At 27.8% G+C, this 132,500-nt stretch overlaps 2 protein-coding genes and 1 long non-coding RNA gene across 5 annotated transcripts in view; 2 read left to right on the top strand and 1 right to left on the bottom strand.

The window, feature by feature from the left end:
- The first annotated feature begins 9,373 nt into the window (after positions 1-9,373).
- Positions 9,374-11,776, top strand: LOC136084745 (uncharacterized). Of its 3 annotated transcripts, XR_010640823.1 has the most exons (5): positions 9,374-10,126; positions 10,539-10,633; positions 10,758-10,922; positions 11,063-11,235; positions 11,315-11,775. It is a non-coding gene; the product is annotated as an uncharacterized LOC136084745 (long non-coding RNA). The 3 variants fall into 3 exon arrangements; XR_010640821.1 differs by having other exon boundaries at positions 10,539-10,922; positions 11,315-11,776; XR_010640822.1 differs by having other exon boundaries at positions 9,374-9,926; positions 10,539-10,922; positions 11,315-11,776.
- A 7,576-nt stretch (positions 11,777-19,352) lies between these two features.
- Positions 19,353-80,863, bottom strand: LOC100206541 (protein regulator of cytokinesis 1). Its single transcript, XM_065805496.1, has 18 exons — positions 80,580-80,863; positions 80,126-80,200; positions 77,111-77,223; positions 73,857-74,011; positions 73,305-73,426; positions 72,987-73,055; positions 69,871-70,035; positions 49,970-50,143; positions 49,613-49,762; positions 49,394-49,541; positions 46,072-46,208; positions 39,372-39,467; positions 38,694-38,840; positions 32,232-32,293; positions 32,107-32,146; positions 31,837-32,001; positions 20,135-20,320; positions 19,353-19,706 (listed from the first exon to the last, which is right to left on the bottom strand). Exons 1-18 carry the CDS (start codon positions 80,604-80,606, stop codon positions 19,509-19,511), a joined length of 2,229 nt encoding a protein of 742 aa, XP_065661568.1. The 5' UTR covers positions 80,607-80,863; the 3' UTR covers positions 19,353-19,508.
- A 39,177-nt stretch (positions 80,864-120,040) lies between these two features.
- The window catches only part of LOC100210097 (2-amino-3-carboxymuconate-6-semialdehyde decarboxylase), a 29,093-nt gene continuing 16,633 nt past the window's right edge, over positions 120,041-132,500 (top strand). The window contains exons 1-5 of the mRNA XM_065805497.1: positions 120,041-120,154; positions 120,279-120,323; positions 120,596-120,692; positions 128,672-128,721; positions 129,950-130,060. Coding sequence (XP_065661569.1) covers positions 120,092-120,154; positions 120,279-120,323; positions 120,596-120,692; positions 128,672-128,721; positions 129,950-130,060 — 366 coding nt within the window. The 5' untranslated portion in view covers positions 120,041-120,091. The remainder of the gene's footprint in view (positions 120,155-120,278; positions 120,324-120,595; positions 120,693-128,671; positions 128,722-129,949; positions 130,061-132,500) is intronic.

Here is a 132,500-nt window from a genome sequence, read left to right on the forward strand (position 1 = left end):
AAAGGTTGTTTAATAATATCAATGCTAGTAAAATAAAACTTTTCTTTCCTGATAAAAAATTTGTAGATCTTTATCTCAGCTTTAAGTTATTTTATTTTTTGCAACAGTTTAACAAACAAAGAAGAAAAAGATGACCAATGAAAAATCAGAAACTTTTTTAATCAATGTTCCTAATCTTTTATTTTTTTACAATATTTAAAACTACTCCCAAAGGCCATAGGAGCCACAATACAGTTGAGGAGAAACTCTGAAACACAAACATTCACAAACCAGGCTTGTTTAGCGCAGTACTAAAAGGAATATGGTAATTCAATCAACATACAGATAAAAAATTATATCATTATCATTACATTATAACTGCTGCTCACTTAAACATAATTTTCTCTCTTTATATATATATATATATATATATATATATATATATATATATATATATATATATATATATATATATATATATATATAAACTATATAAATATATATATATATTTATATTTATATATATATATATATAAACTATATAAATATATATATATATATATATATATATATATATATATATATATATATATATATATATATATATATATATATATATATATATATATATATATATATATATATATATATATATGCACACACACAGGGATTTTATACACACACACCTCTGTGTGTGTATATAAAAAACTTGAAAATAGAAGGGACCTCTTAAGGTCAGGTTTTAAATTAAGTAAAATAAAACTTGAATTTTTCTATTAAATACTGAAATGTATAAAATGAATAAAGGATATCCTTAGAAAACATTATAAAGGATATCCTTAGAAAACATTCTAAATTAAAAAGACATTGAAAAAAGTCTACTAGCCATTAAATTTTTTTTTATCAATTTTAAATTTTTCTTCTAAAAATATGTTTGCAGAATAATATCAAAAACATTGCTTCAACACTCTAAAAACAGTGCTAAAAAGATGTGTGCGCAGAATAAATCCATTTTTTTCAAAATCATATTTAAAATTATCTAGCATTTTGTGGTACTTCACCTAGTGTTTTGAGGTACTGATTAAAAAAAACTATATAACAAACTTCATGGATTTCTTTTAAGAATTGAAAATAAAATGCAACATTAATAAACTTGAAAAAATTCAAAATTTATTAAACAAAAAAATATAAAAACGAAATCTATATAAATTATGATCCAAAATCAGCAAAAATAGAATGATATGTTGTATTCTGGAAGGAATCAGCTATAGGAAAGAGGTCTTCAACGTTGTCTTCATCAGGGTCAAACTGAAGGCATTTATTGGTTCCGCACAAAATGGTTTGATCATAATTGGTCTCACCATGGTATGATTACTTTACTGCATGAAGATTTTAAAATGTTATGGCAACACAAGCATTCTTGAAGTTTAGTTGTAAAACAAACATTCTTGTCAGATGTATATTTTTCCTTACACTTATAGAATTCTTTATTTTGTTGTTGTTGCTTGGATTTACTTTCTTTATTAGTTTTTATCTTTTACGGCTTTGTCTTCTTTGATTGAAAACCGTTTCTAATACTTTTTTTTCATTTATTGAGCCGTAAACCTGAGTAACTCTAACATTTTCCTTATTCATTTAGGCGTTACTTTAGTTACAGGCAACAAATTAGGCATTTCTTCAAGCAAGAGCCCTTGTAATTAAGAAAAATGATCAGGTCATCAGCGGCAAAAAAAACTTGATAAAAGGTTTATATTATAGCTTGCTAAGTTATAACAAACATCTTTTGAAGATAATATCGTAAGTGCTTTGATGATTATTTTCAGTATTTTCATTAATACATAGCCTGGCACTTATCTTCCTGCATCCACTCAACATCAAGTTCTCCACTTAAGATTCCAATTTTTTAACCTGCATAATTCTTCTTAACCTTTATAATTGTTTGATATGATACCCACTTTGGCCATAACTCCGCAAGTATATGCACAAAACCTTCCCTGTTGATTATCATAAACGAAGAGTAAAGTGCAAACTTAGCACTTCTGTCCTCAGTAACAATTTTGGATTGATTTGATCAAAGTGCTGAGTAACACCAGTTGTGTCAGGTGGAGTGATAAAAATTTGAATATTTTTGCTTCTTATAAATGTCAATACATCACAGTCAAATCATGAAGAATGACATTAGATAGGACAACAACAGGCCTTCTTATATTGTCTTTTTCTAAATATATTGATCAAACATTTGCTATACACTTAGAAGTGTACTGTGATAATGGCTGCCACTGTCATTTGTGGAGATTAAGAGATTTGGAACTCGTTTAACTGCTTCTTTTGGAGCCACGTGGGCAATAATCCCCTTTCCCTTGAATAATGCGGCACATTGCTATATCTCCCCCAAAAGAAACAAAAGGATATATAGTTAAGCATTCTCTATTTTCTTTTCCTTCTCCTAGCATAACCTAAAAAAACCATTTGGAGTACCATCAACTTAATAGTTTACAAAATGGGGAGGTTTCATCTTAATTGTAAAGTCAAGTGGTATCAATATCTCCCTACCATACATGTTTCTAATTAATTTGCATCAACATTAAAATATTAAAAATATTACTTTTTTTAAGTTCTTTAGCTAATTCGTTAAAATGGTAACACAATATTTCTTTTGTGCAGTTAAGGGCACAATTTATAGATACAGTTCCATGTCTTTTTTTTATGATGTACTTTTGATATTTTGCATCCCAACACTTCTGAAAAGACCTGCTAAGCTTCTTTGTTGGGAGTGCTCATTGAGCATTTGATGACAGTGTTAAAAAAAGAAGAAAGAAGATGTTAATGTTAAAAAAAAACAAAAAAACAAAAACACTCTCTTTGTCAACTCTGACTTGTTTAAACCTTGGAGGCATCTAAATAATTTATTGAAATTACAATACCAAAAAACTAAACACTGAAAGTTTAGTTTTCTTAATGCAATAGTCATAAAAAACAAAGACTTTATTCCTTTTAATTTCAACAGTTTACAAGAAAATAGTTTTATTTCTCAATCTATTACCTATTGCGGTTTTAATATAACTAGAGACTCTTAATCATCTTTGATAAAAATTGACAGTATTCCTTCTCCTTTCCAATTTCAATGACATCATTAAGTGGTTTGTTAATTGTTCTTTGATCTTTAACTAGTGGGAATTTTCCTGAATTGATCGCAGCCCAACCACGTTTATTGCTGACACCACTCAACTGCTTCCTTTAACTGCTTATTTTTTTTATCTCCATGACATCACTTAGAAAATTGCATCTTGATTTGTTAGTTGACTTAACTCTAATATTAAAAGATTGGCAAGGAAGGATTCAATAATCTTAAAGATGTTACCTGATACACTGTAAGAAGAAAGCTTATGGAGAAGACCAGCATGCCATACTTTATCACAGGCTATAAAAATGTTGAGAGCGATAGCCTTAACCTCTCCCCATCTATATAATACAAAATTAAACCTATTAGTTATTACCATTAACAAATCAGTAGTAAAATGAGAAAATTAATATTAATTAGTAAAATGAGAAAATCCATTTTGATGATCAGAAAGTAAGTTACTAGATTCATGATGAGAGATTAAGTGTTTATTATTTAAAGGCTCAAAAACCTTGCTTATGATAGGAAGAAAACTGATAGGACAGTAGTTAGACAAGTCAGATCGCTCTCCAGAATTTTTAAAAGTAGGGATAATAGATAACGCTTTCGAACAGACTGGAAAACAAAACTCCGATAAGCACTTGTTAAATAGTTTTGAAAGTATAGATGACAGCTCCAGACATTTCTGCAAGACTATAGTCTTGCAGAAACGTCTGGATGCAGAAGCTAAAGTGATACGAATGTCAAGTAATGGATCAACCTATTTGTCAACTATATCAGGTAGGATGTGATTAGTGGAATCACTGAAAGATTCCCAGTCAGTTTTAAGGTAGTTGTAAGAGGTGCAATGAATGAATTCTGATGATGAAGAAGAATAAGATAATAGTTTTAGAGAGATCAAACCATGATCAGAAGCATCTAAGAATGAATGTGGAGAAACTAAGCACTGACCAGGATCAGAAACAAGACACAAGTCTTCTTCTCCTAGCCTTTGCCTAAAAAAGAAAACCCTACTAGGCAGCAGGACATGGGGCAGATAACTAATTAAGATAATTAATATAAATAATACTTATAGTTAATTAATAATTATAACTAAATATATAATAACTGTAGTTATTTTCCAACCAGGAAGTTGGATTAACTACATGAGAATTGAAAAGTTAATTATGAAAAGAATAAATTTTAGTTTGGTCATTTAGAAATTATTTTTAAAAGTAGGTACCAACCTGGTTTTTGAGTACCAACCTGGTACTCAAAAAAAGTGAAATTATGTAAAAGTTTTAAAACTTTATTTGTTTTATGAAAAACATATTAAGGAAAAAAATATCTTTAAAAACTTGCACATATTTTACTTTTAGTTTAAAATAGAAAATTTTTATGAAAAAAAATTATAAACATAAGTTTTTATACGAAACAATTATTTTTAATATTTTTATATAATTTCACTTTTTTTGAATACCACAAAGAACATTTTTTACATATATATTACGGACCCTTTAAATGTTCAAATATATATGTTCAGACAAGGCTATTTTTAAAAATTGTTATTTTTTGATGCACCCTAGTGTATATATATATATATATATATATATATATATATATATATATATATATATATATATATATATATATATATATATATATATATATAGACACACACATATATAATATAATTAATGTGGTTTATTAATTTAAACTAATAAATTACAAAATGTCAACAACGTAAAAATGTAACAACAACGCAAAAACAATGTTAAAAATCCTTTGTGATTATAAGCGTAAACACTATTTTAAATGTAAGTTTTGTCCCGCAACATTAAAAAAAACTGCTTTTAAAGTTAGTAAACTTTGCTTTAGTGAATTAAAAATATGCTATTAGAGTTATGTACTGCATCTTATGGCAGAATCAGTCTCAATCAACAAAATAACCTAGTTTTATACTTGTATTTTAAGGATTGTTCAGGAGCCGCAAAGAGAGAGTAATAGTAAAAAATATTTAAAATGTAATCTTTGATGCAACCATAAAAATTCATGACATTGCTTGTTTAATCTAAAAAACTAAGATATTTTTAGAATTCTGGAAGGTAGATACAGTAATTATAGATTTATAGAACTTAATAATGACCTCCCAGAAGCAACTTATATATTTTCGGATCTCTATTAATATTTTTATTTCTAGATTCCTTTACGATGTAATTTAAAAGTGCTAAAATTGGTATTGTAATACATAAATTTACGTACTACTATAATTTGCAAACTTAAGTGTATTAAGATTCGGTGTAATATACACTTTCTTATAATTAAAAACTTTAAGATAATACGATAAAATAACAAAAATACTTTAAAAATATTTAGTAATATATAAAATATTTTTATTACAAGTTGTCAAAAAATTCAAGTTAAAAAATGTTATAAACCTTACACTTACGCTGATACCAAATAATTACTATTTTTTAGCGTTAAAATGTTTACTGTTTTGTCTTAGATGGCAATTATGAATCACGTGACACCCTGTTTAACCGATGGAGACTTGGCCCCTCATTCATTTATATTTATTTAATTATTGTTATTATTTTCTTTCTTTTTTATTTCATATTGATATATAGTTCGCATTACCGTGCTAAATATCAATATGAATGCATATACCGATATATAAAGCGTGTACACAAAATAAGTGTGAAAGTAGAAAAACAACTAAAAAAAAGTACTCCTTAATTTTTATTTCGAACCAAGTTTATTACTAAAGTTTACCAAGTTTATTACTATTAATTTTACTACGATAATATAAAAAGATCAAACATTACAAAAAAAAGTTAATTATTCCTGTGGGAATCTAATAAAATTTCTAGTTTTTGCTTTAATGGTACCCATAAGTTTACGCACAGAATAAGAATCAAAACTATTTAATGCTTTTTAAAATGATATTTTTATATCTTTAATGTTTTTGCAAAGCTTTTTTTTTTTTTTTTTTTCATTTTTCTTTTAATAATAGCCCAGTACTTTTCAATTACTCTCAATTCTAGGCAGTTTGGAGGATTTTCTGTTTTAGGTACAAATTTCACATTATTCTTTTTATACCATTTCATAGCTAGTTTACAATAATGAATTGAAGCTAAATCAGGCCAGAACACAGGTCTGTTATTGTGTGATTTAATGAGAGGTAAAAGGCGTTTTTGTAAACATTATTTAACAAATATTTGACCTTAAAGTGTGGACTGAGAAATATAAGGTGCTGATTTTTTTGCCACATCTGCAAATAGCTTGCCAAATCAAATCTTTTTTAGCAAACTTGTCATGTTTTGTGTATTTAAATTTCTTATCTGCTTTTCCTCTATATTTGGCAATATAATAAACAGCACCAGGAATTTGTTGATGATTGTACTTGATATAAGTTTCATCGTCATCAATAATACAGAAATTTTTAGAAATACAATTATCATACAACTTTCTGCCGCGGTTTCTTGCACTTTTTTGTTGAGTTTCAGAACGGTTGGGCACTTTTTGTGCTTTGAAAGAATGAAAACCATGTTTGTTTCTAACTTTTGCAACAAAACTATGAGAAAATCCATATATTTTTGCACGTTCCCTTAGTGAAAGGCTTGAGTTATTCTTAAAACTGTTAACCAGTTTTCTAACTAGTTTTATATCTTTAAAACCTTGCTTTCTTCCACCACCAGATTTGCGTCTGATCGATTTTGTTTAAGAAAAACGTTGAATAACATGACTAACGATAAATGGATAAATTTGCAACGATTTTGCTATCGAATTATAGCTACTATTAGGATTTTTTAAATATTTGTGCCTAATTTTTTCTCTTACGTCTTCTTCTTTTGTCATTTTTAAAACTAATTTCAAGTTAAATCCAAAAATTAACAATTTTTTGAAACCACAACACGTTGTAAACAAAATACAAAACAATTAAAAAGATTTTAATACAACCACTGAAAAAAAATGACGTGCTTATTCTTTCACATTTATTTCGTGTACACGCTTTATGTGCTTAAATTTTTTAAATGAACACAGACTTGAAGCCATTGTCACTGGAATTGAAGTACAAGTAGGCAGTGCAACCACTACATTTCTAAAGAGATTCCTTGGCCTTATTTTAGAAATTTTGTTAAATATGTCAAAAGGGGCCAGAGGTTTCTTTCCAAAGTTTTGCAGTATAAATTTTTTTCATTTGAACCATTTCTTCAGTCAGTGAGCAGTGACAGTGCCCAGAGGCGATTCTACAAATAAAATGAAAGAGTGGATCCTTAAAAAAGACCCCGACTGACTTCGTAAAAAAAAAAAGGTAGGAGGTGTAGGTAGTATAGGGTATTTTAAGGGTAGGGTGTGTGTGTGTGTGTATTGGGGGGCGGGGTTGTAACAACCCCCCAGACACACCCCTCTCTACCGTAAAATTGCCTCTGACAGTGTTGGATCCAGAAATTTTTTGTGGTGGTTGTGGTGATGGGGTTTTTTGTATCATATTTGTGTCTCCCTAATAAAACAAAAAAGAAGGTCTTTAATTTATAAGAAATTTTAGGACTTTCAGATTCTGGGGGAAGGGGGTGTTAATATCCCCTTCCCCCTGTGTCCATCACTGATAGGTGATATAATAAAAAAATACTAAGTAAACTTGCATTTTTCTATAATTCGTCTGCAAGCCTCAGCTGCACAAAGATCATCACATATTCCTTGAGAATTAGATCATAATGTGAAATCAGTTCCAGCAATCCTAAGAAATTTCCATTATGAAAATCTTTAATTAGATCAGATTTTTTACGAAAAACCAACCTAGGTTCACCAACAAAACAGAACCACATCCCAGATTCGTTTCAGGACTTTTCTCCAGGTGACTGGTTTGTTGAGGATTTGGCGATTCACAAAATGTTCAGTCGAATGATCAGTTTTCATTCGAACTTCCAATTCACAATTTGTGAAAAGATAACTTGACCAGTCATAGCAACAGTCATAGCAACAGTCATAGCAACAGTCATAGAAAATCTTTCCAACTAAGTAGAAGTAAAGTTTTTCACAAAGTTTCAAAGACACTTATTTCAAATGGGTGCAACATTGCTGGTCCAACAGTGCTAGTGGTCCTTGTAGAAGTATTGTAGAAGTATTATCAACAATATCCAATTTGGCTGTCTTTAAAAGTGGCTATTATGTCTGTACTGCCACTGCCCAGACGGCACAACTCGTTTAAAAGTTACACGTGGTTTCTGTTGCGTGTTTAAAACTCCCGAAAACACTAAGAATAACACGTGTCAAGAATAGGGTTTTGATTCCGTGAAATTAACTACTATATTTTACCAAAAAACCAGTTTGGATATTAAGTTTTTAGTGATGGTTTTTCGTGACAAAAATTAAATATCAGAAGTTTTCGCAACGAATGTGAAACCATTACTAAAAGCACGCGATTTTTCAAATTTATTGAATTTTTATTATTCGGAAGGTTTTAGAGTGTGTAACAAAAACATTCAGGAAAACATTTGTCGAGAAAATTTATAAGTTAAATAAATTCAGTTTTTGTTAAGTATATATATATATATATATATATATATATATATATATATATATATATATATATATATATATATATATATATATATATATATATATATATATATATATATATATATATATATATATATATATATATATATATATATATATACACACACATACAAACACACACACATATATAAATATACACGTGTGTATATATATGTGTATATATATATATATACACATATATATACACACGTGTATCTATATAGATACACACTTGTGTATCTATATAATTTATAAAATGTATATTTTATATATGTATGTATAATACATATATAAAATATGTATGTGTTTATTTATGTATTCATATGTATATATGTGTGTATGTATAAGTCTATATATTATGTATGTATGTATAAATATATATATATATATATATATATATATATATATATATATATATATATATATATATATATATATATGTATATATATATATATATATATATATATATATATGTATATATATATATATATATATATACTTATATACATATATAAATACATACATACACTTATAAATAAATGTATATGTTATGTATACGTAATATATACACATATACACACATATGTGTGTGTATTTCAGCGTATGTATATTTGTGTGTATTTGTATTTGTATATGTGTGTGTATTTCTGCGATGAATTTGTGTATATATATATATATATATATATATATATATATATATATATATATATATATATATATATATATATATATATATATATATATATAGGTAAAGCTACAGTTAAGCGGCCTAAAATAATTTTATTTTTTCGCTTGTTGCGCTCTCGTCAGAGGATGCTTTTTAAACATTAGAAATATTAAGTGAAATAATAATAATAAAAAAAGATGCTGCCCCATGCCAAACCCTTAGTCGATGTAGCAGCACTTCCTTGTAGTAACAGGCTATAAGATTGTGGATGTAGCAGCACTCCCTTGTAGCAGCAGGCTATAAGATAGTCGATGTATGTACTGAAGCCAATAAATATTCCTTTTGTTTATATTAAAAAGTCACTACTTTGAGCAAGTCTTCACATGAAAGCGCAACAAGCGCTAATTAACAAAAATGAAAAGAACAAGTTCAGCATAGTAGAAAGAATATATGATAAAATATCGATCAGCCTTAGCTGGAAATTTTTTTCCTGAATGTTTAAATTTGTCTTCGAGCTGTGAGGCTGCACCAATATACTACCTATGCTTCATCGAATAAACTTTCTCTACCAATATTGACAGTAAAATCTAGTAATACTTTGTTGCAAAATACTGTCCGTAAGTAACTTTACTTATCTGTAAATCAATTTTTTATATTTGAAAATTATTATGTAAATGTTAAATTAATTTTTAATTGTTTGAGAAGATACAAAAATGAGTCAGCAGTATAAAAAATATGGCATGAGCCGAAGCCAGCAAGAAAATTTCTTGCATAGTCTATCTGATTGCAGAAATTATATTTTTTTTTGCTGATAAAGGTAAGGGTCTATTATCAAGCAGACTATGGCTAGTGATATGCATTAGCACATACTGAACTTTTTTTGTTTTGTTTGTGTGTGTGTATATATATATATATATATATATATATATATATATATATATATATATATATATATATAACATTTTTAAACCAGAATATGTGGGTTTTAATAAGCAACAAAACATAAATTGAAAAGATTCTACTATAAGTCTTCTACTTACTTATAATCTACTAAAATAATCTTAATAATTCTACTTAAAGTCAACGAATGAGAAAAAATATTAATGGTGGTACAACTGTTAATGAAAATACTTGTATTGAAACTCTAGTTATTTATCTTTAACTTCAAAAAATTTAAAATGACACTAATATTTCTGGTAAATTTTGTTTTTGCAAATTTTATTTTATAGGAGTTTTACCATTATCACATAATTTAGATAAAGACAATATATTTATAGAAGACTTCAGAAACTTAATGAAGACAATGATATTAATGTTGATTAAGGTAGGTGACTATTAATGAACAGGGGGCATGTGTGCATTTGGTTTTTTTAAATATTATGTATAACTTATATTTATATTTATTACCTATATTTGAGTGTATATTAGTCTAATTAATCTTAAAACAGGATATTTGCACTTTAACAAGCAACAAAACCTAAATGAGATGGTTTCAAATCAACCTTTAAAGATTTCTATATTTATAAGCAAAAATAAATTAGAGAGGATTTGCATCCTGGTACAAATGCTAATGAAAATACTTGTAAATACTCGGGCTTCTGGGTCCTTCCAAAGTAATAACTTATTTGCATTTAATTTAAAAGTTTCTAATATTTAAAAAGTACAATAGTATATTTGATGAATTATGTTTCTTAATGGGTTTCATAAATTCTTAAAGGGTTTCATAAATTCTTAAAGGGCGTCTCTTATTTAGGTTGAAGTAGGTGGCTCTAACAAACAATTTGAAAAGAAGAATGAAGGGTCAATTCCGTTTAAATGTACAGACACAAACAAGCGTGATTAATAAGGAAAAAAGTAATTTCACTCTTCCATCGAATCATCACTCTGGTTTTTTCAAACAGCATTTTTTATAGTGCATTTATTTAGGTACAATACAAAACAATAGACTAAGATAATCATTTATTTTGTTATTTATTATAAAACTTTTTTTTTTTTTTTTAAATAGATTACGGCGAATCATCAAAAACCATTACCAATACAGATCGACCAAAAAATCAGACAAACGAAACCTCTCCCATGGATGATGCCATGTTTTAGCGTAAAATGATTTTGTCACACCATTAAAAGAAATTTGGGCTACTGCAATAGTTTTTAGATAAAGATTTGAATGAAATTAAATTTGAACAGGTTACCTCAATTGAGGAATTAGTAGAGACCCGACTTTTAAGAAAAATTTAACAGAACATTTGATGTTACTGGAATTGTTTGTAAACATGCGAAAGCGTATTGTTATACGATTTTAGATTTTATAATGACGGGAGAGGCGATCAATCAAAATTAAATATTATGTATGGTAACCATGTGCCAAACGTCTTTTATTAGCTTATTTTTAATGATTTGGTTTTTTATTTCTTTGTTTATTTTTTCTTTGTAGTATTATTGTAAAATAATTTACCTTAAAAAACAAAAATAAAACAACAAAATTGTCGTAAATATAATGTAGTATATATAAAAAAAGGTTTACATGTTTAAAGCTATAAATGTGTCTAACAAAACCGTATTTTTGGTTTATCATTAAACCGTGCTGAACAGCTTCAGGCATAAGTTTGGAAAACTTATGCCTGAACTAACTTAAATATGGCATTAAATAAAGTTTCCGTTCGGAAACTTTATTTAATGCCATAAGTCCGTTTTAAACTATAGAAAACACGATTTTGAAACCTCATAAAACACGAGTTTAAAACCTCAAAACTCGTACTTAAAACATAAAAAAACTCGTGTTTGAAACCTTAAAAAACACGTGTAAAACTCCAGTTAAACTTCCCGTGAAATCCACGTGTTTTTGGTTTACGCCTAGATCGTAACAAACACGTGTTTATACGGGTTTTAATTCCGAGATTAAAACCAGATGTGCCGTCTGGGTGCCAACACTATTACCAATAACAGAACATTGTACCTTCAACTTTATATATATATATATATATATATATATATATATATATATATATATATATATATATATATATATATATATATATATATATATATATATATATATATATATAAATATATATATTTTTTATAAAAAAAAACAAAAAAACATTTTATTAAAAAAAATAAAAATGAAAACTTTGTTTATATTATTAAAAACATTCTTGTCAATTAAATTTGCGTTTTTGCGGTTTTTTTAAAAAAAGGTTTAATTTGTAATTAAACTAATGGTTTTAACTTTCTGACAACACGGAAATGTTGGACGGAAGTCAAAAGTAATTAAAAGTGACGTATTTGTGGGCATAAGAATCATTTTAACTCCCAAATGCAACAATTTATATATATATATATATATATATATATATATATATATATATATATATATATATATATATATATATATATATATATATATATATATATATATATATATTTGACGATAACAAAAATTTAAACATATAACTTTAAACTTGAAATGTCTTTCAGTTAACAAATTCTGAATTATGAAGCGAGTAAAAAATAGTGTATTTTTAAAAGTATAAAAATATTATAAATATTATATTATATAACTATTTCTTTTAGTTTCTTTTGAAAGAATCATAATTTCATTTCAAAAGTCTCCAATGCAAAAGTCTAAATGTTTCAAAGCTATTTTGCTTCTTAAAAAAAAACTCTACGATATGGAATGCAAATTCACAAATTATATATTTGTTTTTACTTTTACTAAGTATGAATTACGAAAAGCAACTTGGCATTTTTTGACTTTATATTTGAGCATAAAACAAAGAACACTAAATATAATTACTTTGTAAATATTAGAAATATTCATGTTAAGTAAGACAGTGCTACAAGATAGGAGGTTTAGGTTGAAGGTGAAGGTACCTAGAACTTCCCATCACAAAGTGATCAGGGAAGACATAATATGATAACCCCTGCCAAATATTGGAGTCCTAAATTAAAATTTCACGGTTTTTTTGATTTTCAATGGTAACCAGTTCTTTTTTTTTTTAAATCCATTTATTTAACCATAAAATATGAAAACTTACAATAATATTTTATAAACTCACATAAACAAGGTTAGGTGTTACTCGTATATAATATAATAAAAACTCGTAATAATATAATAAAAACTACTCAATGGAGTGACACCTAAAAAAAAACAAAAAACACAAACAAACAAATAAAACATAGAAAGAATTATAAATAAGAAAAAAACTTAAAATGAAGAAAAAAAAAAGAAAGAAAGGAAAATAAAGCACTAATAAATAAAGATGATATTAATAATTGCAATAATAATATAATAAAAATAATAATATTAATAATAATGTGAATAAAATAACATATAGTAATTATACCATGATAACTTTACTAAAAATTATAACTAATGTTAAAAACAGTGGTAAAATCAATTATAGTAAAGTTTATAACTATGACAGAAATTAATAAAATAAACATAACAATTGCAAAAATTAGGACAATAACCATAAAACTGTTACTACAATTGAATCACTATCACTATCATTATAAATAATATTAAAAAGATTTAAAAAACTAAATTAATGATAATAGTAGTATTTGCAGAGTTAAAAAAGTTATAAAATAAAAGTAATAATAGTTTTATAAATACAGTAATATAAAAAAAAACAATAACAGTAAAAGATAAAATTAATATTCATTAAATATATACTCAAATAAAAATTTCTTAATTTGGTTTCGATTGAGAAGAAGAATGTTGGTAATAATAGGGTATTTAGTTAAAATCTTTTTTTTTAAAAATGGTGTTATTTGGTTCTAGTGAGAAATACATTGATGTTTTATAGAGCGCTAGCCATATTTAATAATGTTAAAAAAGGAAGTGTACAAGTTAAAATTTTCAGTATTTCGCGTGTAATATTTGTGTGCGTCACTCGTTTTAATAAAAAAATTATTGAAGAAATTTGGTAATTTATTTTGAAGAAAATCAAACACAAAGAAACAGTTATAAAGCTTTACAAGATCTTGAAATTTTAGAATTTTTAATTCAGAAAACCTATTTTCGATATTAGATTGTAAGGGAGAAAATGTCATAATTCTTAAAGAAGTGAGTTGTAAACTGTTTTTACGATGTAATAGAAAACTACCTTTTTGACCCCAAACAGTGCAACAATAACTTAGATGTGAGGAGAATAAGGAATAGTAAATTGATATTAAAACATGTTGGGGTACATATTGTCGTATTAATGACAGCATACTATTGGCACGTGAGAGTTTTTTATTTAATTGAATTAGTTGATAGTACCATGATGTTTTTGTCAAGAAATAGCCCGAGGTATTTTATATATTTAGATGGGAAAAGTCTTTTAACATTAAGTCTAATTTTCACATTATTACTATCAATATTTTTTTTTGGAGGGTGAAAAATAATAAATTCAGCTTTATTAACATTTAAAGAAAGAAGATTCTCTTCTGTAGTTATCTTTGGTGCTACAAATATTAGCCAAAAATTTCAATTTATAATAATATAACATTTATTTTTAGGAATTATTAATTTATTTATATTTTGCAGCCGTGGCGCAGTGGTTAGAGTTCAAGCTCAGAACCAAGAAGTTTGAGGTTCGACGCTGGCTCTAGCCTAAATAAACGAAATTGGTAAGGAAGGAGGCGTGAAGTTGTTAAATGCTCTTCCGTGTTGCTTTGCGATAAGACCGTAAGGACTTTTGGGAGCTACTTAATAAACACACACAAAAAAAAAAATAAACTTGAAATTAAAAATGAATATTTAATATAGGATTTAAAATTAAAAAAAAAATGAATCAGAAAAGAAAACCTGGAGGGCTAAGATATTAACAGTTTTGGATATAGTGACAAAAGCAAACGATGTATTAACCTAAAAAATCCAGCTCAGATTGCTTTAAAAAATTCAGTAAAAAGCATATAGATGGAGGTTTAGATGTTAAAGTGAGCTCCTGCTTTCAATAAATAGGAACAAGTGTTAAATACCCATGCAATTGAAAATCAACCTCTATAAACGTGGTGAAAATTATTATGATGAAAGAACTTAAATTGTCTGAACAGATAACATTAGAGATTCTAAAAACAATTATTGGGGGTGAAAAACCGGGTTAGGTTAAACTATCAATTTGTAAAACATCATTACATGTACTCCTTGGAGAGAGTTGCTTTCCAAAAAAGATTAGTTAAGACACAGTATTCAATATTAAAAGAACACATAATTTGGCTGAATGTGTAATTAAAAGCATGTTGGCTGAAATAGGAAAAGATTTTGATCAATCAGGATTTGAAAGTAATGTGGAGATTGTTGTGAATAGAAAGTCCCATTCACTAGATCACTTTTATCGTGTTCAGCAATTACCATTTCAGTAAGGTGTTAAACAATCTGAGGTTCAAAACAATGTAGTATATGTTGAAGATATACTTTGTTGATGAAATGTGCAAACAAAGAGATATTGATTATCAAGAAGCAATTGTATCAAAATAATTCATTGGTAACGACAAGGACTAAGAGTCAATTAAGATTGTAATGAGCCTTTTTCAATCAGAAAAACCAATTGGCAATTGTCCGACATGTTAAAGAGCTATTGCAGCTACAATTTAAGCCAAATTGTCCTCTTCCGCAGACTGCATGAATGGAAGTACTTCCTAGATCTAAAGCTTATCATTATAATATTAGGATTATCTGTACCTGGTGGAAAGTATGCATGTGCCTATTACATTGATGAAAAGGACAAGTTTGGAGTATTCAGAACCTTTGGGAGTTTACCTCCATCAGTATCAACAATTTGTTGGTGCAGATAAAACCACGCAAACATATGCAGAACTTTTGATGAGAGTCCAGACGGTCTGGTATTGGATGTTATACCTCCGTCAGAGCTACATTCCTATGAAATGTTTTCACGCATGTATTAAAATTACTAGTTTCAAATAAGACCTTCACTAAGTTCTTAGAAGAAAAAACTGTTACTTAGAATGGCTAAGACCTTATGGTTACAAAGTTAGAGTTTTCACTGACTCCAATTACTACATGAAGCATCATGTTGAATAAATAGATGACTACTTAAATGATTATTCGGACCACCATCAGATTTTTTTTGGTCTGACATACTATAGAAAATAGAATAAGCTAATGGTCTAACATCAAAACAAAGCTGTTCACAAGAAAATGTTCACAAGAAAATGTTCACAAGAAAATGTTCACAAGAAAATGTTCACAAGAAAATGTTCACAAGAAAACTTTTTAAGCTGTTCAAAAGACAATTAAGAGGTTCTGAAAGTAATCTTTTTGAGAAATAAAACTAAGAAGAATGGCTAAAAAAAACAGTAGCTGGTTAAGATGAAGAATTTATACATATGTAAACTACATTAATTTCCTTATAAATGTCCTTTTAATCACTTTTAATTTATGATGGAGATGAGAGAAATTTCGATGAGAAAACTATGAAATTATATTTTTAAATTATTAAAAATATTTGTAGTTTAAATGCATTAAAAAATTATACAGAATTATAAAAACGGCAAATTTCAAAAGACGAGGACCTTTTTTTTTAGCCAGCAATAATTGTAATGGCACCCCCACGTGACACCTATTTGCGTCGGCCCTGGGCATGAGTGAAACGTTCTTTAAAGTTAATGAAACATGCTACATTCTTCTGTTGAGAATGCAGAGGTTTTAACTAAATTTTATTTACAATATTAGCATTATTAGTATGGCATTGAATTAATATAGTTTCTTTAAAAGGCTTTTCGTTTTATATGAAATTTTAATACTTTTTGCAAGTTTATTGAACTAGTTTCCAATGTAGTTTATTCATGAAAGATTTTCATCTGCTATAATATTTAAAAAACTTGATGTAAATTTTTCTATATAAATTCTATCAATGACAAGTATTTCATATTGTAGTTATGTTTTAGAAGCTCATTGAAAAATAGTCCACTTAGTTTTTTAAATATTGTTTTAAAGTTTATTTGATTGAACCTAGTCAGAAATTTTCAATAATTGAACATTCCCAGTGGGCACGAGACCTAAAAAAGACATCTTTTGAACGTTAAAAAAACGTTTAAAATGGTTTTTACGTTAACGTTTTAACGTAAAAGCCGTCCTTTTTTACGTCCCGTGCCCACTGGGTTCATATCATAAAATAAGGTATTGATGTTATTGCAATATGCCAAAAATAAATTCTGATTGTTTGAAGGCATCTGTAATGAACATAATGAGTTATTTTTTTTATAACCATACTGATTGTTATGAATGTTTCAATGGTTTAAAGCACTAAAGACATGTCGAAATATCTAATTGTTAAATATTGACACAATGTCAATATTTAACAATTAGATATTTCGGCCATAAATATCATTAAAAAAAAATAATTAATGACATTAAAATTAAACAAAGATTGCAATTTTAACTGATCTTCTAAAATAATTTATAATTGGTTAATTAAGTATCTCAAACTTTCTCTTTGAAAACCTGTTTTCTTGAAACTGTCAAATATGAACAACTATCTTTTGTGGTTTAAACCATCGATATTATTTACAGAGAGATTATTAAATAATTTAATAAAATTCTTTCAAAAATTTAGAATAAAATTCTTTCTAAAATTTAGAAACAACCAAGTGACAAGCCAACTTTCTGTTGCCGAGCAAACAATACGTTTTTCGCATAGCATTTTTCATTTTGATTTTCAAATGTGCAACCCATTTTTCACCATCACGTCAAGTTGTAAAGATATTTGGGTTCAGTGAGAAAGAGATTGAATAGATTAGAAAGTATTGAAATAAGCAAGAAATTTAAAAATAAAGGTTGGAATGCTGTTTGGACCAGAAGCCTTGGCATTATTAACAGAAAGAATAAGTGATATTCATTTTTGTCAGTAGGTTTTATAAATATAGAATTACCGAAGTCAGTATGGAAATATTATCAAAGTCAGTATGGGATGAGTAAATGCTTCTTTTTAGCTTGATCATGTATAATGGTGTATGAAGATACGCAAGATAGGTATGAGATACCTTCCGAACTGATACACCCTTTTTTTTAGAAACAATGGGCCTTTAGGAAGAGCTGAAGCAATAATTTTAAACATCTTTTGCAGTATTACAAAGGTGAAACAAAGACCAAATTATTTAGAGAATTTTCATTAACTTGGTCTTTGTGAAATGTCGTAAAATATGGAAACTGGTTGAAATATTCATATCTTCATCAAGTATGAATATATTCTAATCGTCCATGTCATTTTTTTCACTTTTAGCGGTTCTTTTAAAAAGTAAGACTTTCGGTTTTTTGGTAAAAAAAAAAAAAAAAGAGATTAAATTCAGCTATCTCCATGAAAAACTTATTTTCAGTAACTTTAACCCCTTGAGGCAGCTAAAGACATAATTTTAGGAAAATTTATTTGAGCAATATCAAAGGGCAATTTTTGTGCTATTACAAATCAATACTTAACTTTTTATATTTTCACATATTATCTCACTGCACCCTACTATACTTGTGTTTTAAACTATAGCACTTTTAATTTTATATTAGATAAGTTTACAATGAAAACGGTTAGCGAATGATTGGAACATTGTTATATAATTGAAGCAGTTAAAAAAAAATAACAACTACACGATACTAATTTTATTTTACATAAATAGTTACATGCTATTATATGCATGGTAGATAATATCAAAATATTAAAAAAAAAATTAAACATTTTGATTTCAGATATTTAACAGAATAGTTCTAAAAAGAATATAAAGATCAAGATTATCACAACCTCTTGAAAATAAATAAAAGCAATACTAAATATTGCATTATATATATATATATATATATATATATATATATATATATATATATATATATATATATATATATATATATATATATATATATATATATACATACACACACACACATATATATATGAACTTTTACAATGTTATGAAAGTTATTAGGCTAGGTTTTAAGAAAAAACTAACACGACTGAAAAGGATACGCAAAAGCTAGACATAGTGTGCAAATGCTAGATATTTTATCTTTATCAGAACGAAAATATAACGAAATGAGAAATACAAAACAAAAAAAAAACATTGCATTATTAATTTAAACAATACAACTTAAATTTAATTTCAGAATAATAATTAAATTCGGAATAAAACAAATGGTAAAATTATTAAAAACGGAAGTAAAATATAGTACAAAAAATATCCGTAAAACAATCACTAATTTTTTATTACACTTTGAATGTTTTCGGCATTTGATCCGTCAAAGTTTTATTCGAATTACTGTTCCCATTGCGATTCGAATTTCTAGAAGATGCTCTCTTAGATGCGTTTGAAATGTTAGTGAAACTATACTGCATGCTAGGAGCGCGTTCTGTTGGGTTGCATAAAAAACTACTGCGACTAAAAGGACTCTCTGCAACGGCATTCTTAATAAAAGAACATTGTATGAAAGATTTTGTAAAAAAAACTTTCTAGTCAAAAAGCCCTATATGTGGTATAAGATTTTAGCAAAAAAATAAAAAAAATTAATAACCGAAAATACTTTTAAACTCATGTTTCAATTTAATAGTTTTTCTAAAATCTTTTTAAGATCATAGAGAACTTGTTGACTAAAGCTACCATGGTATAGTATGATACCAAGATACATTTCATACTGCTGACTTTAGAATAATGTCATTCCAATAAAAAAAAAAATTAACTATAAAATGCTCGTTGTAAATAAAATGTTGTAAATGTGTAATTTTTTAGTTACTATTATTTTAAAAATACGTGTTGAATTTTTAGTGGGTCTATTAAAAATCTTAAAAATGTGACTAAATAAAAATTATAGACCCTTATAGCTTATAGTACTTACAGAAAAGTCATTATAAGATACCAATGATGCATTTGGGTTTGAATTTTTAAATATTGACCCGCTTACCACCGACACATCCAAATGGCCGTCTATAGCATTTCCATTTTTTTCGCTAAGAACTCTTTTAGCTGAAGCAAGGCGCACGGAACGACGCTTTAAACTTTTTCTTCGAGATTCGTTTTGTATCTAAAATTTTCAATAAAAAACAAAATTTACTATACCGTCAAAACCTATTTTGAATATTTCTGACGTTTAATTTAATACCATCAAAAAGGTTTTTAACGCATTAAAATCCGCATAATAGCTTGTGCAAGCCTTTTAGAGACGTGATCATGCGTTTTGGATCCTCAATCACTATGAAAATCACTAATTGATTTAAAACTAGGTGGAAGCATTATTCAATAAAAAAAAAATAAATAACAAATATCATCTATACAGCACAATTTACATTCAATTTTATTTTGGGTATTAAAGAAAGCACTAAGAATTATAGTATAAAGAATCGAGAAACACCATGCAATCGAAATAATTGGAAAAAAATAAATAAAGTATTATTATACAACAGAATCAAATTATTTGCAAAAAAATATTTTTGTTGCCAATAATAAGCGATACGTATTTGACAAAACTGTAAAAGATGAATATCGTCGGGGATAGTGTAAACCCACGTAACTAGCATTGGATAATACATCTGACAAATGTAACCAATTAACGGGTGATGCGGAAGTTATCGGACAAATCCTAATTTCATTATTTGAGCATAATAATTAGTTTTTGTGGCTTATCTTTAATTTTATCACAAAAACTGATTATTATTTGAGCATAATAATCAGTTTTTGTGGTAAAATGAGGCTAAATGCAGCTGAACGAGAATCTTTTCGAATGCGACTAAAAATGTTTTTTGTAAATAAACCTAATATATATATAAATAAAAATCGTAAACCATTTTGAAAAGGAAGGATTTGCTCGAAGTACAATATATGATAACCTAAAAAGACTTGAAACTGTTCAATCGTTTTCTGATAGAAAGCACCCTGGTCGTCCGACATCCTGGACTAGAGAAAAGAAAGCCGAATTAACGAGACTTGTCAACAATCGAAAAGGGGTCAGTCAGAGAAAAATAGGTATTAAATTCGTTGTAAATCAATCGACAATTGGTCGTCAGTTAAAAAAAATGAATATTAAATATAGAAAACGGGAAAAGACTCCAAAATACACCATAGAACAACAAATAAAGGCAAAGAAAAGAAGCAGGAAACTAGTTAACTAACTCTATAACACAATATCGCTTCTAGTCATCGATGACAAAAATACTTTTGTTTTGCAGGGGACAACATGCCTGGAAATTCTGGATACTACACAAACAACAAAAAGACATGCCCAGAAAGTGTTCGTTTTATAAGAAAAGAGAAATTTCCAAAAAAATTATTAATGAGGATAGCCATATCTGACCATGGTATGTCCGAGCCATTGTTTCGCATTTCCAAGGCTGTAGCGATCAATTCATCAATCTATATTAATAAATGTTTAGAAAACGACTTCTTCCATTTATTCACAAGTATCATGGAGACTTTAACTATTTATTTTGGCCAGATTTAGCAAGTTCTCATTATTCTAAAGATTCTCTAAATTGGATGGACCAATATGTCTATTACGTTGATAAAGAATCCAATCCTCCAAATGTGTCTCAAGTACGACCAATTGAAAATTTTTGGGGACATTTGGCACAGAAAGTTTACGAGGGAGATTGGCAAGCTTCAACAGAGCAAGTTTTGATTGATCGCATTAAACTAAAACTACAAGAAATTGATTTAAACTTTTTACAGTCACATATGAAAGGCGTCAGAGCAAAATTGAGATCAATTGCAGATGATGGTGTTTTTTCATATAAAAAATAATATATTTTTATTAAAAGATAAATGCTTTATTTAAAAAAAAAAAAAATAGTAGTTTGTTTTTTTATTTATAAATAAGTTATTGACGTTTTTATTTTATCCAATAACTTCCGCATCACCCGTTAATATTGAGCATATAAACTAATAACTTTAATATCTCAAATCCATTGTCGACATTACAAAGTACATGAATGAAACTGTCTACGCCAAAATCTGTTGAAATAAAAAAAGTTTTAACTATCTCCTGTAAAACTATCTGTAGTGCAGATATGCTGTATTATCCAATGCTAGTTACGCGGATTTGCACTATACCCAACCATATCTTTACTGTGCGATTGAACTAAGTAAATTATCTTTAAAAAACTAAAAATCATATTTATTTCATCAAAATCAATTCTCAAAAGTTTTAACAAACTACTGATAATCAAATTATAATAATCAAATACACATTGACAACATTATAACCAAATACACATTGATAATCAAATACACATTAACAACATGTGTAATTCATGATGCAAAAAAGTCTATCTTAGGGTTGATGCAAAAAAGTCTATCTAAGATTTGATGCAAAAAAGTCTATCTAAGGTTTGGCTAAAGTTGGATATTATGTGAAAAAATTATCTATCAAACAATTGCCAACCTCATAGAGTAGAACCCGGGTAAAGAAACGAAACTGTTCCTTGAAAATCAGACTGAACTCTTTTGGTTTTAATAAGAAATATAGATATATAACATAACCCAATTTCTACAATATTCTCTTTTAATAAGAAATATATATACATAACATAACCCAATTATTCTACCATATTTTTACAACAACAAAAAAAACGTGGCATTAACCATAATGCCTTGCAGCAAATCCAGACCAATCAGTATAAGAAACAACGTCACGCGATGCGTACGGTTCTTATTACTGACTGATCTGGTTTTTACAAACAAGCTAAATTCGACACTCCCGACCCTGGGATACTAAGTATCCTAGAACAATAAATTCTTAAGTAATAAATTTTCTTTTTAATTCAGCCGTAACAGCAGCCATCCTCTGGCATTTAGGTTCAGCGGATGTAACCTTTTCTGTGTTTTTAATCTTTACTACTTCGAGAGGAACTAAGCGTTGAAGCGGACGTTTTATAAAGGATACATGCCCATTTGTACAAGTCTTTAAAATGGCACCCCTAACTTTTTTATCATTAGAAATAATTAATTCCTCCACGACACCTTGTTTCCATAAATTTCGCTTTAACTGATCATCGTTTATTAAAACAACATCTCCAACTTGTAGATACTCACCGCACTTGGTCATTTGGTTTTTACTATCATAGAGGTGTCTTTCTCGTAATTGAGCAATATATTCACGACTAAAACGTTTCCAGTAATGATCAATAATAGTTTTCAAGTACTTAAATCTGCTGTTGTGATCATCAGAATTATCAATTTGAGAATCATCCATCTGAGTTTTTACATTAATTGATTGTAATCTTCTTCCAATTACAAAATGAGATGGGGTCAATGGTTCATATACTTCGTCATAAATATAAGTTAGTGGTCGACTATTAATCGTCATTTCAATCTCATGTAATACTGTTTCTAATTCCTCATATGACAATTGACTTTTTCCTACACATTTTTTCAACGCATCTTTGACAACTCGAATAAGTCGTTCATAGAATCCTCCCCACCAAGGTGATTTAGGCAAAATGAATTTCCATAATATACGTTCTTTTGCTAAAAACTGTTTTAACTGTTCACTTAGAAAGGTTTTGAAGTTATCACTAATTACTATCTCTATACTTCCTCTTATAAAACGTTTTAAACATCTTATAAGAGAATCAGTTTCCATGGAAGGCGTTAATTCCACATGGACATTTCTGGATGTTGCACATGTAAACAAACACACATAAGCTTTATACATAGAATTTTCTTGTCCATAAATATTTTTTACAAACAAAGGGCCAGCATAATCTAATCCAATATTGGTGAACGCAAATTTATGTGTTGCCACTCGAAAATTAGGTAAATTTGGAGGTCCAGGACCATGTAAAGTTTTTGCAAGCACTCTTTTGCACTTGACACAATCTTTAATGTATTTTTTCACTATTTGTCGTCCCTTACGAATCCAGAACCTACTTCTTAATTCATTTAACGTTCCTCCAAGTCGCAAATGCTTTACTCTTTCATGTGCAGCTAGTACTATTAGCTTTGTAAAATGACTATAGCTTCTCAATATAATTGAATACTTCTCTGCATATTCTAGCAAACTATTTTTAAACCGCCCTTTTAACCGTAGAATGTTATGTTCATCAATAAATAAATCCAGCTGTTGCTTAATGTTTTCATAATCCTGACTAGAATCATTCTCCCCTTTTAGCAGACTTTGTTCAGACTTAATCCATAATTCTTTAGCTGAATTAATCTCTTTTGTCGTCAACTCTCCTTGGTATTTAACAACTTTATTTTTAATATTATTCCCGAATCGTAAAACGTATGCTGAAACTCTCAATAGCTGAGTTAAACTGCTAAATTTTTCTGCTTTAATAATATACTGAACTCCGTCTTTTGGCTCATTAATATAGTTGACACAAGTAGTTACAGAATTTTTTAACTCACTAATACTTTCTGCCATATTACTATCAAAATACTTCCTTTGTTTTGGTGTGATATTAGTTTTTAAAAACAAAGGACCTTCCCACCACAAGCAATTGATCTGAAACGTTAACAGATTTAAGTCTCTAGTTGGTATATCTGCTGGGTTGTTTTCTCCCTCAATATGGGACCAATCATTTTTGTTACTTAATTCTTGAATTTTTGACACACGATGCTGGACCCATAACTTCCAGTCTCTTTTAGAATTTTTTATCCAAGATAAAGATATTTCGCTATCTGTCCAATAACAAATTTTTTCCACAATTAAAACGTCTTTAAATTCTTGAACAACCTTGTGCATCAAATTCGCTAATAACAAACAGCCAAGTAATTCCAAACGTGGAATTGTTAACTTTTTTATTGGAGCAACTTTCGTCTTTGAGGTTATCAACTTGGACATCCAACCCTACTTGATTTTTACTTGAGCATATATAACTGCTGAATAAGCAACTTGAGAGCTATCACTAAAACCATGTAAAGTAACATACTTTGCTATTTCATCTTGTTCTTTAAAACAGTATCTTGGTACAGTAATGCTGGAAATAACTTCTAGTCCTTTTAAATACGCTAACCATTTTTCGTGGATTTCAGAAGGTAATTTATCATCCCAATCAAATTTATCAATACATAGAGCTTGAAACAATAGTTTTGTCACAATTACAATTGGTGAAATAAGACCCAATGGATCATAAAATTTTGCTCTAACCCTAAGCAAATTTCTTTTTGTAAAAGGTAGATTCAATGCTTCTTGTACAATAGCTGAAAAATTGAAATGGAACTCATCGCTTTTTCGATTCCATAATAATCCCAAAACCTTTACACAATTAACTTCCATATCATTACTTCTATTTAATTCAAATTTTGCATAACTGTCTTCCTCATTCAGCAAGGCTCTCTTTTTCTTTATCTGCAATATACCTGCTTAACTCTGGTGAATTACTAAACCATTTTCGCAGATTAAATCCTCCCTTTTTCATAGCTTCTTTTATGAAGTTATAAAATTGAATACCTTCGCTGACTGTATTAATACCAACAGTAAAGTCGCCAACATATAAATCTCTTAGAAACTTTTTAGTAAATTCTTTAAATGTATCTGAATAATTTTCCATGTGCTTTATAATTGTAGTATTTAACAAAAAAGGACTACTAGTGATTCCAAATACTACTCGCAGGAAACGGTAAATAAATAACATGTTGTTCTTATCATCATACCATAAAAATCGCAATAGATCCTTATGCTCATTGCATATACCAACATTTAGAAACGCTTGACGGATATCAGATATCAGTCCTATCTTGAACATGCGAAAACGTAAAAGTGTACTATATATGCATGTCAGTAAACATGGGCCAGTATACAAACTTTCATTAATTGATGGACCACCCTCTTTTGTGGAACCATCAAACACTACACGTAACTTTGTTGTCTCTTTATCATCTCGTAGTACTGCACGATGAGGTAGATAATGAACTTTTCCAGGTTCACCTGGATCATAGACTCGCTCAATAATGTTTTCGTTTTCATACGAAGTTATTACTTCTTGGTGTCGTTGCTTTAAATCATTATTTTTCTCAAACTTTCTTTGTAATGAAATAAATGTTTTTAAACTAATATTATAATTATCAGGTAAAAATTCACAGTTTGGCTTCAATGGTAGCTTCGTCACATATCGTTCCCCATTAAAAGTAATGTCATTTTTAAATTGCTGGTAAAAATTGTCTTGCTCTTGGAAATCGCTGGATTCAGATTCCCAAAATTTTCGTAATTCCAACCTTAAGACATCATCATCTGATTGTGAAGTTGACACTAAATTAGTTTGATTAAAATTCTCACGTACACTGATGTCAGATGGACCACAAACAATCCATCCTAAAATACTTTCAAGAGCAACTGGACCATTATTGCAACCTCTTATTATTTTTCCAGTAATTATTGAGTAATAATAGTCTAATCCCACTAGGATGTCAACAGATTCATTGTTCTTTAACGGGTAAGATTCAGCTAAAGGGATTTTTTTTAAGTAAAAATATTTTTGTTGCAAAAGATTGAAGTTAGGATTTTTTAATGGAGAACATATGAAAGGAATACATAATGCCTCCATATAAATATTATTTTTCGGATCTCTACCTTTCAAACAAACACGAACAACATCTAGTGTTTTGATCAAGCCTTCATCTGATGCATATCTTTTTATTAGTAAACTTTCTGTGCTTATCTTCTTCAACTTCAATTTTTCACGTAATGCATCTGTAATATAAGTTCGATGACTGCATCCATCAAATAATACTCTAATGCAACTGGATAAAGTGTTATCTGGGTTTTTAGCTGTAGCTTTAGCAGACTGTAGAATAACATGGTTGTTGGTAGCCGTATGCTGGTTTTGATGAGTAATTGAATAACTCTGGACTTCTGATAACAATTTATTTGGAACCTTGTTACTTTCAGTATCGCATAAAGCTATGTTATGCTTCTTTTTGCATTTTATGCACTCATAATTTATTCGACAAAAACTCGCTTTATGTCCTCTTTTTAAGCAAACAAAACATCTGCTCTCCTTTTGAACTATACTTCGATGGTTTTTTACATCTGTTATATTTCTGCATCTAGATGATAAGTGTCGTTCTTTACTAAACACACAAGTGTCTCTAGTTTCTTGATTATTTCTTGGGACAGTGTTATAGTTAAAATACCTTTGATTATTGCTCAAATGGTGCTGATTATTTTTTTTAGTATTAATGTGCATATTCTGTAATGTAATTAGTATATTTTCTTCTACTTCGATACTTGTATTAGTAACAGCTTCACAACGCTCTAGAGCTGTAAGTTCTGTCTTAATCACATTCATGAATTCATTTAAGTTCCAGTCATCATTTTTAAAATGTCTTGAAATAAAAATGCATAACTCACGTGGAATTCTTTCTGATATAATGGCAATAAGAAGTGATCCATAAGTACATGTTTCAACATTTAGGTCCTTTAAATTTCTTATATTTATTTCAAGCTTATCATACATTTGACGGAGTTGTTTTACTTCTTTTAAATTTCGCACTGGATTTATTTTTCGAAGATCATCCATATGCGCTGCAATAAGACTTTGAGTATTACCAAACCTGTCCTTTAAAAGTTGTATTGCTTCCCTATAATTGCCTTCGCTAAGCGTAAGTCCTTCAATTAGCTTTTGTGCTCTACCAGAAAGATATGATTTTAAATAATTAAACTTTGCTATATCTGACAGATCTTCATTACTGTCAATTGCAGTTGAAAACTGATCCCAAAACCCTTTCCATGACAATATATCACCAGAGAAACTTTGAATTGTTAATTTTGGAAGCTTCATGGAAATTTTAGAAGAAACACTTCGAGTATCCTCAATTTCGGATATAGTATCCTCAATTTCGGATATAATGTCATCTTCGTCCGCCAACAAGTCCATAATTTCGTCGTCTAAAGTCTTTATTATCACATGTTTAGTCTCTATATTAGTCAATAATAAGTTTATCTTTTTAATTTCTTTTAAATCGTCGTCAATTTCTGCGAACAACCTTCTAAGGTAAACTCGATGTCCATTTCTTATTTTCTTTTTCTTAACTAAGGAAGCCATCGGCAAAAATAATCTCTAAATCAATATATCTCTAAAATAATGTCTTTAAAATCAATAAATGTACGGGTTTCGGCACCATAAAGAAACGAAACTGTTCCTTGAAAATCAGACTGAACTCTTTTGGTTTTAATAAGAAATATAGATATATAACATAACCCAATTTCTACAATATTCTCTTTTAATAAGAAATATATATACATAACATAACCCAATTATTCTACCATATTTTTACAACAACAAAAAAAACGTGGCATTAACCATAATGCCTTGCAGCAAATCCAGACCAATCAGTATAAGAAACAATGTCACGCGATGCGTACGGTTCTTATTACTGACTGATCTGGTTTTTACAAACAAGCTAAATTCGACACCGGGGTTTGCATAAGTTTATTAAAATAAAGCATTTCTAACAAGCAAAATGTAGATGGTATTTGATTGCATTTCGTATTTAAGGAAGACATTTCAGTTTCATTAAACTTCAAAAAAAAGTTACATTAAATTAAAAAAATTAGTGGTTCATATCAATGCAAATTTAAGTTGTTTATATCTATAGTCTATCTTGACAAATTTTTCTATACTAGCATCTGATAAAAAATGAAGACATTACATAAACTACCTATTTTACTCAAGAATTTGCAAGAGTCTAGTATCAAGACATTACTAAGATAGAGCATAAAAAGAATAATAGATACAAATCTATCATATTTAAAAAGCAATTAGGGCAGATTATAATTTGCCATAATATCTGCTATATTTTTATGCATAAGTTTTTATGTTTATAAGATTTTTTTTTTTTCGAAGATAAAATCCTAATGTATGATGTAGCAGCACCACAAACATTTTCTAACTATTTGTCAATCGATGTAGCAGGAATCCTTGCATGTTCTACCTATTTGTCAATCAATGTATATAAACAGTAAAAAAATAAAAAATATTAGTCTTTTAAGTTGCATTTAAAAAAAAAAAAAAATTTAGTTTCCTCAACTAGATTTAATGGTTTTTACATAAAGTGTACCTAATTTTGTCATTTTTAATGACAAAGAGTCGTTAGGAGCCGCTTTTTACCATAAACGGTAAATTTTAGACCTTTACTATAGGAATGATATATATATATATATATATATATATATATATATATATATATATATAATATATATATATATATATATATATATATATATTCTTATACTTTGACAATGTCAAAACCATTAAATTTAACTGAGGAAACTAAATAAGTTTATCGTTTTTTAAAAAACTACAAAAACACAAATTAAAAGACTGGAATGTTATTTTATATTTTAATAATAAAAAAAACTTTCTGAATGTTTTTATTTCAATTTTTTACTGTTTACATACATCGACTGGCAAATACGTAGAACATGCGAGAAGTTATTCTATATTGACCGACAAACAGGTACAACATGCGAACAGTGCTACAACATCAACAAAGGATTTTAGTTTGAGCAGGCAATCTATCAATTAAAAAAAAAAGTTATTAAGTCTTTAAACTTTTTCCAGTCTTCTAAATTAATTTTTCTTTGAAAAAAATTAAGTTTACAATTTATGATAAAAATTCAAGATGGCCAACACACAAACACACACATATAACATTAAAAGATGTACACACACAAATGCACATATATAAAATTAAAAGCACATTTAAATAAGCAATCTGATGTCATACTGATTTAGAGAACTGTGAGAGCCTCAGTTAATAAATTGACTAATTTAGGGAAAACATACAAGGGAATTGGTGCTACACCAACTAAGGGTTAGGGCTATGGTAGCAATAGGTTTTTTTCGATATAGTATAGAAATGATTTGGCATTTTTTATATCATATTTTTTTATATCTATTTTCATATCTTATTTTTATATGCTATAGTGTATACATACATAAAGCGTGTACACGAAATAAATGTGAAAGAATAAGCACGTCATTTTTTTTCAGTGGTTGTATTAAAATCTTTTTAATTGTTTTGTATTTTGTTTACAACGTGTTGTGGTTTCAAAAAATTGTTAATTTTTGGATTTAACTTGAAATTAGTTTTAAAAATGACAAAAGAAGAAGACGTAAGAGAAAAAATTAGGCACAAATATTTAAAAAATCCTAATAGTAGCTATAATTCGATAGCAAAATCGTTGCAAATTTATCCATTTATCGTTAGTCATGTTATTCAACGTTTTTCTTAAACAAAATCGATCAGACGCAAATCTGGTGGTGGAAGAAAGCAAGGTTTTAAAGATATAAAACTAGTTAGAAAACTGGTTAACAGTTTTAAGAATAACTCAAGCCTTTCACTAAGGGAACGTGCAAAAATATATGGATTTTCTCATAGTTTTGTTGCAAAAGTTAGAAACAAACATGGTTTTCATTCTTTCAAAGCACAAAAAGTGCCCAACCGTTCTGAAACTCAACAAAAAAGTGCAAGAAACCGCGGCAGAAAGTTGTATGATAATTGTATTTCTAAAAATTTCTGTATTATTGATGACGATGAAACTTATATCAAGTACAATCATCAACAAATTCCTGGTGCTGTTTATTATATTGCCAAATATAGAGGAAAAGCAGATAAGAAATTTAAATACACAAAACATGACAAGTTTGCTAAAAAAGATTTGATTTGGCAAGCTATTTGCAGATGTGGCAAAAAAATCAGCACCTTATATTTCTCAGTCCACACTTTAAGGTCAAATATTTGTTAAATAATGTTTACAAAAACGCCTTTTACCTCTCATTAAATCACACAATAACAGACCTGTGTTCTGGCCTGATTTAGCTTCAATTCATTATTGTAAACTAGCTATGAAATGGTATAAAAAGAATAATGTGAAATTTGTGCCTAAAACAGAAAATCCTCCAAACTGCCCAGAATTGAGAGTAATTGAAAAGTACTGGGCTATTATTAAAAGAAAAATGAAAAAAAAAAAAAAAAAAAAGCTTTGAAAAAACATTAAAGATATAAAAATAAAATTTTAAAAAGAATTAAATAGTTTTGATTCTTATTCTGTGCGTAAACTTATGGGTACCATTAAAGCAAAAACTCGAAATTTTATTAGATTCCCACAGGAATAATTAACTTTTTTTTGTAATGTTTGATCTTCTTATATTATTGTATTAAAATTATTAGTTGGTTTGAAATAAAAATTGAGGAGTACTTTTGTTTTAGTTGTTTTTCTACTTTCACATTTATTTCGTGTACACGTTTTACATACATACATTAATACATACATATATACATAAATACATACATACATATATATATATATATATATATATATATATATATATATATATATATATATATATATATATATATATATATATATATATATATATATATATACATATATATATATGTATATATATATATATATATATATATATATATATATATATATATATATATATATATATATATATATATATATATATATATATATATATATATACACACACACACACATGAATAATGCATACCAAACATTTTAAAATTTTATTAAGATTTAAATAATTCAAGGCACTACAGTAACATTAAAGTCAAGAAAACAATAAAAACCTTGTTTATTTTAGCAGTTTTATTTTTAACAGCTTTCTTTAAAACATTGACCACTAAAGATTTTGCTGAAGTCAGATTATTTTCTTTCAAGTGGACAGGGTGGCGTGGCGAAGAAAATAGTGATGAGTGAACAAAACGTCCAGGAGTCCCATGAGTAATATCCATCTAAAATTTTTTAACAGACACTAAATTTGCAATTAGCTTCAGTAGATACCAAATTATAATGAATTTAGAAATAGATCAAGTATAAAATTAAAATCTTAACACAACCTTTGGTGTTTTAGCTTTTCCTGGGGTTCCAATATGTTTCCTAAAAAAAATTTTTAATCTAATAAAACATTTGCTAATTTTCATTATTAGTATCTGATAACATAAAGACAGTTAAAAGCTTTTACCGTTTCGAACTTGTTGATCCAAACTTTAACTCGTTGTCTAATTCTTCTAATTTTACTCGTAACTAAATATTATATATTTTAGACAATAAACTATATGTAACATATTTATATTACTCTCTCTTTATATGAGTCTCTCAGTGCACACTTCGATTAACTCCACTTATTGAAAAATTTTAAATTTAAGCATCAGCGTATTTGATTAAGCCATAGCTTTTTGCATCTTTAATGAATTTTCCAAATAATAAAAACTAAGTTCATTAAACTACAATTTTTTTAATATCATAACGGGAATTTTAAAAATCAATGTATATTATTTCATTGGTTTTCTTCAATTTTATTTTTATGGAGTTAATCAAAGAGTGGACTGAGAGTCTAATATATATATATACTATTGCACTTATTATTATTTTAGGTTTACACAGTATTAACTTATTATAATGTATGCATACATATATACATACACAACATATATAATGTAGATATATACATACTTACATTTTAAATGACAACATCTTGTATGAGAGTTGAATTAATTTAATATTAACACATCAATGAATACAAATCCTCTCAATACTAATTTTTTTAATTAAATTTTTGATACTAGCATCTTCAGCTTTAATTACAAACTATTATTCATATTTAATTCCAAACAAACGATAACTTAACTTAATGGCTACTTTAAGGTTCGCTTTAATGGCTACTTTAATGTTATGTAAGTATAAAAAATATAGCATCCAGAATTGTATTTTTACATATTGACCATATATATATATATCAATTGATTCTCTAACTTTCCTTTCACTTTTTGGGTTCTATTTTTTATGTTTTTACTTGATCCCATTTTATATTGCGTGAACATTTAAATTTATGATGCCCAATTTCAGATTGTTCCCATTTTTCTTCAAATGCATTTTTTTTGGTGTTATTTTGTTCTTGTTGCTATTTTCATTTTTGTTTTACCGATGTATTTTAGATTTAAAAACTGTTTTGCAACCTGCTTTCCTGAAAATTTTTTGAAGTTTTGGTGATAATTTAGGATCCATGGTAGTGAATTAGTTGGCATTGTTGCTTTGTTGTTAGATAAGATTATTTCATTATTTGAGCGTAGTTTTTTTATAGTAATATTTGCAAGGTTTTATAACTTTTATTTCTTTTCGTATCCATTTCCAGTAAACGCATCTATTAGGAAATTAATTTCTTTAGTTAAAATTTTTTTAGATCAAATTAATAAAGCTCTATAAATAAATCCTTTAAATATATGCCATGCCAACTATATCACTACTGTAGATCCAAATATTATCACCAAAACTTTGAAAAATCTTCAGGAAAGCAAGGTTACAAGACAGTTTTTAAATCTAGTGCAAATGTTAAATCTTTGCTAACATGCAACAAAACAAAACTACTATAAAAAAGCTATCCCAAAGTATACCTAATAGAATGCGAGTATAAATAAAAATACATCGGCAAAACAAATATGGGAATAGCAGCAAGAACAAAACAACACCAAAAAAAATGTATTTGAAGAAAAATGAAAACAATCTGCAATCAAGCATCATAAATTTTTGCATGGACATTTATGATGCAAAAAAGCATCATAAATGTCCATGCAATATAAAAATGGGATCAAGTAAAAACATTAAAAACAGTACCCAAAAAATTTGAAAGAAAAGAGAGAATCAATTGATATATATATATATATATATATATATATATATATATATATATATATATATATATATATACATATATATATATATATATATACATATATAAATATAAATCTATAAATATATATAAATCTATATAAAAATATAAATCTATATAAAAATATAAATCTATATAAAAATATAAATCTATGTAAAAATATAAATCTATATATATATATATATATATATATATATATATATATATATATATATATATATAAAAATCTATATACATTTATATATATATATACATATATATATATATAAATACACATTTATATATAGATATATGGATCCAGTTAGTATCACATAGATGTGTTCTATGTAATAAAATACCACTGGACTTTAAAACTAGATTTAGAACTCGAATTAAGTGATCGCAAATTGCGATATCTGGAAATGTTTCCAGTCTTTAAATTTTTAGCTTTTTAAAACGGTAAACTCTGTTTTGATCACTAAACTCATAGTATTGATCTTAAATCATGATATAAAATCTTATTATAAATCTTATTGATATTTTAATTCATTTTATAAATCATTAGATAAAACTAGAAAAATAAAGCATTATAAAGTACTATATATATTATTATCAAAAAACAACCACTAATCACAACAGTCTAAAGGAATTTAGCGGTGATCAAACATTTTAATCAAAAGAAATCATGAAATAAGATTTAAAACACTTTTATATCTTATTTAAATCTTATTCAATATTTTCTTATAAATTAAATGCTTGTAACACTTTTTTATTTTTTTTTCGTAACTTTATTTTATCTATAATCCCTAAACTACTTGGTGTTTTTGGTCTGTTATTATTTTTCCATTAGTAAATTTACTGTTTTATTTTTTCATTAATTTTTGCATTATGATAAATTGACCTTTTCATTAAAAAGTTCACAGTTAAATAAATTGAAAATTTAATGACCAGAAACATTTCCAGATGTTGCGATTTGTGGTCACTTTATTCAAGCCCTGAGATTAATAAATTATTATTATATAAATTAAATTATTATATGCAATTCCTAAAGACATTTGATGGGTCCCTACTACTATTTAAAAAAAAGAATATTAAGTTATTATTATAGATTATATATTGTAAACCCCTTTTTTTTTTTGTAAAATCTTATTTCAACTAATAGTAAAAAAGTTAAAATTTATAACTATTAAAAAATTGAAATGTATGACAACATTTCAACTAACATTTAAAACTTGATAAACACTTTTCAATTTGGGAACCTTTTATGAACTTTAAAAAATGGCATTTAAAATACAAAGTTAGACTATACAGCTGTTTTAAAATAAAAAAATGTTTATTTTAAGTGTTTTTTTTTTCTTTTTAAATTCCCTAAGGCATAACAAATTCGACTAAAGAGAATTCCAGTTAAGTCAAACTTTGGATAGTATGAGATATTAATTTGAGTTTTTTCTTCTTTCAATGCTAAGGTATAAAAACTAAGTGTACACCAATATGCTAAAAAGAATGGAAAAATGTTTCAGTGAAAGTAGTAACATATTGCATTCACTCTGTACACTCAAAAGTTAACATTGAAAAAAAAGTTTAACAACACAATAATTTCCTTATTATTTTGGTAATAAAATTGCACCTGAAATCTTTTATTAAGAAATTTATTGAAGCTATAATTGCTTTTTTAACATTATTTTATCATGATTTATTTTGTAACAGTTTTATTTTAGCATTATTTTATGATTGATAACGATTCTATTTAGATCTATGTACAAATTATTATGCTATTGGTATTTATGTTTGGTATGTTTTTTTACATGAAATGATTTCTAAAAAAAAACAAATTATTTTTAATTTCTTAATTTCCCATACAAAAAGTTAACCAAAGAAATTTGCTGAAAGGGAACAAAAAAATGGTTTGATATAACTGGAGAATTTTATTAGTAATCAGTTATACAATTTCAAGAGTCCAAATGAAACAGTTTGAGATAACAAAAAATTGATTTAACTGGTATTCGACTTACCAGGAATTAACTGTATTGTTCAAGCACAGGCATAGTTCCATAAAAACATGAATAAAATTTGCACACAAAAATGTCTATTTGGGATACTATTTTATTTAAAAACTTTAATTTTTGAATATAATGCTTTAACGCAAAATATAATCAGTGTGTAAACTGTATTGTTAGATTAGAAATAGAAATTAATCTAATATGCAAAACCCTGTCCTGGCTAACTTTTTAAACACTACTGTAATTTCCCCAAATATTTATCTTTAAGATTGAAGTCATAAAGGGCTTGGTGGTGAAAATAGTCGGAAACTTTGAACCTTCTCGAATTTAATTTATTACTTGATCAAGTTAAAAATGAAAAATATTCTGGATTATCTTGCAGTTAAGCAGTGTAAAATAAATTCATTTTTTAATTTTTTTACACTCTTATCTGTAAAGACTTTTTTTTAAAATGTTTAAAAAGATGGATAAAAATTTTTATTTTGTGTATTAAATTTTTTAATCATTTTATATTATTATTTTCTATATTAAATTATATTATATTTTAAATAATTATTATAGTTATATGTTAAATTACGTAATAAACCTTTTAGTTTTGATTATATTAATTTTATATTTAAAATTACTTATTTTTAAAACAAAGTAAAGTAATGCTAAAAATAAACCAATTTGGTTGAAATTTTAGTGAACGTTTCTTAGCTTTAAGTTTCATTTTTAACTACTTTTAGAAATAAGTTTACTAGTTAATTACTTTTATTTACTTTGTTTTTAATTTTACTTTATCACCACCAAGTTTTTTCAATAAATAAAATGATTTTGCTCAACTACAGGATAATATTCTGATTTATTGTTGTGTGAAAATGTCTGTTGGTTGATTAGAGAGGGGTGGGGGTGTTGTTAAACATTTTGGTCCATGTATCGATATTAAAACAGATTTTGTTGCCAAAAGCTTTCGAAAACATGGAGTTTAACAATGGCAATTGACTAAAACATTTTTATTTTGTTATGGTTATGACAGCTTATCTTATAAATCTCAATAAGATATTGTAAGGACAAGAAAATACTGCACCTTCAATTTTTGAAAATGAAGTTTCTTTTGAAAGTCAAATATCTGTATTATTTTAAAGGGATCCCCAAGAGGCAAGTTGTGTTCATATTATAGAAAAACATTAGAAAATAAGTTAAAAGTTAATTAAACTTTCAAAAACAAACTATTGAATGAGATATTAACAAAAGTATTTGTTGTTTTGCCATTATACTTCCGGTTGAGAGCCTAATTTAAGGCTCTCATATCTGCATAGTTTTTTTCGTTAATAAACATCTGGTTTTAATAATAAATGTTTTTGCTTACTGCAGAGTTTTTTAAACTTAGTTCAGTTTTACACAAACAGATTGGGTTTTCCCCTTCATATTTAGTCTGTGGTGGTTATAAAAAACATTCACTGTAGCAAGTTTTTGTTTTTTGTTCAGCGTATCATTAAGTGTTTGAGTTAGAATAAACTAGCATAATAAAAATAGCAATTAAGTGAAGTGAACTTTAAAATACACGAGATTAATATTTTTTTTAGAAAATAAGTAATCAATTTTTTATATTCAGCACTAAGTTAAATATAATCCATCATAGTTTAATTTTAAAAGATTTAAAAATCTTTAATTTTTTCATAAATTCTGGAAACCATTTTAAAAATGATATTTTTACCTTATGTTTATGATAATTTATATTTCTAATTCAAGAAACTGTTTTTTAAAATGATTAGTATGTATTTTTCAGATATCTGTAAAATTGATATTAATAATCTTATTATATTTTTGTTTAACTGCCAAACCCTACATTTTAAACTTGATTTAAGTTTTTTGAAAGAGACATTTTTTTTTTAGTCAAATAAAAACGCATTATTCAGACTGGATTTAAAATATTAAAATAGTCAAAGAAAAACAAAATGGCGTTAAAAATTATAAAGTTTTTTGCTAATATCTCATTCAATAATTTGCTTTAGATAGTTTAATTAACTTTTACCTTATTTTCTAATATTTATATATGATATGAACACAACTCATCTTGGCACTTGGGTATTCCTTTAAGAAATTAGCAATCAAAATTTAATTTATTTCTTCTGTTTAAAGAAAAAAGCATAGAAATGCAGGAAATGTTATAAAACTAAATATTTTTCAGTTGCTATTGGAAAAATGAAAGATGCTTTTGCCAACTGTTTTACAGTTGGCAAAAAAAAATTTCATTTTCAAAAAATGAGAGTCCAGAAAAGAAAAAATTGCTTTGTAATTTTTAACAGTTTTTTTTATCGCTAATGACAATTTATGATGGCAACTTTGAACATTTAAAAATATTTTCAAATAAATGCTAAAAAATACATAAAAATCCAAATAATAAAAATACTATTTAAAATTAAAATCATTTTAAGTGGTCAAAAATTAACAGTAAAAGATGATAATTAAAAAATGATATAAGCTTATTTGTTAGATTGTTAATAGAGTATTAACTCTATTGTATTATTAAGCTTTAGTTTATTGTCAGATTTCATCACACATTCATTGTGATTTTTAAATCATTATACTGTCAATGAAACATTAATTTTCAAATTTATTCAACATTCCACAAAACTTTTAAAATTTATTAACAATAAGGTACTTTTGTTTGTATTACACTTTTGTATTTAGCTGATAAAAATAATATATATATATATATATATATATATATATATATATATATATATATATATATATATATATATATATATATATATAGTTTTAATAACCTTACCTTTTCTTCTTTTTTTTCTTTTTGACATTCTTCAAACTCATTCTTTTGAATTTCAATATAGTCAACATAACGATTGCCATTAAACAAAAAATATGATTCGTTTTCACGCTCCCATACAATTATTTTTTTTCGTAGTTCATTTTCAACCTTAAATCACAAAGTCATACAAAATGCTTTATATTAACCACCAACATGTTACAAAAGTTTAACAATTTTATGTAATCGCCAGAGCACACATAGTAAACGACTGGGGCTAGGTTTAATAACACATAGCCATGACCAGGGCCTGGTTTATGATCAGGGCTGCATTAATATTGATAGATCCTATAAAAATGTTATCTTTAAAATTTATGATATGAATTTTAATCAAAAACAATATTTTATAGGATCTATCAATTTTAATGCAGCCCTGGCTGGGTTTATGACCGGGGTTGCATTTATATTGATAGATCCTATAAAAGTATTGTTTTTAATTATAACTCATATCATAAATTTCAATTAAAAATAACATTTTTATAGGATCTATCAATATTAATGCAGCCCTGATCATAAACTCATCCCCGGTCGCGGTTATGTGTTATCAAACCTTGCCCCAGCCATAGCCCTGGTCTTTTACTAAGCACACAAATATTTGCACATTAGCTTAAGAAAAAAATATATCTACTACAAATAAAATACTTTAGGCAGCTCTTTTTCTACAGACTTTCTTGTTTTTTCTTCTTTTAACAATGCACCACCTCGATTGTTTAAGCGATTAGTATCAGTAGCACGGCTCTTTATAAGAAAAAGTTACATGTATAACAATAAACCACAATTAAATTTTCATTTCAAAAATAATTAACTATGCAGCAATTAATATTTGATAAGCATGCAATAACAATAGAAACCAATTTAAGTAAATAAGCATTAACTTTTATTAACTTTTTTTAATAACTACAAAAAAAAATTATTGGCAGTGAAGAGGTCTAAACTTTCTAAAAGCAAGCTTTAATACTTAATACTTTATTCTTTGCTTTAAATCGATTGATTTATAACAGTTGATTTAAATCAATTGATTTAAAACAGTTGATTTAAATCGATTGATTTAAAACAGTTGATTTAAATCATGGTTCAAATCAGACAAATAAAAATCATAATTTAAATTGAGTTTTTTGATTTTAATTGTTTTTAATGATTATTTATTGATTTATCAACTTAAAACTCAACTTTTAAAGCTAAACTTATTAAATAACTAAAAAACACTAGCTAAAAACAACTCCTGCATAAATTAGTATTAGTTATGAAAGTCAGGTAATGCATTATATAATATATATTAGTCATATAAATCATTATATTAACTTTTAAATTTATTGTAAGATTTTTATCCATATAAGTAAATTTTTTGTTTCATATTTTAACATACTGATTAATTACATTAATTTCTATTTTTGTTACTATTTATATAATAAATATAAATATATTTTTTTAAACTACAGTATTTATTTATAATTGCATGTTACTTTTTAGTTAAAAATAAAAAAATAATATAACTAGAAATCAAAATGTCTGGCACCGCTATTAAGAGACATGGTTTGAAGAAACACCTGCAAAGTTTGGGAAAAAGGGTAATAAAGCTGAATATAAAAGCTGCAGTGTACAAATGTAAGGTTTAGTTGCACAAATGAGAAACCACAGTGTTAGTAAATGTAATTTTTTGAAAGATGTTTGAGATGATGAAAACATTGTCAAGATACTGAAGAAAATATCAATCAGGCAACTGAAGAACCACAAACTAGTCAATGTTCTGTTAAGAAAACTGATTCTAGTCAGTCTACTGTTTTTAAAGCAAATTTTTTGTGTTCATATAAAAAGGCAGTGGCAAGACCAAACAGTGGCAAGACAGTGATAACTAAATTGTATATATACTTTATTAAATTTGAAAAAGTAATTGATGAGCAGATAGCAAGAATGATTTATACTACTAACTTGCCTTTCAGAATGGTTGACCATCCAGATATTATCAAAATGATCCATTTTTTACATCCAGGATATAACCTTTCTAATATAATTAATATTGGTGGAAAACTACTAGATACTGTTCACAAGAGCATTTTAACTAGGTGTTCAGGTTTGTTTCATGATCACTCTGTAACCATGAGTATTGATGGGTGGAGCAATGTCCATAATGAACCAATAGTTTGTGCAAAAGTAACAACAACAAATTCAGATATCTATCTTGCACATACAATTGATACCTTTAGCCATTCACATACTTTCAAACTCATCCCCGGTCGCGGTTATGTGTTATCAAACCTTGCCCCAGCCATAGCCCCGGTCGTTTACTACTGTTGATTCTATAAACAAATGCAAAAAACAATTTGGTTGTAAAGTTCGCAGTGTAGTAACTGATAATGCAACAAATGTATCAAAAATAAGACAAAAATTGAAAACTTAAGATGATGTTAATGTTATTACCTATGGATGTTCAGCTCATCTTCTTAATCTATTGGCCCAAAATTTGGCAATTCTAAACATCAAGGAGCAGATAGTTCAATTTGTTAAATATTTTAGAAACAATCATTCTGCTGCTGTTGCATACAAAGCAAAAGAGGAGTTACAACTTATTATGTCCCAAAATGTCAGGTGGAACACATTGGCTGATTATCTTGAATCCTACCTAAAATACTGGCCGATTCTATTAGCAACTTGTGAAGTAAACAGATCAATAATTGATAAGAATATTACCATGATTACATTGTTCAAACTATAAATCCATGTGATTGATGGAAATCTCAGAATAATCATGTGAATCAGGAATTACTGAAAATCATTGATCAGTTGCTGCAGTTGCTTTATCTGCAGGAGTTGAAAGAATATTTTCATCATTTGGTTTTGTGCCTTCAAATATTAGAAATAGACTCAGAATTGAGAAAGTAGGCAAAATGGTTTTCCTATTCAAACTATTTAATCAAAAAGCATTAGAATCAATGAATTTAATTGATTCAATTTTAGAAAATTTGTAAATAATCAACATTAAAAAGATTTTTCAATGTTTTAAATTGATTTAGGTATGATTTCATTATATTTTTAAAAACTAACATTATGTGATTAAAAATTTATTTTTCAAAAATATAATAAAGGGTGGTTAAATTTTAAGGGCCGATGTTAAATTTGAATAAAACACAAACTATTAAGGAATTTATTGTAACATCTTTTTATTATGATAATATGGTATGATTCAATTATGTTTGGAATAAAATATCAGCCAAATAGGCGTCGCGACCTCGGCAGCACACCTTCATCCGATGGTGCAAATTTTCGATGACGCTGAGGCATAATTGATGTTCTATGCCATTAATGTGCCGAATTATCTCATCCTTTAGCTCTTGAATTGTTGCTGGCTTATCAACGTACACCTTTTCTTTTAAATACCCCCAAAGAAAGAAGTCCAACGGTGTCAAATCAAATGATCTTGGCGGCCAATTGACATCGCCACCATGTGAGATAACCCAGCCATTGAATTTTTCGCGCAAAAGAGCCTTTGTTTCGTTAGCTGTGTGGCAAGTGGCACCGTCCTGTTGAAACCACATATCCTCCACATCCATATGGCCCAATTCGGGCCATAAAAAGTTCGTTATCATCTCACGATAGCGAACACCATTCACAGTAACTGCCAGACCGGCATCATTTTGGAAAAAATATGGTCCGATGATGCCGCCAGCCCTTAAACCACACCAAACAGTCACTCTTTGTGGGTGCATTGGTTTTTTGACAATCACTCTCGGATTAACATTCGCCCAAATGCGGCAATTCTGCTTGTTGACGAAGCCACTAAGGTGAAAATGGGCCTCATCACTGAAGATGATTTTTGTCGGATATTGATCATCGATGGTTGCCTTTTATAACAATATTCCAAAGAACTGATGTTTGATAACAATATTCCAAAGAACTGATGTTTGAAGAAAAAAACGAGAGGAATAAGAGTTTTTGGAGACTTTAGGAACAGTCACAAAAGATTTCTACCCAAGGGCCATTACGAGGAAAATCACGGAAAGAGCCCCAGTCAGCTTCAAGGTAGTTGTAAGAGGTACAATGATAGGGGGATTCTTATGATTAAAAAAGTAAGAGATAATAGTTTTAGAGAGATCAACCTATGATCAGAAGCACCTAAGGGTGAATGTGGAGAAACTGAGCACTGACTTGGATCAGAAACAAGACAACAAGTCGAGTAGAGAAGGTAAATGATTTGGGTTGTCAGGAAAGCGAGTTGGAAAGTTGACTATTTGAGTTAGAGGTTGTGAAAGGCAAAAGTTGTGGGCTTTAAAGCCTGCAGAGTCACTGACACTAGAGCCAAGCCATTCAGCAATGAGCATCAAAGTCACCGACAACAACAATATTGGCTGATGGATAAAGAGAGAGGGATTGGTCAATATGATCAGAAATAACATCAATAAGAGTGCAGTCTTGAAATGAAAGAGAGCGATATAGAACAAAGAGAAAGGCAATAGAGTGAAGTGGTGCTAAACAAAAGCATATAAAAGAATAGTCTGGTGATTCAAACCTAGTTTCCCAACAAATGGGTGAATTCTTACAAATGTAAATGCCCAGGCCAAGCACATGACTATTCGAGTCTTTACAAATTAAAGGAAGATAACCATCAATACTAAGATCACATGAGACAACTGAACTCAAGTTAGTCTCACAAAGAACAAGAAGGTCTGGTGAACTTTGCAAGAGATAAAGCATAGATAGTACTCAGTACACTGTCTAATAGCCCAAGCAATAGCCTCATTGCTATTAATAAACCCTTAGCCATAACAAAGGGCTCTAAATGTGGCCTTGACAATGCACACCAAAAGAACAAACAGGGACACCACCCATGCGCAACATAGCACTGTTAATACTTTGAAAAAACTGAGTTTCAGAGCTGTACCTTCATTAGAAGATAATAGAATGAGTTACCTAGTCATAAAAACAGAGACACAAGCAAAACCCATGCATTGAGTCAAGAAGATCCAGCATTCAACATCCTAAACTGGAAACAATGTTTTATAAATACATACGCCAGCCTAATAGATAAAGAATGGGTGCAAGGCTGGTCAACAGGTAGAATCTGTTTACCCCTTAAGTCTTTGCCTAGAAGGCCTTCTACAAGACAGTAGCCGGATGCATTTAACATCTGCCTAAGATGAGTATTTTTATTGAGACACCATCTCTAGCCTTTACTCAACCAAGAGCCTTAAGACAAGAGGGTGTTTTAAGTCAGAGTTGGCTTCTTTTAGCCTTTGCCTAAAAAAGTGTATCCTACAAGGAAGCAGTACATGAAGCAGGTTGTATTGGGTTACATGTTACTAGTAGCAGGATAACCTGACCTGACAACAAATTATGTGAATATAACTATATAAGCTTGTGTTTAATTGTAATTGTAAAATATAATTATATAAATTTGTTTAATTGTACCCAATTAAGTTCCAGTTGAATTGAAATTTAATAATGTATATGTGCGTGTGTGTGTATATATATATATATACACACACACACACATAGGCCTTGTTTTAAACAAAAAACAGTTTAGCACATTAGCTTGTCATGATTTTGACGTCATAAAATTTTTTTATGACAATAAAATCTTTAATTTTTTTTAATTTAAGAACATTAACTTACTTAACTACTGCAACAAAATAAATTAATACAAAACAAGTTTATTTTACTAATTAAGAAAAAAAAAATGTAGAAGTGTTATTTTCTAAATGTACATTAGGGGTGTTCAAAAAGATAAAATTTTCAAAATGCAAATACACAAAGCCAAATTTGGGGCAAATATAAAAGAAAAATACTTTTACAAAAAAAAATTTCTAAAAATATTGACGTTTAACTTGTGCTCAAGCGGCATAATACCCTGAGAAATGCCCCAAATTGTTCCTATATTATTTGGTTATGAGCGCAAGGTAAATCTCAATATTTTGTAAAAATTTTGTTTTTAATGTGATCGTAATGGTTTTAATTTTTTATTTAGATTGTGTATCCTGGTTTTTTCATTACTGCTTTTTAAAATAAAAAATATTTCACATAATTTATGCAAAAAAAAAAAAAAAAAAAGATTATTTTTTGCGTATTTGCGCAAAATTATTTTTTTGTGAAATTTTTTAAAATATAAACAAGAATTATGAAAAAAATAGGATACACAACAATCTAAAAAAAAACTTAAGACCATTATGATCACATTAGAAAATTTTTTTTTGCAAAATATTGAGATTTACCTTGCGCTCAAAGCCAAATAATTTACGAACAATTTGGGGCATTTCTCCGCTTGAGCACAAGGTAAATGTTAATATTTCTGGAACTATTTTTTTGTAATCGTATTTTTTTATATTTGCGCCAAATTTGGCTTCTTGTGTATTCAGGTTTTGAAAAACTTTATTTTTTTGAACACCCCTAATGTACATATTGTAAAATGTCCATTTTGTTTCAATTTTTTTGTTTTTTAATAATGAATAATTAAATTTAATATTACATTTTATAGTATCATTTAACATAAATTAATTTCTTTCTTTTCTAGACATTTGTATAAATAAATTAAAATATCTAAAGTGGCGCTAATGAAAAATAAAATTTAATGTGAACTATTTTTAACGTAATGTTTTGTTTTTAATTTTTTAAAAAAATCTCTGTAATTATTTAAAATAATTAACTATACTAATAAATACTTAAATAATTTATTTTTGTTATTGTTTGTTATGAGAAATAGTCTAAATAAATGTTCTTGGTATTGCAAGATGATAAATAAAAGTTTTAAAATATGTTTCTTTTATGATTTCTTTTTTTAAGCGTCGTATAACATCTTTTTTTCTTTCTTCTGATTAACATTTTTGATGAAAAAGTTAAGATAATAAAAATTTAATTTTCTTTGTTTTTTCTTGACTTATTTTTATGCAAGCTTTTTTACATAATCGTCATTCAAATTTCATAAGTTGTTTTTATGACATTAACTACTTCTTATATGTTAATGCTTAAACAATATCTTTGACTTGTTTAAATATTAAAAAAGATAAAAGTGTTTTGACTGAAATGGCTTACCGCTAACGTTAAATGGCGTGCCAGTTTACCCTTTAAAACAAGGCCTGATATATATATATATATATATATATATATATATATATATATATATATAATAATAATAATAATATAAATATATATATATAATATAAATATATATATATATATATATATATATATATATATATATATATATATATATATATATATATATATATATATATATATATATATATATATATATATATATACACACAAAAAAGACATAACAAATTAGGTTAACATTAGGTTAGAGTTACTTAGGGCCAACAAAATCAAAACTACAAAAATAAACACAAAATACCTCAAACTCAACTTTCTTTTTCCACAAATTTTCTCTCTTTTCGACAAGCTTAAAAAGCTCTTTGTTTTCTTCATAGTAATTTTTAAGTGTAGCAACTTGGTGCTCGTGTTCAGCTAATGTATCTTCTGTATAAATATCTAATTCAATTCATAAGCAAAATGTTAGAAAAGGTTTATTTTTAAATGCCATTATACTATTATGTATTATTTTTTTGAATACAAATTTTACTATAACATTAATGTCTGCACAGACTTATCCAAAATAAAAAGAAAGTTTTTAAAAATGTTGATGTTTTTAAAGAAGCTTTGCAAAGATAAGTAGTAGACTTATCTTTGCAAAGCTTCTTAGTAGGCTTAGCAAAAATGTATTGTGAACACATACAAATTTTAGACTACTTATTAGTTTTAAAAGTAAATTCAGGGTTGCCACTATAATTTTGGAACAAAACTATTTTATTTTTCGATGAAATTTTGCCAATTTACCCCTAATATTTCTATCATTTTTAATAGAAAACTTAGCATTAAAACTTCAACATTAACCCCCATACACATTATTTTCATCCCCTTCACCCCCAAAAAAACGAAACAACAACAACAACAACAACAAAAACAGAGTGCACACTTTCCATATACAAAAAATTCCTATATTTCTATTTTATATAGAAAATCAATAATTTATTAGATAATAAAAATAACTTTTTACATTCACATACCATTTTTACAAAACAGTTGAAATTAGCAATTCTTTGAAATAAATATAAAAACTAATACTAAACATAGAGAATATTAAAATTAATCTGAATAAAAGCTTGAAATAATTAGTCATTTAAAATATTTTAAATGACTAAAAAACCAATAATAAAAAAATGCTTTTCATATTTCACTCAAAACTTTATTCTACTCCATAAGTTCTGATACTTCTCAATTTAACAACATCACATTATTTGCAATTTCTTTTGTTTGCAACTCTCTATTTTCCTCTAGATAGTTTTAATATTTCAACGAGATGTTATAAACAGCCTTTATCATTTAATTTTTGATTTCAAACATCTTGTTTGATTATTAATCTCATTAAGCTTTAAAAACAAATCTTTAAAGAGATGGAAACAATGGGGCATCTGTTTGATATCTTGCTAAAATTTTCTGCAACAAACTAGCAATGTAACCAAAAATTTCAATTTAGTGAAAGTTAATTCATCTTTAGTTCCTTCTAAACTTCACAACTCTTGCATTTTGGTTGCCTACTTTTAGAAAGAGTCTTCCAATACTTTATCATTTTTTAAATATTTGTCTAAACATAATGTCTGCTATTTTTCGGTATCTGACCCAGTGTAATTAGCAAAATGCATAGAGAAATTTTTTACATTTAGTGACAGTTACATAATCAGCTCTTCTGGCAGAAGAACCATGGAATAGGTTGCATGAAGCATTCATTAACTTTCCTGATTGAAAACCAGTTTTAAAAGTACCATAGATTACATGGAGGTTGCAACTCCTAATTTTAAGGTAGCTTTTGTTGCTCACAATGCTTTTTAATAAGATAAAGAAGTAACCGATTTACTTTTGGGGCATCAGTACACAGTTTTGTTAAATTTGTGCAATTAATCGTTGCCAAGGATGTGATCATACTCTCAAGTTAATTTTTTGCATTTGAGTAGCCCAAAAATTTATTCATATTTTTGTATTCAACACAATTTAGACCGCTGTTCCAAAAAATATTAAGATCTGTTTGTTAACTTTGAAAAGAACCATTTTAAAAGTATGTGTAAACAATTTCCAAGACCAAAACTATTAACCAAGTTTTTTCTACCTATCTCATAGAATTTAGCATTGTGCTATCAGGGAACATTTTCTGATATAGTAGACCATTCTCATTACAGGAGTTCATTGAGAAATTGTTTTGTACTGCATGCAAAACATAATCGATTTCTGCAGTGTTATCAGATTAATTTACTAAAACAACTGCTTGCTTTTTAAATGTAGACTGTGCAGACTTGAAGTAGCAGGATGTTGGATTTGACTTCTGCATATGTATTTTTCCTCCATGTGGCTTGTTACAGCTCACTGATCCATATTTGATAAGTTAAGTTAAACTTGGCATGTTTTGCACTTGGCTGACATTTTATCTGTGCCATTTGCCAGCCATTTTTTAAACAATTGATTAATTAACCATTTTTTATTGAAATAAGCTGCCATTTGAACATTTTTATTTATTTTAGAAAAAGATAATGAAAATATAATACAGTTTAAAAAAAACTTTGAAATTCTTCACATGTTGCAGCTATTTCTACACAAAAAAGCACATAATAGATTCATTTAAATTATTAACAATGGTTAAGAAAAAAAAAAAAAACTAACAATGGTTAAGAAAAAACTAACAATGGTTAAGAAAAAAAAAAAACTAACAATGGTTAAGAAAAAACTAACAATGGTTAAGAAAAAAAAAAAAACTAAGTGGAAGTTAGTTTGATGACAAGATAGTAAAATGTGATAAATTTCTTGTTGTGTTCCTTGCAAGAAAACTACAAGCTCACTGAGCTAAAGAGAAAGATAGGGCTGAAACAGAAAAAAGAACATAGATCATAGTAAGAAGGTTGCAGAATAAAGATTGTAGAATTAAATTTGTAAAATAAAGAACATAATACGGTTAAACATCTGATACAGAGGATGAAGCTAATAATCATGGCTTATGACTTAAATGGCTGATGTTTGTGTGATGTTTAAGGATCAAGGAGGAGTGTAATTATATTCCAGAAAACTTTGTAGCAGTTAGTGACAACTCTGTGGTTTGAGATTAACATTTTTTAATCAGTAATTATTTTTAATGTTTATATGGTTTTTAATGTGAATATTTGAGGGTTTTAGTTAAATACAAATTATTGATTGATTTTGTAAGAAGAGAGGTTAATTAAAAGTTAGTTTGATTACAAGGTTAAAAAAAAACTGATTAATTTCTTGCTATTTTTATTGAGAGAAAATTACACTTAAAAAAAAAGAATATTATTTACTATAAAACATTTAAAACATTAAAATAAAATAGTACAAACTAAAAAATTCCCAGACTTTCTCTAACTTTTAACTGAACCAATTTTTTTTCTCCCTGATTTTCCCTGATCATATCTAAATTTCCCTGACTTAACCTGATTTGGTGGCAACCCTGAAAATAAGCAGAGTTAGATAAAAATGGACAAATGCAGATATAACGTAAACATTAACTTCATTTAACTGACTGACAGAGTCCTATCTGTATGTACACAGTATCATAGTGAAAGAATGAGGTGAACAAAAAAACAACCTAAACACAAAAAAAAAACTAATATTACCTGAATAAAATGCTTGAAAAACAATTCTTTGCTCTTCGCCAAAATAGCATTTGTCCCATAAAAAAGCCAACTCCTTTCTTATTGATTCAATAAACTTTTGCATGTGCAATCTCTTCAGCTCCTCTAATCGTGATATTTCTTTCATAAGCTAAAAATAAAGCTTAAATGAAAATTCAATGAAAGGGAAAAAATGTTTTATTTAGCATGAGCAAAATTTACCGCTTTTGCTGATTTTGGAGTGTTACTTTTTAATATGGGCAAAAATTCATCTCTTTCACTTTTTGTTGTCTCTAAACGATCCCACAATGAAATAACTTTGTTACGCAGAGATACTATTTGTTGTAACAATGCACTATGCTCTTCTTGAAGCTATATATATATATATATATATATATATATATATATATATATATATATATATATATATATATATATATATATATATATATATATATATATATATATATAAATAAAATTACTTTAATAAAAATAAGGTTTCGAATGTCTATATTCTATCATTCTATCAAAATGTATATTTTATCATTCATTTAAATACACTAAACAATTTAATAAAACCTTTTTTTGAAGTTCAGTTAAATCATCAAGATGTTGTGAAGATAAAACAAAATTTTCATCAGAATCCGGATGACACAACTGTTCTTCAAATTCGTTACTTGGTTCACTATCAAGCTCTCGCCACAGTTGCATGATGGAAGCTTGTAGCTTTTTAAAAAGAGTCATGCGTGACGTCTAAATAAAAAATTTACATATGAAAAATACTGAGTTAAAACTATTTTTAACTAAGTTTAAAATATGTTTTATAAGATTTATTCACTATATTGTGATTTTATTTATTTTACTGGAAAGGAGTAAAGGAATTTCGTATTACAAAATGTATTACAAAACTAATGTACTACAAAATTAATTTTTTGGTTGTTTTCGTATTACAATTACAAATTTATATCTTTGTCAATCCTGCACAGCTCTATTATTGTTTTATATTAATAATATAAAATTATAAAACTAATTTGGTTTTAATAAAACTTGTAATCCTGATTAATATTGTAAAACCAAAACTCTAACAATTGTGCAATTCTGGAATCACATTAACATTGTCTCGAAATCTATGCCACAATAGATGGGATTTATCCACCTATTTTAAAAATCCTGTTCTTGAAAAATAGTAACATGTTATTTTAGTAACATTTTAGAGTTTTTTTAATACCAGAAATTCTAATTCTGATTTTTGTTATTTAAAATTTTACAATATTGCTATTCCAGTATTGTGCAATATTATTAAGAAACATCTTTAAAATTTAGTCAAAATTTTAGAAAACTCTATTTAAATATTTTTAGATAAATTTTTATTTTTTTATTTTATTTTAACAATTTATTTTATTTTACAGAATAATTTAAAAATTACAGCAAAATATAAATTGAATATTTAAAAAAAAAAATATATATATATAATATATAAAATTCAAGCGACATCTTTAATAGTATGTATAATAATATTATAAGCATTAAAACATCATATACGGTATCATGCTATTTATTTATTTTTTCACGTAATATTTCGGCTCATATAGTGAGAGCCATTATCAAACTAATAAAACCGTTAAAAAAACCGTTTAAAAATTATAATAAACGTAACCAAATGATGTCATTGCAACGTCAGATACTTAACATTTTAAATTTTACAAAAAATGGTTTCCAATGGTGAGTCATCACCAAATTGCCATTGTCACAATTTAAAATGTTTTCTTTGGGTTTTGAACATTGTACACGTTGTATTTCAATGGCCTCACGAATTTTTCTTGTGTAGTTGTTTGAAATAACAGAAAGCGTTTTAGGGTTCTCCCAGTTTGTTTTACCATTACAATGTTGTGAATGTTCTACTATTCCAGATGTTTCCCAGTTGGCTTTTGTAACATTATTTTTATGTTCTTGAATTCATGTGGAAATCTTTTTTCTTGTTTCGCCAATATAACATGCCCCACATGTGCAATTAAGTTTGTACACTCCTGGATGACTGTTTGGAGGCAGTTTAGACTTGTTTCGGCAGAGTATATTTATCAAGGGATTACCTAAACGGAAGACTGTTTTAACACCGACTTTACAAAACTCTCTTTTTAGAATAAGGCTTAATTTTGAGACCCATGGTAAAATAACAAGATTTTTGGTATCAATTTTTTGAGAACTAGATTTATTTGTGGAGTATTTATAATTTTTAGCAATATCTGAATACTGTTTATATGAATGTCCATTTTCAGTAAAAACCTTAATAAGAAAATTAATTTCATTTTGAATGTTATGTTCTGAACAAATTTTGTATGCTCGAGCTAAAAAACCTTTAAAAATACTAACTGCGATATTTGGTGAAATACATGATTTTGGTTTTATAAGTACGTTTGTAATTGCATCTTTACGATGTATGGAAAACTCATATTTGTGAAGGGAGTGATTGGTTGAAATACGAATATCTAAAAAATTTAATTGTAGTTAAGCATTTTCGTATTCGCATGTATATTGGATTGATTTATCTTGTGAATTTAAAAGTGTTAAAAAAGAATTTGCGTCATCAATATTAGTAAATCGAGCATGGCTATCATCAACGTAACGTTTATAAGACTTTGGTGCAATATTGACATTTAAAGCCTGTTGAATAGCATTAGATTCAATATGTTGTAAATATGCTTCTGACAAGACAACCATTATGGATAGACCTATTGGACCAGAGTTTTTTTAAATATATGTTTTGTCTTCCGAGGGCTTGTGATGAAGCGAGCAGGATCACGCTCCGCTCGTAAAACCCGCCTGTAAAAGGTATTTCAAACGTTCTAGGCGCGATAAACAACGCTCCTTCAGCTTATAACGAGCGTATAAAATAACGCTCGTCCAATAGTTCGGGATTATATTTTCATTTTAATAAACTATTTAACAAAGATTTTTTATTAAAGATATTCTATCATCAAAGCACTGATATAAAATATAAAAAGCACTACGTCGTTCTCTTTTGCACTAACGTAATGAATGAGCAGTTAATAGTCACTAATAGTCGTTAATAGTCACTAATTTCAATAAATTCAATAATAGTCACTAATAGTTAATAATAGTTAATAGTCACTAATTTCAATAATGGAATGTGCACGTGGAAACACAATGTGAATACAAAAATGCGCAAATAAAATAAGAATAGAAAACTAGAAAACCGTTATAAGAAAATTTAAACTGCAGAGTATTTTTAATCTTGTGAAAATATCAAGTAAGATTTATTTGATTTATTGTTTGTAATATTCCACACATCATTTATAATAAAAATAAATATTAATAATAGAGTAATTTTTAAAATTAGTTTTTGTTCATAGTTTAGGTTTTTTATTAACTATTATTTATTTCAACTCAAATTTAAAACGATTCTGTTGTTTAGAATGTTCGCAATCAAGGACATTCGAAAAGGAAACAAAGAAATGATGTCAATATTTATAAAATGGAAAGTTATTATTCTTATTTATTATTATTTCAAATTATTTTTGTGTTATTTTTTTAAGATAAAAAAACGTAATTTAAAAAAGAAATTTAAAAAAAAAATTAAATAATTAATTTGAATAAAAAATATCAAGAAATATAAAAACCATTAACCGTTAATTAAGTTTACAGCGTCACATTTTAAAATACATATATCAAAACAACGAAGCAAAACTAAGTCACTAAATTATACTTCAATACTAAATCAATAAGAAGTTGCGTTTTTGTTTGATATTATTTTTTTATAACATAAATAGTTAAAAATAAAATCGCGATCTGACAAGAAGTTTGGAAGTATAAAAATCTACTTCGTTGAAGTAGTTTCATGAGTGTGATACTAATTCAAACATTTTTTGAGGAAAGAATTATGTAACAAATAAAAAAAATATAAAAAATAAAAAGCTTTTTATGAGCATCGCCTTCAGCAATTTTCATGATTGCCGACGTTATCTCGAGCGCACATAATCACGCTCTATGAAAACTTATTCTAATTTTACGAGCGCGATATAACACGCTTGACGATTTTCTTCATCACAAGCCCTGCTTCCCATAAAAAATAACACTTACTAATACAGAGATCAATTAGTTTATGAATGTCTACTTAAGATAATTTAGTTTGTTGTATAAGATCATCTCTATCTCTGTTTAGCATATCAATAATTGTAACAGTTGCTTTATCAAGTGGCACTGATGGGTATAAATTAATTACATCAAATGACACTTGAACTTCTTCATTAATAAACCATTCTTTTGCTGTTGATACAAACGAAAACCAATTTTTAACACGGCATTCATTTTTATTTAAAGTTGGTTGTATTACCTCAACAAGATGTTGCGAAAGTTTATGAGGTGGTGTGCCGATTGTTGAAACTATTATTCGGATTGGATAACCTTTTTCACTTTTATGTGCTTTAATACAACCGTACAAACTGGTACGTTGATAAATATAATGAATAAGATTTAGGAACTTCTGAGTTGGATCAACTGTAGATATTGCGCAATTGCCAAGTTGTTCCTTTATTTTTTGTATTGCTGATTCCGAATTTAAAATGGCAAATCCATTACCTTTTTCAAATGGATATAATTTTATATTGGTTGAATTTTTTAGTTCATTGATAGCTAGACGTTGATTTTTAGAAATATTACTATTAATTTTCACTCTTAAATATTTGGTTAATGTTTTGCTGACATTCTGTCTTAAAAATTCTGTTCTTTTTACGTTCACATTTTTTTCTATATCTAAAGTGCATTCCTCAGTTGATGTTATAATATCAATAAATGGTATTTTATTTTGTGTTGGAATAAATTGCGGGCCAAGACATAATATGTTTTCCTGTTCACGTGAGATTGATATATTCGAAAGATTTAATATTGGATTTTTTATAAGGTTAATAGGTGGTATTGAAATAGTATTCAAAGAATTAAATTTTTTTATACTATTGTTTTTATTATAGTTGTTAAGAAAATTGAACTTACGTATTAGGTGTTGCTTTGTTTGTTCAAATTTAATTTCTCTTGATTTATCAGTTATGCGTTCTATGTTTAGCATATCATCAGGTTTCACAATATTTTTAATTGCATTCGATGGTTCAATAACCATACGTTTGGTTTGGTAAAATCTTTTTTTAGCGTCATTTTTTACAATAATTAATAATTTTTTCCTATATTCGACCATTAGATTGTAACCATTTTTTGTTTTAATTGGGCAATGTATGTTAAAAGATTTAGGTATGATATTATTTTTTATACATCTCTCTAAAAATATCCATTGGTTTTTGCTAGCGGCGTTCTTGGTCTTTTCTACTTGTAATTGAACGGTATTTTTGTAAAGCTTCCCACCGTAGGAAGAAGTTATATAAAATTTAAGCGACATCTTTGATAGTATGTGTAATAATATTATAAGCATTAAAACATCATATACGGTATCATACTAATTATTTCTTTTTTCACGTATTATTTCGGCTCATATAGTGAGAGCCATTATAAAACTAATAAAACCGTTAAAAAAACCGTTTAAAAATGATAATAAACGTAACCAAATGCTGTCATTGCAACGCCAGATATTTAACATTTTTAATTTTACAAAAAATGGTTTCCAATGGTGAGTCATCACCAAATTGCCATTGTCACGATTTGAAACAATTTAAAACAAACTGGGAGAACCCTAAAACGCTTTCTGTTATTTCAAACAACTACACAAGAAAAATTTGTGAGGCCATTGAAATACAACGTGTACAATGTTCAAAACCCAAAGAAGACGTTTTAAATTTTATTTCTTTTTTCAATCAAAATCTTTTATTTCTTGATTCGAATAGGTATTTAATCATTTGTTTTTTATAAATTTTTCCTTCCTTAAACAATCGGTCTTTTTCCTGCATTTGAACATTTTTGCTAATTGATTTTCTAAATCTTCTATTTTTCTTTCTTTTACTTTATGCTCAGCTTAAAAAAAAAAAATTATCGTTACAGAAGTCACTGCAGTTTTATACTGTAAAAGAACACTAAATATTGAGTATCAATATTCTAAAATAAAAAAAGAATAATCACGAAAAAAAGCAAGATCGCGAAAAAACAAATTTTAAGAAAAAACTAATCGCGAAGGTGCGAAAAGTAATCGCGATTCGCGATACGCTTAATTTGAGCCCTGCTTTTAGTGTTTTTGTTTACTTACTTTTAACTTTCTTTAAATGTTTCTATTTAGTTTTGTTTGAGTATTTTAGATTATATTAAAATTAATCTATTTTAATTAAAGTGTGAACAGAGTTCACAAAAGAGTTAAATTACTGATTTTTTTATTGCTAAAATGGTTAACAAATTTTTTGTTCTTTTCTGAAATTAAATGTTAACAAATTTAATTTATTTGCAATTGCAGAAATAAAATTTAAAAAAAAGAGCATAAAATAAGATAGCAAAATTAAAAAAAAACACATTAAAACTATGCTATTAAAACTTATACAATACTTATAAATTTTGCAATGCAATGTTATTTTATTTATAAATTAAAAAGATTTTCATTTATTCTACAAATTAAAAAACTAGTTTTCATTCATTCTGTTAAAACATTTGTTTTTAATGTTAAGGAAATATTTTTTGAACTCAAAAAACATATCAACATAAAAAAACAAACAAAAAAAGACAAATCTTTACTTATGAATCATAAGTTTATGATGCCTCTGTATTTTATAAGAAAATTGTTTCTTTAAACAGTTTTTCAATTTTATTTTAGCTTATTATTAGAGTTTCTCAAACAGGATCCTGTTTTCCCAGGATAAAAGTGGCAGTGGGATTTCCCGGGATATCACTGTTATATCCCGTAACATAATTTTTTTTTAATTTTACATACGATAACTGTTTGAACTAATTCGACCAAAAATAAGAAAAACATTATTGCATTTAGTTGCATTTTTATGTGTTCATATCTTATATTAAAACCTAGCACAACAAGAAATGTTATTGAAACTTTTTTAAACTATCTAACTTAAGGAATGCATTGCAATTTGTAATACGATGATTTCTTTTTTCTCGTTATTATAAAATATGAGTAAAAAATAAAAAAGATTTCTTGCGACGAAAACAGTAAGTTTGATTTTTAAACTTCTAAATTATTGAAAAGTTAAACTTTTCAAGTATTAAAATATTTAATAATTTTTGTATTTAAAAAACGACAAAGACATAAAAAGTCATGTGTAAGATAACATACATATGTAAGAAATATTTATAACTTTACTTTTAGTTGTTTTACGATTCAATTTAGTTATACCATGTCAATTGTAAATGGATCGGAAGCATGGCAGTATTTTTGTAAAGAAAAATCTGGCAAATCTGCAATTTGCAAAAAGTGCAATGTAAAGATAATGTGCAAAGGATTTTCAACAAGTGGGCTCCTTCGCCATTTAAAAAACCCACATAAAGATTTGGATTTAAATATGAAGCATCAACACAAAGATACTGGTTCAGAAATTAAAATTGTGTAAAAGAAAATCACATTGTATGTTAAACAGCAGACTATCGAGGAAATTGTATCAAAGCTAACAATGGTGGATGGCTTCTCAATAAATACCATAACAAAAAGTGAATTAATTAGAAAATCATTGTCTGAAAAAGGCATGTTATTACCAAAAAATCCATCTCATGTTATGAGTATGATAAAAAAATAATATGATTTAGCTAAACAAACTGCGGTTTTAAAGATAAAAAAAAAATATTTAGCGGGTCACGATTTTCTTTATCGTTAGATGAATATACATCTTTAAAAAATGGACATTATGTAAATTTACGCTTATTAACAAAGTTTTGGAACCTGGGATTGACTCCGATAGCTGGATCACTTCCTGCAGAAAAAATTATTGATCTGGTTGAAAATAAACTGTCAGATTTCAATTTATCAATTAAAAAGCACATCATAGCTAGTGTCACTGACGGAGCATCCATAATGAAAAAATTTGGACGGCTAAGTGGTATTGAACATCAGCTGTGTTATGCCCACAGACTTCATTTGGAAGTATGTGATGTTCTTTACAAAAAGTCAGACTCTTCAGCAAAATATATTGAATCGCAGTTGCAAGATTCCGATGAAAGTTTGAGTGATTACGATGAGTTTAATAATGTATTTGACTGTAATGATGAGTCATACAGCTCAACAGACGTTACGTTTATTGATGATTTACAAAATAGTGTAAATATAGTCTTAACAACTCAGAAGGTTCAAAAGTGGTTTGAATGTTCTGCAAATCATCTCTTAAAAATGATGTTTTACAAATCTACGAAAAATCTATGTTTCATAAAGAACTGAAGCTGATATTAGATGTCAAAATAAGGTGGAATAGTCTTGTTGCAATGCTAGAAAGATTCCATAAAGTAAAAACATGTATACTAAAAGCAATGATTGATTTAAAAGAAGTTCTGAATATCTCTGAAGATGAATATGCGGTTATGAACGCCATAACAATTTCTCTGCAACCGATAAAAGTTGGAATAGTAAGACTTGGTAGAAATAATGCTACTCTACTTGATGCAGAAGGTGTAATGATATTTATCTTAGACGATTTGGCGGAGAAAAAAAAATTGATAGCTAATAAACTGCTTCAATCTGTGCAGCAGAGAATTGAAGAACACAGAAATGCCAATTTAATTGGACTACTAAAATTTTTAAACAACCCAATTAGTTCAATCAGGAATCAAATATCAACTCCAAACTACTCTTACCATCCAAACATGCATTAAAAGCAACAGCAAAAAAATTTATACTGGGTTGTACATAGAGGATGCTAGCACTAGTTCATCAAATAATGAAATAGTTGAAGTGAGTCGTAATAATAAAAACATGGTTTCTGATCCGTCAATACCTCAACCTGTTGCTCCAAATTTATTAGGCAAAAGTATTTTGATACTTGAACAAAAATTGGATGCGACTATTTGTAATGTCAAACAAGTAGAAAAAGCAGCTCCAGAAGACACTAGCAATTTAAAAAACCTTACAAAAGAAATCAAACTTTTTGAGGCAACTGGAAAACGTAGCAAAAGTTTAGAAAGAATATACTCCACATTAGTGACCATCAAGCCGACATCAATTGAATCAGAAAGAGATTTTTCTGCCGCAGGTCTATTTATGGGAAAAATTCGTTCACAATTAAGTGACAAATCAATTGATTGTTTATGTTTTTTAAAACAATATTTTATTCTAAATAGTAATGTAGATTAGCGTGCTAAGATAAATTTGTCAGAAACCGCTTGTTTTTATATTAAAAATTATGCCGGGAAATCCAGGGATAAATAAGTTACACACTGGGATTCCCGGGATGCTAAATTTACGGGAAATGAGAAACCCTACTTATTATAAGTAAGTCATTGAAGAACAATTATTAAAGTTATTTGATGAACTTTTGAAGAACTTGTAAAACAAGATAGATAAATGGTATGTTAAATAGGAGAATGACTGTCTTTTAATAAATATCACCTAAAAACACATTTTTTAGGTGATATTTATTTAAATGTTTAAGTTAAAAGTTTTTAAAGTAATTAAAAAAAGTAAAAAAAAAAAAAAAAAAAAAAAACTTAGTTTTTTGAGCAGTGGTAAAATAGCAAAGGTATTTTTAAGTCTCGAATTTCTTGCAAAAACCAGACTTTTTTTACTTTCCAATAAAGTTGGAAAGTAAAAAAATTCTAAAAAACTATGGTGCACTAAAACATAGCTATTTAAAAAACTTAACTAATTTACAAGTTTTCATATTACTATTCTCTGTTAAGTTCTTCATTAAAATTGACTATAAAATTTTTTTTGGGAAACTTTTATGATTTTTGTGGGGATCTACTACATTAAGAACTTTAAAGAGAATACTAACAAAATCATATGTTAAATAAAGAATGAAAACTCTCCTTTAATAAATATCACCTAAAAAAAACAAATTTTTAATATTTTTTTAGTGTTTAAAATAAGAAAAAGATTAAAAAAACAAACAAACAAAACAAAGCAGTTGGTTTTTTTGGCCAAAAAAAAAACTCACATTTCTCTCTCTCTCTCTCTCTCTCTCTCTCTCTCTATATATATATATATATATATATATATATATATATATATATATATATATATATATATATATATATAATATTTAACATTTAACATTTCAAAACTAATTAAGTGTTAAAGCTTAGTGGAAAAGTTACAGCCAACAAAAGACACCTCTTAGTGAATCTTGACAGGGATTAAATTGTTTTGGGAGCAGCATCAATCTAATTTAAAGTCAATGTTTGAGCTCCACTTGCTTCAAATAGCTTTAACTCTTTTACTATCTCTAAAAACGGTTCAGAATTAGTAATTTTGGGTTGAAACGAAATTATCTTTTTTTAGGGATTAATGTAACTGTGTCTTCAAGTTATAATAAGCTCATTCCACTTTTTTATCCAATGATTTTACATCAACATTATGAAATTTTTATTTTTTAACTTTTAAACCATTACTTACTTAGATGAATATCTGAAGTCATCATTACTTTGTGACATATTTGAACTGAAGTTTTGCAAATATCTTATTGACATCACTAAATTTTTATTGCTTTGCTTATAATATCACTTTGTGAGTCCAGCATCACTACACTTAAATTAAACTTTTGGTTATAAAGATTTTTAAATAAAAATATGTGAACATCTTCACTGGATAAAATCATTAAACTATCCCTACTAATTGAACAATACCTACATTAACAGCCAATTCAAATATTGTTAGATCAAAATATTATTTAAAACTTTAAAATCAACTTTCTCATACAAACTATTTGGTTCTATTTTCAAAAGAGCTTTTTGAATGCATGGATTCAAATTTAGCAACCTTTTAATCATGGGTATTAACAAGTTCAACTGAGTTTCATGTAAAGTTTAAAGTTCAGTTTTTTTATTTTTAACTTGAAAATTTTAATCAATTTACATGAATTATTCAATACAGACTTGATGTTACCTACTCAATACAGAATTGATGTTAGTCGATGTAAATGCTCTATTGCTGCTTTCTTGAGCAGACATTTATCATCATTGTCATTACAACCTGAATCTAAATTATCTTTATTGAAATCATTTGTTTCAAAACTTTTATCTTTTTAATCAAACTTATCACCAGAACAGGTTAGGCTATCATAAATACATATATTTCTGTACATAAAACTGGTTATGGCCAGATGAATACTGTGATTGAGACACAGTTGACTCTCTACAGGAATTATCTGTCAGTATTTTTGCATTACTGCAGCACCATCATAAGTAAATGCAATTATGTTACTGCAGCATCATCATGAGTAGATATACAACTGTGCCAGTGCCTCTTAACTTTTTGGCATTAGGAAACCCTGCTTTATAATAAAATCAACAGCAGATGTTTCATCTTCTTTTGTACTTTTGATAATTATATTACAGATAGTTCTCATGCTAGGGATCAGATATGATGTGCTCAAACCTTTGCATTTATGAAAGAATTGCATAGGGTACATTTTCCTTCATTAGACGAATCGTTTGATTTTATAAAATACGTCCAGACAGCAGAAAATTGTTATGGCATATAGGTTTTTAGTACTTGACTTTCACAGGTTATATGAATAAAATAAAGTAAAATAAAAGTTAAATATACCACAAATAAAATTACATTATTTACTTATCACATATATAGGAAGTGTAGCAAAATAAATATAAGTTTTTTAGTTGTAGTTTTTTTTTAATACTAAAAAATAAATGATTTAAAGTAAAAACATTTATGAAATACCTATGAGTAACTAATTATTATAAAAAAGTTATTATATACTTGCTGTTTGCATACTGCAGAACTTAACAACTTAATTTTTTGTATCTTTTATTTACAAAATTTACGCACAAAAAAAAAGAATTTAGGAATTGTATTTGATTAGGTGATGAAAATGAAACATTATTGCGATTAAAATAAACATTTTCAGAAAACCAATTCCCTAAAATAGTATAAACCTCTGGTTCTTTGTTTTAATATTTCAAACTTTATTAAGTTTTGCAGATTTTTATAAAGTTTGAAATATTAAAACTTTGGAAACTGAAAAAAACCAAAATTATGAAACAGTTTTGGTATTGGAAAAATTTATTTTAATACTTGTTTTTAATGATGGTACTAAAAACTGTAAAAAAAAAATTTGCTAAATTTTTTTAAAATATTAGTCAATGTAAAAAAAAATCAAAACATATTACTTATCAAAAATATTTTTATTTTATTTTATAAAAATCTATAGATATTTCAAACTAATTCTTTCTTAATACTTTTAAAGAAAAAAACATTTTATTGCCCTAAAAATTTATTTCAGTTTCAAAAAAGTTGCTTAGCTGCAAAACATGTTACTTAGCACTAGTAGGTTTGATAGTATATATATAAGTATTGTATGGATGTTGCAAAGACTCAATGTGTTTTTCATTTTTAACAAACAGTATTTCATTCTAATCTTTTGTAGACAGCATCTCACGTCAAATTAGCACCCCATGCAAAACTGTGCTTTATGTGAAACAGAAAGTTCAACTTCAGCCTCAAAAGCTTGTAAGTTATGCAACTTGTTTGTTAACATCCTGTCTGCAAGGGGCCTTACATGCATAAATCTTATCAATCATAAAACAAAAGATACACTTTAATACATGCCAATTAATTACTTTTGTTCAAAATTTTAGTAATAATTGATTTTCAAAATAACAAAAAGTACTCTAGGTTTCTTTTTTATCATTTAGAATAATAAATTTACAGAATTCAGCATCAAAATACTGTTGCAAAATATAATTTTTTGGGCAACAGTCTCTAAATAACAATAAGGATATCTTATCAGAACATACCTAAGCAAAGTTATAAAAGTATCAATTTATGTTTACTTTTGAATGCAATTTCCATTAATGATAGTGATGCAGTGGTGAAGTGCTTACTTTGTTAGCAAGAACTACCAAGTTTGATTCACTCTACATTTTTTAGTAGTACCATGCTCAACTTGATTCTCAACACAGTAGCCTTGTTCCATTAGATTATGATTTAGAATTATAAGGATGAAAGAGGGTTGTAACAACAATATATATATATATATATATATATATATATATATATATATATATATATATATATATATATATATACTCATCTTCGGGCAGATGTTAAATGCATCCGGCTACTGTCTTGTAGAAGGCCTCCTAGGCAAAGACTTAAGAGGTAAACAGATTCAATCTGTTGACCAGCTTTGCACCCCATCTTCATCTATTAGGCTGGCGAAGATGTATTTTTAACACATTGTTTCCAGTTTAGGATGTTGAATGCTGGATCTTCTTGACTCAATGCATGGGTTTTGCTTGTGTCTCTGTTTTTATCACTAGGCAACTCATTCTATTATCTCCTAATGAGGGTACAGCTTTAAAACTCAGTTTTATGGTTCTGAGGCCGGCTGGTAGTCAGGTTTCCTGAACACTGTGGTAGCTCTCAGAGAGGCTGATTCCATCAACAGTGAAAAATATCAAAGTATTAACAGTGCTATGTTGCGCATGGGTGGTGTCTCTGTTTGTACTTTTGGTATGCATTGTGGAGGCCACATTTGGAGCCCTTTGTTACAGCTTAGGGTTTATTAGAAGTAATGAGGCAATTGCTTGGGCTATTAACAGTTTTCTAAGTACTATCTATGCTTTGAGTAACAAAAACTATAAAACACAAAAAACCATCATCATCAAAAAGTTCACTAAACCTATAATTCACTAAAATTCGTGGTCTTCAAAGTAACTTTTTTTCTGTTAAGTCTTATCTCTTGCAAAGTTCACCAGACCTACTCGCTCTTTGTGAGACTAATTTGAGTTCAGCTGTCTCATCTTGCGATCTTAGTGTTGATGGTTATCTTCTTTTAATTCCTAAAGACTCCGATAGTCACATGCTTGGCCTGGGTATTTACATTCGTAAGAACTCACCCATTTGTCGTGAAACTAGGTTTGAATCACTAGACTATTCTTTCATGTGCTTTCGTTTAGTACCACTTCACTCTATTGCCTTTCTCTTTGTTCTATATCGCTCTCTTTCATTTCAAGACTGCTTTCTTATTGATGTTATTTCTGATCATATTAACCAATCCCTCTCTCTTTATCCATCAGCCAATATTGTTGTTGTCAGTGACTTTAATGCTCATCACTGAATGGCTTGGCTCTAGTGTCAGTGACTCTGCAGGCTTTAAAGGCCACAACTTTTGCCTTTCACAATCTCTAACTCAAATAGTCAACTTTCCAATTCGCTTTCCTGACAACCCAAATCATTTACGGTCTCTACTCGACTTATGTCTTGTTTCTGATCCAAGTCAGTGCTCAGTTTCTCCACATTCACTCTTAGGTGCTTCTTATCACAGTTTGATCTCTCTAAAACTAATATCTTATTCTTCTTCATCACCTGAATCCCCCTATTATTGTACCTCTTACAACTACAGTAAAGCTGACTGGGATTCTTTCCGTGATTTTCTTCATGATGACCCTTGGGTAGAATCTTTTGTCTTCCTGTCGACAAATGCGCAACTTACCTAACTTCATGGATTCAGGCTGGCATGGAATCTTTTGTTCCCTCTCGACAATTCCAGGTCAAGCCTCACTCTCCACCATGGTTTTCCTCACACTGTGCTGCTGCGATTGCCAATTGAAACCGTTACTTCCATATTTATCAGCAAAACAATTCTCCAGAAAACAGACGGCTGTTTATTACTGTTAGAAACCATTGTAAAAAGGTTTTGTCTAGATCTAAAGCCCGCTATACTCAGGTCATGAAATCTCGTATCTCATCTCAAAAATTAGGCTCTCGTGACTTCTGGAGAATCTTTAATAGTATTAATAATAAGGGCAAATCTTTAATTCCACCTCTCTTGTATGGTTCAGACTTTGTCACCTCACCTAAAGACACTGAATTGTTTGCTAAAAACTTTTCATCAATATCATCTCTTGATTCCACTAGTTGCGTTCTACCTGATATTGCCATTAAATAGGTTGATCCATTGCTTAACATTCATATCACTCCAGCTTCTGTATCTAAAATGATTTCCTGCCTAGACTCTTCTACAGCTTGTGGCCCGGACAACATACCTGTTATTGTCTTTCAGAAGTGTTCTCCAGAGCTGTCGCCTAAACTCTCAAAACTATTTAACAAGTGCTTATCAGAGTCTTGTTTTCTAGCCTGCTGGAAAGCGGCATCCGTTATCCCTATCTTCAAAAATTCTGGAGAGCGATCTGATATGTCTAACTACCGTCCCATAAGTCTTCTTCCTATCATAAGCAAGGTTTTTGAATCTTTAATTAACAAACACTTAATATCTCATCTTGAATCTAATAACTTACTTTCTGACCATCAATATGGATTTCGATCTTCTCGTTTTACAGCTGATTTGCTAATAGTAATAACTGATAGGTTTTATCATGCATTAGATAAAGGTGGAGAGGTTAAGGCCATAGCTCTTGACATTTCAAAAGCGTTTGATAAAGTTTGGCATGCTGGTCTTCTCCATAAGCTTTCTTTTTATGGTGTATCTGGCAACATCTTTAAGATTATTGAATCCTTCCTTCCCAATCATAGCATAAAAGTTGTCCTCAATGGACAGCACTCTTCTTCTTATTCTGTAACTTCAGGGGTTCTTCAAGGGGCTATCCTTGGCCCTATACTCTTTTTAATTTACATCAACGATCTTCCAGATATTCTCACATCTAAGGTGGCATTGTTTGCTGATGATACTACCATTTATTTTTGTCGTGATAAGAAACCAACACTCTGATTGCTTGGCAGGGGCATTTGAGCTTGAAAAGGATCTCACTTCTGCTACAGCATGGGGCTCACAGTGGCTGGTGAACTTTAATTCAGATAAAACTCAATTTTTTTCAACCAATCGTTATCGCAATAATTTAGATCTTCCTATTTTTATAAATAGTAATGTACTAGATGAGACATCTACCCTTCATCTTCTAGGATTAACTCTTACTTCCAATCTTTCTTGGAAACCATATATCAAATCAGTTGCAAAATTAGCATCTGCTAATGTTGCATCTCTTTATCGAGCTCGTCACTTTCTTACTTCGGATTCTATTCTCTATCTCTATAAATCTCAAATCTGGCCTTGTATGGAATACTGTTGCCTTATCTGGGGCGGATCTTCTAACGATGCCCTTTCTCTTTTAGACAAGGTGCAAAAACGCATAGTAAACATAGTTGGACCTGCTCTTGCAGCCAACCTCCAGCCATTATCACATCATTGTAATGTTGCTCTTCTTTCTCTTTTCTACAAATGCTATAATGGGTACTGCTCTAAAGAGCTAGCATCTCTTGTGCCATCTACTAAAATTCATTCTCGTGTTACTCGTCATATAATTAAGTCTCATCCTTTTTCTGTGACTGTTCCTAAGTGCTCCAAAAACGCTTATTTATCTAGTTTTTACCTCGAATATCAGCTCTTTGGAATTCGCTTCCTTCATCTTGTTTTCCTTATTCATATAATTTGCAATCCTTTAAGTCGTCCGCCGATCGTTATCTTGCTCTACAGTCTTCATCTTTTCCCTTTCAGTAACTTCCAACTTTAATTAGTGGCTGCTTGCAGCCTTGTTGGAAGCGAAGATGTATAAAAAAAAAAAAAAAAATGCTTTTAAACCATCTATAAATATAATGTACCTTTTTTTTTCCAGTAATAATACAAACATAATGTAAAGGCTGATATATTAAGGTGTGTCAATTTTTTTTATTTTATTTTGAAAAACAGTAAGATTACTTTTGATGAAGAATTTTATGGGGATTCCGAATCCGCAAAGAAAAAAAAGAAATGAAATATAATATATAACAATTAAAAAAAATAACAAAAATGATTATAAAAAATATATTTTTATAACAAAATAATTAATTTAAATATGTATAAATAAAAACAGACATAAAATAAAAATATGAAAAAAAGAGTAAAAAAAAAGAAAGTTATTTACAAGAATAAAATAAAATGTCCCTCTAAATGTCGAATAGGAGTGTCTATATATATATATATATATATATATATATATATATATATATATATATATATATATATATATATATATATATATATATATATATATATATATATATATATATATATATATAAATATATATATATTTAAATATATAAATATATATAAAAGCTTGGCAAGGAAAGCGTGCATAAACAAGCCTTTTTATGACCAAGTAAATAATATTTTGTTTTGACAATTTTACTAAAGTTTTTAACATTTTAAAAAGGTGTTAAAAAAATGGTTTTTAATTATGTTAAAAATAAATAACTTCTCCACATTTATCTTTACGAACATTTTTATATTAGCAAAACGCTTTTAAATAAAGTAACACTTAATCTCTCATCTTGAATCTAATACCTACTTTCTGATCATCAATATGGATTTCGATCTCGTTCTACTGCTGATTTGTTAATGGTAATAACTGATGGGTTTTATTGTGTATTAGATTTATTGTGTATTAGAGGTGGAGAGGTTAAGGCTATCGCTCTCAACATTTTTAAAGCCTTTGATAAAGTTTGAAATGCTGGTCTTTTCCATAAGCTCTCCTCTTATGGTGTATCAGGTAACATCTTTAAGATTATTGAATTCTTCCTTACTAATCGTAGTATTTAAGTTATTTTCGATGGACAGCACTCTTCTTCATATTCTGTCACCTCAAGTGTTCCTCAAGGTTCTATTCTTGGCCCTATACTTATTTTTAATTTAACGATCTTCCAAATATTCACACATAAAAGGTGGCATTGTTGGCTGATGATACTACCATTACTCTTTCTCTTTTAGACAAGGTGCAAAAACGCATTGTAAACATAATTGGACCTGCTTTTGCAGCTAACCTCCAACCATTATCACATCGTCATAATATTGCTTCTCTTTCTCTTTTCTAGAAATACTATAATGGGCACTGCTCTAAAGAGCTAGCATCTCTTGTGCCATCTACTAAAATTCATTCTTGTGTTACTCGTCATTCAATTAAGTCTGATCCTTTTACTGTGATTGTTCCTAAATGCTCTAAAAACTCTTACTCATCTAGTTTTTTTCCTCGAACATCAGTTCTTTGGAAATTGCTTTCTTCATCTTGCTTTCCTGATTCATAATTTGCAATCTTTCAATTCCTCTGTCAATTGTCATCTTGCTCTATGAACTTCAGCTTTTCTGTACCTGTAACTTCCAGCTCTAATAGTGGTTGCTTGCAACCTTAATAGAAGCGAAGATGTTAAAAAAAAAAGAAAAAAAAGTGCAGAATATGTTTTTTTAAGTGTCTAAAAAACTAAAATGCAAAATGCAAATATTTTTAGAGATATTGAATCTGCTTTTATAGAATTTAAGACAGCTAATGCTAATTAAATTGAATATATTAATCATTACTTTGAAAATATTTTATATAACATGGAAAGTTCATATTGCAGTTAACCATATTGCACCATTTCTAAAAAATACCAATACAAGAGAATCTGTTCATCGTGAGTATAAAAAGATATGGATTAAGAATAAGAGATGACAAAACCACTCTGCTTATGATAAGCAATTGAAGTCATGTTTTGAAACAATTTCAGAATATTCAAAATTTATAAGCCAGGTGCAGTATTCTATATATTTTTTATGGAACTCTTATCTAAAAAAATTTTTTTCTAACAATGAGTGAATTATGGTCCACTGCATGGCCAAGTTTATTTGTCTTTTTAATTTGATACAATTTCTCCACTCAAGGAATTCTGGTATCAAAAAGAGGATTCAGGTATTGCAACTGCTGTGGATTAAACGATACCTAATAAATTATCAAGAATGTCTCCAAATGAATCAACAATGTGGACATTCTTCCAAGATTATCAAACTGCAGAAAATTTTGTTAAACAATTAGAAGTAACAAATGATTGCTCCAAAAGAGGAATCAAGCTTATTAGCAATAGCCACGAGAGTGTGCAAAATGAAGAGCAACGTCAACTTATTTTACAAGTTATTGAACATCACAGAAAGCAAAATCCATATTTGAAATCAAAACTCATTATGACTTTATGATATTTTTTACATTATTAGTATTTTCTTTATTAATAAATATTTTTGAAAAAAAACTAAAGTCTAAAACTAGCCTACTTGTATTTTAATTACAATTTCATAAAGAGTTTCAAAAATGAAAAGTTTTGTAGCTTTATATTCTTAATTCGGCGCCCTCTACTAGAGGTCCTTTAAACATTAAACAATTTTTCTGAAAATTGGGTCAAATTTTCATCTGATAACCTTTAATATATACACCATAAAATAATTATTTTTAATGTTCAAAATTTATAATTAAAAAAAAGTGTAAAAAACTCCATTTTTCAAGACGGCAACCTCTAGATGACAGGAAGTACACTTCTTCTTCTAGCCTTTGCTTAAAAAGCGAATCCTACAAAGCAGTAGGATACAGAACAGGTTTCACTGGATTACATGTACCAGTAGCAAGGTTATTATAATGACCATATGTCTGAAGTGATTAATAACATATTACCTAGCTAGTAAACTAACAAATCCAAATAAAAGTAGATAATTTAAATTGCACAATAAGGTCTATATTATTATAATATTTATGTGAAATTATAAGTTATAAACAAAACTTTAGTCAAAGAAATATCTAGATCCTTCAGCTTTTTTCAAGTTTCTGCATTTTTTAAGGACACCAAGTTTTGTTATAACTTTAATATTATTTCTTTTAAAACAAAGTATAAACGCCAAAGAATTTTGGCATTTGTGAAGTTGGAGTGAAGTTTGCCTTGTATATATTTAAAAGAAGTTCAACTATTTTGCAATATGAGCATAGAAATATAACCTTGCAAGCATAAAAGTTATGTTTAATAGCTTTTAATTTATGAATATTTGGATTTTGGGAAGACATTTCAGAAAAAAATCTTTACAAACATAACAATAATAAAAATTAAACACTTTCATAGCAGTAAAAAGTTAAAACTACTTAATACATAATACATACAGCCCTCGAAATGAGGGTCGACATCCAGCAATGCCAACCAAAAAGTGTTAGAGGTTGGGAAAAATTGCCGACCTCGTTTTTATTTTTTATTGTAAGACTTTTGCATCAAATTTTTTTGCCGACCTCTAAAAGATTGATGTCAGCAAATTATTGCTGACCTTATTTTTCCTAATTCCGAGAATTGTGTATATTATAAATTATAAATCAATTATATAGTACATTAATAGTAATATCACAAGCTAATTGTGATGCACCAAAGGAAATGTCAAGATTATAAACATGTTTATTTTATTTAAGTGTAAAATAAATTTAAATTTTAAATGCTGTAAGACTTTAAGATGGAGGGGGTTACTAAAGTAAAACACCTGATTTTTTTTATAGTTAATAGTTTCTAATGAAAAACAATATTTACACAAGTATCACAGAATAACTAATTAATTCTAATAAAATGAAAACAAGAATTCAAAAAAAATCTTACTTTTTCAGTTTTTAGAAATTTTACATTTTGCTCTAACTCTCGCAACTGGTCAAGAGTTGGACAACCAATAAAAACAAGTTCATGTTGTGGCATCATAAGGCGCTCACATAGCAGTTGTTCATCATTACGAATTCGTTTTAAAGATTTTAATCTATCATGTTTTTCCTATTCAAAAATAAATACATATTTATTAAAAACTTGCTTGAATAGAACATTAACTTAACAAATTTAAAAAAATCTGTTTATCTCCCCAAGACTGTGGAGGCCACTATAGTCAAAAAGGTTGCACATTTTTTTTTAAATAATCATTTACAATATTAAAATCAGTTTTTCGATATTGCGACAAATTTAATGTTATTATATAAAAAGCAAACATCAAACTCTTGATTTTAAATATAGGAGAGAGTTATATTAACAAGTTGTGGTGTTTTGAACTTTAAAGCATTTCATAAAAATGGTTACAAATGCATGTCTGACGACACACTGAAATAGCCTGCTGGTGGGGCCACCAGTATATACATCAACTATTTTATAGTCTGCTGTCGCAAAGGAGTGTCACTACATCAACCAAGGATTTGGGATGGGGCAGCGATCTATTCTTTCATTATTCTCCTTTTTCCTAAAAACGTTGTATGCTATAAAGATGAGAAAAATTAGTAAGCAAATACATACATACATACATTAATACACACACACACACACACACACACACACACACACACACACACACACACACACACACACACACACACACACACACACACACACACACAAACACACACACACATATATATATATATATATAAAATATATTTAAAATTTTCAATTTCAACAAGGCTGCAAGCAAAAACTATTAGAGTTGCAAGTTACTGGAAGAGAAAAGATTTATAAAGAAAGATAATGATTAAGAGACAACTTAAAAGATTGCAAATTATATAAATCAGGAAAACGAGAAGGGAGCAAATTCCAAAGAACTGATGTTCAAGGAAAAAATTCAGACAAATAAAAATTTTTGAAGCACTTAAGAACAGTCACAGTAAAAGGATGAGACTTAATTGAATGACGAGTACCATGAAAATGAATTTTAGTAGATGGCACAAGAGATGCTTGCTCAGAAGGATTAGAGATTTGTAGAGATAAAGAAAAGAATCCGGAAAAAAGTAAGAAAGTGGTGGACAAGATAAAGAAATGCAACCTTATCAGATGCTAAATTTGCAATGGATTTGATATATGGTTTCCAAGAAAGATCGGAAGTGAGAGTTAATCCTTGAGGACAAGGGTAGTTAACTCATCAAGTAAATTACCATTCATAAATATAGGAAAATCTAGGTTATTGCGATAACAATTAGCTGGAAAAAAAATTGAGTTTTATCTGAAATAAAGTTCATCAGTCACTGAGAGCCCCCATGCTGTAGCAGAAGTAAGATCTTTTTTAAGCTCAAATTTTACCTCCGAACGATCAGAGTGTTGGCTTCTTATCATGCCAGGAATAAATGGTAGTATCATCAGCAAACAATGCCACCTTAAATGTGAGAATTTCAGGGAGATCGTTAATATAAATTTAAAAAAGTATAGGACCAAGGATAGAACTTCCAGGAACCCCTGAAGTTACAGGAAATGAAGAAGAGTGCTGTTCATCAAGGAGAGTTTTTATACTACAACTGGTAAAAAAGGATTCAATAATCTTAAAGATGTTACCTGATACACCATAAGAAGAGAGCTTATGGAGAAGACCAACATGCCAAACTTTATCATTTAGAGCAAAAATTATGGTGTTAAGTGCAGCATAGATGCTACAAAATATTTCCTGCATCAACATTTGGTTGGTAAACACCCTGCCAAGAAACAATTATTATTGTTAATTGCTTAGTCTAAATGAAATTTAAAAAAGATCATTTACATTGGACTTCAAAAGAATGCTTAAAAATTTTGTTCATTGAAAAATGAAAAAAGACAAAATTTTGCATGTTCAGTGTATTATTAACTGCCAATAGTTAAACAAGGTGATAGCAATGTAAGGGTTTGAGATTTTTCAGTTGTGTCTCTATTGGTTGAAGGTGTAATGGATCATATATATTGAGGTATAATCAAGAAAGCTAGGTTTCCACATAGAAAAAATAAAATGCCAATATTCCAAAGCAGCATGTAAACTCTATCGTAAATGTTTCAGTTCGAAAAAAAATTCCAGCATTGGACTGGCCTTCTAAAAGCCTAGAATTAACTTATATAGAATTTATTTGGTAACATCTTGATTGTCAAGTGAAGGGAGAAAAACTGACTAATAAAAATTATTTATTCAAGATGCTTTGAGATTGTTAAGCAGTATTAAAATCTAGAGGCTATCCAACAAAATACTTATACACTGTGATGAAAAAAATGAAATAATTATAAAAATCACTTTTTTGAGTTTTTTCATTTGTTAATAAACTCATGCAAAATTATAAATTTTGTTATTATTTTTTTATTTAATTATACTATGGAGTCACATGGAATAATTAGTAAAAATTTGATTTATTTTCAGTAAAAAGGCAAATTTATGAAAAAAAATTTAAAACTTTTTTGCTGTTTATAAATTTTTGCACACTACTGTGAATATATATACACACATAAATATATCTGATATATCTTTGAGTACTTTGCATGCCTAAAATATCATTGATGTCATACTGAAAAGAGTTAGGTTGTGGGCAGGGTTCTTTTTCTGAAAAAACTGTTCAGAAGTTAACATTTCAAAACTTTAAGTATGCAAAATATGTTATGACAGTGCAAATCAAAATATGTAAGTATAACAAGATATATATAAATTATTTGTGAAATAATTTACACAATAACAAACCAATAATTAAATGCATTTTTTTTCATTTGGTTGTAGATCAATTTGAAATTAAATATTTTATTAAACCAACATAACATCTGATATGAAAAAGATGTCAGACAAAGCTCAGTCACCTTTTTTATGAATTAATATGAACATGCACATTTTTATGAATTTAATATGAACATGCACATCACATGACATTCTTTTCATACACTTTTTGTAAAAAAAGCTTAAAGAAATATACAAATAGTTGCACATAAATAATAAAAACTGTTTAATAGTTTTTAATAAAACCTACCTTGTTAAGAGTATCAACCTCTCCTCTTAGTCTATTTTCTAGCTGGAGAAGGCTCAAATTAGCTGGAATCTGAAAATGACATTGTTAATAAAAATTTATGTGTGATGTAAGTATATTGTTACAATATACTTACATCACACATAAATTTTTATTAACTTTTTTTTTTTAAATAAACATCTTATAAACAAAAATTAATTTACTGATTCATACAATTTTTAAATGAAAAAAGGAACTAACTAATTATGTTTGTATAAATTTTTTATCAAGTAGAAAAACCAGTTAAAAAATATACAAAAATATATCTGAGCAAATACAAACTTGTTTTGGTGGAATAGCGAGGTCTTTGCATAGTTGCTCAAGCTCCTCTTGATATTCTTTAACTTTCAGCTGCATTTTTGATTTTAACTGCTCCTCTTCAGCTACCATTTCATTTAAAAGCTCTAGCAAAAAATTGGTTAATATTAACCCTTCGACTGCTTGATAAAATTAAAAGATCTTTATAAAAATTTAACTAAAAAAACCGAAAATGAAAAAAAAAAAAAACAATTTTGAGATTTGTATGCCATTTTTCATTTCTACAAAATTTTCATTGTATGCCATTTTTCATTTCTACAAAATTTATTAACAAAAAATTTAAGCCCACATTGTATAAATAATGAATGATATTTAGAAAAGCAATAATTTTTTGCTGTAAAGTTCATAATTTTAAAGATCAGTTTTGAAAGCCATGATCGTGGCTCGCCGCACTTTAACGGAAAAGCCACGATCTGGCTTGCAGCAATCAAAGGGTTAATAACAACACCTATTATAAATACTACTACTATTTAAAAAAAACAAAAAAAAAAACTTATTATGGCTTAAATTTCTTACGTTGAAGATGATCTAAAACAGTCTTATTTCTGTTATCTTTCTGTTCTTCGCTAATTCCAATAGATTCCCAAATATCTTCAAGATTTGTCACTGATTCAAGTAGACTGAACTTCATGTTATCAAAAATACTTGTGATTCGTCTATTTTTTTCTGTGCTAAAATAAAGTTATAAGTACAAGATTGCAACAGGAAAAGTATACATATATTTTTTAGATTGAATTATGCAAACAAATACAAAACAATACAATATTGACTCTATGCTATTATTAAAAACTTTTAAAAAAGACTTAAAACTTGCTTAAAGTCTTTAACAGTGTCATTAACTAAAGTAAGTCTAGAATTTAATCTCTAATCCATGGATCTGATCTTTTTACTTCTACCTATAGCAGAGTAATTTGGAAAGAAATTTTCCTTTAACTTGACTGTCATTCCAGTTAAACAGATTAACCCATTGTTAAACATCCAAATCACTCTGGCTTCCAATGCTCAAGTTAATTCAGACAAGATTTCCATCATAGTACTAAAAAAGTATTCTTCAGAACTCTTTTCAATTTTTGCTAACTATTAAAAAGTGTGAAATAGGTGTTTCTAGTTTTTAAAAACTCTAGAAAACACTTCGATCTCTCCAACTATACCATGACTATACTATGTCTTCACTCTGTTATTAGTTTTTTTATATAAAGTTTTTGAGATTGTTAAATCATTTCTTTCTAACTACAGTATTAAAATTATTCTTGAAGGCCTACACTCATCTTCATTTTAAGTAACCTTAAGGGTACCACAAGGTTCTATCTTTGGTTCTGTATTGTAACTTACCCACAATAACAGTCATCATGAAAATTTTACATCTAAAGTGGCTCTATTTGTTGATGACACTATACTCTTGTCTTAACAAAAAATCTTCACTTTTTGATTGTTTAGAACAAACAGCCAATTTTTGCAGTGGCTAGTGGATTTTAAGTCTGGACTTAAAATCCACAATTTTTGATAGACAACAAAACTCATTAATTTATTGCAAAAAATATTGCAATATGCCAAAAATGTTGGCAATATGTTGTTGGCATTCCTATATTGACAAATAACAACCCTCTTACTCTCAGACTAATTCTAAAAACACATTGTAAATGTAACTAGACTTGCTTTATCTGCCAAGCTTAAGCCACTCTCCCATTATTGTAAGGTTGCATTTCTTTCTTTTTTCTATCTATATTATATTATAGTATTTTTCAAATGCTATCATGGTCAATGCTCAAACGAGCTATCATCTCTATTACGATAAACCAAAACTTATTCTTGCTTGGTTTTTTAACCAACAAGTTGCATTATTTTACTGTATTTGTCCCATTTTTAACCCTATCCTCTATTTTAAAGTAAATCATAACTTAATAGTGGTTTCTTGCAACCTTGTTGGAAGTAAATTAGAGTTTAAAAATATATAAATATATGCCAATATTTAATAAATAGTAAATGTAAGTATAAAAATTGTAATATATAAAGTACTATAAACTTTTTTTTGGCCCCGGGTATCAACCCTTGCTAAATTTTATAATTTCGCCTTGGCCAGGTTTGCAAAAAGCCTCATTTTTAGTTAGGGCCCTGGTCAATTACTGCCAAATAGGGTGACTTTTTTTCTATTCACTACAGCTTTATCTTTGCATCCTTGAAAACAGAAGCATCGTACAAGATTTAACTTGTCTTAGGCTATCTTGTCACACCTTATTCTGATCAATAAAATTGGGGCATTATCTTATCTTGCTCGCATTCTTCATTGAAATGGTGGCAGTCAAATGAAGGATTTATGTGCCAGGTGTCATTTGCAACCTTATTAACATTATCACTTTTGGGTTCTGTGTTGGATTTACTCTCATACTCTCAGTATTAAAACTCACCATCAAAGATGCTAGTATTGCCAGTATCAGATACCTTAAGATACTTCTCAGTTCTTAAAATACACACATATATATAATTCATAATAAGCTCTAATTAAGCGTATATTTTTGCACCTTCACCATTAGTTTTTTTTTAAGATTCTTTTTCTTTTTGATATAGCACAGTTTTTCTTAAAATTTTTGCTTAATACCCCCCCCCCCCTAATTTTTTAATTTTTATTAAAAAATATAAAAAAAATTATAAATGTCATTTCCCTGCTGTACTTGTAATTAAGAAATATATATTAGTAGTAATAACAGGACGCACATATGTCCTGATTTTATGTATTAGAGCACAATGAAAGTTTAAATCTTAACTAATTTAGCACAGTACTTTTCAATACCAAGCCATATGAACACCCTGTATAAGGGAGAGAAAAAATCTACTAGACCACTTTTTTTTTGTGATAAAAACTCTTCTTATAGTTCAAAATCATAGGGAAATAAACTTTTGACAGTCAACACACAGCTATAGAAAACAGCAATTTATCACGTCAAGGCCTATTCTAGAAAAAAAATTTGGGCGGCAGTACCCCTCCAACCCGTCAAAATTTAGCAGAAAATCTGCATTTTTTTGCGGAAAAAAAAACAATATTTGCCATAATAAAAGTTAAAAAAAAATTTTAATTTGGGTGGCACCCAAATTAAAATTTGAGGATTTTTTTTTCTTGCAGTTTGCAGCTAACAATTATCTATGAAGATAGTAATGTACAAATATACAATCTGGATTTATTTTTAATGATAAGGGTTTACAATCTGTTACAAAAACAATTACTTTACCTTTTTCTTTTTAAATAAATAATGGATTACAAAGCTTTATTAGCAATCCATTAAAGAAAAAAATAATCTATTTTAACAAGTATTATAAAAAACTTTTAATAAACTCTTATAATTATTATAAACAGAATTGATTTGCAAACTGCAGTGACTTTGGAATAAAAAATACATATAAAGAAAAAATTTATTTCGCTTGCATTATTTTGTTGAAAATAACATTAAATGAATGAACTACAATCAAAATTATAATAGCATTTTAAGCCACATTTAAACCAAAGATTTTTTTAATAATAAAAATATTACTTTTTATGGAGACATTCAAAACACCTATATTATTTATTTATTAGTAATATTTTGAGACAAATAAACAGTCTCATCATCAGACTATAAAACTAAATATTTTAGTTAGTGTATTGACTTCTAAAATGTTTAACAAAAGTTATTTAATGCAAACTTATTTTTATTTGTAATGTTAGAAAAAGAAACTTCTCACAGTAGATAGGGGAGAAGAGAGAAAAAAGCCTATTAGAATAAAAACAATCCACAAACCTCAAAGTCGCACGCAAGTCAGGTTCAATGCGTATTACTTTTAGATGAGTACTTCCAGTAGGTAACTGTATTATTCCTTCTTTTGGCAGTAGTTTATGAGGACATACCAGGGTCTAAACAAAAATTATTAAAAACATAATATTTTTTACTATTTGTGTCCCTAGACCAAGGAAGAAACTCACTTGATTTATTATTATTATTTTCACAAAAATAAACTCAGTAGTGTAAGGGTAAAATAGTTTAATTATGCATATTAGATTCCAGCATATTTTTTAGAACTTTGGTTTAAATATGATTTAAAATACTATTATAAATTAAATTTAAGTTCATTCAATATACTTTTCAATTAAATAATGTAAGAAAAATAAACTTAATGTAACAAAAATATAGCTTTTTTGTATTCAAAAATTTTAATTTTAGCTACTGGGTCATTCCATGCCAAATGGACCAAAATTTTAGGATTTCAACATGGCCCCTCTCAGATTTTGATGAAACTTGATGGGTTTGTTACTACCAATGAGAAAAGCAATTCCTGAAAATTTCAGCATAAAATCTTTTGTGGTTCATGAGATACGGTAATTTGAAATTTCTGATTTTTCCAAAAATAAAAACTTCAGTAGCAAAAACATGATTTGTTCATACTTTGAAGCTCTATATTTTAAAAACAAAATTTCAGAGAACCTTCTAGTTTTTTTTATTGTATACAATGATAAATGAATGAAATTGATAAATGAAATCATTTATATAATAATAGTATTTATTTAATAACAGTATTTATTTCATAATAACTTGTGCACTATGTTGACAAGTCAAATAACTCTTATAACTTGGTATAAGTTGTAATCTAAATTTGAAAATGATAATCAAACAAGTCAAATTATTGAGGAAGGGTGGAATCGTAAATGTATTGAAAAAATATTATAAAATTTATAGTCATGATATTAAATATCAGGTAAATTAGACTAAAAGTATTACATTTCAGTTTTACTTAATAGGCTATGAATAAATTTTATATGAAAACATTAAAAACTAAATTTCAGTTTTTATATGTGTATGTTTAGTGATGTGTTTGGGCATAAAGGCACTTCATACATCAGACATAAAACCAGACGCACCATGTAAGGAGAAGTGTTCAATTACAATTTTTTTCTAAGTTCTGGGAAAAAATGTGAATGTTAAAAAGTAAATGGATGGGGGAAGGGGCAAGAAAGAGCTAGGGCTATTTAAAAATTGAGTTTAATTCAGGCTTAACTAAAGACTTATTTCTAGTACTGATTATGAAAAACTTTTAAATTCATATATACTTTGTATTACAATATATAATACAAACTAAAGTACAACAATAACTTTATTTTTATTGTTTTTAATGCATTTTGGGCAATTTTCATTGTTCTTATTTTGTAACTTCCCTATGAGTACCCACTATTTTTTTTTCTGAAATCACTGTAATAAAGTCCACTAAATTAGAAGAAAAAGAAAATCTTATTAAAACCAGTCTTAATCCTAGGTTACCAGTGGTTTGAAGTGGAGGCACATTTTCCTAAGTTTTAGCCACAGCCATTTTTAGAGGTCTATAAATTTTTACTGAATTGTATCTTATCAGTAAATTTCTAAAAATTTAGAAGCCTACCATATATAGAAACTAGAAAAATATTTCTTTTCACTTCTTAAACAGCAGGTTTTGTATATTGACTCATCAAAAACCAACTTTTTATACTTGCAAACAATTTTTTTGTTTTTTTAGGTAGCCATTATGGAAAAAATGTGACATTCAATGTCAAACTTTTATTAAAGTAAATCTAAAGTTGTATACAATAAAAAAAACTAGAAGGTTCTCTGAAATTTTGTTTTTAAAATATAGAGCTTCAAAGTATGAACAAATCATGTTTTTGCTGCTGAAGTTTTTATTTTTGGAAAAATCAGAAATTTTAAATGACCATATCTCATGAACCACAGAAGATTTTATGCTGAAATTTTCAGGAATTGCTTTTCTCATTGATATTAACAAACCCATCAAGTTTTATCAAAATCTGGGGGGTCCATGTTGGACCTTGGTCCAGAATTTTCGGACTCTTCTCCTACAACAGTATGTTTATCTTTAAGTAATCTGAAAAAGTATTTCTGTTATTACAGTGTTCAACATTTCTACTCAATCAGCAAGCTACAGATGTTTTTAAATTACTTAAAAAAAATATTTTGAATATTGTTGTAAAAACAATTCCATTTGTATTTGAAGTATTCCCATTTGCTTTTAAAACAGACACACCTGATTTTTTTACAATTAAATTAGATACTGTTGGTGTATTTTGTGTTGGCACAAGATACACCAGCTAGTTTTTAAAAATAAACCATATTCTAATGTATTACTTTGAATTGGAAGCATTATTTGACCAGATACCATTTTGTCTTAGTGACTGACCAACAGGCTGTTTTGATTATGTGCAATCAGAACTATTGAGACAAAATTAAAAACAATAAAATTATACAATTGTTTACTGAACTTGGTTGCTACAGCAATGATATACAGTATTAGCTAATTGCTTAACAGTTTTTTGAGTTCTGCTTTACTGAGTCAAAAGTTATAAAAGTATAAGCAATATTAAAGTAATATTAGCAGAACTTCATAATGCTCTGTCACCCAGGTGTTACTGGGATAAAACATTTTGTCCACAAGCAGAGTCTAGCTTACTCCATAGAAGAGATTAAAATTGTCATAAACCAGTGTTACCAGTTGCGAACTTAATTCTTTTTTCATGTTTTATTGATAGATGCCATTGGTTAGCAAATTTCGAGCACTATTGTTTTTTGTTTTATTATAATTTAAAACTTTGCTGTTTAAACCATCTATTAAAACCTATATAACAGCATTTCAAAATGGTTTTGGTTATTAAGTTACTGTGTTTTGAAGATCAAGTATGTACAAATTTATACAACAGTTATATACACAGTTACATTTAGATGTACAACAGATGATAAAACTAATTTAGAGATATGAAAAATATGATAAAATAATACCTTTTTACCACAATTTTTACAGATGTCAATTCCAGTGAGAGGATTAAAAAACTCACCATCTGTAGATGTATATAACTAAAACAAATATTATTATTAAATAAATAAACAAAACTTTTCTGGCTTTAGAAAGAATGTCATATTTGTTTGCATTTAAAAACATCAAATCACTTTCCTCAAAAAGAAAATTTGATGCATGCCACATGTGATTGCTACAATCAATTTATGGGATGACATAGAAGTGGGCCAGGTATGGTTATGGTATTTATAATACTCAAGTGGTATAAGTATTATAAACACATGTGGCTAACACCTAAGTAATATAAATACCATAGCCACACATGGCCCACATTTATGCTATCCTATAAACCAAGCATGTCTATCATTTAATTGCATATTAAGTATACATCAAACTTTCTTGATGAGTCTGTATGCAATTTAAAATTTAAAAACTTACAGTAACTGCTTGTGTAAACTCTGACATATTTATTCAAACTTTATTGTTTTGCTTATTTCTATTAATATTTTTTCTAAAATAATTAGTGATTACATTGTTTTATTACATTGAATTATTATATTTAAAAAAATCATTATTATAAAGTATTGATAACATTCAGAATGTATTAAAAACCTGTAAAAGTATTCATCAATAAAGATTTGTTCTATATTTATAAATACAAATAAAAAAAAATAAAAAAAGAATTTACGGTTGCTGATAAAAAAAAAAAAAAAAAAAGAAAAAAAAAAAAAAAGGGAAAAATGCATCTTTGTAATACAGAAATTTAAAAATGTTACAATTTATCCCTTATATGAGAAATGTATATAATATTACAACTGGCACATGGAACACATATTTTTACAGCAGACACAACAACGCTTAGTTTTTTGTTTTTTTTTTAGATTTATAAATGTATCTTTTTGGCGCTCAAGGAATTTAACCGTCGAAAAGTCACGTGATCAATTGTCGTTAGAAAGAATTCATGTTAAAAAACATAAAACTTATTTGTATGTAAATATGATTCGGGATTTTTAAAAATTTCAAAATTAAAAAAAAATTATTTTTAGTTTTTTTTATTTATAAAATATACTTTTAGCGCTCACGGAATATAACTGCCACTAAGAACAACATTTTTTTAAGAAACACATTCATATTAAACAGCATAAACCTTTTTGATTTGTCTTTGAATATTTACCTGGGTAAATATTCGAAGAAATAAATTCAAAATAACTAATAATAATAAAACAATATTTGTTTGCTCATTTTTTAAAACTGCTTTACGATCAATCAATACGAATACTGTTTTTTTGTTTTTAAAATAATAAAAATAGCCCCGTTTTCTATGACCGCCATTTAAAAAGTCCCATCAAAGCCCCATCAAAGTCCCATCAAAATCCCATCAATCCCATCAATCCCATCAATCCCATCAAAAATCCCACCATTTAAAAAATCCATCAAACTTTTAATAATTCTCAACTATTTAATAGCGATGAAAAATTTAATGCACTAGCTTAAAAGTTTGGTTTAAAATGAATTCTGGACCTACCTGAGGAAAGTTGAAGATAGACAGTTTTTTGACAGTAAAACACCCTGTTTTTCATTTACGTACAAAAAATCATCTTTAATTTAATCAAAAGTGATAAAAATAGAGATAAGAATAGACAACTTAAATGTCTTAATGAGCAAATACTAATTAATGCTGGTGTTCTTTTGGGGAATATATAATGCGCTACATGGACTATTTATGCTCTCTAAGAGAGGCCATAATTTACTTAGTTTAAGGAGATGGGTTAAGGATTATAGTCGTTTTTTATTCTTAACTAAATGCAAACTTATTTTAAATTTCATTCAATATTGTTCAAATGATATAACCAAGTTTACATCCTTATTTTGGGAGGGCTTGAAAATCTACATGGTCATAACTTTGAACCATGTAAACTTTCCAACCTGAATTAAATTCCAACCTATATTACAAAACCTGAATGCACCAAATTGCTTGAAGTTTTGAAACAATAGTATTGGTTTTATATAATAAATACATAACAAAAGCTCCATTATTGGAACTAAAACAAACCTCCGTATAAGACTTGTCAAAAGTGCGGCAGTTGTTACGGTACAACGCACAAAACATGTCACAAAATCCTTTAATTCTTTTTTCTTCAATTCTCAAGAATTTTTTTTTTTCAAAACTCATTTAGATAAGTGTAGTAGTTGCGTCACAACACACTCAGTGGCCCGTAGTGTGTTGCTACGATTTTTTTTTTGCACTGTTTTAGAAACAGTATAAGTTTAAGATTAAGATCAGTATAAGATCAGTTTAAGATCAGTATAATGTTCATTTTCTGTAAGAGTTATACTATTTTTTCAAAAAAAAAAAAAAAATAGTTATTAGACTCAACTCTGTGATATTTTACTGCGCTGATTAGTTTTTGAACTTGCAGTTGGAATTTTAAAAGATCAACTTAAACAGATTTAAGAACATGATTAACTGGTTTAAGTATGACTGAGTATTGCAAAATAATTTGGAAACAAAATATAAACGTGCTGGATGTTGAAAAGTAAAGCTCATGTGCAGCTTATCGTGTAATTCTATTTGCTTGCAATGAAAGTTTTTCCAGTTGAAAATAAATATCTTCAAATTTACTGCAAATAATTCGAATTCTTTTATACTTGCTAGTCCGTCTTGTTTTACATAGACGAGGATTATTTGAGACCGAAGATATTTGTTTTGGGCTTTCACGAAAAAAATGCAATAATTGTTTTAATATCGCCAATAGGATTACATATCAATGCAACATCATTTAGATCGTTAATTACAAGATTGAGTCTATGTGAGGCGCAGTAAACAAAGGCGGCTTTGGTGTGAATCTTTGGATTTTTTGACTGAACAGCATTTTCTTTCCGCTATTGTGGAGCACCCATTATGACCTTAACGAAGCAGATTAATATGGAGAAGGCCAATATTTTGCAACTTTGAATGATACAATCAAATATCTCAGCAACGTTCATATCTTTCATCGGTCAAATTCAAACTCCTTACAAATCATAGCCTACTCATTAGATGTATGAAAAACTGCACTCTCAGTAATAATTGTTTGGTTCCTGAAATATCTGGTGTTTTATCGACTATGAAAATCATAGTCGATAAAATAATTGATGGTAGCTTTTACAATGTCTTTTTGCAGAGCATGTTAAGACAAGTTGATTAATCATTCTGCATTTGATGTAATTTATAGTGGGCATTTTTAGCAACTGTATTAAAATGGTTTTTTTAAATACCGTCTCCTCCCTCAATTCTATTGTCATTATATTGTCAGACATTTTCTTTGTTAGTATATTTCCCACGTAATGCTAAACCATTTGTTCTGCAAAAATATAATTTTAGAAATCAGACAAGAATATTTTTATTTGGATCTCTTATTGTTGATGCAAATTTTTTAGCATCTTGTTGAGCTCCACAATGCCATGTTGAGCTGATATGATTTTTTTGGCACATTCAACAAAATGTTTATGCTTTGTAAAAAGATTAGTAATGAAGGCATCTTGTATTCTATTTTGAACTGGTTGTGGAAACAAAATATGAAATCCTCAAAAAGCACTTATGTAAATATGATAACCATGGAGTTTACTGGGTGAGCCTCTAATTCTTTAAATAACGTTTTTCATTTAGAGAAATGAAAAAATTTTGTATTCCGTAGCATTTTGAGGACCTAAGATATGGAATTTTTTTCAAAAAGAAAATGCTAAAAAATATATTATGGTAAAATCCTTACTCATTTAAATTTCAAGCAAAAAAACACATTTCTAATTTTACGGAATGATAATTCCGGTGAATTAGTGAAGTATTTCTAACGAATTTTTTATTTATTTATTCTTAGTTGGAAGTAATTTAACATTTGTTTTTTGTAGGTATAAGTTTATATATTTTAAATCTTTGATTTAAATTTGAAATTTTACATCTCAGATCATTATAACATTTAATGATATTTATATGTATTACGATGCTTTATGAAAAGATTGAGGTGGTAGTACATCACCCATATCTTCTTTGAGTCCCGGTCTGTTTTTTAAAATTATATTACTTATTGATATTATTAACGTGAAACTCTTATGTAACATATTTTATTTAACAGCAAAATTTATGCTACTATAAAAATAAACCAAAACAAAAAACAAAAAAAAACCAAGCCATCTGAATATTTTTGAGGTATTTTATCACTTTAAAAACTGTTCTAACCAGTATTTTGAGGTATTTTTTCATTTTAAAAACTGTTCTAACCAGTATTTTTGAGGTATTTTATCATTTTAAAAACTGTTCTTACTAGTATTTTTGAGGTATTTTATCATTTTAAAACCTGTTCTAACCAGTATTTTGAGGTATTTTATCATTTTAAAAACTGTTCTAAACAGTATTTTGAGGTATTTTATCATTTTAAAAACTGTTCTTACTAGTATTTTTGAGGTATTTTATCATTTTAAAACCTGTTCTAACCAGTATTTTGAGGTATTTTATCATTTTAAAAACTGTTCTAAACAGTATTTTGAGGTATTTTATCATTTTAAAAACTGTTCTTACTAGTATTTTTGAGGTATTTTATCATTTTAAAACCTGTTCTAACCAGTATTTTGAGGTATTTTATCATTTTAAAAACTGTTCTAAACAGTATTTTGAGGTATTTTATCATTTTAAAAACTGTTCTAAACAGTATTTTTAAAAATATAAGCGTATTAGCTAACTATAAATGAAAAATTTCAATTAAAAACAATATTATTTTTAATAGTATACTTTTTTATAATAATTTTTTTGGAAACTAAATAAATTCAAAGATTCATTCAATAAAATTTTTTTGAATAAAGATAATTGATTATTTAAAATAAATTAATAATGTCATTAAATTTTTGATATATTTTTTTACGAAACCAAGTATTTTTGATACTGCTTATATTATTTCTCAAGCTTTTTTGTCTTTTCACTTCTAAATCAAGCGATGAAAATATTCATTCTATTGATCCTGAGTTAGCAAAAATTTTTAAAATTTTAGAAATAAATTTGTAAAATCCGTCAGGGACCGTATTCTAATCTCTCCGTTTAACGGAGCGTTAGTCAAAAATTTCTTTTTAACTACATTAATAAAATAATTCTTCATAAATATAATTTTTAAATATAAATGTTTTATTTTAGTGTTAGTTTTATTTAAATAAATTAAGTTAAATTAAATAAAGTTTTCGTCATTTCTTTACATAGAAATAATGTAATGAAATTTCAGACAAAAACTCCGCTAAATTTGACGGAGAGAAGTAAATACGGCTGCAGGTAATTTTTTTTAAACTGATTTCTCGTTTCTCTGGTTAATGATTGACTATCAATCACAGAATTGTTGATATAACTTGATTGCTCAACATTCTTATAGGAATGTTGATATAACTTGATTGCTTATATCTATGAAAATCAATTACAGTAATAAATACAATAGCCAATTTTTATTCAAATAAGAAATACAGTATCACAATTTTTATTCAAATGATTCTGTACGCTTTTATAAAAACTCTTTTGGCAACGTTTTAAATGGACCTTTACTTGTTCTATCTTGTTGCTAAGAAAAGCATGACAATAGTCACAAGAAACTTTTTTTGGTTTTTTTATTTTGGTTTTTAACTTTAGTAACTTCCTCCTATTCTCCAGCCTTCTTTCTCCCACTTCCCATTGGAATTTTTTATAATAAAAAGTGGTATTTAAAATTCTAGAATAAACTAATTTGGATTTAACGTAAAATTATAATTTTTAATTACAATTTTAAATTACTTTAAAAAATCCATTTTTGAAAAAATCTTGTTATAAATTATTAAATAACATTATCTAAAATTATATTTTAATAGTTAAAGGAGGCTATTACAATTACTTTCAATATTATTTAGCAAAAAAAAAAACACTTTTAACAGATATAAAACAAAAATAAAATCCTATAATTACCCAAAAAATAAACAATAAAAACAACCGCTGGGTCGATTTTTTGCCAACCCTGACTTAAGTGGAGGTAAGGATACCACCAGAGTTTGATTATCAATTTATATCAGTTTAACTTTAGTTTTTTTTTGGAAGTGGTAATCTTTAATTTATATAAGCGTCATTACGCATAAAAATACTCTAAAAACTTCTTCACTTATATTAATATTATCAAAAACGCATACGAAAAAAAAATTAATCTCTGATGTCTATTATAAATAGAAGCTTAGCGATAAGACTATAAGGGGCTTGGCTATAAGGGGCTAAGACTAAAAGGGGCTTGGCTATAAGACTATTTTGTCTTCTTTTTGCCTCGGCAAATTTGTATATTTTACAAATGCAAAAATTTTAATTATTTTAAACGGTAAATTAAAAATATAATAAAAATTGAAAAATCTCCGTCTATTTTTAATATTAATAAGCAATAAATACGACATAAGCATGGTGCTGTATTTTTTGTAATAATTTAATAATTATATAAACAGAAAAATACTAAAGTTTGGCTTCTTTATGTATTGAGTTTAAATCTTTTTAGTATATTGAAAACTTTACTACTGTGTTCCAATTTAACAAATTCTTAATAAAAAATTGAACAACATGGTTGATCTAAGGGGTTTGTTATTAAAACCATTTCATCATGAATGCATGTAACCAGTAACTCCAGGTGGTCTTGAAAATGTTAAAAAGTTTAAATAAATTTAAAAAAGTTTCCTAGTAAAATTAGTTTTTCAACAGTTTTTGTTTTTTGCTTTTTTCTGCATTCATTTTTAATTTGTAAGATAGGTGGTAACAATCTTCCCAGATTGACCAGCGCTTTCAAGCTAGCGCACGCTGGCGAGTCCGCAGATACTTTTCCCTCTTAAAACGACTTAAAGAATTAAAAAAGTAAAAATTGTTTCGATTTTAATTTAAGAATTAATCGATGATAAAAAAATATTTTAATACAAGTTTTAAAATTGCGAAAGGGAATAATTGTTTCGGTGACATTCGACACAAATCTTTTTCTTTCAAACAGTGACATTAAGCAACTTTATTCTGACATGAACTTTGAGTGTCAATGAATAGATCAAGGCTAATAAACTCTCCATCAATGTAGATGTAATAAAATATACTTTATTCAATTAGAAATCACAAGATAAAAACCTTACTTTAAAATAAGCTGATTTGATTCTAAATAATAGACTAATTGGAAAAAATGAGTCAATAAAATTCTTAGGAATTCTTATTGTTGAAAATTTATGATTACTTCCCACATAGATTATATTTAATCAAAAATTAGTAAAACAATTGGTTTGATGTACCGAATTCGTCCATATTAGACCTCCTAGCCATGAAATTTTACACTCTATAGCCAGTTAAAATTAAACAGTCAATATTTTTTTGGCTGGCTAGCTGACTAATTTTCATGGCTGGCTAGCTCGCTTCATATCATATCATAATAAGCAACATTAGTTATTTTTTAACTTCTGTTAATACAATTTAAAATTAACTGATAAGTCTTTAGCAAACATAAAAAAAAAAAACACTTTTTAAAAATTTAAATATGTAATCAAAACTATGAATATTATGTGAAGTAATGCAAAAAGCAAGCACTGTCTTCGAAAAAGTAAATTCGTATCAAGATGTCTATTAAAAAATCTCTTAATTTAAAAAATACATGACACAGCTCATAGACCAACAATAGGGTAATTATCATGGATAATAAAAACTGCATTCATTCAACACAGAGCCAAGGATAATCTTTTTCCATTCAGTATGATACCAGTTTTACAGTAGGCATTAAACGGGTACACTTTAAATGCTAAATGCAAGATAAACCTGGAGCAATAAAAGTTATTTATAATAATGAACATGAACTTCAAGAAAAATATGGATTATAATGACCAGATTCTCATAAAGTATTGATTAAAGCTTATAAAGATGAAGATAAAAATAGTTTATACGTTTGCTACGGGTGCTGAAATCGGAAATTTTTTAGCATTCTTTTCCTAAAACTGCAAAGCTAGCGATTTGTCATGAATGCTAAAATAAAGATTGATTTTCGTTTGTTATCCTGTATTATTATCTGGCAATCTTTCCAAACTTGATGATGATTTTGCTGTCTTGTGTATTAAAGAAGGTCGAAGTTTTTTAAAATCTTGTGATGCACTGGCACCTTTACTGTTTTAATTTATCTCAACAGCTGATGCAGATAAAGTATTCTTTATATTCATGGATTCTGCTGAAAGTTCTTTTGGCAAAACGTTTGAAGCAAATATTGAAGTTTTTGTTTCATTGTAGCTGTTTTTAACAAAGTTTCTTAGTTTGCCTTTGTCAACACAACATTGCAAATTGCTACATAAAAACAACAGACTAGTTCAACCAAACTAGTAAGTCAGCCATTTTTTTGATGGATTGTTCAACTAACTTTTTATATTACTTTATAGCTAAAGAATCTGTCACTTGAGCAATGCAGGAACCTTTAATCTTAGTGACCATGAGTGAAAGAAAAGACAAGTTTGGTGACGCCTCGCTAACAAATAAAGTCAGTTTTCGAAATGAAGATAAGAAATTATGCAATTTGTGCAGAAGTTCCAAATCTTCTAGAAGAAAACATAAATCATACTTTCTAATTTTTTTAACACAGTGTCAATATAAATATTTAGATCTAAAATAGATTCAATCATTTCAAGACTATTATTCCGTCTGGTTGGGGCTCTATTTTTTAATGAACTGTGGACACAAGAATTAGGTAACTTTGTTTGTGTAAATGCTTCCATTTTGAGTTTCATTTTCGAAATCCAGAATTGAATGCTCTTTATCAGTAATTAGCTGCTAAATTTTTCCTAAATTAAATTAATTAAACTTTTAAATCCTTTCAGAGTTTCAACTTTCTTTGATAACTTACATCCTTTAAAATGTAAGGTATTGATTACATCTTTGCATTTTTATACTAGTAAATTTAATTCTGGAACTTTTTGTAAGTTATCTGAGGTTAATAACAGGTGAATTCCGTGGGCAGTGCATGTCATACGTTCATGATCTAAAAGCTTGGATAGTCTCTTTTCATATTAGCTGCACCATCAGTTATATTAAAAAATAAAAAGATTTTCTCTTGAGAAAGAAACTCTTTTAAAACAGTTTTAACAAACCAATAAAGGTGATCAGAAGTGTCGGACTCCACTTGTTGAACAGCTAATGTGAAAACTCCAATTATTTACAACACTTAAACGAATTCCAAAATATAGTAAATAATTGTGCCTGTCAGTCAAACCATCCATCGTCAAAGTTCCACTTACACAGGATGAGAGAACATCTAAGACTCTATGTTTAACCGAAGTTTAAAGATTTTGAAGAGCAGACCTAGATATGCAGTCGAATAAAGGAGGTTGAAATGATGTATTTTTTAACAAAAGTTTTTAAACTCAGGTCTTTTAACTGAGCTAAATGGTTTAAGATCTAAACATACTAGTAGACAGAGACCTCTATTAAATTCAAATTGACTTTGAGCCGGCTTGTTTTGTTTTACTGTTTGAACCCAGTTGGTAATTTTTGAAGTTGATAAAGTTGATACTTTTTATAATATAGTTATAATATACAAACCAAAGGTTTCGGACTGCAAGTGATAAGTTAAAATTATTACTTGGGATTTACCGCATTGCTAATTATAAAACAATAACGAAAAAAATGGGATATTATAAATTAATTTAACGGTAAAATGATATAAATAATTGATTATTTAGTTACTTATGCTGCTGGATATGTTACTACTTATTTTCATAGTTGGCTAAAGCAGTGGCGGACTGGACCGGCGGGACACCGGGACATTTCCCGGTGGGCCGGTCGAACAACGTTTAAAATACATCTTATAAATTTATTAAAATTGTTAAAATTACAAAATTTTAAATTTTTTAGATTGCATTTTAAAAATAAAAAATCTTAAGAACGTTGTTGGCAGATCTTATTCTCATTTTTTTTCTTAATTCTAATATTTTATAAGGTTATTTTTATATATTATATATATATATATATATATATATATATATATATATATATATATATATATATATATATATATATATATATATATATATATGTATATATATATATATATATATATATATATATATATATATATATATATATATATATATATATATATATATATATATACGTACTTGTTTTATAATGTTATATTTATATAGTGTAAAAATACCAAATACTGGTATTGCAATCATATAAAGAGAAAATATGTTTTTATACATTTATTTCATTTTATTTTTCACCTTGCACTTTCGTCCGGTGATATTTAAAATTAACTCTTAACAGGTTGTCTATTTAACTATCTTTTCCCCAATGTTTTACTATCCATCAATTAATTTAACCCAACAACGCAGGCTCGTAGAATTTATATATAGAAACAATTTAAACAAAATTGTTAACTTATACAACATCCAACTGGAAGTGCTCATTTTATTTTAATTATATAATAATATTATTATTATTATTTTATAAACTATATATATGTAAGATGATTTATTGTTCTTTTCATACATTTTTGATAAATCTTATTTTCTTAAAGCGTATACTAGCAATGCAAACTTTAAGAATAAATTATCGAATTATTTTTGTTTAGGCGTTAATGGGTTAAATAAATACTTATTGTATTATATTGTTAAATTATTTACGTTTATTATTTAGAAAAAATGGAAAAAAGAAAATTTAAAGGAGGCGCTCAAAAAGAGAGAGAAAAGCGACAAAAAAATAATGCAAGAAGCTGCTAAAAATGCTCTTAAATTAAGTGATATGTTTGCTTCAACTTCTTTGATCAATGCATTTGATATTGAAAATTTGAATAAAGATTTGGATTTAAGTTCATCAGTTTCGAGGAATGATGATACTATTAGGTGTCTCATTGGCGCAGATAAAGTTGAAGCATCAATTCTCGAAGAAATAACTTCAGTTTCAACTTCCACCCAGGCCAATAATGAAATGATAACACCAACAAACAAAATGTTTAATTTCTTATCAGATAATTATATCATAAGGCCAGGAACTCAAAATTATGAAGAGTTTTTTAAAAAACATCCATGCCAACCAACCATTGATAACATTACTAATTTACCTTTTAAACCAAATTTAATATTTTATAGAGAAGATAAAGTAAATAGGCGTTGGCTATCATATAGTTTGGAAAAAAATGCTCTATTTTGTACCATGTGTTTGGCTTACAGTGATATTACAAACGAGAGTTCGTTTGTAAATCGTGGAATGACAGACTGGAGGCACACTTTGCAACGTGTTAAAGAACACGAAAATAGTAAAACTCATGGAAATTGTGTAAATTGTCATATGCTCAAATCTAAACGCAAAGATATTTATAATTTAATGTTCACAAATGAAGGAAGCATACGTCAGAAAAATATTATTGAACGAAAGCAAGTATTGGAAAGAATTATAGATGTTGTAAAATTAATTGGAAAAAGAGGATTAGCTTTTCGCGCTCACCGATCTGAATCTGTTTCTTCACTTTCACTTGAAAATAATCAAGACGACCATGGTAAGTTTTTAGAAATAATATTGCTACTCTCTAAATATGACGCTGTTTTAAAATTACATTTATCAAGAGTCATTAAAGAAAAGAAGAAAAATAATGAAACATCTGCGGGAACTAAAGGTAGAGGCAGTTTCATTTCATTAATTTTAAAATCTACTATTAACCAGGTAATTTTGGCCAGTGGAAAATTAATTCAAGATAGCATTTTGTTAGATATACAAAAAGCAGGTATTTTTTCTTTGCAAATTGGCACCACACAGGACATAACACAAAAGGATCAGTGCTCAATTGTTGTCCGATATGTAAAGGGAAATATTTATGAACGTGTAGTAGCTGTTTTAAATTGCAAATCGTCTACAGGGAAAGACATGTGCAATTTAATTAGTACTGTTATTAAAAACAGTGGATTACATATTAAAAATTGTATCGGTAATTCGACAGACGGAGCAGCAAACATGCGTGGACAGTATAATGGCTTCACCATTGGTTAAGTAAAGAATCGCCTGGTCAAATTCACGTTTGGTGTTATGCCCACGTATTGATATTAGTTGTCACAGATGCTACTAGTTCGGTAATTGAAGTTGAGTCAATTACTCAACGAGTTGAGTAATTGACTTCTCTCTTTCAATTACTCAACTCGTGTGCCGTATTTCTAAGAGAATCTTATCAACGAGAAAATGCTCCTGGTATTAGTAAATATTTAAATGGTTAAGAATCTTTTGTGTATTTATTTTTTATTAAGTATGTATTTATATGTAATATTATATTAAAATGTTATTTTATATTGTATTGTTTTTTTTTTTGAGGCCGGTCCACTTGGGGTTTCCCGGGCCGCTCAAATTTGCCAGTCCGCTACTGGTATGTGGTAATATTATGTTACATTTTATTTTTATTTTTTACGTTGCATTATTTTTATGTCATGTAGTTGTAACGTAACGATGTGTAAATTTATTGAAGTTCTAAAAAAAAAAGTTACATAAGAGCTTTATGAAAAGATTGTGCTGGTTTTATTCATCCATACCTTCCTTAAGTTTCTGCCTGTTTTTTATAAATTCACTTTTTTCTTATGTAAACGTTTTTTTGTAATTATATTTTGTTATTTAAACTAATATCGTTTTCAGCCCTCGGAATTACCTAACTGCCATCTTAAAATGTTTGAAGTCGGCAAAAAATTGCCAACCTCGTTTCTATGTTTTATGGTAAGACCTTTATATTAAATTTTATTTGCCGACCTGATGCTGACCTCTAAAAGATTGAGGTCGGCAAATAATTGCCTCAATTTTTCTAATTCCGAGGGTTGCGTTTTATTTGAAAGTTTTTGAAAGTTTTATTTTAGAAAATTAACCTTAGTAAAAACCTGTTGAAACTTCTTTACGTATTTACATCCTCCAAAAATTTGAATTAAAAACCTCTGAAAACATTTTTAAAAATTAGTTAGAGAGTAATTAGAACTACTAACCACGCCATTGAACGTTACAGTGCTTTCCACAATGAAATTTCAGTTATCATTATGATTAATTAACTAATTAAAACTAGTGAACATCAATGCTTACCAAACTATGAACTAGTGAACATCAATGCTTACCAAACTATGAACTAGTGAACATCAATGCTTACCAAGCTATTCCTAATGTGTATATATAAACGTGCTATTTAGTTGTAATCTAGTTCTGAGGAAAAGAATCTAAGTTTTAAAAACTGCCGTGGTGCAGTGATTAAAATTTCGGTTCAGAAACAGTGATCCGAGGTTCGGTGTTGGCTATGGCCAGAAAAGGCAATGAAGCGTAAACTTTCTTGTTAAATGCTCGTAAGGACTTCTGGGAGCATTTTACTAACCAGACAAAAAATATGTATAAATGTTTCACAATAAAAAAGATCTGTAAACAAAATTGGTAAAATGTATTACTAATTACAGTGATTACAGAGGTTGTTTTTTTTTTTTTAATTTCAATTGTTATTTAAGGTAAGAAGTTCCCCAAGAAGTTCTAACGGTCTTATCACAGAGCACCACGGAAGAGCACTTGAATGGAAGTTTACGCCTCCTTCCTTAGCGATTTTATAAATCTTGCCCAGATGTGGAGTTGAACAACGGGTCTGAAGCTTCTGAGGCAAGCGCGCTGACCACTACGTTACGGCTGCTTAAAAATAAGTTTCTTACACGCTTCCGGCTGCTCAAAAATAAAGGTTTCAAAATTTCTGAGCGACTCAATGGAAAGCACAATAAAACATGAATAGATAAATCGTTGGTAGATGAAATTGCTTTATTGCACTCCATTTTTTAAAATATGTACTTCAGTCTAATAATGATTACACGGCCAGCGCTTTTTCGTGCGCTCGCGGTATATTTTAAACTGTAATACCATCGTTTAAGACTTTTTCTATAGACTTTTTGAATGACTTTTCACAAAAAATTTTTTGAATGTTTAATACTGCGATAGAAGCAGCACAAAAACTAAAAAAAAATTTCAGGTGTAAAGTGATGTTTAGAGATAGATAAGAAGGTGTAAAGTGGTGTTAGATATAGAGATAGATAAGAAAGTGTAGTATGACTAAGAACTGGAAAATTTATTTTATTGTTTTATGTTTTTTAACAATTAAGTTAATTGTCAAAAAACTTAAAACAATAAAGTAAATTTTCCAGTTTTTAATGAAATAAATAAGTTGATTATTAAATAATTAACTCATTATTAAAAACTTCAGGAATGGAAGAAGAATTATTTATATCCGTCTATCAGTTGGGTATTTTCTCTTAAATTTCTTTCAAGTTGAAAAAAACGAAAGTTGAAGGAACAAAATTGAACAAAATTGAGAGCAGGGATTCGTACACAAATTATAATCAGAAGGTAAAAACTGATTTCTGCTCAAAACCAAGCGGAAACTTCTTATGTTTTACTGCGATAACTTTTAGCATGGTTTTTGGTTAGCAGAATACAATTGCCACAAAAAATCTTCTTGAAAAATAACTTTACTCAAAATTGAGTCAGTTATCTTTTTTTACCACAATAGTATTTAACCAAAAATCTAATGTCCAAAGAACCCAAAGTCTGTCATATAAGTAATTGTTTAAACAAAGAAATTATCAAATCTGGCTCGTCCACCATGTTTTTTGGGAACTTGATTCTCAAGTTTTACTTTTTTATGTAGTGTTTCTAATGGAATGTTATAAGTTTAAGCAATTTTACTAATTGTAATTCCATGGTTTTTTACTTTATTTACTGTTGTTTCTGAGTCTTTTTAAGAGTAACTTGTTTTACAACCTTAATTATTTTCCTTAATTCTTTTATAATTTCCTGGCAAAGTTTCTAAAATTAGCTAAATAAAACATAAATTCTTGAAAAAAATATGTCGTTTTTAAATGATCAAATAGTCAGATACAGATAAGCTATACTCTCATTTTTGGTTTTATTAGAACGATATGTACCTGAACTTGATGCGTGTCGACTTATGGTGGTTTACTCCGGAGTAAGTAGTCCTACGATATTTTACTTCGGAGTAAACTGTCTGCTTAGGACATTTTACTCCGGAGCAAAATGTCCTACCTTGGAGCATAGTCATTAGAAATATTATATAGTTTTTTCTTGTGACTATGCTTGGAGCAAACTGTCCTATCACTTTTACAACAATTTCCTTCGGATAATTCGAGCGATGTCGCTTAGTTTAGTTTAAACAATTTAATGAAATTAAAAAATAGAATATAATATAGCAAATAGTAGAAAAAAATATTTTGCTTATTGTTTTTATTCTTATATTTAAATAACTCATTAAATGAAAATATAATATTTCTACAAGTAATTCCATGTCAATTCATCCAGAAAATTTCAAAAAATATCACCATATATCTCAGCTTTTACTGATTTTTTACAGTTGAGAGTATTTAGTAAAATAAGAATTCCTTGAAAATTTAAGCTTATGGTTTCGAGAAGATCCTGGAATATGATCATTTTACTTTTAACAAATCTTGGTCAGGCCCCTTTTGTCCCCTCAGAATTGTGACCTTTGTTTAAAGGTTCCAAGTCACATAGTTTTAAAAGTATTTGATCTTTTTACTTAAAATTTTGTACCTGGCTATTTTCAGGGTTGAAGAATCCAATAAAATAATCAGAAATGTAAAAAATTATTATAAAGTACCTGTAATCATCAATTTAAATAAATTTAGGGCAATTTTTTATATACCCGATTTTGATGCTCAAGAAACCCATGTAGCCTAGATAATATTAAAAAAAAAAAAAATTACGCATCATTCTATATTCAAAAATCTTTCAGAAAACATAAGGAATTTGATCTCAAGTATGTGGATTTCCATATATGGATAACGGGGTATGGGTCTCACTTTTTTGTAGCGGAATCTTGCAATACATTTTTCACTACATACCAGACTAGCTGGAGCTCTAAAACTTTTTTTTAAGGCCAATAAACGTACATTTTGAAATTGTTCTTTGGGCTCAAGACACTAGGGGAGGAGCTGAGGGGTGTGTCCCACTTTTTTGAGCGGAATCTTGAGATGGATCTTTCACTACCTTCTAGACAAGCTGGAGCTCTGAAACTTTCAGCATTTGTGTAGTCCTGATGAACGTGTGTTAAAATTGCTTCCAGGGAAGACAACCAAAAGGCTACGAGACTGGGACTCGGGGGCCATGCCCCACTTACTTTCTCAAAATAAAAAATTTTTCTGACAAAGTTGGGATAACTTTGAAGACTTTGTCTTATTTATACTTGTTCCGTTTTATTTAACAACAACTGGGCGTTTGTATACAAAGTATACAAACGCCCAGTTATTGTTACAGGTGCATTGATGCTACAAATTATGTAGGTAATTGGAAGCCAACACTCATCTGCTCTAAATGGCCAGAAAAGTTTGTCAAAAGGAACGTGTGGGTGCATAAATGTTACCATAATATCTTGCTCAATATTGTCAATTTCATTTATCATACCAATCCATTAAAACAAATCATATTTACGCGAATAAATTCACCAAATTTCAATGTATTGATGTTAATTTTCCAATCAGGTTGAGATCTTTGAATACCAGAAAAAAAAATGCCTGTTATATTAACATCTTCACTTGTTCGTTAAATGCTAATAGTATCTATAGATTCTGGGTTAAATTGATGATAGCTCCTAGTTCCAGGAATTGTTTTACTTAGCTGAAAACGTGTTTTCAAAGGGGTGCGTAGTTCTGTCAATCTTTCTTTTTCAATCTTGAAAAAAAAAAATACCTACAATATTGTTTGTACAGAAGTCAAACATTTTATTACAATTCAATATTTGGTCATTTATGGGCCTTTGTAGACTTGTATTTGCAGTTAATCGTTTTACAGTGCTACCAAAACCATCACATGGTGACTTACCATGACTTGTAGCAAAAAATGTCCACTCTGCATCAGTGTCAAAATCATCGTTATGGAGACAAATATTGTAAAGGGTTTTGTGGTTTTTTTACTGTGCAGCACAACCGTCTGAAAAATAAAGAATCTTTGAAATGTTAGGATGATGTTCTTTTAAATAATTAACTATTTATGTCTGAACTTCATGCACAAAACCAGTGTCATGCTCATTTTCTTCTGACATGAAGCAAAGCAATTTTTCTTTAAGCTGATCATTTTCGTTTAATAAATAGAGGGCAACTGGGTGTAATGTGTATTGAGTTTTGCACCAATGATAATTTTAGATTTCATCTTGAATCAAAAACGTGTAGTTTTCTGCAAAGTTACTTAAGAAAATACAGCAGTCTCTTATCAACTTTTCCTTTTGTTGCCTTAGGTATCTTGCTTGACATTTTGCAATGTAGGAACGAGTTGTTAACTTGTTTATTGCCTCTGATAACATCAATTTGTATTCTTCAATTGTTGTTGTCTGACAGATCTATATTGTTTTGTCTGTTTTCTGCCACTGAATAAATGACACCTCCTTGTCATTATCATTATCAATTAACTGTGCATCCATAAACTTGTTTAAAGAAACTATACCTGGACAGTTCGGACATCGATGAATCATGTACTCGTTACTTGTCACATCACAAACAACTTTCATCATCAGATCTTTACAAGTACAATTTAATTGAATAGCGTTGGTCAAGAGTATTGGATTTTGATGGTGGGTACATACACAAACACAGTGAGTCTCTAATACTCCAACAGTTATACACCATTTTTGTCTTAAATTGCAAAACCTAAAAACCCTAATAACTTTTTGAGAATATTTAGTTTTAAAAGAAATATACAGTTTTTTTAGATTACATAAAATCAGGCGCTTTTGCATGTGTTATTTTCTACCAACATTTACGCAACCTTTTTTACCAGGCATTTGTCTATTAAATTCTTCATCATGGTATATACTGTTGACTCGGTTTAATGTTATTTCAGAAAATGTTTTACCTTCTTAGTGTCTGGAACTACAAATATCTCACTTACTTCTTTTAGTTTGCGCGCTTTTCTAATTTGGTATTCAGGGACGCTGAAATATCGTGCTGCATAATTTCTTGACCAAGACTCAGGTGTAAAAGTTAACATCTGAATTTGAATGTTACGAAACAACTTTTATTTTTGCTATTAGATCATCGCATTAACTTTTGTCAATACTTTTGATATGAGGAATTTTATGTTTCAGTTTTGCTTCGCTAAAATTATATACTTTTGAAATATGATCTTCACACTTTGACATTACTTTTAGCAATAGATAACCGTTGATGCTTTGGAATGCCATGAAGTTTTATGGGGGATACACCTATTATTTCAAGACTAACATTTAATGCCTCTCGTAATTGATTCTTTTCCGAAATTGCACTTGAAAAAGGTTGCTCAAATTCACAAATATCTTGTTCATTAAATTTACTTATTATAGCATCTTAGCAGCTTTGACAGAGTTGATATCCAGGCACAACATTTGGAAAATTGATTCTCAATTGTTTTGCCATGTCTAATGTTATTGCACGACTAGCTAAAATGAAAAGTACAATTTGTTTTTAGTAATTACCTATGAACATGAAAACTATTTGTTCTTATTTGAATTATATAATGCATAACCAAACCAGCTTAATTTCAAACTTTTATAAACTAGTAGATTTTAATTTTATATTTCAAAACAGATTTTACAACGATTCTTTATCAACAATTGCTTACCTTTGATTGCTTCTCTTTTCAATTTAAGGTTGTCCAATAAATTACAACATTTTGTGTGCTTTTTTCTATGTTTGTACAAAAAAATTTTTCATGGTGAGGGTAGACTGTTATAATTTTATAATCTGTTATTCCAGATCTCCAAATTAATTTTTCTCTGGCATCTTCTCTATAACAATCAAATCCCTCTAAATCAATCTTTCTACAATAAATCAGTTTATGATAAGTATCGTTTAACAGTTTTCCAAAATCACATGACCCATTCTTACTGTAAAACTAACCTTGGTAAAAGTAACAAAAAAACAGTTAATATTTTAGAATTAGCAAATATCAATTAAAATAATAATTTTAAAAAGTGATAAATATATTTTTTTTATTGGTGCAATGTTATGACAGGATGTTTTTTGTACTGTTGGATTTTATTTAATTAAACAACTTTTTAGCAGTTAACATTTTAGCATTAAAGTATATAAACTTTTTTCAATTTAAAAAGTTTTAAACTATTTTTTTTTTTTTTTTAATTTTATTTTTGTCATTTTACACATTTTACAATGTTATCTATAAATTTAAACAAGTATATATAATTACAAGCTGACTGGGGCAAGTAGAAGTCAAAATGACTTATCATCAAGCCCCTTTGTGAAATACAGAAAAATACAATAAAATTTTACATCTTACAATATTATATAAAAGAGTAAAATTAATAAGTTAAAAAAAAAAAAAAAAATTTGGTTGGAAATTTTTAGAAGGTTAAGAAAGAACTTAAAGTTAAAAAAAGAACAATAAAAGAAAGATAAAGTTAAAATATAAAATAACAAATAATAAATTACAAATCTGTACATATTCGTATACATATTAAAGACAATAAACAAAAAAAAAAAATTTTAATTCGTTTCATATGCATATACATATTCAATACAATATTAAAATTAAATAAAGTACATAAAAAATTAAAAATACAAAATTATTTCAATTTTTTTTAAAAAAATGAGAGAATGTACGTAGTTTTTAAATTTAGTAAGTGTTTTTTTATAGTTCTTTTAAATGTAGCAATAGATTTTATTTTTTTCATATTTTCGTCAAGAACCGAATTCCACAAGCGTGGTCCCCGGCATATAGTCGAGAAGTCAGATTTTTTAAGTGATGTTAGTGGGATGTAGTAATTACTTATTGAATGTCTTGTTTCATATTTATGATTAATTCGAGTAAAACTTTTAAAAAAATATTTTGGAATCATTTCATTTTGTAGTTTAAACATAAATAACAAGTTATGGTATATATTTAGTTTGTATACATTTAGAGCATTTATTTCCTTGAGTAACGGCTCGGCACTTTCGTATCTATTTGCGCCCAAAACTAATCTACTTGCTTGCTTTTGTTTTGTATAAATAATTTTTAGGAAAGATAAATGATTGTTTGCCCAGGCAATATTGCAATAGTTAATAGACTATGTATAAATGAAAAGTATAAATTTTTTAAACATAAATTATTTAAAAGATGTTTTGTTATACAATGTAAAATTATACAATGTAAAATTCTGTTAAAATCATTATTTTAGATGGATGACTGTTTTTAATCCATATACTTGCAAATCAAAATTCTGAAAAACATGAAAAACACAAAAAAATGCCCCGTTATCCATATATGGAAATCCACATACTTGAGATCGAATTCCTTATGTTTTCTGAAAGATTTTTGAATATAAAATGACGGGTAATTTTTTTTTGGATATCATCTAGGCCACATGGGCTTCTTGAGCATCAAAATTAGGTACATACAAAATTGCCCTAAATTTATTTAAATTGATGATTAAAGGTACTTTATAATAATTTTTTACATTTCTGATTATTTTATTGGATTCTTCAACCCTGAAAATAGCCAGGTACAAAATTTTAAGTAAAAAGATCAAATACTTTTAAAACTATGTGACTTGGAACCTTTAAACAAAGGTCACAATTCTGAGGGGACAAAAGGGGCCTGACCAAGATTTGTTAAAAGTAAAATGATCATATTCCAGGATCTTCTCGAAACCATAAGCTTAAATTTTCAAGGAATTCTTATTTTACTAAATGCTCTTAACTGTATAAAAATCAGTAAAATCTGAGACATTTTGTTACATGGCCTGGATGAATTGACATGGAATTACTCCGACGAAATAACATTAATTTAATTCATTCACAAAAATATTAGTTTAAAATATATATATATATATATATATATATATATATATATATATATATATATATATATATATATATATATATATATATATATATGTATATATGTATATATATATATATATGCATATGTTATATATATGTTTAAAATAATGTTGTTGTGAAAATATATATATATAAATATTTTTTTATAAAAAAAAATAATAATAGTTAATATTGTTACTATTATCTATTTGTAATATTTATTATATTTATATAAGCCTAATGCAATAATATGTGAACTGCTTAAGTGCATTGATATGGATTAAGCTCGAAGAAAAAGAACATGTTAGAGAGCAATAGAAAATTACAAACTATCAGTGGTGAAAGAGTAATAATATATGTACATAATGATCTTATATTTCATGAGGTAGATCCCTTCTACCTTCGTAGTGAGCAAATTCATGAGTAAGAGAACACATGGAGCACCTTACTAATCTCATATTTCTATTCAAGACTTTTTAGTAGTGAAACCACAAATTTTTTTTTTACAACTTTTATAAATTTACACATCGTTACGTTACAACTACATGACATAATATAATGCAGCGTAAAAAAATAAATAAAAATATGACATAATATTACCACGTATAACATATCATAATAAAAAGTGGTTTAACAAGTATAACTAAGCATAACGTAATAATTGTTGATATTAAGTATGAGGTATTTTAATTTATTTTTCAAGTTGACAGGATTATTTAATACTTTAAGTTCTGTATTTTTTGATATTATTTTGTTATATAGGCACGGACCCCGGAAGGAAATAGAAAACCGTGAGAACTTTGTTGTTCTTTTAGGCAGTGTGAAGTTGCCTGTTGCTCTTGTTATATATCTATTAGAGTTAACTTGAAAGAGTCCCATCGCATTTTTTAGATAACACGAAGTTATCTAAAAAATGCGATGGGACTAGTCCAAATTTGTATTTAAACATGAATAATACATTTTGGTAGATGTTCATTTGGTAAACATTTAGTGCATTCAAGGTTTTTAGTAAGGGTTTACCATGGTTGAGTTTATCTTTATTATAAACTAATCTTGATCCATGTTTTTGATTTATATAAATAGTACTCAATTTGGATTTGTGTGTACTTGCCCATATAATATTAGCGTACATAAGATTACTTTGAATGTAAGAAAAATAAAGCTTTAAGATTATTTTGGGACAACATAGCTTTAACTTTGTAGAGTATCCTAATATTTTTTGAAATTTTGTTGTTTATTGTACTTATATGGGCTCTTCAAGATATATTTTCGTCAATAAGGATCCCTAGAAATTTAGTTGTTTCTATTCTTTCAATCTTTACCTTATCTATTTTTAGTGAGGGGAGGATAGTTGGTATATTATTTTTTTGTTTTTTGGAATGAAACAGTATGTATTTTGTTTGTTCTGTATTTAGTGATAACTTATTCAGTTTCAACCATATACTTAATCTTTTAAGCTCTTTGTTCATACATTCATGAAGGTCTTTGATTGAGTTTGAGGAATAAAATAAGTTTGTATCATCGGCAAACATAATTACATCAAGTTTATCCGAGGCTTTTGTAAGGTTATTAATATAGAAGAAACAGAAGAAGTCCAAGAATGGAGCCTTGGGGGACACCGCACTCGACTCTTAGTAGTTTTGAGTGTTTATAATTATCTGAAAAAACACATTGTTGTCTGTTGTTTTTGAACCAGTCAAAGGCTTATTTTTTTTATCTCATAGCTTTCCATTTTTTAAGTAAGATATTATGATTTACAGTATCAAACGCTTTCGACAGGTTTATAAAGATGCCTAGAACAAACTGTTTTTTATCAAAAGAATCACATATATTGTTAACTAGATCTAGGATTGCGTGTTCAGTTGAATATTGTTTTTAGAAACGGAATTGCTTTTTATTTAGAATTTTATTTTGGATTAAATACTCATACAATCTGATATAGATTACTCTTTCGAGAAGCTTAGAAAAGGTAGGGAGTACCGAGATAGGTCTATAGTTATTAACTAAGTATGTTTCACCTGTTTTAAATATTGGTACTACTTTAGCTACTTTAAGCTTGTCCGGTACAACTACTGTTTTAATCAAAGACTTAAAAATTTCAAATATAGGTTTATTTATTGTTGTAAAGACATTTGTCACTACCCTACTACAGATAACATCTATACCTGGAGTTATATTTAATTTTAAGGAATTTAGAACAACATAAAGTTCTTGGTAGTTTAGTTCTCTGTATTTTAGTTTGCTCTGAGTATCACTTAGGTATGATTTGAATGAGTTATTAGAAGACTTAATTTTTGAGACAAGATTAGGGCCAATGTTAACAAAAAATTCGTTAAATTTTTCAGCAATCGTATTTTTGTCACTGTACCTTATATTATCCATGACTATTTGAGCAGGTAAACTGTTTGATTTAACTTTTTTTGTTCCTAAGTATTTCTTTAATAGAATTCCGTGTTTTTTTAATGTCACGAGTTGCATTTTTTATTTTGTTCGAGTAGTAATTTTTCTTTGAACTTTATAATATTTTTTCAAATAATTTTTTGCATTGTTTGCAAGTATTTAGATTTTTTTCATTTCTATTTTTTAAATACTTGATGTAAAGTTTTTGTTTCTTGTTTGAAGATTTTTTTATACCTCTGGTAATCCATGGACATTGTAAGTATTTTACTTTTAACTCTTGTTCTATAATTGGGAAGTGATTATTATAGTGCTTTATGAATATTTCTATAAGTTCATTATAAGCGGAGTTGGTATGCCCAAGGTTGCATTCTTGGTAAATCCTATCCCACCTAACAAAATTTCTTAACAGTGTTTTTTATTATTACTTATGCACTAAACCATGGCATTCGTAATCTTAATTCCAATGCTTTGCCACAAACTACTAAACTTAAAATCTAACGGGTATGGATTTGTAAAATTAACTTTAATTGCATTTAGTAATCCATTCTCGTATTATTTAATGATGTTTAGGAAACAATTGAAACAAAAATTTGTGTTTTATTGTGTTTAACAATTTAGCACTGAGGCAATGTTATTGTTAGGAAAAAAATAAATCCTATATTTATTGTTGTATGTTTAACCTCTAAATTTATTTTTGTTAACTTAGTGTGTGTTTTTTTTTTCAAAAATTTTGACAGACTAAGGGAGGGTAGGGATGTAAAGTTTGTCTTACAAAATTAAAAATGGAGTGTTAAAAGCCACAGAGAATAATTTTATTAAGAAGGAGGGGTGGTGGCTGTCTGGCGGACGAGGCGAAATGTTTATTTAAATATCTAAATTATATAGTAAAAATTAACATCAGTTTAAAATAAATTATTGAGTTGGTTTTCTCTAATTTCTTATCTTCTCTGATTTGTACTCTGCTTCAATTTTCTCTTTCCCCCTTTTTTAGCTATGTTTTTGAAAAAGGAAATATAGTTTTGCAAGGGTCAGTATATTATTTTAGAATCGCTTCATAATCATCACCCAAAAATTAGCCTGTTCTTTTGCATTTTTGTTATCCTTTGTTAAAATAATTACCAGAATTCTATCTGGCATAGATAGCAGATGGAAATCATGCTCGCAACGTGGGGGGTCGTCGGGTGCAATCGACGTAAAATTGCGTAAAATAAAAAGCGAGCCAGATATATATATTTGCTATTCGGAACTGGCTTATTTTCAAAAATTACTCCCCCATCTTAAAAAGTTTCACGATAAGGGCTTGCAAATAAATGGATAGTCAACTTCCTATAAATAGAAACTAGAAACTAGAAAATAGAAACTAAATTTTAAACTGTTAGTCTCGTAAGCTACTATACGCTAATATATTTCCATATGGTATACGCTAATATATTTCCATATAGTTAATGCTTGCATTGTTTTTTTATATTCCAATATTTAGTACTACAATGCGCTTGTATAAATGCATCTAAACTAGCCCATAATAAACGTTTAATAATTTATGGCATATCATAATAATCAAATTTTAAAAGAGCAAAAAAATTTGGTAAAAGTCTGTAAAGAAATAAGGGGCCTTTAGTTGATTGCAGCCTCTGGGATTTGTCCATCCTCTCAGCGTATTTAAGGTCATTTTCAAGATATTGTGGTCAGTCAGTTATTAGTCAAAACAAAAGAGGTTTTTCCGTAAAATATCTGCTCTGCATGATAAAACCATCAGGTAGTTTATTGGGAAAATTTTTTGTTTGCTGTTATTATGGACCGCAAAAAATCTTCCAAAATTTATTTAAAAAGAAAAAAGTCTATCAAAATAAAATTGTCATTTCAAATAAAATTTTATATAGAGTAATTGCTAGCATTATAACAATTTGCAGACTATCAAGAATTTCAAGTTTTTCAAGACTTTCAAGAATTTCAAGTTATTGAATCCTATTTTTATGTTTGGTCTTCGCTAGATGATGGAGTTATTTCAGGTATTTCAAAGACATCTAAATAATAGAAAATTCATCTAGCAGATAGAAGAAAAAAGCCAGCAGTTCAATTTTTGAGTACTCTTACTTAATAAGTAGAACGCCATAATTCTTAGTGAAAAAAACAGGTTTAAAGCGTGTAGGGGAGACCGGGGCTAGTTGGCCGCAGGGGTAAGTTGACGAACTGCGTTTATCTTTAGAGCCTTTCATCAGAAAATGACAAAAATTACTCAGAAACTTCCTTATTGACCATTTAATCATTCACTGTAGTATTGTCAGGATTCGCGCATGCGCATGGGAGATATTGAGATTTATGCGTTTTTTGGACAAAAACGTAACTTTTAGAACATCGCTTCCTTTTTACTTTACAAAGAAAATATTTAGTCGTATAAAAAAAAAATTATTGTAAAAGTTCCAGTCACAATTGGTATACTATATCCAGTCAGCTTTTTTTTCAAAGCTGCCGTTTTTCAGGATCTATAGATTGTTTATTAAAAAAAAAGTTTTAGGGGTAAGTTGACATATTTTTCACGGGGTAAGTTGGCTCATAGCATTTACTATGGAAAAAAATATTTATTTTTATAAAATTATTATTCTTTTTTTTTTTAATTTTTAACAATATTGAAAATATTTATTCTTACAAAAAAATCAAAAAAATTTTTTTGTTAGTTTTTTTTTCCACAGATAAAAGGTGGGCTACTGTTTGGCTTTTATACGGACTAATATTTGGTATCAGCTAAAAGTAATATTAAATTTTGAGATAAAATTGTTGCAAAACTTAATTTTAAAAAAGTTTCTATTAATTTTGCACTTAATAGTGCATTAATAATCATTTTTATAGTTTGCGCCAACTTACCCCGTGGTGGAGTAAGTTGGCACAAATTTTTTTTTTTTTTTGAGGGCCCGGAAAGGCCCCAAGAACTTTTTTTTGTAAATGGATGCAAATTTTATAAGATACCCTAATCCATACTCTTCAAGACTACACTTTAATATTTAAAAAAAAATGTACTGTTAAGGCTACAGAGCTCATAGAGTAAAAATCGAGCCAACTAGCCCCGGTCTCCCCACACGAAATAAATGTGAAAGAATAAGCACGTCATTTTTCCTCAATGGTTGTATTAAAATCATTTTAATTGTTTTGTATTTTGTTTACAACGTGTTGTGGTTTCAAAAAAATATGTTAGTTTTTGGATTTAACTTGAAATTAGTTTTAAAAATGACAAAAGAAGAAGACGTAAGAGAAAAAATTATGCACAAATATTTACAAAATCCTAATAGTAGCTACAATTCGATAGCAAAATTGTTGCAAATTCATCCATACATCGTTAGTCGTGTTACTCAACGTTTTTCTCAAACAAAATCGATGAAACGCAAATCTGGTGGTCGAAGAAAGGAAGGTTTTAAAAATATAAAACTAGTTAGAAAACTGGTTAACAGTTTTAAGAATAACCCAAGCCTTTCACTAAGGAAACGCGCAAAAGTATATGGATTTTCTCATAGTTTTGTTGCATAAGTTAGAAACAAACATGGTTTTCATTCTTTCAAAGCACAAAAAGCGCCCAACCGTTTTGAAACTCAACAAAAAAGTGCAAAAATCCGCGGCAGAAAGTTGTATGACAATTTAATTTCTAAAAATTTCTGTATTATTGAAGACGATGAAACTTATATCAAGTACGATCATCAACAAATTCCTGGTGCTGTTCATTATATTGCCAAATATAGAGGAAAAGCAGATAAGAAATTTAAATACACAAAACATGACAAGTTCGCTAAAAAAGCTTTGATTTGGCAAGCTATTTGCAGTTGTGGCAAAAAATCAGTACCTTATATTTCTCAGTCCACACTTTTTGGTCAATTATATGTTAAAGAATGTTTAAAAAAATACCTTTTACCTCTCATTAAATCACACAATAACAGACTTGTGTTCTGGCCTGATTTAGCTTCAAATTATTGTTGTAAACTAGCTATGGAATGGTCTAAAAAGAATAATGCGAAATTTGTGCCTAAAACAGAAAATCCTCCAAACTGCCCAGAATTGAGAGTTATTGAAAAGTACTGGGCTACTATTAAATAAAAAAAACAAAAAAGCTTTTCAGAAACATTTAAATTATTAAAATATCTTTTAAAATAGCATCAAATTGTTTTGATTCTTATTCTGTGCGCAAGCTTATAGGTACCACTAAAGCAAAAGCTCGAAATTTTATTAGATTCCCTGAGGAATAATTAATTTTTTTTTCAATGTTTGATATTCTTATATTATTGTATTAAAATTATTAGTTGGTTCGAAATAAAAATTGAGGAGTATTTTGTTTTAGTTGTTTTTCTGCTTTTAGATTTATTTCGTGTACACGCGTTATTAAGGTGGTTCCTATAGAAAAAAACCCAAATCGTTCAATAAAGTTATTATGTTATATTTTTTTGTTTCTTCATATTCTCTAAAACTTTATTAAAAATAAAAAAAGGACATTCCTTTTATTTTTTAATTTTACTTTTTACTTTAGCGCATTAAATAATATTAAATATGAAGAACCAAAAAAATATCAAGGTTTTAATAATCCAAAATGGGTTCAAAATAATCCAAAATCAAGGTTCTAATAATGTTTTTTTTTAGAAATTATGACCCAAAAACTGTAGGAACCCCCTTATTTATGATATAAGAACTATTTTTGTTACAATAAGAGCATTTATTTAATACTGGTAGAAACTATTTTTATAATTTTGGTGAATGTTTTTAACCTATTAACAATAAATATTTAGGTCAAATTTGAAGTTTTTTTGATAAATTGTTTCTAAGTTATTTGGTTAATAAGATATACCAAAATTGCATCAAATTTAGGTAAATATTGACAATATTTACCTAAATTTGATGTATTAAATATATTAATCATTTTGCCATGAGCCATCAATCGAAACACAACAAGTTCCATAATTCATAATCTTTTGATCTACATCACATTGATCAAATGCTAACATTAGCTTGTTACATAATAATATTAATTTGTAAGTAGTCCCATGCGTAAACTAAGTTTGTTCCATAGTGTCACGTCTCTAGAGTCACATTCAGAACATATAGCTGTCTGCTCCATGAACCTTTTCAACCATTAAAAGTCAATCAAAATTGAATAATCGTTTTCATCTGTAGATAAAACTTGAGTTGCAATTTTTACTTCTCTTATAGTTTTTTTTTATTAGGAAAACTTGCAACCTTTTCAGAAATCAAACTTTTCTTAGCTGTGTTAATTTTCTCTAAACTTATATTTTATCTTTCTTTTACGATTCGATGGATTATTTAATTCGCAATAAATCTTCTTGTAGAACAAGACAAGGACTCTTACTACTTGATGATAAACCAGCTAGTATAATGAATGTTCTTGATGTTTTAGATTATGTATTTTAGCCTCCAAATAATTTACAGAATCAAAAAATCAGATACGATGTAAAATCATTAATTAGTGTTTAAACATTGAAAAACTCATTTTTTTAGAGTAAAAAACCCGTTGCTATGATGTTGCTAAGGGTGTTTTTTTTTTACATATATGTAAAAGCATAAAAAAACTACTTGTAATTAAATTTTTTTTTAATTTAAATACCCAGCATGAAAGAGCAATAAATTCTAAACAAGTTACAGTTGTAAAAAAAAATATTATGCACTTTTTTTCTATAGGAACCACCTTAAGAAATTATTGACTTTAAACGCTTCGCGGTCGTTTCGAAGCGGCAAGTTATTATACGCAAGCGCATTACAATTATTAAAAGTTTCGATTTTAATGATGGCTACGGTCATAAGCTACGAAAATATTTTTTAAATAACAACCATGTATTTATAGCTTTAGGTAATAATAAATATCTGTTTCTATGATTAAAATTATTATTGGTATTACCCAATTTTTTGAAAATGAAATTAAAAAAATAAGGTGGAAAACGTCACAATATATTAAAATAGGTTTTTTATGTGATAGTTGTTTAAGAACTTATTTGTTTACTTTTTAAAAATTTATTTAAAAATACTTTGAGCGTTGTAACGTAAAAAATTTTATTTTTTATTTCAGATTAATATGTTTCTAATTTATTTATCCTCTCTGTTAGTTGGATTCAATTTTTTTTTAGCATTAAATTACGACTCTCCTAACTCAACTTTTGTTTTTTATTTTCATTTTTTAAAAAATATATGTAGTTACTGTAAATACGAATATATTTTTAAGTATATACTATAATATGTATATACTTAAATATCTATACTATGTTTTAAGTATATACTATAATACGCCTTTCTATACTCAGTATTATATATATATATATATATATATATATATATATATATATATATATATATATATATATATATATATATATATATATATATGTGTGTATATATATATATATATATATATATATATATATATATATTATATATATATATATATATATATATATTTATATATATATGATTATAAGACAAATTTATAAATTATTTACATATATGTCAGAATTTATTATAGATAATAAATTTAGAATGCACACACACACTTTGTTTGTGTGTGTATACATACAAATATATATATATATATATATATATATATATATATATATATATATATATATATATATATATACATATACATATATATATGTACGTATGTATGTATGTATGTATGTATGTATGTATGTATGTATGTATGTATGTATGTATGTATGTATGTATGTATGTATGTATGTATGTATGTATGTATGTATGTATGTATGTATGTATGTATGTATGTATGTATGTATGTATGTATGTATGTATGTATGTATGTATGTATGTATGTATGTATGTATGTATGTATGTATGTATGTATGTATGTATGTATGTATGTATGTATGTATGTATGTATGTATGTATGTATGTATGTATGTATGTATGTATGTATGTATGTATGTATGTATGTATGTATGTATGTATGTATATATATATATATAAATTATTAGAAATCACTTATTAATTTCAATTTTTTTACATAATGTTTCGTCAATAAAGACTCTTCAGAAAGAAAAATTTCTTTCTGAAGAGTCTATTGACGAAACATGTGTAGTATGTGTACATGTATAAACATGTGTAAAAAAATTGAAATTAATAAGTGATTTCTAAAAATTTCAGTGGGATAACGCCCCCCCAAACACCCCATTTAAGGAGAGGTACCCCTCCTCAAACCCCACCCATTTCTGCCCCCAGTCTTTAAACACTTCCAGCGCCTATGGATGTATATGAATATAAATGCTTAGTATCACATATTTAGAGTATATTTATTTAAAATGTTACCTTATAGAGCTTAATAAACTCTATATTCTATATAAAGTTTACTTAGCTGGATTAGTTGATAATTTATATATCACTATTTACATTATGTTGGTATATTTTCTGGAAACAAAAAAAAATCGTTACAAATTTATCATTTTAAACGGTTTAAAAGCACTTATTACTGTAAAAATGTTTTTTTATTTTTATTAAAATAGAAAAACATTTTTACAGTAAAAAACTTATTCAGTAAAAAATTAGGATTTTATTAAATGTTTTAAAAAATAGCTAGTATATCAAAGCTTCTTAAATTAAAATTCAAAAGCTCGTTTATAAATTTTCGTTTTTATTATGCTGTATTGCAATTTATATAATAGCAAATAAATAAAAAAATACTTGATGCTATAAAGATGACGTAAAAGTCTGCTACCATTTATTGCATCACTAACATACATAAATCGAACAATATTTAATTAAAAAAATTATTAAAAGAAGTTTACAGAATTCTATTTAAAAATCACTGTGTATTAAATTAAGTTACAGAATTTTATTTCAAATCTTGATTTTAAGTTTAAGCTATGATTTATTATCTATTTTGTTGAATGCAGAAAAATAATATCTCAAAATCTAAGGTTATCTTCAACTAAAATAAGATATTTTATGTTAATTATCTAGTTTCAAAGTTAGCCGCAGTGTATAATGGAACCATATTGCTTATATATTCTCTGAAGACAGAGATTGTGGCTTTTGTATTTTACCTAAACTTTTGAGCATATAACGTCGACAAAATATTTATTAAAAAGCGTTAAACTTGCTGCCTAAGTAATAAGTTTTTGCTGTATTAAAAATTTTATTACATCATGGAATTGCTTATTTGAAAATTATTTTGGACACTAAGAATCACTTAGTGCTTGCAAGGATAACCTATCTGTTAATGACTTTGGCTTCAATGATAACAAAATAAAAAAACTAAAAAATTTTTATAGTGGCTGGAAATGTAATGTATTTAGCTACATGGAAAATATTAGGTGGTAGTAATATGTTATTAAGTCATGCCAAAAAAACGATGTTATTAGATTTGTTCATAACTAAATACCTTTTATATTTGTAAAATATATGTAAAATCGTAGTGTAGTCATTATTATTTTAAAATTAAAAAGACAATTGTATTATTTTTATTATTCAATCTTGTATTGTTATTTTATTATAAAGTTACTACATCATAAAACTATTAAACATGCATGAAGTATTTATATTATTACTCTAGGAGCTAATTATATACCAATAAATATTTTTAAAAAGATATGTGGCTATGAAAATAGCCGTTTTAGTAGGTTCAAGTCATCTCACTTTCTTTAATGTTCTTGTTCCAAAATAGAGGGTGTTTTTTAAATGATGCTCTTTATATATTAATTTAGTTTGACTTTTTTGAATCTTTAAAGCTTTCAGGTTATCTTTTGCAATGTAAAATCTACAAATTTGTATATAAAGTGTTAGATGATCATTCATATTTAGCAGCAAGCAAATACGATAAACACTGCTCAAGATACAACTTAGACATGTTAGAACTAAAACCAATTTTAAAATTAGAGGCACTAAAAACATTCCCACTAGGTTATAATAGAATGTTTTGTTCAGTAATGTAGTGGAATACACGCTTAAACGTTATAATATCATTGATAAAAGAGATACCAGTCAGATAAACAAAGACAAGATTTTCTACTGCAAAATATGAAAGAAAAGTACAACTTTGGAATACATGAATGAAAAGTACAGTTTTAAAAAGAAATTGTTTTTCCAGAAAATATTTTGCAGAATCAGCGGTACAAAATTTCAGCAATTCCATCAAATGAATCAGTTACATTTTACTAGGAACTAAGCTGTGATAACTTCTTCTAATGAAATACTTGAAATATTTATACTTGATTTTAAATTTTTAAATTCAGTTTTAGGAAAAATTATTGCGGATGAAGAATGTTGCATTTGCTATTGCAAAAAGACTAATAAAGATAGGAACGGATATGAAACGCTTACAAAATGCGTAACGGAAAGTGCAGCAAACATGTTAAAAGAAAACGCTGTAAGTAAAGCAGACAACCCACGACTCATGGCTAGTATATCGGGCACAGAATGGCAAACCATAATTTCCTTAGATATTATCATCGGTCTTGTTACCTTAAATTATTTAAGTTAAATATACAAGACCCCAAAAAACTCTTTTTATTATAACAGAAGATGCAATTATGCGTTTGCTCTTCGACTATATCTAAGAACACGTATTAGACAATTTAGAGATTATTTATACAAGTAAGCTATTTGAATTTTACAAGGAAAACTGCACAGATAGAACAAAGATTCCAGATAGAAGGACTTTGCAGGATGCTGTAGTTGCAGAATTCGGCGGGTCTGTTCAGTTGTGGTCACCAAAATAAGGCTATTCTTTCTTATACAACGATACCATTGAGAAGGGAAAAATCATTGAAGTTTTTTAAAAAAAAAAATTGAGAATCTAGAAAAAAAGAATAATCCAAAAGCGATTGAACAGCTTATTGATCATGTTGCAAAAGAGGTTCGCAGCGAGGTTTTGTCTATGAAAAAAACATACTTTAAATGGCCTCCTAATGAAGACGAGTTACTAAGAGTTAAAACTAAAATTCCACCTCTTCTACATTAACTTTTTGCAAAAATTCTATTTTGTGCTAGAATTAGTAAAAGAGGAATTGTCAAAATAAACTCTCTTTGTGAAGATGTTATTTATAACGTAACAAACGGCCATCATCGATGCTTTAAACAGGTGTTATTTGGGTTAAGTACCAAATGAAAAACTGGATCAAAAGAGTAAGTGAAATGGCTAAGTAAATTAGGACATGGAATTTCCTATGATGAAGTAAATTATTTAAAAACATTTCTTGCACATAATGCAACGCAAAATCAAATTTTTAAAAGTTTTTGTCCTTATGTTCTCCAGCCCTCAAAATTTGTGACCTTTGTTTGGGACGACAACGACATAAATCCTAAAACTTTAAAAGGAACTTCTGTGCACGTCACAAATGGTATTGTCATTCAGTTGTAAAGTATTGGTCAAGTACACAAAAACGGGGTTAACGAAATAATTTCAAGAAAAAGAGAAAGATCTTTAAAGCAATTAAGAAAGAGTTGCCTCTGTACGTAATGCATAATCGAGAAGAACCAGATTACCTGCGTCAAACAAACGCGTTATCAAAAGACAGTAAGTTACTGGTAGTTTCAGAGAAGCTGGATTTCTTTTGGACCTTACTATGTCATTTTTCTAATGATATCCCAAGTTGGACTGGGTTAAACTACCTATTTACACCTAAAAGGATATCAGAACACTATTAGCTATCTTCCTGCTATTAGCTCATCCTTTTGGACCAAAGAAGGTCGAATTACTAAAGATATTTTTTATATATTTTTAAGGTAGAAGTTCGTTGGAGCGTATTTTGAAGGGAAAGCAATATAAACGTGTTTATCAATATCTGTATAATGCACTAACCCAGCTGAGGATAAAACATTTTGAAAGTTGAAAACAATCTTTCCTTGTTGAATAACTTCTCTTCCTCACCTGAGTTCATTAACTGTTTAAAGGAAGTAAATAAATTTGCCTAAGTATGCCTCATGTCTGTGAATTTAATGATGATATTAAAAGTATACTTTGATTATTTCTCGACAAATTATGACAACTTGAAATCGTTGTTTGATAATGATTTCTTCAAAATGATCACTCAAATGTGTTAAAAGATATTGATATTTCCGGATCAACATCTGCTTTTTATTTCCTTTATTGAAATGTTAAATTTTTTTTTTGCTTTGCTCCGTTCAACGAAGGTGTGTAACTGGATTCTTCATTTGGAGGCAACACGCCAAATGCTACCGTGGTTTTTTGCATATGATCGTTCGAATTATTCTCGCTTCTTAACTTTCTATTGGACCGAAATGATGCAACTTCCTAAAACTAATCCAAGTATTTATCAACAGTTTATGTAAGCTTGTACTCCAAAATATTTCGTTTGGATTTCAACAAATTTTAGTTTTAAAAGTAGTTTCAAATTAAATCTTTACAGTTTATCATCCTTTTGAAAACAGGGATGGAAACCTCTCCGTAAGAAGAACGAACGGTACGTTTAACAAAGTTCCATCTGACCTATGCATTGAACAAACTATTAATCGTGATCAGAAATGCCAAGAGGGAATATAAGGTTATAGTACGTCTGAAGGAACCATTTAACGCTGGGTACTTACAAGTCATACTGTTTCAAAATGTATTTCAATTTTGAAAAATGACATGGGAATCGCAACCAAAAAACAAACACCAAATGGTCTAAAACCATCAAGAAAAGATTTCAACAACGGATGTGTAGAGAGAGCTCTGATACTAATGAAAAATTGGGGTCTTTTTGAGCAAACAGATTCTTTGGTAAATATTTGTTCTGGAATAGAAGCACTTGATGAGTTAAAAGATAATTTATTAAATGCACAATCCATCGGGGAAGCACAGTTCCAAAAGTTCTTCAGAGAACGCATTCAATCTTCAACAGTTTCTTTTAACGCTTCAATCAAAATGTGTCGTCTGCAAACATTTAAAATTTTAAATTTGAAAAAAATTTATTGTCTTAAAGATAAATCATTCACTATATCAGCCGAACGAAGTATATTTGGAAGATTGCTAGTTATTACAGGAGGAAGAGAAGGTCTAACTTTGAAACAAATACTATGTTATCCTTTGAGTCCTATCCCATGGGCGTTGGGATTACCTGATGGTAGGCTCGTCAAAACAAACAAGATGAAGCTTCTTTGTAAGTTCATTTACTACTGTTACTATAGGTATTGATAAATCATCTTATTCAATTAGCAGTTTAACTTGAAATAGTTGCCGATATCCGAACATATTAGTTGTTCTAAAATAATTAATAAATACTACCTAATTGCTACATTTTAGTATTTAGGTAACATTTTCAGTTTAGTAAGTTTATTAAATTAACATTAAGTTTAGTAATTTTAGTAACTTTTAGGAACAATAGAATCTTCGGTGGATCGAGAATACTTTGAGGAATTTGTTTTACAGGTTCATCTAAGTGCTGCACATGTTTTCGATGGAATGGCAATTCTGCAACAGCTTGCTAACATGAAGCTCAAAACCTTTGGAGATATTTCAGAATTTATTTTAAATCTAATTCTGAATGGATTCACAATATATTTTATGACAGACCAATACCAACCTGGCTCGATAAAATCACTCGAACGTGCTCGAAGAAGTCAATCAGGGTCTCTAAATTTTAAGATTCAGCGGAAAGAACAAGCAAGACCTAAAAAATGGCAAAAATATTTGCAAGATGCTACCAACAAGACCGAGCTTATTTCATTCCTACTAAAAGATTGGCCACATACGGAAAGATTTGCTTACCAGATATGTGCTCTTTGTAAACTTACAGTCACGATTTTATAAATTGACATGCGAGGTTGGCGGTCAGGTTAGCTAATAAACTATTACTTTGTTTTTTTTATTTACTTGGTATAAGTTATTTCTGTTTTCGTAGCGTATCTTATAAAATTATATTATACATAAAGGTTTCAAGCGAGGAAGTTGTATGACTGCACACAAGTCAAGAAGAGGGTGATACAAAAGTATTCTTGTGCTCTAAACATGCTGCATCTATTGGTTTCGAAACCGTTTGCATTCACACGGTTGACACAGATATTGCTATTTACGCTTTGTACTTCAAAAACCAACTTGAAATACACTTACTTGTGGATATTGGCGTTTCTACTGAAAAGCGGACTCTTGATATAAATCTTATTACCTCACAGTTAGGTACTGATTGTGGCAAAGCTCTTCCTGCTCTTCATGCATTTAGCGGGAACGATTATACAAGTGCATTTTACGGGATTGGCAAGTCAAAATTCTTCAAACTAATGAGACAGTCTGAAGAATACAAGTCAATTTTTTCCAAGTTTGGGGACTCTTTTACCTTTGATATAACCCATTTTGACCAAATAGAAAAGTTTATATGCCATTTATATGGATTGAAATGCAGTGATAAAAACGAATAGTAGATACCTTAAGTTTATTTCCAAGAAGGAAGCTCCGGAACCCCAAAAGATTCCACCTATTAGGGATGCTCTAATGTGTCATTGCAAGAGAGTTTCGTATGTAACAGCAATTGTCAAACGATCACTAGAGGCGAATCCCGATATTCCAAAACCCAATGGATATGGGTGGCAAGAAATTGGCGATCAACTTCAGGTTGAATGGATGCTGATTCCACCTGCTCCAGAAGATGTTTTGCAATTAATTTTCTGTGCGTGTAAAAAGTCAAAATGTGAAAAACTTGTTTGTCTTTGTCGTTCGCATGCATTGACTTGTACTGATTTGTGCAACTGTTCGTCTTGTGAAAACACAAATGATTGGGACGTAAATGAAGTCATCTATCAAGAACTTCGACCCTTGTAGTATTTTCCCTTTTAAAAATCTGTTCACGAAATTCGTTTTGGTTATTTTTTTTCTTTCACGAAATTTGGAAAAATTATTAGCGTGACATCATCAGTACCTAAAAGTGCTTTAAGGGCTCAAATTTGACCCTTTAAGCACTTTCAGAATTGCTCGTAAGTTTTTTCTCAAGATATTATTATTTATTATAAGGTTTTCTCAAGAGGTTATCTAACGTTTGACTTAAATATGTATTTTTTAGTTTGATTTAAAAAAAAAATATATCAGCATGACGTCATCAGTACCAAATAAGGGCCCAAATTTGACCCATAAGCACTTTCAGAAAGGCATGTAAAGTTTTTCTCATTCAAGATAAAGTTTTTCTCATTCAAGATTCAAGATTCTCAAGATTCCCCCCCCCCCCCCTTTTTTTATTTATTTATTGCTGGATATGATAGAGAATTTTATGCTGATTAAGAATCGTATAAAAACATAGGTCTGAAAACCAACAAAAAGTGCTCTAAATCGCTGTTGAAGTTTAAAAAATTACACTAAAAAACGCTAATACTTGCCATTTTTTCATACTCGGTTATAAATGAAATTCTTTTCAACAATGAATTTGAAAAAGCCTGGTTTCTATGAAAAATGTAAAGCAAAACTGTTAAAAAATGCTGAGCGCATCGTTTTCTGATTTATCTCTGGCTTAAACCCTAAACCTGTCTCAAATCATGTACTTTTATTCGCTCCAATCCCTATTTATCAGTTGATGTATGTGCATTTAGTTGTGCCAATCCCTATTTGTCAGTCGATGTATGTACATTCAATTGCGCCAATCCCTATTTTTAAGTCGATGCATGTACATTTAATTGCGTCAATCCCTATTTTTCAGTCGATTTATGTACATTTAAAAAGCAAAATCTTAAATTAATTTTTAAAAAATTAATTAAAAGTATATAAAATATATTAATAAAAATATTTAATTTAATTTAAATATAATTTAATTTTGACGACAATAAAAACCGGGTTACGTAATTAAAAAAATATTTTCTAAGTGATTGATTTCAAAATGTAAACTTTGATGTAAAACGTTTTAAAAAAATTATTAGCGTTATTAGCGTTTTTTAGTGTAATTTTTTAAACTTCAACAGCGAATTAGAGCACTTTTTGTTGATTTTCAGACCTATGTTTTTATACGATTCTTAATCAGCATAAAATTCTCTATCATAATCAGCAATAAAAAAAAGAAAAGGGGGGGGGGGGGGGAAACTGCTGTAGCGCCAACTATTTAAGTAGTTTTTGTAACGTCCACTTCATTTCCAAGAAAAAATTATACGTAGCGTCCAGACTATATATACTTATCCCGTTGACGGTAGACTACTGTGCGCGGTTGTTTTTTTTTAAAAAATGTTCTTCTGTACACTTTTTTATTTATTTTATAAATAAATTTTGAAAATAAAGTCAATGGAATTGATACTAATTCAGAATTTATACCTTGACACTTGTCAGTGGATTTGATAAGTAATGATTTTGAGAAAGACTTTTTAAATTAGTCTGTGAATTTATTCTTTTAAAGACTATTTATCAAGTTCAGAATAGAGAATATCAGAAAAGCTTTTTCTGGTATTCTCTTATCTGAATTTGATAAGTAGTCTCTTAAAAAGAACTGTTTTATTAGACATATCTACTAAGGAGTAAAAACAAAATAGTTTATTACCATAATTTTTTTTTTAATTTTTAATATTTTACTGTATCAAAGTATCTTTCTTTACTGATTACGTCTATGCATTATTGTCATTATTATTACTATTAGCTGTGTTGAATCATTATGGAAAAGTAGATACTAGTTTAATGATCAGTTGTGGCGTTTTTTTCTGCCAAATTTTATTGTCTACGTGTCATATAATAAACACTAAAAACTCACTTTGGCAAATTTAAAATCAAATAAAGTCTTTGTTTGCTGTCCCAAGTTATGGGCACTTTGACTCAATTGTTGGCACTCGCAACTCAATTATTGGCATCACTTTTAATTCAAATCTAGAGAACCTAAACAGCAATTATTTTTCTTTTTTTAATTTTGCTTTTTGTTTGTACAATAAATACAAAACTATAAAGTATATTATTATTATAGTTTAATTGAGTTGTTGTCAAAAATACTAGCACTCTAGTTTCAAAAAAAAAAAAAAATCATAAGAAGTTTATATTCCAGTACTAAAGTTATTTTCTCAATTTTAAAATAGTATTGCAAGTTACCTATAATGTCATTTTAGTCTTAGAATGTTAAATAATATAATAGAAAATTGAAATAGTTCTCACTGTTATAGGAATTAATGCCTTAACTTGATTAAGAATAGCTAAAAATTATAGCTTTTAAATTAGTTAATAGTTTATATTTTCTTAATTATCTAATTAAAAATTAAAGTTTTTAAATAAAAAATTAAAGATAATTAAAATTAATTATCTTTTCTTTTTCGTTCTTTTTTTAAGCTCAAAAATCAATAGTTGCTTTTTTCTCAAATTTCAAAAAAATATCTCTTTCATAATTTTTTTTTAAGTAAATATGAAATTTGTGATAAGAAATGAAAAGTGCCGATAATTGAGTCATGCCAAAAGCCAGAACACTATCATATGGTTATTTTTTAAGCAACAATACTCCTTGATACTGTTGCAGAACAGTAAGAATCTCATTATTTGTGAAATTTGACAGATTACTGCAGTATCCATTGATGTTAAAGTTGACTTATGTTTATGATAAAGCTGACTTATATTTATAAACATTTTTGTTTATATTCAATTTTATTATTTAATTAGTATTAAAATTTACTGTATATTTATTATTTTGGGCCTTGAGGTGTTGATGAATTTAATTAATTGATTATTATCTCTTTTTAACAAGTTTTGATTGAAGTTAACTTGTGGATAGAGATCCTCAATGATTTACAGTTTTATTTTTTAGCTTTTAAACACAATTGAATTTTTAAAATTTAGCAACATGGCATTTAAAATTGATTTGCATTCTCATATATTGCCAAAGGAATGGCCTTGTTTGAAGCAGGTGGTTTTTTTAAATATATTCTATTTATTATTAGTTTACTAATATTATTCTACTGTTGTGTATAAAACTTCTTATTTTGAACACTCAAAGTGTCTTATAGTGAAATATTTATCTCAAAAATTAGAGATATGGCTATGGTGGATGGATCCAACTGAATCATTGCACTGATGTAAGTTATAAGATTTCTTAATAATTTACTTTCAATACTTTGGCTGTTTTTGCAAAAACATTCAAAACCAACAAAAAAATATAGTAAAAAAAGGAGCAAAAAAAAAGTTTTAGTAGGGTTTACAATAATGAAAAGATTTTTATTCTTTATTCAATAGTGTCTATAAAACAAAGTAAATATATAACTATAAAAAATTCTAAAGAGATAACTTAATAAATAACACAAAAAGACATTAGTGTCTAACTGAAGATAAAAATAAAATTTTTCATTAGGGTAGCTGTAATATGATGAAAGATGAAGAGTTTTTTAGAAAAATTAGTTCCAACTGCTATGATCCAGAAACAAGAATCAAAGAAATGGACGATACAGGTAAACATTTTTTGTATAATAAAAATAAAACATTAGATGTCAGCTAAGTTATTTTAGCCATCATTTTTTTAGCCCTTCTAATTATAGTTTATAATTAAGACAGATAAACTTTATCTATATTAGCAGTGTTGGTCAAAAATGGAGAATTTAATTGCACTCTTAAACATACAAACATCAGCATTTTCATCTTCTGATGTCAGACTATTCCAAAGACTAGCATCTTGTTGGGAAAGCGTTATTTGCAAACATCGAGTCATTATTCTTGCTTGTGTATCTTATAAAAATGGCCACACATAATTATTATTGTTAATTTCAGAAAAATAACTTTTATCTGTACGAACCAATTTATGCATTATTTTAAAGCATTTAATTAAATCACATCTGAGCTCATAAGAATCTAAACCAACACCCTTTTTGCAGTTATGCTTAAACTAATAAGGTTAGCAGTTTTCTTGACAAATCTTTTTTGGCCTAATTGCTATGAGGATAATTCTAGCAATGTGTTTTTTGTAGTTTAGTTGGCAGTCCATAGTTAATCCAGGATTCTTTGGGTTAGGCGACCAATTACTATCACCTAACTTGAAGTTAAAATTAATGCTATGCTGCATTGAAGCAGGTGCTAATCTATGTGCAGAATGCTTACTGAAGGCAATTAGCATTGCTAAGTTTCTAAGCAATGAACAATTCGATGAAGAGCAACAGTTATATTGTGGCTATGATTTGGGTATACCATCAGAATAATAAGATGTGTTGGATTTAATTTTCACCAAGGTTTTATGCACTGACTCTTCAGAAAAGGTAATGGTGTCAATACTTATTGAATCTTTGGCATAACTGTCAATATTAAGAAGGTAACTGTCAATATTAAGAAGGTAACTGTTATATTCTGTAACTTCCAAAGTGACTATTTAACAAATTAGCAATATCTATATTACTGGAAGTTAGATTATTATTGTTATTTTTGTGACACTTAAATGACTTACTAACTTGTAAATATTATCTTTTCTCTAGATTTTGTTTTAATCTCTTTAAGAGAGATTAAAAGTTTGAAATTAAAATCTAAAGAATAAAAAAGTCTCTCACAAAAAATTATTGTCTATAAGATTATAAATCTTATTAGGGATAATCGATTTAATATTTGCATAGTTATTTGCAAATAATAAACTGCAATAAATAATTGCAAAAATTACTTTTCGACTTAAATGTATTTTGAATAGTGATTTCTAATTTTTGTTACAATATTTTTCCCTAATAGTATAAATTGACAAATACCAGTACCAAAATGCCTCAAACAAATGCTCTAGTAGTCCTCCATTGTAAAGACAAAGAAAACCTAATATCCCAATTTATATTTGATAAACAGTACTGAAGACCTTCTACATCTGTATTAGCAAAGTTTTAAAAACATCAGGTTTATGTTACAGTGGTTGAAATCATTCATATTTATAGAAAATATAGATATCACTTAAAAGATTTTTTTATATAGAATTTTATTAAAAATAAAAAAAGTTGCTTTATGTGTTGGTTCTTTAATGAACTAGTGAAAACCAAATTCATTTAATAAATTTAAAAAATCCTGTGACACTTTATGTTCAGCAAAACATAATTCTACTAATCCATTTTAGGTAATCTGAAGTCACCAACAATAAACAACTGAGACACCCAGTAGTGTAAATTATAAATAATTGATTCAAGATATGGAACATCTGTTACTGCATAAGGTGGATGATAACAGTAATAAGACAGAGGCTTTGAGATTTAATGATAAAATCTTCAAATCTCAAAGCTTGAAATCCTCATTTCTACACTTTGACTCCTCTGCCAATTTTTATATAGTCTTTGCGATAAACTAAATAATATTTTGAACTCAAAATAATATATAATTTTGATAAGTTCATTATTAAAAATGTTTCACAAAACCAAATTCCAGCAGGTTAAGTAGCCTCAGCATATAAATAAAACTTATGAAGTTTATTGGCAAGACCTTTAACATTGGGGCCCTTCCATGTGAAAACATCCAGGGCATGCAACCCTAAGTCTCAGATTTTGCTAATTTTTAAACCACTTAAAGGTTGTAATAAATTATGAACATCCTAAAAATTTTATCGTCTAATTTCAATGGGTTCCTAAGATATAACTAATTTAAGTTTGCCTTAAACCAAAAAAATCCACCATTTAAAAAAATGGTTATATATCAAATTACATATATCTACCTCCCAAGCAATATTGGAAGCTCTACTGCCTTTTCGATGCATAAATAATATTCCTCCCCTGTATTCTTAGCAAACTTGATATTAAAGGACAGATAAAATTGTACAATTCATTACTTGTAATGCTAATCAATTTTAAATAAAGATTTATAAAATAAAATTAAATTAAAAACAAGTATCAAATTTTACAGTTTTAATTTACTTGAAAATTGCATTGCGGCAACATCTCCTTAATTTTGGTTTATAGCATTTATTTGTCCTTTTATAAAGTTTTTTGTTTATCAAATAGTGTTGAAACATTTATTCAACAACACACCTTAGTGGCCGAAATAGTTATCTGGCAGCATTTCTGAATTTTGTTATATGTGTGTGGAAAATCTGAAAATTTTTACCTTTACATATTGTGGGCCAACAAATCCAATGAAACAACTTAAAATAATTAAAAACGAACTTAACACCTAAAATCTAAATGTTTACCACAATTTTACTGGGACGAGTTCAATCACAAAAATGCCAATGTAGCTCAATTTTTTAATTTTTTTTTTTTAATTTTTCCTAAATAGTTATTTTTTTTTAAATTTTCCTGAAAGTTATAGTTATTACAAAGAATTGGAGAGTGGTCTTTTATAAAACAGAAATAAAAACATGGTCAAATCTACTTAATTTTTAGTGCTTAAAAACAGGTATTTTGATAAATTAAAGGAGAAAGAAAAAAAGATGTAATTTGACAGTTTTGTAACTGAAACTGTTTTGGCAGCATCAAACTGTTCTTTTAGTTGTTGTTGACTAGCTGTTTCTGTTTTCTTTGTAATTTTATAGAATCTGATCCTAAAAAATTATAGTTTCAAAGGGGGAGAATTATATCACAAATTTAGTTGTTTTTTTCAGAGGTTGTATTAAATAGTTTAGTTAGAGTTATTACAAAGAATCAGGTTGCGGCCTTAAAACAGAAATAAAAATATCTTCAAATATACTTAAATTTATTTCTTATAAAACATAAAACTTATAAAAATTGTCTTTATTTCTTCATATGATGTAGTCTCAAGCAAGCCAGACCTCCAAATATAAGTATCTTGAAAATGCTTTTCTAGATTACAAAAATTTTCTAATCCTTGTTTTCGAACGAAACGTATTTTGTGACATTCATCATTTAAAATGTTTCCAAATCCACAAGATTCCATTTTATCAGTGTACTATTATTTATTATCCCTAAAAAAGATGCATGAAAAATGTATAATTTATTCAATGTTTTCATGAGGTCAAGGTTGTTCAGGATTAAAAAATTTTACATCATTAATGAGCATTCTAACTTTAATTTTACAATATTATTAACGTTTCTAAATAATAAAACTATTAAAAAAACAGAAACAACAAATCAGCAACATCTAAAAGAACATTTCGATATAGCCAAAACTGTTTCAGTTACAAAACTGTCAAATTACATCTTTTTTTTTCTCGTTTAATTTATCAAAATACCTGTTTTTAAGCACTAAAAATTAAGTAGATTTGACCATGTTTTTATTTCTGTTTTATAAAAGACCACTCTCCAATTCTTTGCAAAAACTATAACTTAACTATTCAGGACAAGTTCTAAATAAAAAAAAAAAAAAATGAACTACATTGGCATTTTTGTGATTGGACTCGCCCCAGTAAAATTGTGGTAAACATTTAGATTTTAGGTGTTATGTTCGTATTTAAATATTTTTGTTGTTTCATTGGATTCGTTGGCCCACAATATGTAAAGGTACAAATTTTCAGCTCTCCAACACACATGTAACGGAAACTAGGACCAAAATCATTTTTAAAAATGGCAGATTTTTGTTGGTTGGAGGCAAACTTAAAATAGCTATATCTAAGAAACCAATTGAAATTAGACAATAAAATTTTCAGGATGTTCATAATTTACTACATTCTTTAAGTGGTTTAAAAATCAGCAAAATCTGAGACTTAGGGTTGCATTTTCAAAAAAATTTGGATGTTTTCACATGGAATCGCCCATTGAAAAGATAAACAAAAAATGTTTTAATTGCATTTTTTTGTGAAGAAATTTTAGCATTGTTATTGGAATTAAATTGTTTTAAGTAGATTAAATATTTATGACTTCTTTTCACAGTTTTTACTTTTTTGCATAGCTTAATCCAGTTGCTTTTGGCCAGAACTTTACTACTAACTGATAGATTAGATTTCAGTTATTATTCCTGTGCTATTTAGCAATTTTAACTCTATCAATGCGTATTCTAATATAATAAGCCAAAGTTTGAATTTTTTCTAAATTTTTTTCTAGATTTCAAAATTTCTCATCTACTAATAATTTAGCATTATGTCTTTCAGGTTAAATCAGAGTTGATATAAACCTGCTCAAGTTTTTCAAAGATTTTTACAGTTTTTAAAATAAATTTTTTTTCGTTTTCTTTCTTAAGGACAACAGCAAACTGTGGTTGTTTTTCTGATTTAGATTGAAAATATAGTTAATTTTTTTTAAAGTTTAATGTCTTTGTTTTTACACTTGTACGGGGCATGTTTTAAATAGTCATTTTCTAATTTAAATGAAAAAAAAAAAACGAATTAAAGTTTTTTAGATTTGTAAGTCTTTTATGATGTTGTTTTTTGCAAATCAAGAATGTGTATTTTTATTCACCTGCCTCACCTGCCCTATATGAAGCAGGTTGTATTGAATTATATATCATCAGTAGCAGGATGACTTGATCTGAATTGAAATATGTCTCATATAAGTTTGTTAAAATATCTAAATGTGAAAACCTTAAAAATCCTAAAAAAACAACTTTTTTTAATAATAACATTTTTTTATTGTAATCAATAATGTATATTAATTATAATTATACCAATTTGTTACAAAATGTTTTGATAAATTAATATGTTAAAAGAATATATCAACAAAGTTGAAATCAGCTTTTTTTATGTTTAGACTTTAAATATTTTTGTTAATATTCTTAATGTAAATTCACCCTATCTCTTAAAAGTAGTTTCCTTATTTTAAAGTACCCTAAAAATGACTTACTGATATGCAAATTTACTCTATCAAATCAATAGATCATTAAAGTTGACAACTTATTTTATAGGCTACATACCAAAAAATCTGCTAATAATGATAATTTCTATTTATATCTACTCAAGACAGTAAAGTTACAATATAAGTTTTTTTATCACATGTATTTGTTTTGAAATAAAAATAGGAATAATATCTAAAGATTGAAAAACATCTAAGGTTACCTGTACCTAAACCTGGAAATAAATTTTGATAACTAGAAATCAATCTCTGTCTTTCCAATAATATCTAAAGTTTTTGAGAGAATAGTTCATTGGCAAGTTTGTGAATATCTGTAGAAAAATAATTTATCATGCAATCACCAATTTGCATTTAATTATAAATAATCAACTCATCTTGTAATTTCATGCAGCTCTCAAAAACAGGATGAAATTACAAGATGAGTTTCAGAAGGTTCTATACTCGGACCTTTGCTATTTTTAATTTAGTTCAATGATGTTTTAAAACTTAATAATAAAATATGCTGATGATCATTTATATAGCACAAAATTACAAACAATTAATTAAAGAAATTTTTTTTACATGAATTAAATCAACTACCTGAATTATATTTAGAATATAGAAATAAATGATCTCTTTTTAAACATGCAAAAAAGAAAAATTGAAGCTATTTGGAACTGCAAGAAAACTTTCAAGATGTACTTGAATAAAACCTCATAATAATATTTAAGTACACAATACCTATCATACAATTATTTTGGAGTTTACATTGGTTCAACTCATTTACAAAACAATAATTTTTATTTGAAACATAATAAAATCAAAGGATGTATAAGCTTACTGAATAAATTATGCCACCTACTAGCAACCAATGCTGTTCAATTAATATATGTATGTTGCATCATCAATTGTATAATAAAGTAAATCAAATAATATTAAAGGTAAATAAAATTTTAACTGCACATATAAATCTGTCGCTTTTCAAAGAAGTCAGATGTATTTTCAAACAGTTTCTTAACAACTTGTCATGAAACACAAGTAGCAATGCTTGACCATTTTTAGAGTACATCTGGAAACCATGAGGGAATGTTTCCTCTATCAAGAAGTAACTTTAGATAATTGGTTAACGCACTCTATTTGGAAGAATACAAACTAACAAAAAATAAAGTCTAAAAATTAAATTAATTTAATTTTTAGACCTTATTTTACTTTTTATAAAAGCAAGGGTGTTTAATATTTTTTATCTTGATTATAAACTTTCTTTTAATAAATTTATTTATATTTTAAATTATCAATGCCCCATACCAGGGTAAATTTATTTTACTTAATCAATAATTCATATATATACATATACAGTGCACGAAGCGGAAAAAAAAAAGTAACTGGATGGTATTCGGTAAGTTAAAAATACCATCCCGTCCAATCATTGTTATATATAGAGATTTATAAAAAGGTGGCAGGATGGTTTATACTTTATAAAAAGGTGACGGGATGGCATCTCGCCTCATCCCACCTCACTTCGAGCACTGTATATATATATACAGTGCTCGAAGTGAGGTGGGATATATATATATATATATATATATATACATATATATATATATATATATATATATATATATATATATATATATATATATATATAAATATAAATATAAATATAAATATAAATATAAATATAAATATAAATATATATATATATATATATATATATATATATATATATATATATATATATATATATATATATATATATATATCAGCCCCTAGAATCAGGGTCAGCATTTGGCAATGCCAGCCTAACTGCTGACCTAAAAGTGTTTGAGGTCGGCAGTTAGGCTGACCTCAAACACTTAAAAAAATTATTACCAATCTCATTTTTCCTAATTCCGAGGATTGATATATATATACACACACACACACACACACACACACACACACACACACACACACACACACACACACATAAATATATATCATATTATATATTGATCAACTTAATAATGCTCATTCGTGAATGTTTAACACGAAACTCATGGCAGCCATTACACCTAAGTTAATGGCAAGAAAGAGTTGCAGCACTTTTTTTATAAGAAAATGTGAACAAAAGTGTATGCAAATGTGTAACTTATGTAAACTTCAAATTATGTAATGTTAAAACATGTATCAAATTTTACAGTTGTACTTTTACTTGAAAATTGCATTGCGGCAACATCTCCTTAATTTTGGTTTATAGCATTTATTTGTCCTTTTATGTTTATTAAATAGTGTTGAAACATTTATTCAACAACACACCTTAGTGGCCGAAATACTTATCTGGCAGCATTTCTGAAGTGAATTGTCGTAGTTTAAATCTTTATGCATTAAAGAGACAATTTTTTTCCTTTTATGAAAAAAGATTTTACATTTAAACTTTTATTTTCTTCAAAATTAATTAATGGGGCAAGGGTTCTAATAATCTGCAAATGGTCTGGAAAAAAATTAAATAAAAGCTTAATAAAAAAAAAGTCTGTACCCATTTTTTAATAGAAGGTAATAAATTAACAATAAGAAGTTATAAAGTATTGAACATTAATTGTTAACTCAAAACAAAGATTTGACAGATTTTTATTTTCTACCACTTACTAAAAATTATTGAAATAAAATGACTTAAAATTGATTAATGATTTTAAATGAGTTAAAGAACAAGTATAGAAATGGTCAATGTGGTCAGACTTACCATGACTCATTATATATGTATATATATATGCATTTCTATCTAGGTGTTACTGTTCAAGTTCTTTCCACTGTACCAGTTATGTTTAGTTATTGGGTGAGTATTTTATATTGTATTTCAGTTTTTTTTGAATAATATTTCGTATGATACAGTGATAGATAATTCCAGAATTACAAAAAACAAAAAAAACAAACAAATACAGCAAACCATTGTAAAGTAAATTAGTTGAAAGGCTAAAGTAAACTAGTGGAAAGGCTGTCACATGACAAAGTATTGGTGCTTTAACTAAACATAAATTACATAAGTTCATCATTGATATTTAGTCTTTCATTTTTAAGATTTTTATGCATAACTTGAAAATTTATAAATTAATTGATAACTAAGTATTAATATAAAACTATTATTACATGCTCCCATAGTTTCTTTCATATCCCATGATTCTTCACTTTTACTAGTTCATTTCACTTTACTTTTACTTTAGGACCAAGTTAAAAGATCTTTACTACATAAAGTTAAGTAGACATGAGAAACTTATGAAATCAGAACCTGAAAATGAATCAAAAAAAGTTTATGCTTTTATTATAATTTTATTATAGTTGTCCTTGAAGGCCAACACTCTTCTTCATTTCTTCATGAAGGCCAACACTCTTCTTTATTTCCAGTAATTTCTGAGATATCTACTATTTTTGATCCTGTGATTGTGATTCCATTTATTTAGAAAGAAAAACCAAAAAAAAAAAAAATTTAATATTCTTTATATTTCTATAGTTTGCCTGAAAAAGTGTCTGGTCTTTCAAAATTACAGGGAGCAAAATATATTGCATACATGCAAGCATAAGCATACATATATAAACCTAATTTTATTTAATGAAATATAAATGGAAATGTCATATAAAATTTTAAAATTTTGTTAACTTATAAAGTTCATATTCATATTCGTTTTTATTTATATTAATGATCTTCCTGACAATCTAAAGTGGCTTTATTTGCTGATGACCCAACTATATTCTCTAGTCTTGGTGATCCAACTATATTCTCTAGTCTTGATGATCCAACTGTATTCTCTAGTCTTGACAAAAAGACTATCATTACCTTTTTATCGCTAAGAACAGGAAGTTGATCTTAAACCTGATCTTTCCACTGTAACAGCTTGGGGCTCGCAGTGGTTGTGAATTTTAACTCCAAAAAAACTCAGTTATTTACTGCAATTAATTATTACAATATTGTTAATATATATATTTTTTTAATTCTAAAACTTTTTGATATCAACTTTGTAATGTAAAATTTGTCAAATATATTTGTTTTATTGTTTATTCATTATTAGGCTAAACCTGAAGATACACTAGATCTTTGTCAGATGTTCAATAATGACTTAGCCCAAACAATAGCAAAATATCCAAAGCGCTTTATTGGTTTAGGAAGTGTTCCATTGCAGGTCTATATTTTCTTAATGGTTTTGTGTACAATAGATTAACTTTTATTTATTTGATACTTAACTAATAAATCAGTATATTTTTAATTTTAAGGGGAGGGTTGCTCTTAGTGATGTTAACATTTTAAATTCAGCCTTTTAAACTCATGGTCAAAAATAGTTCATCCAAAATTGCTGATTTTTTTTTTCTCGCTGGTTTTTGGTAATGGATTTAATTTCTAGTTTACCTTTAGTTTACAGATCTTGATTTTATTTTTAAATTTAAAAATAATTTTTTAATAATATTAACTTGCAAGCACAGATCAATATTATCTTAACAGACAAAAGCACTTAGACAAACTAAAAGATTCAGTTTATTTTAAAATTTCTTGAAAAATTTCAAAAATTATCATTGTTTTATAAAAAAATTATTATTCTTGGTTTAGCTGCCTAGAAAATGACAAATTTCAAATAAAAATTAAAAATTTGTATTTTTTACAAAAATTTTTTATTATTGTTTTTTATCTAAACGATGTTTTTTTAAATGATAATTATTTTTGAAATTGTTATATAATTTTGCTTTGAGAACCAACATGATAAAGGGGAGAGTTGCCTTAATTGGAACACTTTAGGAATAAATATTTATTAACCAACAACAACCCTACTATACTTTTAACCATAATTTGATTTAATTGATTGCATTGTTATTGGAAATAAATTTTTTTTGCATAGGTACTATGCAAAAAAATTTTATTTCCAATAATAATGCAATTTTATTGGAAATAAAATTGCATTGTTATTGGAAATAAAATTTTTTTGCATAGTACCTATGCAAACACTTTTCTTGATGTGTAGTTGTTCGAGAAAATGAATGAAAACATTCAATTTGCTTCCACTTGAACTTTAACAGTAAGTTACTGCAATTTGTGATGTAAAAAAGTTAAACAAATTTTCGCAAAAATGAAAATGTCATTTTCTGAGGTCCACAAGGATAACGCACCAGTTTGGATAAACTTTTTGCACTCAAAAGAACCTGAATTGGCCAAGTGCAAGCTCTGCAACTAAGAAATTAAGTGCAAAGGAGGAACCACAAGCTCCATGAGGAACCACAAGCTCCGTGAGGAACCACCTGAAGACAAAGCACAACATCATGTTTGCTGCTGTTGTTACTCCTGAGAGGAAACTCAAAGTCATCAAACCCATTGATTCATTTTTTAAGACAAAGGATCCTGTTGATGTTGTTTTGGCTGAGCTTATTTCATGTGATGGGCTGCCCTATCATATTTTCTCAACTATTCAATGTTTGAGAACAGCTCTAGAGACACAAGGATATAAATTGCCCAAAGATGCTAAATCAATTAAGACTCTGCTGATGAAACGTTATGAAGATATCAAGAAAACATATCAGCAGCAATTTGCAGAAAAGAAGCTTGGTGGTTGCAAATTTAGCTTAACCCTAGATGAGTATACTTCATCTAGAAACAGAAGATATATGAACATAAATGTTCATATGGAAGGTGATTATTGGAACCTTGGAATGATCAGGGTGCATGGGTCTATGCCAGCAGAGAAATGTTGTGTAATTGTTGATGAGAAACTGAAAGAATTCGGGCTACATTTTGCCTGTAATATTGTTGCTGTAACCACAGATGGAGCTGCTGTAATGCAAAAATTTGGTAGCTCAATTTTACCAGACCATTAGCTCTGCCTCGCACAGGGAATCCACCTGGCTGTCTGTGATGTTCTATATAGGCAAACTAGGAAAGCAGATAATGGCACACCTGAGCAAGTCACTATTCTAGAAGAGGACCAAGAAGATGATGACAGCGATGAGGAAGGAGGATTAGAAGTTTCAGCATAAGCAGCTGCATCAGCTCTTCCAATGATCAGGGAGGATGTCACAGAACTCATCAACAAGGTCAAAAAATGTGTCAGATTGTTTCGAAAGTCTCCAGTTAAAAATTACATGATTCTGCAAAAGCATGTCCAGTCTAAGTTTGGAAAGAAGCTGCAGCTAATCTTAGACTCTAAGACACGTTGGAACAGCTTACTAGATATAATTTCAAGATTTGTTACCCTTAAGAAATGTATTCAAATGTCACTGATTGAGTTATCAAGTGATATTATGAATCGTTTGTTTGAGCAAAAGAGAAGTGAGTCTATAGTTCCCTAATAGGTACCATTTTGTTCCAATCATGACAACTGGTTCCCTAAATTGGAACACTTTGATTCCTTAATCAGAACAGGTTGTTTTTTTAAAAAAAAAGAAAGTAAAATCAACAAAAATTGATTAAAAATTATTTTTATTTTTACAATGAAAATTTAAAAAGTAAATTTAAAACTTGTAATAGGATTAATATTACCCTGACAAGCTGAAAGTCTACAAACAAAAAATTGTATAAAAGCTTCAACTGTTATGACGTTCTCTTAACTTATTGTTAAAAAATCAATAAATAAAGTTTTG

Source organism: Hydra vulgaris, chromosome 09, assembly GCF_038396675.1.
Source record: "Hydra vulgaris chromosome 09, alternate assembly HydraT2T_AEP".
Taxonomy (NCBI): domain Eukaryota; kingdom Metazoa; phylum Cnidaria; class Hydrozoa; order Anthoathecata; family Hydridae; genus Hydra; species Hydra vulgaris.

What these genes read in the sequence shown, in the direction of transcription:
- LOC100206541 (XM_065805496.1), bottom strand. Translation starts at nt 80,606, where the DNA reads ATGTCAGAGTTTACACAAGCAGTTACT. An exon ending in GTAAAAATTGTGGTAAAAAG is followed by an intron (nt 77,224 to 80,125) that starts GTATTATTTTAT and finishes ATTTTTGTTTAG; the next exon opens with ACCCTGGTATGTCCTCATAA. An exon ending in TGTTTTAGATCATCTTCAAC is followed by an intron (nt 73,427 to 73,856) that starts GTAAGAAATTTA and finishes ATTTTTTGCTAG; the next exon opens with AGCTTTTAAATGAAATGGTA.